The 144179-nt window shown below is 41.9% G+C and overlaps 2 protein-coding genes and 1 pseudogene across 3 annotated transcripts; 1 reads left to right on the top strand and 2 right to left on the bottom strand.

The window, feature by feature from the left end:
• The first annotated feature begins 3060 nt into the window (after positions 1-3060).
• Positions 3061-3798, top strand: LOC147905913 (abscisic stress-ripening protein 2-like). Its single transcript, XM_087382289.1, has 2 exons — positions 3061-3393; positions 3533-3798. The coding sequence occupies exons 1-2, from the start codon at positions 3124-3126 to the stop codon at positions 3671-3673; spliced, it is 411 nt and encodes a 136-aa protein (XP_087238415.1). The 5' UTR covers positions 3061-3123; the 3' UTR covers positions 3674-3798.
• A 4478-nt stretch (positions 3799-8276) lies between these two features.
• LOC147905912 (uncharacterized) lies at positions 8277-8890 on the bottom strand (annotated as a pseudogene).
• A 53008-nt stretch (positions 8891-61898) lies between these two features.
• On the bottom strand, positions 61899-93528 carry LOC147905911 (ubiquitin domain-containing protein DSK2b-like). Of its 2 annotated transcripts, none has more exons than XM_087375449.1 (7): positions 93206-93528; positions 63804-64544; positions 63505-63677; positions 63287-63400; positions 63143-63204; positions 62651-62757; positions 61899-62489 (listed from the first exon to the last, which is right to left on the bottom strand). In XM_087375449.1, the coding sequence occupies exons 1-7, from the start codon at positions 93414-93416 to the stop codon at positions 62329-62331; spliced, it is 1569 nt and encodes a 522-aa protein (XP_087231575.1). In that variant the 5' UTR covers positions 93417-93528; the 3' UTR covers positions 61899-62328. The 2 variants fall into 2 exon arrangements, with proteins under 2 accessions (XP_087231575.1, XP_087231568.1); XM_087375442.1 differs by having other exon boundaries at positions 63505-63710; positions 93206-93526.
• Between the last annotated feature and the right edge of the window lie 50651 nt (positions 93529-144179).

Raw genomic sequence — 144179 nt, 5'->3', positions numbered from 1 at the left:
GCAGATTCGGCAACATCTTCCTCACCTCTTTGTCACCTTCGGCTCGGTACCCCGGCAGCAAGCTCGACATAGACCTCTTCATCTTCTAAATTTCTGCCAGCATCACCACCACTAGCTCCATCATCCGCTACGCCTTTTCCTTTGGACAATCTATTTAATTCCATGGTTAGCCTTCGAATCAAAGAATCTTATTCTTCTAGTTTCTTCATAATTCCCTCGTTGTCTACCATCGAAACCGTGCTCTGATACCACTTGTCACGCATCGTTCTTTCACAATCACAATCAAAATTGTAGCAAGATAATAATCACGAATGAACAAGAAGAAAGATTGCAGTATGAATCAAACTGATGAGTATTTACAATAATTTTGGAGAAGAATCACTCCGTGAAGGAGCTCGATACCACCCGTCCACCCCCGAGATATCTCACTCTCACTCCCACTCGCATGAAGATGTTCAAATTAGATGATCCAATGATCAAATCTCAATCACACTCACTCTCACTCTCACTCTCTCTCTCAAAATATCTTGATCTTATCTTCTTCTTTGCACTGCCTCGATTCGCGTGCGCTATTGTCACTTTCGCAGCACCTCGATATGCATGCCTTCTCTTCGCTCGAGCAACCTCGAGATGTGTGCCTTCTCTTCTCTTTCGCTCAGCCTCGATATGCATGCGTTGGATTGTGTGTTCTCCTTCTCACGATCTCCTCTTCTTTTATAGCCTTTCACGACTCCAAAATAAGCGGCCAAAAGCCTCCAAAATCGGCCAAAAATAGCTTTTCTCCAAAAGCGTGCGTGTGCTTTTCACCTTCTTTTAGCGTGCGCTTATGATAGCAAACGCGTACGGAATCTCGACGTGTCTCTTTTTTTCTTTTTTTCTTTTTGTTTTTTAAAGGCATGAAAACAGCCCTGTTCGGAGCATCACCACGCCTGCCTCGTAGATCCAATGGACAAGCTCAATAGCTCATCTCGAAGATCGGACCCTCTTCTTTCCCTTTTGCATTTGACCTTTCATGGCTAACTCTTCCATCTCGACCTCCGTCTAATGCCTGCAACTCTTGACACGGAAATCTAGATGCACTTTTAGCTCAAAACCACTTTGTTAGCAACTTCTGACCTCCATACAGGCATGCAAACGAGTGAACCACAAATTTTTCACCAGGACAAAGTTTTTCTACTCAACAAAATCTAAAACTCTCTCATATAGAGTTTCTTCAAATTATTTCTCTAACCAACTCAAATCAAGCCGCAAAATCCAGCCGACACCATAATGGACAAAAACCAAAATTTTTCGACCAACACCAAACTTTCCCAAAACCTTTAAAACATCAAAACCATCCTTTTTGAACACTATCTGTGATATATACTCCAAAATATTTCATATACAAAATTGGAGCGTCACACTTCCTCACTTAGGTAGTCGCTTCTTTTCTTGCAATTAGGTAATACATACCCTCAAGATTCTCACATCGAGCTACATCGCTTCCGATTGACACTAATTACTAGAATTGCATTGGTCCTTCTAATGGACAACATCTTTGACATTGTGCACCCAAGCTGTTTCATGTTTGTTTCAGATGAAAATAACATAACTAATATTTCCCTCTTTGCAGCTAGTTGATCTAAGCTATTCAGCCCTTTCACATTGTCGAGGCCATCCCTAGAGTTAGAGAGTATGACCTCTTGGGCATGTAACTCTAGTCTTGGGGCATTGGAAGAGTGGAAACTCAATGAATTCTTGGGTATAGGGTAAACCTTCTAAGGATACGAGCCTCATCGCCAACTAACTGACCTAATGTTGCTACCTCAAATGCTCCTTATAGATTTGAAACCACATCTCGTGTTCTTCATTTTGATGGCACTGCTCAAATGGGTGCATCTACTAGTAGCCTTCGAGAGTAGCATTTGTCTCTCCCTCTTTACTACCTATGAGAGTAGCATTTGTCTCTCCCTCGGCATTCATTGCAAATGTGTCTTCCATCGTTGTTTAGATATCATATCATCAACTTCCATGGCTTTCAACCTCCTCCTCATACCTTGATCGGGTATATCAACTTTCCTATCTCACAGCCTTTGTCTAGTTCTCTTACAACTCATGACAAACTTCATTGTACCATGTGGTTCCTTGGTTTAAATTAAGAAAGCAAACAAAGAAACAAGAAATGATTTATGTTATTAGTTAGCTAGCTTGTGAAGAGGAATAGGGACTCACTTGAAAGCTTCGTGACACAAGAATCAAAACTTGTCCACGTTCCAACAACTTCCAAGAGAGCTTGAGGAGCATGGAGAGCCACCTGGGAAAATGCCCTCGAGGGGCTGTGTAAGTTGAGAAGAATTTTTGAGGAGCTTCTGTTTTATGAAAATAGGGGCTAATAGTAATACCACTCACATTACTTAAATAAAATATATAAACTCGACAAGCCAGGTGTTGAATGCATGCTTAAAACTTTGCTTGCTATTTGAGCAAATGATTTATTATTCACTAGCAATAACACCTCGCTTATCGATGATAGTCTATTTAAGGGGTATGTAGATCCTACAAAAAATTTGTATATATCCAGATTCTTTTACAATAGACGAGACTATGATGTGTTGAATAATGATCTCCTCCCTTATCTCCTTTTCCTCAGAAAAGTATAGGTATTTCAAAGATGTAATTTTGGAGTTTGAGGGGTTTACTACTGGAGCAATTGGCTCCAAAACGAGTTTTTAGTTCGTATAGTTAAAGTGATTTGATTTCCCACCATGGAAATGAAAGTGGAGATTCAAGCACGACACCCCTCAACATTCCATTGTTGTACTAAGTTGTGTGCAATGAATTTCAAAAACCAGGTGTCTATAATCATAAAAACCTCACGATATTTTGTCATCTCGAGATATCGAAATCAAGCAGATATTGGCCGGAGTGCTTCTGTGAAGTGTCACCGAATCACGACTTTTTCTGGCGCAATAGTTTTTGACGTAACGGGAACGAATCGGATTCGTCACGCCTCCACCCTGTGAGCCCTTTCGCATCTTTGATTACTGCCGCTTTTCTATGATAAATAGGAACTCGGAAAGCCAGTCTTTCCAACTTGCAGCAGGCTCACAGCTCCCCCTCTTGTTCTTCATCACCTCATTCAACATGTCGCACCACCACCACCACCACCAGCCCGAAGAAGTCTACTATGATGACTCCTACGAAAGGACTTCCTACGTGGAAGCTCCGCCCCCTCGTTGCCACGAAGGATCTTACGTTTATGGCGACCGCTACGCCAGCCGTCCTTACGGAGAGACCTACGAGCGTGTAAGAGAGGAGGAAGTCGATTACTCTCGCCGCCAGGAGAAGGGCGCCTATCAGCGCAACGAGCACCTCGGTGAGCTGGGTGCCGTTGCGGCAGGAGCATTCGCTTTGGTAAGATCATTACAGACGTCGCTGTGGGACGTCCTCCCGGACGCTAGCGTTTTTCCTTTTCTAGTATGTGCGGGGAAAGTCGATGCGATGAGGAAGGAGAGGATTCTAATACCGATGTTTCGTGGTTAATTGTGTGCAGTATGAAGGCCACAAAGCAAAGACCGATGTAGCGGATGCTGGGAGGCATAAGACAGAAGCAGAGCTGGCTGGAGTAGCAGCTCTGGGATCTGCGGGTTACGCACTGTATGAGCATCGCGAGAAGAAGAAAGCTGGCTGGTAAAAGAAGCCGGCACAACGCAAAGCGAGGATGCCCGAGCACCACTTTTAGCTCCTCCCCATCCAACTAGCATATAATATAATAAACCTCGCTTTTGCTGATAATATAATTAAACATCGTTTTTCCCACTTCTTTTTCCCATGGTAATAAACTTAACATTAGTGTACCTAGATCTCTACCCTTACTTTTCTCATTTCAAGTTAATTACACTTCATGAAAGCAGTCCAAGTCCATACAAAAATAATTCAAAAGAGCCCATATTGCATTGATAAAAGGATTCTATTATTGCAAGTCTTTTCCAAATACATCTTCCAATATTTCCATGGTATTGGTGTCCCATAAATAACGAACCATCATGATGTAAACTCTGATTGTTCAGGTCAAAAGCTACCTTGTGTCCGAGATTGTCATAGTCAAAATACTTTTCTATATCAAAGGAACCTTCCCATCTTTGAATTATCAGTATTATAACAAACTGATCCAAGTTTTCTAATGACACAAAATCTCCCATGCATTCCAGCTATCCTTTCAGTTTTTACCTTGGCAAGCTAGTCTAGTGAGCTTTTATGGGTCAACTTCTAAAGGCTATATTACTATGTCATTCATAACCGTAATTTTTTTTTATAGAGGAAATATAGGTCATATACATTAAAATTCAAGGCAAAATGACCAATGAGGGTATCCCACTATCTCCTATGGTTTTGTCCAAGTGGTTGGGATTTCCATCTGAGAAAATGAATCCCTTCAAGTGTCTGAAAACTATTGCAAAAAGGGTCCTCATAAAGGTTGGTATGGTCAGTGCATCCAAAAGTAAGTTGTTTAGTTACCAACATCAATCACATCTCCAATACTATTATGCCAATGAAATTACTTTGCATACCTGACTGAGAAGTGCACCAAGTCACCTAGCACCATCACAATGGAATGAAAGTTAGAACAATTCATTCTTGTGATGGAAGCCATGCTTCAATGCTGAGACCGAGTTGTTATCCATATCACTCAATCTAGTATTGTAATAATAAACAATATACACTTCTTATACAGAACAAATGTTGGCAATTTCAATTTTTCAACATGAACTAAATAAATTCTTCTTATTTGACCTTAAAGGCCTTTTCTCCTTGTGCTTTGTCATTTATTATATATATAAAAGCAAAATGTTAGAACCAAGGCAATCAAGGAAAATGTAACATGGGAAAACTATGCTAGCCCTTTAAATTGAGGAGTTTTTGCTTAATGTACTAAAGGATGTTTTTAGTTATATAAACATCCTAATAAAACCAATATCATAAATAGATATATAGAGCTAATAGTGCTTCCCATATTCTTAAGGGAAAAAAACTTTAATAATTAGAGGTTAGCTTTAATAAAGTGTGAAAAAGTACAAAAAGAGTTGCCTAGCTTCAGAGGGAAAGATTTTAACTTCTGCATCTAAGATCAGTCATAATATTACCAAAGAAAACTTGACTGTATGCATGCTAGATAAAATTTGTCATCATTTTTTTTAAAAGCCATTAATCATAGCTTTTATTGGTTTCTTAATATAAGATATCAAAGAATGCCTGCTTTTGACAAGTTGGCTAGCTAGGCGGTTCTATTATCCATGATTGGTTGATAGACAACCTATTCAAACACAAATACAAACATATTAATTTCCTTGCATTAAAGGTATCAAATATATATAAGTGAGCATTTTTATATATGTGTAGAGTGCCTGTTCACATTGTTTTGGTAGTACTAGTGTGTCCTTGCTTTGCCAAAACTTTGTGGAGTCAATAGTTACCAAGCCACTTGCATGGCATTTGATTGTTGCATTAGGGCTTCTTTCCACCATGTCCTTAAACGACTTAACATCCAAAACATATACAAAGAAGCGCCAAAAGTCAAGCTTAATAATATCTTGGATTATGCCACAATAATCATCCATGGCTCCATTGACTCCCTCAAATCTAGCAATGACACTGCAATCTTGTGTGTTTCTCTTATCACTTAATCCGTTGTGTCCAAAAATGCTTGCCCTCACACCATATAGCATTGAACATAGTACACTACACCAAGACCAAATCAATTGAATAAGCAATCTAAATTGTTGAAAGCTCCTAACTTATGCAAAACATTATATATACCAACCTTTTGCATGCATTCTCTAGCATACTCCCATTCTTCCATTGTGATATGCATCCCCTTGTCTCCCTCTACTCTCTCCATTTCCTCAAGTAGCCAATTGACATGAATATCATTTGGAAGTGCTCTTAGATGCTCAAGGTATGGCAGACAAGATTCATGGTGTGTACAAAAGAGGGTTGTTTCTCCTTATCTTCTTGCCTTTGCATCCTCATATCTTGTCACCCATCTTCTCATCACATCACTATTAACCATGCAATAGATGTTTAGATTATTAAGCGACTCCTTGTCCATTACTTTGCTCCATCCTTTCCCTTGAGGCATAATAGAGGTCATATGCAATTGACTCTTGTACCAACCAACCCTCGGCCATGCTACCTTTGGGCCTTGTATTTTTCTTCACAAAACCCTTCAAGGTCTTCATGAAGCACTCGAGGAAGAACAACCATTGTGCATGTATAGTGCCGCATATAGCAATCTCATCCACCAAATGCACTATGAGATGTAGTTGGCTTGTGAGAATAGAACACGGAAAGGTCTCCTCCACTAAACAAACCACCTCCACTGACATAGCTCGATCATCCTCAAGCATAATGGGATTTATTTCCTTTGAGCTCACACACCTAAAAAGAAAAAAGTGCACCATATTAGCAATATGAAAACCTTGCATCAAGCATGGATACGCTTTACATTTTGTATTGTGTGAAGTACCTCACAAGCTCACCCATCTTGTAAATACAATCCTTCATGTCCTTTGATGCACAATGAGAAATGCTCGAAGGTAGTATGAACTGAACACATGAGCGATGGTTGATTAGTTGCTTCTAGACTCACAAATTTAGAAGGAAAAAGAGATTACGCCAAGTCATACTTACTTGGAGCATCTTGTGCCAATCATGAGATTTCAAGTTGTATAATTTCTCTACACCTCTTTTCTTGCTCTTTTTGAAGGTTCCCTTCAAACACGTCATGCATCTAGTGGGAGTATGAATTGTAGTGATAGCCTGCTTCACCACCACCATCTCTTTCTTTGATAACATCCATGATGCATGGGGTAAAAATACACACCCATTTCGTTACTCTTGTGGCCAAGCTTCATGCATCGTCCTTGTGGTACACAAATCCTCCCTTATGCTCAAGGAATCTCGTGTCCCAATCAAATGATCCCAAATGGTAGATGCCACAGTCTTGAAGATATGAATGGGATCAAGCAAGTGATTAATCTTGAGGTGGGACCAATATGGTAGCCAATAAAAGATGGACTATCTAAATAAATATGGTATTAGCGTGTAATCTTTATTTCCATTCAATATAGCACACAATAGCTACAAACCCTTATCAGCTCATGCCATGTGGAAGAGTCATGGAAAGGTCTCGACTTTTCTTTCAATCTCTTGCAGTGAGTGACTATTGAGGGACTTCATTCCAAGGGGCGACATATCTAGGATGATCAAGTGGGAGAGGTTGATGGAGATTCTCATAAATGAGCTTCTTCAAGTCCTCTCGCCATGAAGCAACTAGCGAAGGACCATAAACACGACATGCATGGTAACCCGATGTAGTGAGACATAAACAATAGATGCAATTGCGTAAGTAAGGTGGGTTCTCAATGCCACATCAATTGCAAATACTCATAATTAAAATTTCAATGCTTACGTGAACACTCGCCATAGCCTGGGAAATCATGCATTGTCCACATCACCACTGCCTTGTACATGAAGTTCCGTCGAGGGAGGCCTACTCATGTCATGCACCTCGATACCTCTCCAAAATATCTCCAGCTCATCAAAGGCTCTGAATAAAAATCCATGTTTTTGACTTTATATTTCCTTGGAACTAGAAGGATAACATAACATGCCCTTTCTTAATCACCATAGAGGGTGGAAGATTATAATTCACCAATATCACTAGCCATACACTAAAGGAGGTGCTTTTGAGACCAAATGAGTTCACACCATCCATACCCAATCCAAGTTTCAAGTTCCTGGGTTCTTCCTTGAAGCTTTGCCATGTGTCTTCAATGTGCTTCCACACAGGAGTGTCTACGGGAGTTCTCCACTTGCCATCCATTGATCGATGGGGGGAATGCCATGACATGAGCTCTGTAATGGATTTGCATTTGAACATATGTTGGATGTGAGGGATTATGGGAAAATGACATAGAACCTTACGAGGCACATCTAAATTTTTGAGATCTACTCTATATCTTGCCTTGCACCAATAGGACACTCTCGATCCTCCTTATGTGCTCCACGAAATAGAATGCAATCACTGACGCATGCATGGATGTACTTATAATCCAACCCTCCAAGAGATGTCACATAGTGCCTCACCATATCTCTTGAGGTCAGTAATTTATACTCCCTTGGAAGCATGTTAGACAATAGCCTACACATGAAGACCATAAATGAGAAAAAATATTCCAGTTGATCCATTAGCATAATTCACCGTGTTTGTAAAATAGAAAGTTTACTTGAGTCATTCAACTTGCATTGCTACATCCATAAATGGTTTGCAAGTTTAGTAACTCAAGGAACGCATGTAGAACAGAGAATGTGCACCTCTTAAATACTGGTGTCGATGATGCAATAAAAAGATGGTCCTACTCCATGCTATCATCCCTCCCTGAGGACTCATGGGCAAATAGATGTCGCACCATATCATCAAACACCTCCTCCTCCATGGCCTCATGAGGTAATGGTGGAGGGCTACTATCACCATCACTCCATGCATCTGTAACGGTCCCTTCTAAAGATACCACCTTGTATCACCAACGCATCATCTCTTCACAACAAGCATAGGGCAACATATGCGGGTGTGGCAATGTATCCTATATCAAATAGAAAAGGAGCATATATCAAACACTTGAACAAACATAGGTATCTCAATTAACCTTAACATTTAAACACTTACCATGGATATGATCACATCCCATTCTCTATACTTTAAGATGTGACTGAATGTAATTCTTCATGAACGGTACATGTTCCCTTGACATCAATCACACATACATTTGACTTTTTGCTCCAACTACATTTCTCGATTGTGGAGATGGAGGGATTCATCGTCACTGCTGGAGGTGCTTGTTGAAGACATCCTACAAATAAAAACAATCACAGCTCAAAATGACTTGAAACTTTTTACTAAACGCTTCTAAATGTTTCTATTACCACCTCTACACTATCTGGAAATGCATCTTAAAGCACGTCTACATTGTGCGAAAATGCATCTACATAAGCGTCTATCAATGCGTCTATAGCATAGTCAAACGCGCTTTTAGACACATTTTTAGACGCTCAACTTCTTTAAAACCTACACTAAGAATAGCAAATCGTCACTTTGCCACTTTGCTTTTCCATCCTTTTCCAGTCCATCACCTACAAAATCTCCCCCTAAACTCATCTCTGTAACAAGAAGGACAAGAAAGAGGCCTCATCTCCAAGCACTCCAACCACAAGAGAAGAAGGACAAGAAGGAGGACAAGAAGCTTTCCATACCTCTCCAAGTGAGTCTCTTTTCTTGCTAGATCTTGTACTTGTTCCAGGATCTTTGGTCTCCAGTTTTGTCCTCGTTACCAACAACTTGGAAGATTCTTTTGCCTTTTTTGCATGTCATCAGGTTGGAATGTCAGTCGCTGTCTATTTTTTGTCAGAATTTGGGAACAAGAGTGCATCTATGTTGTTTTGAACTAGTGTAGATGCACTAGTAAATGCGCTGATAGACATGCAATAGAACATGTAGATAGGGGAAGAGGGATGAAAGTAAGGGAAAGCATGTGAGGAAAAAGAGCTTGAGGGAAAGCATGTGTAATTGTGTATGTGTTTTTATGTCTTTATGTATTTATGTATTGTGTATCATCATGTGTATTTGTGTATATGCCTTTGTGTCTTTGTGTATTTGCAATTCATCATGTGACCAGGAAGCTCTTAAGGAGGTTTGCCTGATCCTCGAGATGCATTCTTGCAATAGTTATATAACCTTTTGGGGCACCCTCCTAGTCCACGATCTATCTAACTACATGACAAACACTCAAAACACCCTACAAGAGTCAAGAGTACTAACTCCTACCCACCCCACACCACTATGGTCACCCCTGTGGAGTCAAGACAACCCAAAAGAAGGCAGAGCCACCAGCCTACTCTCGTGCAATCAGCAGTCTCTTTCATATCACAGATCTGCCAACCTACTCCCATGCAATCAGCAGTCTCTTTCATATCACAGAGCCACCAGCCTACTCTCGTGTAGTCAGAAGCCCCTTCCAGATCACAAAGCTGCACGCCTATTTCCATGTAGTCGAGAGCCCCTTCTCCAGCAGTGAGTGCCCATCGCAGTAGCTCGTCACACGATGTAGCAATAGGCATAGTAGCAGGGAGAGTGGCCACACAGGATGCATGGCACAGTGCTTTGGTGGCGGGGATGATTCAAATGTAGATGTGCCAGCGGGTGACGATATGTTATACTATGATATCACTGAGACGAACGGCAACTTAGAGGATGAACGGGGGAAGGAAATCATGTCCTTAATGCGCTTTGTAGTTCATAAGAACTATAGAGATTGTTTTACAAAATTCAAAGATCTGAAAGAAAGTGTAGCTACGAATACCATCAAAAGTCTACAAAAGAGGTATCCCAATCGATAATACCAGGAGTTCACTGACAAATGGGCAAGAAAAATTATTTCAAACACCCTTGCCAATAAGAGGTCTTTGCTAAAGAGGCAGGAAAAGGTCGAGATTGCTAGGATAGAGGGTGGACAACTGCCAAGGGGCTAGCCACACATTGCTCATAAGCACAAGTGGAAGCAAGCCTTGAAGCTAGCTAAAGAGGACCCCAATCTACAGCACAAAGAGGCACGACGGATCCAGATGGATCCAAATGGAGCAAAATCGATCCTCGCATTTCAAAGCAGGGGGTATTGCATCATGGGAGGCCCAATTTGTAAGTACTAATCTCAAATAATATTGTGTTTATGTGGTTTAAGGCCAAATAGCTCTACTTGTTGCTACTCAGAGCCACCACCTTCCCATCAAATACTATTGGTGTATTGGCACCAATCCTTAACGTCCATGGTCAAGAGTGTCTCAATTGGGAATTGACAAAGTGAGATTGAGTGCAATGGAGGGTGGAAGGAAATAAGTCGTGGGTATCTCCCATGGAGCTACTCGTTGGCTCCCTCATTGCTTTTCAACAAGGTGTTCAAGCTATCAGATCCTCAAGCCTCGTGTGGTAGTCATTCTTTCTATCATAACCTTCTCCTCAGAATGTGAATTCCCTAAAATTTCCTTCTCTCCTTGTAACTCGAGTTGGATTGTTTCTCTCAAGGTAGGAAAGGCCAAGGATCTTCATATACCCTTACAAAATAATGGCAGCATTCATCATAATAAAGTTAGTACCATTACCTTATGCCTGCAATCCAGGGCTCTCTTTCTCTTTTCTTGGTATTGGTGTCAATCCCGTTTTGGTGCCTTATAAGAGAACCTATCTTTGTCCACTAGGGGTATGTTACTTATTCATCGGTTAATCCATTGCATCAATAGAATTTTCCTTGAATACATGGGGGTCCCTTGTTCATATCTACTGGTATGTAGATGTATTGGTCCAATACCAATATGCACATTCTCCCTTATGTATTATCCCCCCTGAATTTAGGTGAATCTAGTGGTCCATGTATAGCCGCCATGACTCTGAGTGATTTATCATAGGATAAATCTTAAAGTGAGAAATTAAAATAATGATGTATGTCACATAAAGTGTATAGAAAATTAAATTAATTTTGGTCATGCTAACACTCTTTATGCCATATTTTGTATCCTATGCTAAAAAATAATGAGGACTTCTCACCCATGAGCTTAGAAATATAACCCAAACAACTTCAATATAAAATGTATCTAAGAATTAGTAGCTTTACATACATGAGGGCACGTGGAGTCCATATCTCCGAGCAACCAGAGTCCTATTTCCCTTATGGAGACCCTTATCAATGGGCCTAGTGGTGGCATTATTACTTCACGGGATAGTAGGCTAGGCCTAAATTTCTTAGGATTATTCTTAGTAATATATAGTTCTAAACTTGAATATGGGTCTAATCATACATGATCCCTTCCATTATTTTATAGAAATGCCCCTCTTGTGTATGCAGTATATTATTCATTCCTTATTCTATGTATTGTCACAGGGATTTAAAAGGGAGGTATGTGCTATCACTTAATATAGTAGGCCCTTAGCTTATAACAAGGTGTCAGTGGCTACTTCTATCTAGATGGATGAACGTCGCTACTTGGAGTGATTAGATATAAGGGCTATCATCTTGATTTCCCTTCTCTTAATCATTATCGAGAGACAAACTAGGGATTGTTTAGGGCAAATTAACTATGCTCCTAATATCTCCTCCCTAGGTTAGTGGCTTTATATCCAGTGATGTCCAAAGGGTCCTCTCTAAATACTCCTCGTAACCAATGCATGTATTAGGGGGAGGAAATCCAAATAATCCATGTGGGGTCTATCTCAAATAATTATATGTAGAGTATGTATATTCATAGTAGGACGCAGTCCAAAGATTTGCGAGGATTTCTCACTTATATTTCCTCTAGTTATAAGTATTTCTTTAATACCTATCTAATATAACCATGCACTATTATCAACTCCTTTTTCTTGGACTATTAGAATGTCCATATTACGATATACAAGTAAATGACTAGTTCTCTCAAGGGAGGTCAAGGTAAGGGGAAGTGTGTGTGTTCATGGCATTTGTCTATAAAATGTCTCCATTCAAAACCATGTAGGGATTATACTTCAGTGTAAACACAATATTATAAGTGTATTGGTTAATTTCTCTAATCCCCCAAATCGAGCACAAGTCTGAAGGGAAATGCTTGAAAGTATGGAAAAAGACTTCAAGATGAGCAAATAATGTATGAGAAAGTCGAGAATAGACAAAATAAGTACTATGACAAAAAGAGGATGGCGTGAGAAATCAAAGAAAGGGTGTTAGTCCTTTTTAGGATCTAACATAAGAAGAGTAACTTGAGGTTGGGACAAGATAAAGACTTTCTCATACATACGAGGGTCCATTTAAGATTGTGAAAAGATTTGAAAACTTAGCTTACAAAACTAGAACTTCCCAAGGCAATTAAAGTCGTCCCTATTTTCCATGTTATCTTGTTGAAAAAGTATGTGGTCAATCCTCATCATGTCTTACAAGATTTACATCAATTGGGGATGATGAAATTCTAAGAGTGGTTTTGCAAGCCATTTTGGATAAGCAAGTGAAGGAACTCAAGAATAAGACTATCCAAGAGATGTTGGTAAAGTGCAATCTTTGACTACTTAGGATGGAACGTGGGAACCTTGGGATGTTCTATGTGCAAAAATTTTGGACTTTGGCTCCATGGATAGAGTGTTTTGAAGGGGGGGGTGTATGAGGTCTCAGCTCACTACACTTTATGTTATTTCTATGTTTTGTTATCACATATTTGTAGATTGAGCCTTAGAATGGAAAATATTAGTAGGAAAGTGAGCTAGGTTCAAAGTTCTCATGGAAGGCCACATGCGAGCTTGTAAGTATGCACTCCTAGAAGGATCTAAAGAGAGATGTCGTTAATGTGTTGTTGCGATGGCACTTCTATGGAGGGAGAACCAAGAGCTTGCCATCATTGAATGAGGCCTTAACCTTTCTACTCATGCTATGGGAGACCACTAAAGGAGTTTGTGTCTAGACTGACTTTTGGGCTATAAGAATCTAGGGGGACGACTCCTTAGATTCAAACAACTAGCAATAGAATGAAGTGATCATCTCTAGAATCTCTTGAGGGTTTGAGTGCATTTGGCTAATCTCATCTTGAAATTGTTGAGCAAGGGTCACTAGTCTTGCTTGGTCATCTTGTTCCCCTTCTAGACTAGTCTACCCTAGAGGAGTGATAGGCAAACTTGGCTTGGTGGACCTCAATGGTGTGGAGATCAAGATTCATGCTTTCATGCCAATTTTTGAACCACTGAGAGGTTGGGTCCTACTCCCTGAGACACTTCTAATCTATTAGCCATTGAGAGCTGTGCACTTTCATGCTAGCCTATGAGCCATTGAGAGGCCAACTCCTCCTTCATATTCTCTATGGAAGACAAATCCCATCACAATGCTCTCTCCTGCTCCTAAAGAGTGCCAATGCTAAAGTGCTCCTCACTGCTCCTGTAGATCACATTTGCTATCCAATTGGCCCAACTATCCTTCAAAGGGGGTGCGGGGGGTGATCGAAGGGGGGGGGTATCTAGTTGTTGCCAGACCTCTTCTTATGGCATGTTCCACCCCCATCTCTAGTATAACAAGGTATCGAGAATGCATACCCCCTTCCAGTATGGATCTAAGACGACGAAGTAGCTCTATGTGCATCACATTGGGTAATGATCTGATATTGTCTCCCTTACCAAAATACCCGTAACTCCCCCTTTAGTGAATAGTGCAACCCTATAGGTAGAATCGATTGTGAAGATGAATTACTCCCAAGAATTGTACTCGATACAAGGCATTGCTGAGAAGAAGGCTCCGCCTTGCTTGTCCTCCTTAAACTTTAGATTGATGAAGTCTCCTCCAACAATCCAAGAGTGTGACATCTGCGAGGCTCTTTGTTAGCCATTTCTAGAAATCTGTCTCTAGAAGAAGGGTTGCTCTTGTCGACAACTAGGGGCATAAAATCCTGGAGTCTCCCATTCTCAAACCCATCTAGACCACCCATCCTCCTATGATCTCTCCTTGATCATACACGTCTAAGGCCAGAGATTGGGCTACTAACATACAAACACCCCCACTCCACAACCAAACACCTAGATTTTGTCACTAGCGCTCTAATCCCATACATATTCAGAGGGTGTAGCTCATAGTGACTGAATTTTTTAGACTAGATGTTTCTCCTCAGGTCTTTGAGATCAATTGCCATCATATAACTTTACTCATCGTTTGGTCCTACATACTCAACAAACCCTACCTCCAAAAGGTCCATGGGTATTGGCTTTCCTCTAGCTACAAGCATAGTAATTCTTTGCTTCATATCAATTAAGTAAGTAAAAGAAAAGAAAAACTAACCAGATAGAGATTAGGATATGAAGGAAAGAGGTACTTTGCTTATTTTTAATTGAAAATCATAGCCCTAGACTACTTGGAGATATGGGTTGTTCAATATGTGGACCAGAAGAGGAGTTGGGTTGTATGATTGTAGTTGACCTTAAAGACTAGAGGAGAAACTTTTGGTCTAAAAACTATCCCACCTAAGGATTTTTAAGGGATTTAAATGATTTGGTTTAAAATGATGACTTACATCAACTTAATCAATTAAAAAAATGAAAATCTTTAAAAACCTATGGTCAAGGGTTATGTTCTTTGGTGCTTGGTAGAATGGTCGATTCCCATCATAACATGCTTGTTTTAATATTAGTTTGATCAAGGGTTTAAAAACCTATGATCAAGGGTTCTATTCTTTGGTGCTTGGTGGATTGGTTGATTCCCATCATAGCATGCTTGTTTTAATACCTTTTGATAAAATATTACTTTTAGAGTATATTACATAATGAAATGAGACATTAAAACAGTTTATTATTGGTCAATTAAATGCCATGTTTTGGCCATAAAATAGGTGGTTTTAATAATGTGTAGAATTGGAGCATCATTCGTAACATTTGCAAATCATACTCCTTAGGGGGTGCCCCTTGTGCAGGCCATATATATGGCATGTGTTTGAAGGGTATGAAAGAAACCCCTCTTTAACCATTTTTTTTGTATCTTATGTACCCCTCTTGTGTTGAAGGAAGTAGCAGGTAACCCTTTCTAGGCAAAAAGGGTTGCCAAGGGGTGAAGTAGGTGCCTCTTTGTTTGAACCCAACCTAAAGCAATTTATACTTGTCTTTTTCCTTTTCCAAAAAACAAACTACCAAGTGGTGAGCAAGTAATCCTTTCCAAGCAAAAAACGGTTGCCATGTCTCTTTGTCTAAAGCAATATGTACTTGCCTTTTTTTTTTTTGCATTAAAAAAATTGCACTTGTTGTTAGCACATTCCCTCATTAATGAGGCCAATTTTTGTATGATTTTTTTAAATTGAAAAATAATCCTTTACAAAGATTTCTTTTTAGGTGGAAAGAGAGAAGTATCTAGTATCCTAATAACAATCACAATCACAATCTAGTATCTCATATCTTAATCACAATATCAAACACTGACACTGACAATGACAATGACAATGACAATGACAATGACAATGGCAATGACAATGGCAATGGCAATGGCAATGGCAATGGCCATGGTGACCACAACCATGACCACGACCACGACCACAACCACAACCACGACCTCGACCTCGATCACGATCACAATCACCATCATGATCACGATCACGATCACAATCACAAGCTCAATCTTAATCTTGATCTCAATCTTAGTTGGAGGTAGAAGATGATACTAAATCACAATCTTAGTTCCAATTATTGCCCTCTCAAAATCTACACATGGAACCTTAGTCTTGATCTCGATCCATTTCTTGAATCTGAGTTTCTCTCAATTTACCTCGAAATCAACATGGATGAAGCTTCTTTGCAAATCAGTAGAGGGGAATTGTTCTCCTCCAAAAATCTATTGTTTAAAATCAAGTCACATAATTTCTAATCTTGTCTTGCTTTTCAAAAATAAAAACTAAAAGATTAGCCATCTTTGGAGACCCATTCTCCCAAATAGTGTTGAATTTGTATGTAATCAATAACATGACTTTGAACGGTCTCTTAATTCTCTATAACTTTTTACTTCATCTCAATCTACAATATTGAGTCAAGGGTGGATTTATTTGATCTTAAAAGGGGGGGATCAATCAGACATTCAGCAGTGGCACCAATCATCGTGCTAGATATCACCTACAAAATCCTAGCCAATATCTTGAGTCTAGAGTTATCGCCTCATCTTACTGACATCATTCATGACATGCAAGTAGGTTTTCTCACATAACGAGTATCATGGGAAATATCTTCACATTGTGGGAGGCCATGGATTGGGACCAAGAGAAGTCCTAAACTATAGCAGTCCTCTTAGATTTTGTTGTATCATGGGAAATATCTTCACATTGTGGGAGGCCATGGATTGGGACCGAGAGAAGTCCTAAACTATGGCTAGATCAACTAGACCAAATCAGTTAGCCTTCACATGGCGATTGAGGAGGTAAGAAGATCCTAAATTGGGGGGTGATCTTGCTTTTGTTGGATTCTACGCGGTTAGATAGCAAGGTGCTTAGGCATCCATGGCGGCATTAACATTTCAACAGTGCAAAAGATTGTCCCTCTACTAGAGAGTTTATGGCACAAGCTTTTGCAGATGAGCTTAGCCAAACTCTACCTTGCAAGATAGGCCCTCATGGCCAAATAGTCCTCTTAGCCGTAGTCTGGTACATTTCCTCATGCTAGTGCTTTCATGAGGATTTCATGGGATAGCTCAAGCCCTTGGTGTGCAACTTCTTATGGGTAGGATCAAATGGCATGACGAACACTACAACCACAATCGCCTAGCAGACGGTGATCCTGACCTGGAAAGAGGGAGGACTTGCCATGAAAGACCTAAAGATGGAGAGTAGAGCCCATTTGGGCAAGCCAATACTATGAGGTCTCACCCAAGCTCAGAACCCTAGTAGCTCTTGCTTCAAAGAGGGCTTCTCAGGATCACCCCCTCACACAAGAGGCTAGTGATAATAGTCTTATAGGTGGATCTTCTCAGAGACTCCCCCTCTCAGAAGGGATTATTGTTGATGAAGAGTCTACCTAGAATTTGGCAACGTTTTTTGGGGGACCTGTCATGTGCATGGTGTACCTAGGGTTGGATAGCAGGTGAACGTGGGTTACAGGATAGCATAGGGCTAGATGGCTATTTTTAGCTGAGATTGCTATATATAGAGATTGATTCCTATATAGTGCTCGCTTTATATGGAGGGAGCTATTCATAGCATTGTGCTATCTATAGCGGGTTTTCTTCTATATAGAGGGAGGGCCAATGCTATTGTATAGATTAGTTAAGCACTCCTCAACTAATGGATGGGACTTGGACCCAGGCCGAGACTCTGGCCATCTACATGGCGGATCATAGGTGGGCTCAGGTGGTATGGGACGCCTGGGTTAGATACGTGCCTATGGATGAGTCGAGCTGTAGCCCACATGCTCGGGGGTGGTCGGGAGGATCGAGGCACCTGCGCTATGATTTTGGTTGGATTAAGGATGAGATTCTAGGTCAGTGATAGGATTAGATCCTGCGGGGTCGTGTCACTTAATATCAGAGCTGTCCTATGACGATGGAATTCAACGCGAGGTATGTAGAAAAGATGTCTTCCAGGTATGCTTTTTGAGATTGCTCTTGCAAATCTGAATTTCCGCTCATGTATGGGCTGAAACGTTGGCTGATGATGTGCGCTCATGATTGGGAGAGTTATGGAAGAAATAGAAGTCCATAGGCTATGTGCTCTCTCAGTTGCTACGTATTTGGAAATTGAGATTCCCTACGAAGGATAGGCGATGAGAAGACTTGATGTTTCAGCAAGAGATATAAGTATGTGTTGTTTCTGACCTATAACTTCCCATGCCTGGGTTGTTTATGTGATTGGCTGTGTGGGGAAGAGTAGGCTGGTTAGGGAAAGAATTCACTCTAGGTTCTCAAGGATGAGATTCCTACCCTAGCGACCTAGATTTGCTGCAGTTGAGAAGTAGGAGGAAAGAGAGGGCATTCATAAGCCAACAGAGAACGGCTTGTCTAGGAAATTCGGGCATTAGAGATAGGGGCGATATGATGGGGGCAAGCGCTTGGCTTTGCGAAGGAGCGTATGGCCTGATTTTAGCACATTTTGGCTATTTTTGGCTGGTTGGAGAAAAGCGAGACCAGATCTATTAATCATAGACCTCATGACCTGCTACAAGAGATGGATTCCTTGATGGATGAACTCTGGGCAGCTCTTCACTACTATAAAACCCCTTAATACCAGAAATATATTGAAGAAGGCTCATATTGTTCTAAATGTAGACAACTTGTTTTACAGTCTTCGTACCACTTCCGAGTCATTGAGAAGCGATGAAGAAGTTGAAATTCTTAGTTTGACAGACACCCAATTATTTTTTGGCTCGACTGGATCTTTTGAACCACGTTTGGTTCAAGATGTTTCCCAATTTTGTATGAATTATAAGCTATCTTGTTATTAAATTGACCAGGTTTTGGTTAATTTGGTTATGATTTGTATACAACTTGTGGCATCTATAATTTGATGGGGTTTTTTTTTCAAATTATATAACATGTACTTTTGTTCCATATATCTTGATGTTTTTTAGATATGTGGTACATTGAGGATGCCTGAGACTTTGTTACATCTTAAACTGGATTTAACTAAGATAATTGAATTGCCCTTTCTCGAACCTTGGTGCGTAGATTCTTGTTTGGTTTCTATTTGAAGTTTTGATCTCGATGTGATTGTGAGTTATGACGTTCCTTCGAGTTACTGTTGGACATATGAAGGTTCTTATTGATTAGACCACGATGCGTCTTGTTGGATACCTGCTTTGTATCATGTCCAAAAGCGGGGTCATTGTGATTCTCACTCTTTTGGCCCAAGGTCATGGATAGTCAAGATTCAAGAGTTGTTAGCGATGATACCTCCTTGTTTTCTTCTTTGACCTATTGGTTAGAGTATTGTAACACAAGGGAGTGATATACTCACATTAAGAAAAGGATTGAGAACGGATTTGCCACCCTGACTCAATCTGGGATCATCTGAGTTGAAGAGGGATTGGCTACCCTGAGTCACTCATTGTCCACTAAGGTTTTTATTTGCAGTATACTTTGGTGGTATGGGACACCAAGGTCTGGTACATTTAAGATTCTCTCATGTGGTGGTATAATCCAGCGTGAAATAATACCCAAGGACCTCTAGGGTGAAGTACAAGTAGGCTGAATTGAATTGGGGGCAACCTGATTAGATTTTTTACGAGGGCTGACTAAGATTCTTTACCCTGAGAGAAGCCATGTATTTTTTGGGTTCAACCCTGGAGCTCCATAGTCTAGACTCAATCTTAGGGAGGGTTACCACATCTCTTTTGATGGTCTGTCAGTGCCTTGTTTGGAACTTGATGTTCCTAGATAAGAGATCCTAAGAACTGGATGATCCTGTGATCGGAGCGGTTTATTGTGCACAAGTTTATACAGGATATTCGATAGTGGATCTTGTTTTAAGAGATTTCGGATTGTATGTTTCCATAGTCTTTGGATCACATAGGATGTTATTCCTATGATGGTTGACTATATACATGTCTAGAACATTACCATTGACTGGATATAACCAACTGAATTTTACTAGTTATCCTCATGTAGGGGCATTTCGAGGATAGATCAGGGGGACCATATCTTTGGTCAGGATTTTGCCCATTGATACTTCCATGAAGATTCTTCCATCATGAGTTATGAACTGATACCTAATTGTTCCACAATGGAAAGTCTGTCATGTATTTCAACCCAAGAATTTGAATTAGAAGGGTATTCCATTGAGGGATTTTCTGAATACTAAGTAATTCAAGAATTAGGGCTGATAGGAATTGCAACCCCAGAATTCACCTCGAGGGGCTCAATTGATGCAGTTGTTTGAACAATGATTCCTCGATCTCAACCTAAGATTTTTTAGTTCAAGGGTATTCAGCATGATGAATATTTTTTCGCGAATTCCCAATTAGAACTCAATAGATAAGGTTGATAGAATCATTTACCTTCACGTACGGATTTTACCATGCTTGTGTACGGATATGTCACCGGAACTAACTCTGTGGATTCAGGCGTTACTTGATTTCTCGAGGAGACTACTCGATGATATGTACCCTTGTTTAGATTGAGAGATTTACTTTCCTTGGGTTGGTTATCATAGATTGTGGCTTTGGCCTTAGATTCTCTTTGATTTGAATCTCATGGAAAGTATAGCACACTCAAACTGATAATCAGAGTATCGTTATTGGCATTGACTCATCTTCACAGAGAGTTTTCGGGCTTTCTGGTGAACTCATGAGTGAGTTCTTTAGAGGAAGGGGAGTATGTCATGTGCATGGTGTACCTAGGGTTGGATAGCAGGTGAATGTGGGTTACGGGATAGCATAGGGCTGGATGGCTATTTTTAGCCGAGATTGCTATATATAGAGATTGATTCATATATAGTGCTCGCTTTATATGGAGGGAGCTATTCATAGCATTGTGCTATCGATAGCAAGTTTCCTTCTATATAGAGGGAGGGCTAGTGCTATTGTATAGATCAGTTGAGCGCTCCTCAACTGATGGATGGGACTTGGACCCAGGTCGAGACTCTGGCCATCTACATGGCGGATCATAGGTGGTGTATCGAAGGTCCTCTGGACAAGCTCAAGTGGTATGGGACGCCTGGGTTAGATATGTGCCTATGGATGAGCGAGCTATAGCCCCTGTGCTCGAGGGTGGTTGGGAGGATCGAGGCACCTGCGCTATGATTCTGGTTGGATTGAGGACGAGATTCTAGGTCAACGATAGGGTCAGATCCTGCGGGGTCGTGTCAGGACCCATCTGATCTAGCCCTCAGTATCATGAGGAGTTTGAGCACCAACCCCTTCTCTTGCATCTGCACACCTCAAATCAAGACGGCTTCATGCTAGGGCAACAGACACACTTTGGTTAGGTGTAGTGAGAAAGTGGCCCAATAAGATCTTTCAAAGCACATAGTCATCTCCCCATTAAGATAGAGGCACGTGCATAAGCCCTCTCTCACTTGAGGGGACAGGCATGCGGATGCTAGAAATAGACTCTATCATCCCTAAGTCTTGGAGATAGACTCCACCATCCTTGAGTCTCGGAGAGATTGTTTGCAAAAGTTCTTGGCTCCCCCGCCTGGTATGGATAATTCTCTAGGACAAGGGTTCCCCTGAGGATTCAATATTTGTGTCGAGCCCTTGCATCCTTCCACTCCAAGCATTACAAAGCGAGGCCAGTATGTCTTCTTTAGCTAGAGAAATGTGGAGATCTAGAGTTGGATAGGGATCCTCTTGACATTAGTGGCTTGTGTGTTTAATCTGGGATTCAACTTTATAAATATGGCCTACATGAAGCATAACTAGAGATACTTAGAAGACCATGCATGAAGTAGGCCAAGTTGTACAGAGCTAGGGAGGCAATAAGGGCGCTATATCAACAACTAGAGGGGGTGGTTAACCAGTTATCTCAACTCAATCAAGCTAGCACTAATTGAAGAGCTAAACAAACTACTAACTAATTGAATATCTAAACAAATTGCTCACACTATCCATCGAGGGAGCTAGCATTAGTACACCAAGAGTTCATATAACGGACGTTAAGTGAGAGTCCATGTATAGTCAATAAAAATGATCCACGTAAAGGAGGCTGAATCAAAATTTGAGCGACTTGGGTAGTAGCTAGATAGGATTGAAAACATATATACATTGCCTCAAGTAAAACATCCGGCAAGTGAGAGTGAAATAGGGTGCATAGGTAGGTAAACAATACAAGGTAGATTTGGGAGGCTAAGTAAAACAATGCATTGGGCTAAGGTAAACAATGCATGATAGATCTGGGAGGTTAAGGAAAGAATCAAACCTCAAAACAAGGATTCCTAAAATAACTATACATAGGTCACTTAAGTGGCATATAGGAAAGGGCAACTAGCTTTGATTGAGATAGTGTTGAAGAATATCCTTGGCTAGTTACCTTTTCATGACAATTAATGGGAAAGTGTTGGATTTGGAACTGCACCACCCACAATTAGGAAATCACTAATAAAACCCACTAGCAAACCGTATAGAGAAATCCCTCACCACAAGGATCATCGGCCAGGTCAAAAATCCCCTTGCAATGAACAACTAGTAAGGTCTTTCCCAATGCTAATCAATGAGTTCTTCATGAGGACCACGAAGGAGAAATTCGACGTGGATAAGACTGATTTATGTTTCATAGTGTTGTGGTGCTTGAACAGATGCAAAAAGGTAAGTGCAGAAATACTGCTTGACTCCTTCTCGATACCATTTACAAGTAGCATACAGGATCAAATATATGGTATGAGGCTTATTCTTCATGGATAGCCATAGAATCTACAATTAAATTTCAATTCTAGAGGAAGACCGATAGAAAATGGGTGTCATCACAAATAGGGAGCATATGCCTAAAGAGTCATGCCATTAGGATTTATTAAAAAATGTACTGTCAAATTTCCCAAGTTTTACAGTGGAAACCTTTTGGGATTAGTTTGATCAAGTTTTTGGCACTTGGATTGGATTATTTCAGTATATACACTACAAAGTTGCCTAGAAAAGGTCTTTTAGAGGTGCTAAGTTAAGAGCATATCATTGAATCTTACCAAGTGCATGTTCTGTTGGAATAGAAGTATCAGTGCCCCAATTGTGAGCCCCCGTATAAGAAATAGGAACGACACTTGCATAGGATGGGGCTGCCAAGTGAGCTCAAGCTTCTGGTGCCATATGGACAGATCAATGTGGAAATGGCCCAACATCTGGACTGCCATGTGGTCAGCAGATACGCTGATAGTGCTGGATCTACAAATAGATGGTGGGCTGCCACTTTGGTAGCAGGAATGGCTGCAAGATGCGGAGCATTCTGGCCGAGATATGGAGGAGAAAGATCAGCCACGTGGGCTGCATATGTAATGGCATAGTTCTGGACCTGGACAAGGGCAGATCTGTTGCAGATCTGGGGAGATCAAGTAGGCCATGGCTAAGCATGAGGCCCAACTTTGAGTAGAGAAGTGGACTAAAAGACCCTTACACTGGTCAGCCAATCTATGGGGCCGATTGGGTCAACCATTAAAGGCAGGTTAGCATAACTACAGGTTGGCAGGTTCGCCAGATCTGCAGGGTGGGGGGTAGCCAGCTCCTCACATATAAAAAGGGCGCCTTAAGTCTTTATTAAGGCATCTAATCTTGCAGCTAGTGAAGCCCTTATACTAGGACACACAGCACCAGAGTGTGCAGCAGTTGGAGCCCATGTTTTCTTAATCAGTGGAGCAGCACACAGGCTGAGGGGGTAACCTTTTGTATGTAGGTTGTCCTTTTAGAGCCGGATATATTCCTTCTACTGGGTTGTCAATATCGTTGTTCAATACATCTAGCTAGATTTATGGCTAGATTTATGTGTGCTCTTAAGTTCTATGTTGAATGTGTGATCCATCTCAAGGTAGGATCTTGAGCAAGAAACCTTCTGCTGCATGGCCTAGGCTGTGGTGAGCTTGCTACACTTAATTTTAATTATTTTTTATAATCATTCAGGAGTTCTACAAGGTTGCACCATCTCCAGAGATGGGACCATCATGGTTAAGAGGTCCAAGATTTAGGTCATCCATCAGTTGAGGTCATTCATTAATTTTGTGACCTTTTTGCGTTCACCAAAGAACTTGCTCGACCTGTTGAGCCTTTGTACAAATTCACTTGGAATTGACGTTGGTTCTTCTGGAGCAATGAGATATGCTAATCTTTCCAAGAGTTGAAGTGTTCTCCCATAATCCACCATCCAAGATGGGACCTATTATTCCATGTGCATGTGGATGCATGAGGCTTCACTATAGGTGCAATGTCAGTGCAACTAGAAGGAAAGATAGACCATCTCATCTATTCTGCCTGCCCAATGTCGTCACCTCCCAAGTGCAATTCTAGCACTATTGAGTGAGATAGTATTTAACTACACAAAAACTTGGGCGCTGTTTTCTGGGCAATCCCTTGAAGTAATCTTAGACTTTTCTTGTAGCTTCTATTGCAAAGAGATTCCAGCCTATGGAAAATACATTCTATGTTTATGGAAGAGACCTCATGGAGAGATTCCCTTGGATAGAAGACCACATCACACATGGAGCTTTATCCTACCTATATAATCTGTGGATTTGTTTTGTATATAGGCTTTGATGGTGCCGCATCGATCTTTGATGTAGGATCACATTTTGGAACATAGATCACTGCATGTATCCAGGGAGATGGCAATGCACCAGATTCCTGCCATTTCATGGGTACGTGGTCCTTTATATTTGCTAACAGACAAGGTAATCTCACCCTTGCAACATACACACCCCATTGACAAGAATTAAGAGCTCCTATTGGATGGCATGGCAATAGTCTTAACACTTCCTCTGTCTCTGTCCTCATCAATCAACAGGTTTTTCCCTTCCCATATTCCATTTATCTTGCTTATTTGTGGTTTGAATAGGAACATTTAATCTTCATATCCACGCTCAAGTGGATTCTTCCTTGAATTTCTTTCCATTTGGACTACTCATTTGCATTTGGGTAGATGATGTCTCAATGTCAGTTGCTATCCCCCTGGCAAACCAATTATCATGCTTACCCTGCCGTTTCGCCCGATCTCATTTGGATAAGGAGCATATGCTTCCCTCAAATGTGGAATATTTTTCAGGGAATCCAACGCTTGTCATTCACATGTTGTGAAAACACCATGTCTGCTGATTTCTCTCTGTCGGTTGAGTAACATTTCTTGAGTACGTTTCTGGGAAATGGCCATTGGCTCATGGAAACATTGCAAAAATGATCTACAAGCTTATGTGATCCTTTTGTGACTGGTTGGATGAGAAGGTGCACAAGGAGAATCCCTCATACGCCTGCTGTTACTAAGTGTTTCATGGATGCCTGTTACATGGCCTGTCAGGAAATATTGGGCTACCAACCTAAGATTGAGTGTGTTTTCATTTGGTACATCTATCAATCACACATGCCCAATAGAAAAGAGCCGATGGAAAGCTATGGGAACAAATGACATGTTTATCTTCTCATAACCACCGATATACCAAATAGCTTTGGCATGTTCTTCGCAAGTTGTCTTTCTTGAATGCATGAGGACACTATCTTGTAGATTAAAACACATCGTGTAATTCCCTTTGGATGCAAGCTTTCTAGTCTGTGACTTTCTACAGGTGATCCAGGGGATTGGTTATACTCTGTTGCCCCTGCATTCTAATTCTTGACTTAACAGCACTAAACTTTAAATCTATGGCTCTTTTCTACTTTAATATGAGCTGCAGTCCACTTTTGGATGGATTTTTGTATGGACAGCTCTTTAAAAGCCACAAATTTTGGTAATGTGTTTCCTTTTGGGTTGTTTTGACGGGATCCGCCAGTGATAGTGTTTTTATAACAGGTATAAAGAGATTTTTGCTATGCTGCTACAGATACACAACCTATAGAGTGGATTTTATGTTTATAGGCTTACCCTTTATGCCTAGTTAGAAAGGGATATGCATTTATGCTCTTGCTTGGGAACAAGAATATTGCTTGACTAATCATGACAATGCTCAAAACATGCGATTTTCTTCCTGTAGTCTGTATAATCATGAGGCTTCCCTTATAGCTGTGCTTTTGTGTTAGCCCATATTCTCATTAAGGACCTATCTATGTCCTAAAAATTTGGATGTTCCTATTACTATGACAGACGTTTTCTTGAAATTAACAGTTACATTTGTATGTTGAAGATGCCCAATGAAGGGGGTCAAATGTTGACATTAGCTATTATGCTTTACCCATCTTTTATTGCAGTCTAGTAAAAGATGCCGGCTAGTATTGTACATGCATTACTTTACTGTCTTGCACTGTAGCTTAGACGGCTTTATAAAAAACTCTTCTATTTGGAGATTGTTTCAGTCTATCTCCAATCTACCACTTTCCTAGTTGTCTTTGGTTTGTTAACCTAAGGGAATATTAATAGATTATAGGGTTGCTTACCACTAGTATACCTCAGTTACAAAAAGCACTGTTGATTATCTCTAGCTCCAGCAATAATGCAATTAGTGTTACCTATGTGAGCTGTCTTATGGTCTACTTGTAGGTTGCAACAAGGTTATGATGATGCAAGCATTGATATAAGGTGTTACTCCTTTTCCAGTGGCTGAAAAATTGAGAACATCTTTTAGGTTCATTTTGTTTTATCTACATGATACTCCCAGCTTAACTGTAGAATTGTGTCCACGTTGTACAGCGTCATTATTATCTCATCTTAACAAGTATGATGCATCATCCTCGAATTTCTTCCCACCAAGAAATCAACAATGGTTTTTCGTTGAATGGTGACAGGTGATAGATACACCCCCTGGAGCATTAAAAATCATCCATCACCCGTACACTAGTATCCACACTTGGGATAAATGACTAGATCAGCTTGACAGAAAGGATTCAGAGTCTTTTGTGTTGAGTCTACTTTTTTGCAAAGATGTGTTGAGTGACGAGTCCACTTGGTGGATATCCTAAATGAATTAGAATAAATCTTAGCTAAGGATGCCAAGGATTTGGAAGAGTTTGTGAGGACTAGTGGCAACTTGTTAGCCAAGATCCATCATTCCCTTCATCTCTTCCTATGACTTCCATGTGTTATCACATAAACTCCTTGGAAATGATCAAGAACTCAAATCCATAGTGAAGGAGCTTCAAGCCTTTTGAAAGTTTTAACTATCCCTCTACAAAATGAACTTCTCTCTCAAATTCCCTTATCCTCCCCTCAAATTCTTGATATCTGTGTAAAACTATGGACCTAGAGTGTAGGGCTACTCTTGCAAACCTTACCCAATCGGAGTTGGAAAAATGTAAGAAATCAGTAGTGAGGGGACTTCAACTCCTACCAAGTAATGTGACGCTTAGTATCCCATCTTCAATTAGCATCTTCAATGATAATAAATGCAGTGCACCTTTTGGGGTCTCTGCTTACTGAAAACATGCTCACTAAGTGAGCCCCCACAGAGAGGCCGGATATATTCAATATCATTTCTGTATTGGGGGTAGGAGTGTACCCTGACCGGGTGTTGGCAATAGCCTAGGGCCAGCTAGCATTGGATAAGGTCTAGATCCATCAAAAGGGCACTCTTTACAAAGCAAGGCTATTCTAAGAATCTAAGCAAAGGGCTCATTGTTTAGTGTTCTTGGGTGGCAATTCTCCAAAGAGTAGACCTGATGTACAACTAGGGGTAAATTGGGTTGCTTTTCCTTGATGTCCCACATAAGATGGATCTTGTCTTTGACTTCTGGCAAGGGTTCTTATGGTATGAAATGCAGATAGCTCACAATTAAGATAATTCTCATGTGTTCATCTAGACCTCAAACTTGAGAATCGTTCTCATATAGGAACCTATGAGTAGGTAGTGAGCACTTACATCCCTTTCTTATGGTGGGTGTATGCCAAAGCACACCTTTTTTTAAACATGAAAAAATAGCTTTCTATCAATGCTTGAAAAACAATACAAGTCAGCTATCCCAAACGCGCCGACCGAAAGACCCTCAAGCTTGGCACAAGCCAGCTTGCATCCTAAAAACCAAACTCACTGCCTAGGGTATCTCTAGGGTAGGGACTAGCAACCTTGGGGGGGAGACTATACACCAGTGAATCCCTCGTGGCGTGAGAATGTAAAAAATACCTGCAGGCTATGCCTTGCAGAAACTCTTCCACCTTTCGGCGGTAGCTCTAGAGTCTGATGCCCCAAGCTCCTAGATGGCACGCAGAGTATAGATGATATCCTGCCAAATAGAATGTGATGGCCCACGCTAATAGATGGCGCGCTGAGTATAGATGATATCCTGCTAAATAGCAACCAGAGTGGCTGCCAGTGGAACCTGAAGACCTCCCATACTAGGCTGCATCGTGCAACCCAGATGTTCCATGCCATGATGCTGGCCACTATCTCCCACACACCATCCTCAGGATCTTCCCAAAGCCAGTCGCCACCGAGGGGTCTCCTGATCTAGGATGTTGGGGGGTCGATAAACCATGACTTGCCTAAAAGGCCCACTATCCTGATCAACTACCAATGTAATGAGTCAAGGCTTCCATCCACCGTTGGGTCTCCCTCTAACAGTGACTCGAGAAGTCGCCCCGTCCCTACTCTGAAGAAATTGACTCAACCACTATCATGCCGCATCATGACCCGTAGAGGGATAGCTGTCCTAGAGAAGTGTCCCAGCCATCTACCATCTGCCCAAGTCTGCAGCTGAAGCGTCCAGTAGGTCAAATGCGTGATCCCCACCTCCGGGGGCAGACAGATCACGACAGCTGCCAAACCCTCTCGCGGACACGATGCAGGAAAGCCAAGCTAATAAATGACAGAGTCCCCATGGTTGAGCCATAAGTCAATCCCCTATGGACCCATCCACTGCTCCATCATGCGATACATCTGCTCACCCATCATACAGTCAAACAAGGACGGGGTCCACTCGTCCTCTCTAGTGGAGGCAAAATGCACCCCCAAAAAGGACGGGTACGGGAGCCAACCAAGCCGATAGACCCTCGTTCGAGGGGATGTAAAACCAGCACAGTCATCTCCAGCAACAGAGGATACGCATCAGGGACCTCAAGATAATTCCAAGGTCCCAATCTCCAGAACTCCCTAAGCAATGGCTGTCCAGGGTGCGGTCTAGGACCCGGTGGCTGAAAGAAGCAACCACATGTTCCAAAGGTGGTCGAAGAAGTTTCGTCTTGGGTAGATCTGGTCTGTTGCTGGGGGTGGGGAGTCTAAACCTAGGAGGGTAGGCTACGGAGAGAGGCCCCTACTTTCCCCCAACCCGGGGGGTGGGGGGCCACCTCCGGCTTGGATAAGGAGCTAGGGGTGGAGGAGGCGGGGTAGGGGGAAGGGACTGCACGGGAAGAAGAGGGGGTAGAGCAAGGGAGAGGGAAGGGCGGGTGGCGACGAAGCTGCAGCAGCGGGAGGCAGAGGCAAGAGGGAAGATGAATGCAAGGGAGGGGGAGGAGGCGGGAGAAGGACAAGTGGGGGAGGGCAGCTAGACGAAGAAGAGGCTGACCCTGAAGCTACTGCAACTCCAGAGCACCTTTGCTGAACCGGTTGCTGTGGTCCCAAGGCCTCTACCTCCGGAGGCGGAGGGGGCCTGGTAGGTGGGGCGGCTCACAACAGAACATCGAAGGATCCCACATCCTGCTACTGAGCCTGTGGATGTGTCCTAGGCCCCAGTCCCCTGTGGGTCCTCCGGAAGATCGAAGAAGGTCTCGTCCTCTAGCGTTTGTGGGCGTGCATAGGGGGCACTCCCTGGATGCCCACCCTTTGCCTGGGAAGTAGCCACACTCTCTACCCGCAACTTCTCCTTTGCCTTTGCCTTTCTTCTGCAATTCCGCTCGCCCTTGCCTTGGTGCATTTCTGCTAGCTGGATCTCTTGGCTGTATGTTGTGCCTTTGTGCACTTATGGAGACCAAAAGTTCATCAAGGCACTACAGAAGTGCACCAAGGCACACTACAAAAGTGCCTCCCTAGCTTCTACAGCGCATTGGTGCACTTTTGAGGGCTAGATCTGCTAGCAGTATAATGTTGCCTTTCTCTACGTTCTCTAGTAGCTTTGTGCACTTCCAAAGGCCACATCTACAGTCTGTAAATGCCTTCACTAAATGCCTTGTGTTATGTACCTAGACGCTAATCCACTAATTAGTGACTTAAACCAATAGAGTTAGGAAGCCTTGGAATTAAGAAAAGGACACTAATGGGTGGATAGTGGACTTGGTACATTAGTAAAGAGCCAATTGGCTATATTGAGCAAGGACGCTTTCCATAAAGCGGGATGCTCTTCTATATAAGAGTGGCCAAGGATATTGTGTTGGCATTCAATATGTACACACCACTGGATGGTCTGGTCTAGATCTTAAACCTTACTAGTTTTGGGTATGGGACACGGTACACCTTGTGGACAAGTTTTGGGTATGGGACACCATAGCTATAGGCATAGCCTTGTGGGAGTCTAAACTCTAGCCCACGTGCTCGGGGGTGGCTGGGAGGTGAGTTGTTTGCTAATCTTTGATGATTGTGTTGGGACTGTGTTTAGGGTTAGATCCTAGCGGGGATGCAAGTTGCAACAGTTGGTATCAGCACAGTGAATCGATGCAAGGTATGCAGTTCGAATGGTGCCAAGTATATGTTTGGCAGTTGCCGTATTTCTGCAAGTTGACGCAGTATTTTGAGATAGGACTCATTGCAATTGATGAAGTATGGTGTAGGGAACAGTTCGCAGTAGAATTCTGTACAAGAACCCAAAAGGGGTGATGAACCTGCAAAGGGGGGATTGTACGACGGATTGTGAATGAAATAGAGCTGTTAGTTGTTTGAGAATGGAGGGGCGTACTGCTGTAGTAAGTTTGTTGGCATAGGAGGTCCGTGAACTGGTAAAAACTAGACCTCAAATATCAATTCGCAGGCTTTTGGGAAGGTGCCTTGCTGCCAAAACAATTGATTGTTGAAGCTAGAACCTGCCTGGATGAACTGCAATTCACAATGATGATTAGAACGATAAAAAGCCAGTGCAGTCTGCTGTAGAACCCCCTAAGGTCATGGCCAGGACCGTTACTGCCCAGATTCCATGCGAATTAACTGTTGCAAGTGATGCAAACTTACCAAGTAGATTAGCTGTGGTTAGGGTGGGTTCGATTAGTTGTTGAATGATCATCATTAGGTGCAGCAGAAATTGATTGACTGTATAGCTGGAAAATGGGTGAAACAGGGAGGGAAACCAGTCGAAATTCCTCATAGGCCAATGACAATTCGCAGCAGCGTGGCCTGAAGGCCAAAACCCAGGAGAAAAGCTTGCAGAGCTTTTGAGAAAGATCAGGAATAATTTTAGAAGCTTTTGAAGCCTCCTTTCCAAAAAAGCAAAGCGTCTAGAGCACCATTAAACCGTGCGAACATTTTGATACTGCCATAAGCAACTGACTTGCACATTAAGTGCTGCCCCTCTCCATCATCAACGAACAATTGTGACTTTGAGAGCTAGGCCCTGGAGACCAGCAAACCTTTGGCAAGTGACAAGGAGCAGATCGGGTTGAAACCTATTGAATAGTGAATTGTTGCTGCCATCTTGCTCGGAGATACAACAGAGATTCGCATCTATTGGACAGGGTTATCCTCTACAGAGTCCATCTCTTCCTCTCCCACAGCTTTTGAGAATAAAAAGCTAGATGATACTCAGCTCCAGTGGCTGACTCAGGAGAAGAATTATAACAGTCATTTATGCATTCAGAACTTGGAGACAGGACCTATATGGAGCCAAATCTGTTGTATTGACAGACAATGAGTCTATCAAATACATATGTGATAGGCCTGAGTGGAGGAGAAAGAAGGCACCGCCGGCTGAATAGCTGCAAGGTTTTAATATGGAAACTAGATATTGGAAGGGTAGCTTGAACAAGATTGACCATGTTTTGAGTTCCATTGGTGAGGTAAACTCTTTGAGTTTTACCAAGATAGGAGCTGACCTTTATGATTCCCTGAGAGGGCTATGTAGAACCCACAGTTATCTCAATCGGTATTAGCAGACAAGAAGCTCCACACAAATAGACTAAGACCGAGGGGTCATACAATCTATTCAGGTGGCAGGGGGTCAGTTCTACATTCAAAATGGCTTGCTGTTCCGAAATGGAATGGCTTGCATTCCTAATGACATAAAGGTTAGCTTATGAATGTCATGACGCTCCAATCGCAGGTCCTCCGGGAATCCAGCGAGCCTAGGACTTAGTAAATGGACGTTTTACTCGCCTAGGTTGAAGCCAAGATTATTAACTATGTGGTAAATGCTGGCAGTGTCACATAAATAAATTGTTGCACCCGCTAGACATCCTTGGAAGTAAATGGGAGAGCATTCCCATGGACTTCATTGTGGGATTACCACAAGCAGGGGCATATGTGGGTTTGGTGGATAGAGTGATGAAGATGGCTAAATTTTTACCTACAAAGACAACTGTAAGGGCTACTAAATTTTTACCTACAAAGACACTGTAAGGACTAAACTGGCTCATCAGTTTGGTTCAGGTTGTATGGGCAGCCTTGTGATATAGTTAGTGACGGAGATTCGAAGCTCTATGGGCACTTCTGGCAGGAAGTGTTTAAAGAAATATCTAGAATTGCCTCCGCATGTAAAACTTACACCATTCTTTCACATCAACTTGCTGAAAGAGGTACTGGGGGCTGGAGACAGTCTTGTTTCGCCCCAAGAACTTATAGAAGTTGAGGGTTTGACCTACGTTCCACATGAACCCTACAAGATTATCAATTTCAGGGAAAGGAAACTTAGGAATAAGTTAATTCCGGAGTTCAAAGTTAAGTGGAAGGATAGGCCTAAGGACTCAACTTGGGAGTCAATTGCTAGTTCACAGAAGAACCTTCCGAATTTCGTCTAAGAGTAAACTCTTAAAAGAGGGAAAGAATGTTATGTACCTAAATGCTAATCCTCAAATTAGTCGACTTAATCCAACAGGGTTAGGGGACCTTGGGATTAAGGGAAGCAGGCTAACGTGGCCCTAGAGAACTTGGAACATTAGCAAAGGGCCAATTTGCTATACTTAGCCAAATTGAGCCTAGACTCATGCCTTATACATGGCAGATCATGGGATACTATTGTGGCCGGGTTCTAGTAGTATGGGATGCCAGAGCTATGTGGGAGTGGGAGTCTGTGAACTCTAGCCCACGTACTCGGGGGTGGCTAGGAGGTTAGTCGCCTGCTGATCTTTGATGATTATGTTTGGACCGTCCTTACAGTTAGATCCTAGTGGGGATGCAACACCTTGTATCTGGGCTTTTAATAGGACTGGAACGCACCCACAGACTGGCCGACCAGTCTGTAACAAACCAACTGGCCTGTAAACCTGACCAACCCAATCTGTGGACTGGCTGACCAGGGCAGGCTATAAAAAACCCCCCAGGCCTCCAATTTTTCACCATATTCTGCCTTGCTCTATACAGACCTGTGTACAGCCTTATCTACTCCTCCAAAGGGGCCATATACTAGCTGTAATCAAGCCCTAACAATGCCCATGTGTGGCCCAAGGGATGGCCACAGCAATGGCTATCTACTGCCAGGTCTGCCCTAAAGTGTGGACCTTTATTTAATACAAGGGCAATGGTGTGCTGCCCACGTGTTGCCCACATGGCAGCCTCTCCATCCCTTTCGCTGCCCCTATTTCCTACAGATGTCAATTCCCTTGAAGAATGCACTCCATCCGCTCCTTGGGAAGAGTGCTGAGGTCCGAGGAACACATCAAAGATGTCTTCTATGTCTAGTTCAAACACCCATAGATCAAACTCCAGTATCTGCTCTCTCGAGGCGTGGTCCATGTCATCTGGAAGCTTCTCTGAGCAATCCTCAGGTTTGGCTGAGTCTTCCAAGGTCCCATCCGTACTCCACTTGCGGCTCTCCCGTCTCCAACACGACGTCGTAGAGAGTCTCCTTCTAAATCTCCAGCTTTGTGCAGCTGAAACTCTTTCTCTGTTAACCGATCTTGTCAGCTCTGTATCCTCCAAGAAATCCACTTCACAAAACTCTCAATCATCATGCATAAGGCTTTGTATGCCCCTGTTCTAAAGCTGCCCCCTCTACCTGTCCCACAGGTCTCTTCCTGTTGAGAAGTCCAAGCAAACCAAATACATAAAATCAAAGTGAGCCTTGCAATGATCTCAGTCCTTCTGATCTTGAAGTCTCCAATTAATGTGTACACATGTATCTTCTTCCTCAATGTCTGACATCCTGACAGTCAACTCACTGTCTACAAATACCGTCTTAGGGATGCTTGGGGGAACCACCAAAAATAGCTCCTCTTTCATTGATTGTTGGTTCTTCCTTTAGGACTGGTCCTCCTGTTGATCAGCTGTCTTCAGCCTGCAATCCTTTGCTATGTGTCCAGGCTTATCACAATAGAAGCACTTTCTTTGTTTCTTCTCCAGCCTTCTGGTATCATCCGTGGGACAGGTCTGCCCTAAAGGTGGACCTTCAGTATCCAAGATCCGTATTGATCTAGGAATACAGAAGGCTGCTTCTTAGAATAGCATGACTGTTGTGGGAATAGTATGCTCTTTAGAAATAGCACATTACCCCCATATTTAGGGCTGCATGCTCATAAATATAAGCTGAGCTCTCATTGTTCATGTTTAGAAATTAGCACATTACCTCCATATTTAGGGCTGCATGCTTATAAATATAAGCTCAGCTCTCATTGTTCACTGTTCTGGGTAGGGATCCTACCAAGCATAGGCCTGATGTGCCTTAAGCATAGTTTAGCTTCTAGCAAAGAACTCCCGTAATATGGGAGGGTGTTATCTCGATTCTCATTGACAGAGGAACTACCTCCCAACCTCAAGTATGGCTGGGTGATGAGCGGCTAGCTCAAATCTTTTATGGCAGAGCTGTTGGCGGATACCCCAATTTAGCATGTTATTTCATCTCTCATGCAGGTTATGGCACGGAGAGGACTGCAGCATACTTAGCCTCAAAAGGCAAGTTCTGAAATTACATAAATTACAAGGATTTTCAGATAAACCACATGCTCCAATATGGTGATGAGTAAGCATCATCTCTCTTGTGAGCTCCTCTATAAGAATCTAGAGGCAGCTTCTTTTCTTAGACTGATTCGAATGATCTAAGAAACGCTTCTTTGGTTCTGTTCGCAAAAAGTAAAAGGACGCATTGCAGAAGGCCAATCAATGAAGCCCAAGGTTGATGGATGAGCCAGGCAAGGTGCAAGGCTAACTAGCTAGAAGGTCACTGAAGTCTCTAATTCTGACACTTGCTATCAAGATAGAAGGAGCATTGTAAACGTATCCCTGTGCAAATGGCTGCTTAATTTTATATGGCTCAACCTCTAAAATGATCCAGTTCTTGGCCACTCTACTAAAGCCCACTAACATTGATACCACCCCCCTCTGCAAGTCCGTCAATATTTCCCCATTGTGTGAATAACTCAACCTTTAGAGAAGCCCCATGCACTGGCTCTTCAACCTTGCTTTGAACGCAACCACAATACTTTTCATAGCCTTGTCCTCCATTATTTGCCAGTTTTGCTGCATCATTCCACTTACCAACATCAGCATAGATATTTGATAGCAACACATAAGCGGCAGCATCCTCTGGATCCAATCGAATAACATTTTCTGTGGCTCGTTCTGCACGTACGATATCTACGTGCATTTTGCAGGCAGCAAGCAGGGTCATCCAAGACATGGCAGTAGGCTGAACTGGCATGTTTTTAATCAGTGACTCTCCCTCATCAAGCCGGCCACACCGTCCAAATAAGTCAACTACACAGTTATAATGTTCAACGTCTGGTGTAATACTATGAACTTGCGTCATTGCGTTAAGATAGTACCAGCATTCATCAACCAGGCCAGCATGGCTACAGGCAGAAAGAATACCAAAAAAAGTGACCCTATTTGGTGTTATACCTTCAAGCTGCATTTGTTGGAAAAGTTGCATGGCTTGATTCACCTGCCCATGCTGGGCAGACGCCACAATCATGGCACTCCATAAGACTACGTCCCTTTGAGGCATGTTGTCGAATTCTGTCCTTGCATCAACTAGACTGCCGCATTTGGAATACATATTGATAAGGGAAGTTGCCACAACATCGTCCAATTCAAACCCACTGCTTCCAATGTAGCTGTGCATCCTCTTACCTTCAGCCAAAGCTACTTGGTTGGCACATGTATCAAGAATAGTGAGACAAGTGACCTTGTTTGGCAATACACCTTCCCACCGCATCTGTTGGAAAAGGTGATAAGCCTTGCCAAGGTGCCCATGCTGGGCATACGCTGCAATCATGACCGACCATGAGACCACACTCCGCTCACCCATCTTATCAAACACCCTCCATGCATATTCTAAATGACCACTCTTTCCATAAACATTGACTAGGGCAGTCGCAACAACAACATCTGACTCCATTTGACTCACGACAATGCGGGCATGCATCCGCTTACTTTCAGCTAGGTCTACCTGTCTACTACAAGCATCAAGAGCACTGACATAAGAAAACTTGTTCGGTATCGCATCTTCTAGATGCGTTCGCTGAAATAGGTTGAGAGCCTTTTCAGCTTGCCCATGCTGTGCATATAGTGCAAGTAAGGTATTCCAAGACACTATATCCAATTCAGGCATTCTTTCAAAAAAATTCAGTGCCATATCCAAAGAGCCGCACTTTCCATACATATTTAGAAGGGCATTACTCACAGCAACATTGGACTCAATTGCTTTGCCTGCTATGCTAGCATGTAGCCTCTTACCTTCAGCTAGAGCCGCCTGGCTCGCGCATGCGGTGAGAATGTGAACGCATGTTACCTTGTCTGGCTCGACTCCCTCCATTTCCATCTGCTCAAAGAACTTCAGCGCCTCCTTGCCCTGCCCATTTTGGAGACAAGCTCCGATCATGAGAGCCCAAGAGAACACATTCCGGTGATGTAAGTTTGCGAACACCCGACAAGCATCTTTCACAGCTCCACACTTGCCATACATCTGTATAAGAAGGTTCCCCAAAAATCTGTCGTGAGCCTGGCCACCGTTGATAATGTGCGCATGGACTCTCTTGCCCTCCGCAAGAGCCTTCGCATCTCCACACTTCCGTAAAAGAAAGGCAAAGACCGAAACGTCACCCTTGGCACACGCTCGATCTAATCTATCGAGGATCAGCTTCCATGGTTGCTTGATCCAATCCTTTTCGAAGTCGCCGACGTAAAGCTCTTTGTTCACATGATCGGGAACTCTATCAACCCTTCTGGTATCAAGATCGCTAAGCAGCATACTGGGCGATTCCGTGGGCATCCAATCCTGCCCTTTACGCAACTCGTCAGGCATACATGATAAGCAGTCAGGATGTGGGAATTCTGGCACTGGGCCTCCCAGTTTGCCATGATCGTTGATGGCGGGAGCAAGAAACAGCCCTGCCGATGAGAAGTTCCTCAGAATCATGCAACGGTCGGGTGCGAGAGCCCATTTTCTCTTCATGGGGAGACAAATGGGCAGGGGGCATGTGCGTAGGAAGACGACATCTTGTTTTAGAGAACATTCCCACGCTCCTCCACAGACTAGGAGGTGTGCTAGTTCCACAACGAAACCTGCAAGGTTCGTGAATGGGCCTGCCATTGATTTGGGTATATGTAGTTGTTGTTTGGTCCTTTGTTTGGGGAATTGGTCGATCGTTTGTTGTTAATCTCCCAAGTTGGAGTTTTCTTTCTCTCGAGGAAAGCATTGTTTTGTCGTTAATTAAATTGATTTTAAGTTTTAACCTTAGAAAAGTAGAATTTCCTCCCTCGAGTCCCACCCTCTCTCCCTCCACTCGGTCTCGCCTCGCCCCTTGTCTCCCTCTCCTCTCCCTTCTTGCCCCATCTCCCTCTTTAGAGAGATGCGAGCAGAAAAACCTATTTTTCTGAGGGCAGTGCGCCCGACACCCTATGCCTCTTGTTTTATTTTATGCTTGTATTGTTGGCCTTCCGTTTGCAGGTCTTTTAGTGAAGGACTCCAACCAAAGAGAAAATTTTATTTTTAGGGGCTTTATTTTTGAGTTCCCTTTTGCGGGATAACTCTCACATGCACCGTTCCACATGTCGCCCGATCCGCCTCTCGCTTGTGCATGCATGTGAGACATTTCCAGTAACAAAACCCCCACTAGTGCTCCGTACCTGAGAGAACATCATGTCCTGACAGAAAAACTACAGGGCAGGCCAATTGAACCTGGTTCAATCTTGTTGTATAGAGTAGTGAATGGTCAGACTAGTTCCATTTATTGAGTTCTCTTGTTTCGAGTTTGTCCATATGTGATCAATGATAGACCTGTGTATTGTTGTGCTTTTGAAAATCCATTGTCGCATCTCGTGGTTTTGTAACAGTTCTTTCAATCTCATTGCTGGGGTTCTGTCTGAATTGTAGTCGATGTTGAAGTCAACCACAACATATGCCGTTGCCCCTTGCAGAATTTCCCTTAGCATTTTGACAATACTTTGAAGCAATGCTTCTGTTTTTGTTTTTGGTGATATGTATGTGTTTAGAACCGCCAACTTATCTTTTGTATTTGTCAAGAAGACCAGAAGCATGCATTCACACCCTTCTTCGAAGCTTTCTTTGTGTTTGATCGATATCAGGTCATCTCGGTAAAAAGTTGCTAGGCCTAGTCCTTTTGATGTCGAGCATATGTTGAAAAATGACAAATCCATTGTGGGATGTATTTGCATATGTGTTTCTGGCAAGCGCAAGATGGTCGTCGCCGCAAGGATGCTTCTGGAGCCCATTATGTCCTCCTGATGAAGTTGAAATGATCATGTGTTCAAGCTTTGCAATGTTTTTTCGTGGTGGTCGTTTTTGGCAAAATCCAATTGTTTGAATTGCCAAGTGCTCTTTGCTCGTAATCTCAAAAGTTCTTGTAGGACCTGTGCGTCTACTTTTAAATGCTTGCTCTCTAGTTTTGAAATGACGTACAGATTTATTGGGTTGCGAACTCTCGACATTGCTATGTACACCAGACCATGTGTGCTTATTATTGTTGGGTTGAGTGCAAGGGATTCCAATGTCAGGCCCTGTGATCGGTGAATTGTTCTTCTAGCTTCTGCAGGTTGGATCAGAAATTGTTTCCTAGTAATTGTGTTTAGTTGGTTGTTGCCAATCTGGACTTCGCAAGCAATGCATAGTATTAGTGTCCATGATGTTGGCTTATTGTTATCGTATATTTTTTTGTATTCGTAACGCGCTCTTGCACCTGCCTTTTTGTCATTCAATTCTATCTAGACAATAGATGATTTCATGACATGTTCGAGTTCTTGAAAATGCCATCAGCCCCATTCACGATACCATCATTGATATCAAGGTTTCCTGAGCATATTTCATGATCATTCCAGGCAGTTGGCTGTATAGACTAGCTGTTTTGCTACAAGTCCTATGCCTGACATCAGTTGCCTCGAGAATGTGTGGAAAGGCATCCAGGCTTTCAAAGACGGCTACATTGTGTTTGTCCTTCGCATTGTTGGTGAAAACAAGTGTGGGACGTCATTCTTTTGTGCAAGGCTTTGGAAGTGACGATCACTTTCTAGATGTCTTCTTCTATTTGTGTTCCAGTCCTTATTTTGTTGAATACTGCTAAGAACACTAAATTTTCTTGGCTCATTGGTTACTGCAGTTCGTAGAATTTGACGTGGGTTCTCCAAAATGATCCCAGCATTGGTGTGCTTGCCGCTTGTTCAACGAAAATGTAGGGATTTTGATTAGGCTTGCTTGGCAAAGGTCGCCACATAGCAGGACATCCTCTCCACCGAAGGGCTTGCAATGGTATTTTTTTATCTCTCTCATTCGCATGCCCCCTGCAAGGAATGTATTTATTCCAACCAAAGATATCTCGTCTATTAAGATCGCCTCGACGTCTTTGTATTGTGTAGCCAATATTTGTAGCTTCTTTGTAGAAAGACTTGTATACGAACTTGTTAACAAAGGTAGATGGAGTGTTACGTGTATTGTGCTTCCATTAATTGCTCACGCTGCTTTGCCAGTGTAGGCCAGCAAAAACAAGATTTTTGGCAAGTCAACATCCGAGGTAGATTTGTGCGAGTAGTGAGGCCGTAATGCCTCCGCTACTGATGTCGCAACAAATGTTTTCCCTCCTCCTGTGTTGCCTGATATGAACAGGTGCACCTGCTCACTTGGATCTGTTCTTTTCCTTAGCATGATGTCGTCCAAAATGATTCGTTGATTAGGGTTCATTTTTCTCAGTTGTTCATAGTATCTGTCATTCGCTAAAGCTATTTGTTTGAAATGTTGAAGCATGTTCTTGTCTTTCGTCTTCTTTCAAGAGTCCATGTCAAGCCCAAAGTCATATTTATCACCAGAAAGTTTAGTTTGGTTTTTGCTCGTGGATCTGGAGGAGGTGCTTAATGTTGTTGGAACAATAGCAAACTTATTGGACATCGCTCGATCAAAATCAATAAGCTGTCAGTGTTGTTCGTACATGTCTTTCCAAGTTTGGAATGTGTTGTCCAATGCATGTTCATTTGAAATGGTAAGTACAACAAGCAAAGTTCCCTATGATGGTTTTCAGGTTCTTTCACTTTGTTATAATATTGAAGCGTATTATTCTATATCTTTTTCTTTTCTTAGTGCTTCCATTTTTTACCATGTAGCCGCTCGCAAATGAAGCCAAGCATACATCGCGTAAGGTTGTTTGCTTGGTGGTGTATTTTTTGATGATGTCATCTAGGTGTAGCATCTCTAGTTGAGCGCGGTGCTTTAGCAGGAGCATCTTGTTCTCGATCAGCTTTGTATTTATGTACACGAATTCACTCAACGAAGTTGTCGGTGGAAGTGAAAGGCATAAGTAGACAGTCGGTTGTGCACTTATGTGTTGCGTGTTGAGAATTGCATTGCCCCTTGGTCCCCATGAGAGTGCTCTCAACGGAAGCAAGAATGGAAGAAGGAAAGAGAGAGAGATAGAGAGCAACACAAGTTTGGTGGGTGCAGAACCACCCTTCATTTATATATGTGTTTGAGTATTGTACATAACTGGGGTTAAGGCACAGTGACCTTTAACCCCACAACCTCCCACTTAAAGGACAATGTGCCTTTAAGGGAGAACAACCAGTGAACATACTATCCAATGCCCATCAATACACGACAATACTCAAACCGCTGACTAGGCAGACTCTTCGTCAGCATATCTGCAGGGTTATCATCTGTATGAACCTTGACAAGCTCTATGCGCTTGTCCTCAAGTACCTCCCTGATGAAATGGTACCTGACCTCAATGTGTTTGGTCTTTGCATGAAAGACCAGATTCCGTGCTAGCTGAATAGCACTCATGGAATCACTATGCAATGTCGGTACACCTGTATGAATCCCCAAATCTCCCACTAGCCGATCAAGCCATATAGCCTCCTTGCAACCCTCTGTGGCTGCAACATACTCAGCCTCTATGGTAGACAAAGCCACGCACTTCTGTGCACGAGACATCCACGACACTGCACCACCTGCAAAGGTGAACACATAACCAGAAGTGGATCTCCTACTATCCACATGCCCTGCATAGTTTGAATCTGTGTACCCAAGAACATGCATGTCTCCTTTACCAAAGTAGATGCACATCTCCTTGGTACCCTTCATGTACCTCATGATGCACGTAACTGCCTCCCAATGCCTCTTTCCTGGATTAGCCATATATCGGCTAACAACTCCCACTGCAAATGCAATGTCTAGTCTAGTAGCTATCATAGCATACATAAGACTCCCAACTGCTGATGCATAAGGAACCTTGGCCATCATGGCCCTTTCCTCATCTGATTTGGGACTATCTGTATGACTCAGTTTCACATATGGAGGCAATGGAGTACTCACTGACTTCCCCCCCTCCATATTGAAACGCTGCAATACTTTTGTAACATACTCTTTTTGTGAAAGCCAAAGGAGTTTCCTACTCCGATCACGCATGATGCGCATACCAAGAATATGACCTGCAAGTCCCAAATCCTTCATATCAAAGGCCTCATGCAGCTTGGCCTTTAATGCATCTAGCTCATAAGTATTCTTGCTAGCCAATAGCATATCATCCACATATAGTGCCACTTCTTGCACATTTGGTGCATGGACAGCTTGCTGTCTATCAACATATGTAGGTGGATTCACATCCTGGAAAGTGATTCTCCTCATTTCTACATCCCTCATGGGTGCCTTATGCATCTTCTTCTCATTGAAGATCACATCATGGCTGCATATGATCTTCTTTGCTTCTGGATCCCAGAGACGATAGCCCATCTCTCCACTTTCACCATAACCCAGAAAGATGCATTTCCTAGACTTAGGATCTAGCTTCTTTCGAAGCTCTTTTGGCACATGTGCATATGCCTCACACCCAAATATACGCAAATGAGAGTAAGAGGGCTTCTTGCCACTCCATGCCTCTTCAAGAATACCACCATCCAAACTCTTACTAGGTGATCTATTGATCACATGCACTACAGTCTTCATTGCCTCAGCCCAAAAACCACCAGAAAGACTTGCATTGGAAAGCATGCATTGTAACCTTTCTTGAATGGTACGGTTCATCCTTTCTACGACTGGATTTTGCTCTAGAGTACGAGGGGATGTGAGCTCCCTCTTAATCCCACGTGTATCACAGAAATGCTGAAAGTCATGAGAGAGATACTCTCCACCATTGTCAGTCCGTAGGCATTTAAGCGTTCTACCTGAATGATTCTCAACCAAGGCCAGCCATTTCTGAAATACCTGGAACACATCACTCTTCCGAGCTATAGCATAAGCCCACACTTTCCTAGTTGCATCATCAATGAATGTCACATAGTATTCAGCCCTGCCTAATGACCGTGTAGGCATGGGACCACATACGTCTGAATGCACCAAATCAAGCATTTCAAACTCTTTCTTTCCCCTTCTTTTATGGGCTGATTTAGTCTGCTTCCCATAGAGACAGTGCTCACAAAATTCAAAATCAGAGAAACTCAAATGCGGTACATAACCCAAATGGCATAAGAGTTTCATTCCATTCTGGCTCATGTGCCCCAACCTGCAATGCCACAAAGAAGTGCTTGGCTGCTCGGTTATTGCAACAACATGATCAAATACCCCTGATACATGTAAGGGATACAAAGTCCCACACTTGGCACCCCTGGCCAAAAGCATAGAGCCCTTCTGAATTTTCCAACTCTGAAAGCCAAAAGTAGTGTGAAAACCAGCATCATCTAGCTGACCCACTGAAAGAAGACTCTTGGTCAGCTTAGGCACATGTCTCACATGTTTCAAAACAAATGCAGACCCATTTGCAAAAGAAAACTTTATGTCACCTGCTCCCACTATGTCACATGCATAGTCATTTCCAAGATGCACACAACCTGTCTTTCCACTATCATAAGTGGAGAACCATTCCCTATGGGGAGTAACATGGAATGAAGCACCAGAATCCAAAATCCAATCCTGGGAATATGCATCATCTGAAGTGCTAAGCAACTCTGCAGATAAACTAGACATGAAGAGAACATCATTGTCACTATCATGTGTGACTACATTGATCTCCTTGATCTTCACTTTTCCTTTGTCCTCCCTTGGACTCTCTTCCTTTTGATTTGCACCCCAATTTGCATTCTTTTTCTTATCCTTTTGCTCTCTTTTCAGCTTGTAGCAATCCTTTTTCATATGGCCCTTCTTGCCACAATGGTAACACTCAATGTTCCGTGCCCTGGATTTGCTACGAGACTTCCCTCTTTCTTGGGACTTCCCCCTGAACTGTGATCTGCCCCTTTGCACATTTAAGGCTGCATCCTGCTTGTTGCCATCCATAGACTTCCGTCTAATCTCCTCGGCCAACAAGCTACCCACAACATCATCAAATTTCAGTACTCCACCAGGTGCAGAGTTACTGACAGCTGTACGGAAGGTATCCCATGAGGATGGCAATGAACATAAGAGAAATATTGCCTTAGTCTCCGCATCAAAATTCATTTTCTGAGCCTGAAGCTGGCTGAAAATAATATTGAATTCATTCAAATGAGAAGCAATGGAGACCCCTTCCTTCATCTGCAGCTCAAACAACCTCTTCATGAGGTAAACTTTATTAGAGGCAGTTTCCTTCTCATAGGTGGCACACAGTTTCTTCCACAAATCTTCCGTAGTTACTACTATGAAATAAACTGACTCTACAAGATGAAGTCTAATAGTAGACTTTGCTAATGCATCCAACTCATTCCAATCATCCTCAGACATATCCGCAGGCTTAGCTTCAATACCTGCCAAGGGTTTAACTGCCATGTGGCATAAATCTAAGGTTTCAAAACCTTAGTATGAAAAATGCATAACAGAGAGACGAAATCGAATACACAGAGATCTATAACTCTGAAAATCCTCCAGCGAATCATGCAAGAACTGATAGGTAGGGGTTTTTGGGCATCCGGAACGCAATGGGACAGACGGTTTTGGAAACCGTGGCCTCAATCACTGGGTCCAACACACGGACTGAAAAACGTTTTTGGAAACAGAGCTATCTGTAAACTCCACCGGAGTGCGAATGATGAGCAACATAGAAGTTTTAGGACCTCCTGAGTCCACCGGAACTGACAGATCTGCAAATGGTTGCTCCAAACTTGAGTTCCAACACCCAGGCAAAAAACGCAGGAACTGATACAGTGACTCAGGAATCCACTTAAATGATCCCAGATTCAAGAATGAAGGTGTTTCCAAGCTCCTGAAGTGAAGTGGACACCAAAAGCAAGCAATAGTTGCCTCTACAAGTCAATATGGAGTCTCTGTTATCGAACAGAACAAGGAAAAGCTCAAAAAACGACTTTTTCTTTGAAAGCTCTTAACAGGCTCTCAAAACCACTTCGTAAAGCCAAAGTGACTTTTCCAAAGGTTCCTCCAAGGTCTCTGCACACTTGGATGCAAGTAAGTCACCCACAAAGCTTCCCACAAAGCTTCTCCTTCCTCCCATAGAGCTGCTGAGCTTCCAAGCATTCACGCACGCTCAGCTAGATCACCCGAGCTCTGATACCAGTTGAGAGTGCTCTCAACGGAAGCAAGAATGGAAGAAGGAGAGAGAGAGAGACAGAGAGCAACACAAGTTTGGTGGGTGCAGAACCACCCTAATCTTCTTTTTCATTCATTTATATATGTGTTTGAGTATTGTACATAACTGGGGTTAAGGCACAGTGACCTTTAACCCCACACCCCACTTGCCTCCTCTTTCCCCACCACCTCCTGGGGCATTTACTCCCCCCCTTAACTTTTGCAAACACGTTCATCTGCGGGAACATTTTCTCTAAATCTTTGGCCCATCACTGACTTTACAGCCTCACTTGTCTCTTTGTCAATCTTTGTCATGTAGGATGTGCAGTAAGATGCTACGCTGTGGGGGTTCAAAATGAACTAGATGTCAGTGTTCGCTCCCAAGAGTTTTGTCAAAGAGGGATTGAAATTATTTGTGTAAATGTCCTGTAGCTCTCTTTTGATGAAGACTTTGGCTTGGAAAAGACTGCTTCTAATAATGAGTTTGTATTCTGGTTCAGACATTGGTATTGTTTGAAGGAAAGCATCGATTGTGAGTGCAGTGCTTGACGTGTTCCGCAAAGCCATCTTAACTTTTATGTAGTTTAGTCTGTGCAAGGTCTTGTCCACTTCGCTGGGTAGGGGCCTAAGGATATTTGTTTGCCGCATAGGCGGTCGTGGAAACCCAAATCTGCATTCTCTTTTTTTTCTCCTGCAAGTTTGCCTATGCTTATGGGTTTGCAGATCCTTTTGGTCAATGTTGAGTTTGTTGTTGTTTGTTGCGATGTATTTGCCGATGAATTGTTCTATGCTGCTGTCACTACAATTTTTACAATTGGGTGCATCGTCAACCCATATTAAACCATGATCATACTGGCTATCTCTACTTTGCAACTCTGTCACAAAGAAGAAATCCAATATTATGCCCAGAATGGTATCATCATGTCGTAACAATGTCTTCAAAGCTTTGAACTTGTGTATAGTATTGTGCTGTCATGACAGAGACCTGGCTAGCTCCTGTACATTGCAACCGTCTTGATTGATGCCTGCGCGGAAGCTACTATTTTTCAACTTTTGAAGGCACCGTAGCACTGGCTCCCATCGTTTGCCGCAGACAAAGTGACAAAGAACGTTGGTGGCCCAAGCTATCGCACCATGGTAAAAAGATTTCGCTTGAATCATAGCTTGTAGTCGACAGATGTCCTAAGGCAGACGAAGTCATGAAAACCTATTCTGGATTGTAATAGTCTCTTGATGTTTGTGTCCACCATGCCAGTTCTTGCCTCAAGTCTCCTTCCCTATGGCTGCCCTTTCCTCATGCGTACCACATAGATGACAAGACATGCCGCACCCCAGTCCTTTCATTGTCTCAAAGAACAAGTTCTCGATCGACATCGCGAAATGCCAATCCTCATTTTGCAATTCCCATTTGACTATATCCTAATAATTTGTTCTTGTAGGTATGTTATACCCATGAGGGCACCCAAAAATGAGAGTTGGGAAAGCTAGTTATTCACAATGTTCGTCTTTGAAGAGGCTGAGTGGGGAGAACCCCTCCGAAGTCGCACGACTATTGGGCCATTCTCAAAATCAATAACTTGTTGGGTTGTGTAAATGCCATGAATAAGAGTGTCCGTTACGTCATCTATATGCGTTGGGCTATCATAGGTGTTTGCCGTCACTAGTTGGGGATCCTCTCCATCAAATTGGAGACTATAAATGTGCTCGAGCCATGCTTGGTTTTTTTAAACATTGTTTTGCAACAAGTAAAGAGGCGTGTGTAGAATTTCTTACAGTGCACGCATTATCAAGGTTGGATGCACCAAACGGCTGATGTAGTTGTGTTTATATTGCATACGCCATTTGATTGCGATTGTGACTGTCGCACTATTAGCAATGAAGCGAGGAAGGACTTGTTGGGCCCTATCAACATCTGCGAAAACATTAACGATGCTGCCGTGCAATCCCAGTTGCCCTTCATACATCAATTGCTAGATCTGCGCTAAAGGTATTCTAATTGAAATAAGCCGCTCTTCGAATTTATTGAGAGTCCTAGTGTTTTTTTGTGGCTCAGCCATTTGCTTGTTGTTTTTTGAGAACCTGGGCTTCTTGTTGTCGTGAAGCTGGCCATAACACAACAAGCAAACCAGCTTGTTTGATTTGCCACCGGGCTGGAGGTGGCATTGTCCCTCTATCGGCATCTCAATGTTTGTTGCTATCAGTTTCGACTTGAAAGTCAGGCACCCGCAAGAACTACATGCAAAACTTGGTGTGTCATTGATTTTCTACTGGTAAGCTCGCTTTATGTAAGAAAATAATACAACATCAGTGCTCAACAAATAATAGGATCTCGTACGCAAGAAAGAAAACCAGATAGTATGGAGAATAAAAAATTTGATTACTGTAGAACTGATACAATAGATGGCGCTGCCTCCCAACCGTGCGCTCCTGTGAAAGAAGCTTCGATGGCGAGTTGGAAACAGTAGAGGCTAAGGAATCAGGGTTGCTGAAGCCAGTGATGAAATGGGCTTCACGGGCTTGCTCTTATATAGCCACCGTTTTGGGCGGACTGATTCAGTCTGCCCAAAACGGTCGACTGGGGTCCCGAAATAGGCCACTGACCATACGATAGAACAGGTGCGCAAAACAGAGCAAGTTACCTACAGTTTTCGTTCAGCCCAGAGCCATCCGGGATCATCTAAGGCTCCAAATGGGCCCCGCAACCTGAGAGTGGGCTGCCTCGGGAAAAGCTCTGGCTACCCTCAGTGCGGTCAGTCATGGGATGCCTTCCCGCACTTGCATGTAACCTAGTTGGCAGTGTACCAACTCTATCTGAAGTCGTCCAGCCATCAGGCCACACATGGCCCCCATCTAGTGTCCAAACCAGGACCTACTGGATAACCGAGCTACTCAAATGCCTTCTCCTCATATGGGGGGCTTACAAGTAGAGTTAGCTGGTTTCTACATAGTTACATGAGAGTGGAGCATTGATATCTAACACCTCCCCTCAATGTCCACCCACAAGTGAACTTACTTTTTCGGCCCAATGCCAAGTCGATGAAGATGCCTCTCCAGCAGGTCTCTTCCAAGAGCCTTAGCCTGCCCATGGAGAGAAGGAGGTGTGGTGATGAAGGAGGTGGTCTCTTGAGGATGGGCCATTGCTGAGGCTGAGACCTGGGGCATAGCAGGGGTTGCCGAAATAGCTTGGGCTCCTGGGTGGAGGCCAATCGTGACTGTCTCATCACTTTGGAGGTCATCCACCAAGATGGACTCTTGTTGTACCCTTTTTCCCTTGTCCTAAGGATATGCTTTCTTGAGGCATAGTTGACAGTGTAGGAATGCCTACGTTTGGCGATCCTCGCACTGTCCGAGCAACTAACTTGGGTCTGGTTGCACAAGACGGTTGGCCGGGTGGTGCTAGACTCTGTTCTTGCTTGCTTTGGCTTGACCTCGGCTTCTTCTTGCTTTGCTGGTGCTAGTCCCGTGGTGGCTGACTTTTTGGCCAACCCATAGCCGATAGGTTGATGCTGGTGCAGCATGTGGTAGAGAACTAGCATGTATAGCATGTGTTTTGAGGTCCTCCCTCATTTGATTACATAAGTAATCAGCCCAATTTGTGACCTGGGGTTCTACCGGCTGCAACAAAATATTTGGCATGATTGACTGGTGGTGATCGATGTGCCTGACTTGCGTCAACCACTACAGGGCCCTTGTTTGTCTTTCCACCTCCGGCTTGATGATGATATCTGTGAAGTGGATGTGCCCTTTTCTTTTCTTATGGTCATAGTGGCAGATTTTTCTAAGGGCCTCGGGCACCTTCTTCTTCATTGCATACTTGTTGCTGATGATCGGCTAGCTGAGGGCGGCTCGCACCACGTCCTAGTTGAGGTGGTAGAAGTGGGGATTGCCTGTTGTGTCTTGAAGAACACCCACATTTGTGTTGGAGTTGTAGACTTGGAGGAGGAACTCTCCCAAGAGCCTCATATCCAAGTGGCAAGGAAGGTGATCGGCCACGACTGATCCCAGGCGTCATTGCTAGTGCGTCTTGCACTATCAGCTCCTTTAGTGCTGCATAAGCTACTGCAGTGTGGTACTGGAGGGTATAATCATGCCCCTTCTATGCATAGTGAGAGTGGATGGCACATGCATCTAATTATTGGAGCCATGCCTCCCCAAGCGGCGAGTGCATTTGTGAGTGCATGATTTTGTACTCCCCTTGTGTGGGAGCCGGGGTGCACTTTCTTGACGTCTTTAAGGGGGGCATTCTTACTGTTGTCGGACCCTCCTAGGTGGCCTGTTGCATAGATACTTCCTCATCCACTCGTAAATGTTCAACTAGAAATTTGGAGATCATGCGGATCGTGGCCAAAGGCATACTTTGAGAGTCAGAGGGACCAATTGGGGTGGAGTCCAAGCTCCATCTCAAACTCAAAGAATTCATTCTCTAGATCCATTGGGAAGAATGAAGGCAACTGAGTGATGAGGGAATCAGCGAAGAGGAGGAGTTTGAGGACATATACTAATTGCTGGATAGTTGTGTGGAAGAGGACAGGGGGCTGAAAGATTTTTGACAAAATTTTAACAAAGTTTGGGGGCAAGTGCTATGGCGAAGATACGGCAAGATAGGGCTCCTTTTTATAGATTTTGCTATCCCCGCGGTCGGCATGATGGCATAAGGTGACGGTCGGTAGGGTATTGTTATGGTAGCGACCGGGGTGATAATTGGATGGTGGTGGTGGGTGCAATCTATGGATGGCGACCGTCGATGTGGTACTGTTATGGTCGTGATCGGCGTGATAATCAGATGGCGACGATCGGTGAGATAGTGCTATAACGATGGTCGGTGGGATAGAGCTATGGCGATGGTCGACGAGATAAAGCTATGGCCATGGTCGACAGGATAGCACTATAGCAACAACGACCAACGGGATATTGTCTGAGGAGAGTAAGGAAAGGGAAAGAAGGGGGAAAGTGGGAAGGTGGGAGAGAGAGAGGAAAGGGTGGGGTGTACAAGTGAGGAGTGGGGTGTCTGTGCAAGGCAATGACTTGTGGGCTGCAGGTGCATCGGGTGATATACCTACCATACTAACTCACCTAGACTTGGACTTGATGATCATGTGGAATGCCATGTTGGTGGACGTCATGCTGCCGCATAGCGTGTTGAAACCCATGTAGTGCATTTGTCGAGCTTGTGTCTTACCTTGGATGCCAGAGGTACACTGGCATTGTGATGAGTCCTTGCAGGATTGTCCTTTATCGTGGGATAAGCAGGTTCTTGTGTAACCACCTTCGACTCAGATACTTGCTCCCCTGAGTCAGGCAGCACCGTTGGTGATGGTATGATCGCAATTACCTTTGACTATTTGCCTTTGGGATTGGAGGGAGGTTCTTGTGTAACTCCCCTCATTGTAGGGGTCGGTTCTTGTGTTGTTCCCTCACTGCCTTGGGTTGATCTTCGTGTTGAGTTATACGATTCGTGGCACTAGGGCACGTTTGGGACTCTGGGGCTTGTTTGTTGTGGTTGGTTTGATGGTAGGTTCTTATGGTTCTACATCCAAGATCGACACAAGTTCTTGTGTAACTACCTTCAAAACCCTTGCGGCTTGTGACTTAAACTTAGGCACCCAGATGACCTGCTTGCCGTTGTAACTGTCTCAGTCTTTCAAGAGCTTGATGATGCCCTAGCACTTGGGGGATGCTGCAGTTGAGGAGGTGGATTAGAGCCTGCTAGAAGTTGAAGCATGAGATGGCATCGCATCCTTCTTCTTGGTAAGGATGCCTTCAACAGAGATGTCTTTGGAGTGATTAGGGACTCCTACCCTGCTTGGATCCTTCCTAGTCGTCAGTTCCTGTTGAAGTGGCATTGAGCACAGAGAATAGCCTCTTGTACTTGCTATTCATAGCTTTCTTGAGTGGGGGACAACAATGGTGGTAGCATAATGGGAGTTGCACCCAATTGCCACCACGATTGGTTTTCTGCTCCTTTCGGACTTTCTTCAGAGGGTCGATTTGACAGTTCACGGCGTAACACCAGCTCAACACCAGGTCCTTCCCAATATGATCTGTTCATCAGTTGCTTCTATGGGGAGAACATAAAAGTGTATTTCCACTACCTAGCGAACAACTGTTCGACATAAGTTCACAAAAACCAAGGACTTATGTAAAGCTACATCCTTAATGAGTTTACGGGCTCTATCTTTCTTGAGAGCTTGGCCCAGGAGTAGGCCGTTGGCTAGGTAGTGACTGATCTCAACAGCCTATTCAGGTATGATGTCGATGAGGAAGACGGAAGGGCCAGGGAGGCCATCTTTGACTCCCGTCAGGGCTTCACCGTATGGGATTCTCGATAGGTGGTCGGCTAGGACATGGGTCTTCCCCTTACGTACAACGAAGGTGAAGTTGAACTCTAAGAGGATTAGCATCCACCTAGTGATGTGTCCCATCATGCATGGCTTGTTGACCAAGTATAACAATTCTTGGTTGTCCACAAAGAAAAACTTCTTGGCCAACAAGTAATTCATGAACGTCTTGACTGCATAGACCATGGGCAGACCCTCCCTATCGATTGTTGTATAGTTGACCTCGGTCTCATTCAAGGAAAAAATTAGGGGCGAACTTCAGCACAAGGGCTAATTTAGAGGCTTTACCAAGTTGGTTGGGCTAATATTTAGAGCTTTAAATTTGATAAATTAGCCCAAAAATAAAGGTGGGCTAATTTTTAGACCTAAAATTTGATAAATTCGCCCCAAAAGTGGTAGCAAAGCTAATATTTATAACTCTATATGGGGAAAGATTTGCCCATTGACCTACACTATCATAATCTTATTCCCTCGTTATTTTTTACCCTAGTCTCATTTAGTACGACTCACAAAGTCCATCAGGTAGTCCAAGTTATGCTCCCCTGGTTGGGCTAGCACACACCTGATAGCAAAGTTAGAAGCATCCATATGAACGTGGAATATTAGATCCCAGTCAGGTGCTCTCAACACCGGTGCAATAACTAGGGCTAGATTGAGGGTTTCGAAGGATTTTTGGCATTCCTCAGTCCACTCAAAGGATACTAGCAGCATGTATAATGGGCAGGCTATGTTCTCGTAGAACAAGATGAACCTTCTATAGTATCCCATGTGGCCAATAAATCATTGTACTCGCTTGGCTTGGTAATTCCAAGATGAGTTTGATTTTATTGTGGTCCGTGGAGATTCCATTCTGGGACACTATGTGGCTGAGAATTTTATGCCATGTTTGACCTAGAATTGGCACTTAAGAGGATTTAGGGATATGTGGTACAACCAACACTTTTTTAGGACGAGTCTTAGGTATTTCAAGTGATCATCCCACGTCGAGCTCACGCATATATCATCCAAGAAGACTTCCACAAAGTCTTCTAAGTACTCCTTGAAGACCATGATCATCATCTGTTGGAAGGTGGTAGGTGCATTGGTCAATCCAAATGTCATTACTGTAGCCACATACACACCCCACTCGATTGCAAAGGCTATTTTATGTTGATCCTACGGGGTGATGGACACTTGGTTGTATCAAAAGAATCCATCTAGGAAGCTATAGGCTTCCTTTTTGGCTACCCTTTCTAGGACATGTTCCGTGAATGGCAAGGGGTAGTGGTCACGCCTGATGGCGGCGTTAACTTTTTTTAAGTCCACGCATACTCTTATTTTTCCATTCTTCTTCAAGACTATCATGATGGGTGACACCCAATCCGTATGCTCGATCTCATAGATGAATCCCGCATTTATGAGTTTTTGGATTTCCTCCCTCACTATGAGCATGTACTTGGGATTCATAGGGTAGGGATGTTGACGTATCGGCTTGGCATTGTCCAACCAACATGGGTATCATGTGCTACACCACTTCAACGGGCACCCCTTTCATATCGGTGTATTTTCAGGTCATGCAGTCCTTGTATTCTCATAGGAGAGCTATTAGAGCATTCTCCTTGTTGGGGGTGAGATCATCCGACAAAGAATATAGGTTGGGGGTCCTGCCCTTCCGGAGATTTACCTCCTTAACTGGGGCTGGACCGTCATATCCTTGGGAGCACCCATCTTCCCAAGATCTCTGGGCCTGTTGATATAAGATCATGTGATCCTCGATCATGTAGGCCTTGTAGTGGGTTGGTACCTATCGTAGGCCTTCCTTCTCTTCAACTTCCTCCTCTATTTCTGCAGGAGAAGTGGTCCTTTTGGCCTTAGCTGAGATTTTGGATAAAGGGAGTTTTGGAAATGAAGGGCCCGGCTCTTTCATTGCACTTATAGAGCCAATTGGGTAGGTTACCTTGCTCACCCTGGCTCCCCAACTGGAAGAGAACTCATGGTGAGCAGTCATGGCGCCAACGTATGCTAGCCAGTGGAGGTCTGATTTGACCCTTACTATCCCTTTTCTCACCTCACAGGGTTTGAACATGTTAAACATTTTAAGGGCAACCACCAGGGTCATTCTCTCGAGCTCAGGGGTTGTGATTTAGAACCCTATTCTCTCTAGAACATCAATGTTGGGTAGGATGTGCATCCAGTTCTAAGAAAATTCCATTTTGGGAAGAGGTGCATACTAGAATTCATCGGACTCTTTTCATCCTCTTTCCTCTCACAGTGTTGGAACAACTTCCAGGATGTGGTCCGCATAGTTGTGTCAAATTACACAGCGAATCTCGACTATAAAATCAATGAGTGTGGCCCGACTACTTTATCAATAGAGACAAAATTCCATCAGGTGGTAGCCCTTGGGGTTGCCCAGCCTCCTATAAGAGGAATTTGAGAATGGTTTAGGTATGCAGCCAGCATTGCAGAAATTCCTCCATGAAGAAGAGGAGGCGGCACACAAAATCGATGACAATTTGGGGAGATCCCTTCAGTTAGTGAGGTTGCCCAAACATGAGGAAGCTTCAACTAGGAGGATGTTTCAATCCATCGGTTGGATGTGGAGAATTGGCTCTTGCAAAATCATGGGTAAAGGGAAAGACACCATGGAAGCAAGAATGGAGCTTGGTAGGCATGACCACGTGGCAGCAAAGTCAAGCCTCAGTCAACCAAGCTCTGATACCATGTTATAAATGGAGCATGAGCAAGAGCAAGTGAGCAAATGAGACCAATAGCACGTATGATTTCATTCATGAGTAGAGTTACATATAGTGGAATGCCCCTGAGTAGGTGGCTCCAAATCCATGATTATCTCCCTGATTGTCTCCATCAGTAACACCCCCAAGTCCTCCATCAGACTGGCCACCAAGTCCCTAACTTATTTCAATCACACCTAGATGGGTGACACCTAACTGATGAGTTACCTGACACACCTACCATGGTGCTCACTAGCACTCACACCATGGCACTAGCACACTGGCACACACACACCACATGACCATGTCCATAAGTGTGTCCCCTAAACATCAATTTATCCAACAGAGACTACAATGTATACTTGTCATATAGTCAAAAATATTATTGTTGATGTACTCTTAAGCTCCCCATTCAAGGGAAGCTACTATGTAATATAAAGCATCAAAATTTTCACCCCAAAAAAAGTGTGTAGATCTCTTTCTCTGTGTGTGTGTGTGTGTGTGTTTGTGTGTGTGTGTGTGTGTGTGTGTGTGTGTGTGTGTGTGTGTGTGTGTGTGTGTGTGTGTGTGTGTGTGTGTGTGTGTGTGTGTGTGTGTGTGTGTGTGTGTGTGTGTGTGTGTGTGTGTGTGTGTGACATTTCAATACCAACGCAATCTATCTCAATCCATTCAGGACATGTCATAAAAAGACAAGCTCGAGAAAACTTTAAAAATTCATTACAAGAAGGTACATGATTTCCACTATACAAGGCACGAAATACTTGGTCAAAGTAAGGTTTGTGTATAACCAGATGGGTCAACTTACGATAGCTAAGGAATAGTTAATCTAACCAGCATTGTACAAAGCAAATGATATCGAAGGAGCCCCACTCACCTACATCCATCCACAAAAGAGATATGTTAGCACAAAAATCTTTTATTGTGGGACTGCAGGCTTCAATGGAGAACTCCACTTGTTATCGATGTCACAATATCAAATGCAAATACAAAGTAAATCAAATATGTATCCTTAGCAATAGGTACTTTATGAGGTAACTCAGTGTTTGAGTCATCACTCTTTGAATGTTCCATAAGAATGTTTCACACCTTGATGCTATTATAAGAGTCATCATGGGGCTACTCAGTGTTTGAGCTACCTACCCACATGTTCCTTTCAGTGTCTTGAGCCTTCAGTACAAGGTAGAAATCCCAAGCCAATCACTGACTATCTTCAATATATGCATCCTTATTCTTATTGGGCCGATCAATGTCACATCATGTAATCCATAAGTACTCAATGATATGTATCAAGTCATTCCAATAACATATTTTTCTACCCACATAATGTTTGTTTCACCAATGTTTTAGGAAAACTCAATGTTTGAGTCACCATTATTGACATGTTCCAAAAGAAGCCAGCATTCCATGAAGTCATCCAGACCTACCAAAAGCTTTGTATGAGCATCAACATATATGTGGTTATATGACCAATAGTATGAGCATCCCATCAATCCTTAATGGTGAAATTATAAACTAGTGAAGTCATTTTGCTTTCAGTATATGGGCTCACCCATATGCCCTTAAATAGCAACATGATGGTGTAATTTTTTTCACAGAGTTTCTACTGGCCATCCTTCTCTATTTTGCATGTGTCAACACTGAAGCTCCTCTCTAGCTTTATTTTGGCCACTGTTAAGCTCAAAACCTCCTTCTATCAGAAGCCAAAATGACAAGTATTCAAAAGAGCGCCTTACCCTTTTGTAGTTTGCTTGAGATAGGGAGCATTGAAGCGTATATGTGCTAAGATATTATCCCCCACCACGAGTATTCAAATAGCTCTAAATCTACCTACCTGTAGGCTTTCAAAAGCGTTACCATTTGGATTAGATCATTCAAGGAGCACTAGCAATTTCACTATACTAATTATGTCTCTAATGAAGGAGGCCGATCATCCACAGCTTGTGGCAGTGCCAATAAAACTCAACGAGTGTAAATGATGGTCTTGTCGACGAACCATGAGAATTTGGCACAATTTGTGCCTACCATGTCTAAACATCTATGTTTGAGGCTTTTTCTGTGGGGCCAATCACTATGCTTGGGCAGTGAAAATGGTTAACCATCGAGAATATGCATTTCTACTTAGAGGAGTGAGGCTCAATGTTATCAAAGGCAAGACTTGGTCAATTAATCAATGGCATGCACTCAAAGCTAGACACAGCATCAGCAATTGTATCATGGTAGAGTAATATTACCAAGTGTATGGATACCCTTCATATTGTTTTCATTCTCCGCTATATTTTCGTCTCTAGAGGATCCAAGTATGTGAAGGTGGGACTTCATTCAATCGAGCACTCTTATCCCCAATCGGTGAGAAGGCATGCTTGTGTGTCTCCATTGTCATTTTTTATGAAGACTTCATATCAAGTTTCCTTCTTAAGGGACAATTTCCCCAAATATTAAAAGCATCCCTTGTATCCTTGCTCCCTCCTTACTCATAAGGTCTCTTCTTCTTAGCTAGATCTCATGACTCGGTGCACACTTCGTGCCCATTGTAGCCACTTTGGAGTCGTTTTTAGGCATTGATTTAGAAGGCAATTTTTTTAATTGTCCCATCCTCCCTCTCTTATACACACATACACAGAGTTTGTGTTATCATTGTGTGGTGATTGGTACATGCACACTCACATGTGCTATATATGTTCCAAAGAAGGTACAACTGATGTGAAACATTGATACCTTTGAGTTGTACAATGATTTGGATACAGAGATGATTATGACATGGGTCCAGTAGGAAAAGTCTTCCACAATCACATGTGCTACAAATGTTCCAAACTAAGGTATATGATCTTTATGTGGATATGATCTTGAAACTGTTCCAAAGACACTAATATAATGTGCTCCATGAATATGATGAAATTATTTGAGACACTATATTTATGTCAAGAACTATACTTGTTCCATGGATGACATAATATGATCATGCTGAAACATTTTTGCACTAACATGTGATAATGGATAGGGGAGTTTGGCAAGTAAAATTCATTACCACTTCATGTACAAAAAATTAGGAGAGAATTAGAAAAAAATTAGGTAAAAATTAGGGACAATTTTGGGAAAAAAGGGAATTGGGGAGGTTTCAAGTAGAGAGAGGAAGTAAAAGAGAGGATAGGAAAAAGATCAAAAAGAATTTTTTAAGAAGGTTAAACATTCATTGCGTAAACGCAAAAGGGACGAAAGGATTGTGTGTGTGTGTGTTTAAAAATAAAAACTTTTAATAACACGACACATGAAGCTCAAATAAGGGTGGATAATTTTTTTTATTTTATGGAAATGAAAGTTGATGCAAAAGTGTCTACTCCCTCAGGTAGTCGAGGCTCTGAGGTTGGGGTCCACTTACCTATGACCATCCATACAAAACCATTGTTAGAACAAATTTGACATCATGTGGAAAGACAAGTAACGCTTGTGTTCCCCAGCTTGTTATCACTTATGCCAAAGAGACTTAGAACTATAGAGACATATTCTAAATATATACAAAAAAAGAATCGTATGCCATAAGTAATAAATCATTTATTGCATTTTGCTTCACGAGGAAAAAATGGTCTAGTTCTATGCGCTTTTCCATTTGTTTCCATTTCCTTTCGTGCATCCTCCATCTTTTGAGAAATACTAGCCATTTTGGCAAGATCTGTGATTGTAGACATCCTAGCAGCCTACGAAACTTGCATGAATTCATCATCTGGGTTTCGTATCAAATTCCATTATAAACACAATCAGGTGGGTGGTCCGCCACCACTAATGTATAAAAGATTCTTAAAAGAGGGGGTTAGTTTATGACCAAGGATAAGAAACTAAATGAGTGTGTGTGTGTGTGTGTGGGAGGGGGTAATCCACATCCGTGAACAAGAATTAAGAGCCAATCCTTTTTTTTATTAAATTAGAAATGGGGGGTAATCCACTCCTAATACTTGGAAAAAGGCCACAAAGTTAAATGATTTAAAGGAGGGGATACTTCACATCCTCTTTAACAAGCCAAATTCTTAACACACATAAAGTAAAAATATACTTTAAAAAGTTTTTGAATTACACTAAATGTTTTTTTTAAAACTAGATACAATAAAAAATTATTTAGAATAAAGCAAATTAATGTTCTTATATAGCTAACGGATCAATCATTAAATGAATCCTTATATGTAAACACAATCTAGTCGAAAGAGCATATACTTGAGCTCTACTTGAGTTGTTATATTTATATATATATATGAGGAAAAAAGTTTGGAAAGAACATATGAGTGAGTTACTATTTTATATATATATATATATATATATATATATGTATGTATGTATGTATGTACAAACTTAAGAGAGGCAAAACAATCTATAAACAACTTTTAAGAGTAAAAGAAAAAATGAATGCTTTTTTAAAAAAACAAGGTTAAGCAAATGGGCCTAGCCATAAGTGAGAGATTATATATATATATATAACTTACAAGGAAAAAAGCACTAAAAGACATTGAGGAAATGAAACCAATTTACAAAAGAGGCACGATAAATAAAAGGCTCAAAAGCCCCGTACATATAAATAAAAGTGTACAAGCACATGTAGCATGGAAAAAAGCCATGTGGCCGTAAGAAAAATGCATGGCGGTCGACGTAGTGGAGAAGGGAATTGTTCAGTAGGCAGCGGTTCTAGAGTGAAGAGCCTCAAACATAATGGACTAAAGATCATGCCCAGCTCGTGAAGCACCAGTGGAAGAACATTGAACAAGAGGACCGATGTCGAGACTCCGTAAACTCAAGTGATCACCATGGAGCCGGATATAAAAAGGGACACCGCCATGAGCAGAGACGTGTAGAAACAGTCGTATGCCGGGGTGTGGGTGTTTAGCACCACAAAGGGCAGGTAGACTCCAAAGGGAGTGATCATGTCCCATGAAGAGACTGGCCTATATATACGGTTTGGTGAATATAGGTTGTTGGCCCGACAAAGCACGTACTATGAAATGGTCGTTCACTCAGGCACGCCTTCGATTAACAAGGTAAGTAGAGCTGCCAAGCCATTGCATCCATACTATGGATGAGAGAGAGATTGTCGGAGGAGGGAGACCAAGTAAGCCGTCATAACAGGAAATTATACCGACGGTAAGAGGTAGCAAAGAACAACGAAGGCTCAAGACAGAGGAGATCCATAGTGAAGACACGAGGACATGGGAAAAGTGAAAGGGTCGTTGACAGTTAGCAGATAAGAGAGCCAACACAAGAAGGATCGCAAGGTGATGGCAATAATCAATGGCGACGATCAGCACTTTCCATAGTGACCAAGTACGAGATATGCAGCAGAATACGAGGGAATGGGAAGCCGTCGTGGATCAAGCAGAGTCGTGTAGTAATGAGGTGCAAGGTCAACACCCCAAGTTCTCCACTGAGCCGAGTGGTGGCAGCGAAGCAGCATGCGGTCATGGCGCTGAGCTCAAAGGTCTTGCCAACTGAGACAAGACAGAGAAAAGTCGAGGCGAGCAGACACGTGAAGTAGAGTAGGTGCATGAAAAGGAGCATGAACCGCGAATGGAGGCTATCAGGAGTAGCAAGGCACGAGATCAAGACGAGAGGAAGGAGTAACCAGGAGGTGCTAAAGGTGAGCGACCCAAAGGGTAGTAAGAGGCACAATTACCAGGAGAAGGTGTCGAAAGAACACTTGAGAGGTTGCCATGAAGCAGGTTTGCCAAGGAGCTTAGGGTAGCTTGAAACGTAAGGAAAGGAAAACACTTCCCTTTGCCTCCTTTAAGTAAAGCCAAAAGACCCGTGCAGGCGTTGTTATAACAATAACCAAGAAAAGGCGGTCACATTGGAGTCTAGGTTAGGCTAAAGGGGGCTCAGGTTGGTAGGGTGAATAGTGAAGCTAACTTCAAAAGGAAGCGGGGGGGTAGGTTGTTAAAATGATCCTCAACAATTAAATTAATGAAAAAAAGCCATCAACATATAAATTATTTATCAAAAAAAGCTACTTGAGGGAGCAAGGGGATAAATAACATTGAGTATAGCAAAAGCTAAGTAAGACCTATGCCTCCAAAGTCTCATGCCAAGGGAACATCTAAAGGGAAAAAGAAATTTTTAATATTGTGTGTGTGTGTGTGTGTGTGGTTCCTTAATTTCACCATTAAAAAAATTGTGTGGTTTCTTAATGCAAAATATAGCCTCTAAAAAGACCTTAAATAAAGCCATACGAAGCACAATAATGCTAAGAAAAATACATAGAAAAAAGAAGAGGTAATAATGTTTAAATAGAAAGATATAATATTAATTGAATAGACTAAGTATATAGATAGTGAAAGGCCAAATATATATGTGTGTGTGCGTGTGCGTGCACACACACATATATGTATGTATGTATATATATATACACATACACATATACAAGGGGGCTACAAGCTACAAAGAAGCAGCAGGGGACGGGAAGGGTGGTGGTGTGTGTATTGGGAGGGGAAGGAAGGCGAATACCAAAGAGGTACATATTCTCCAAGAGAGGAAAATTGTGTGTGTGTGTATTTAGGGGGGGGGAGGGGGGGTATGTATGTGTGAGTGTGTGAGTGTGAGTGTGTGATTTATTTCGCTACTGGGCATTGTGGACTCTATCGATGGACAAAAATCATAGAGTCTATGGTGATCCTACTTTTCCATCTTTTGTTTTTTTCAAACGATCTCTGCGGCAATCGTTCTATGATTGCTTACAAACTCATTTGATTGATCATGATGTATATATAGCTTATACTGAGATTTTCAGTTGAGTAGTAGTTACTCCACTTTGGAAGTAACTATGAATGTAATTATTTCACAGCAATAAAATATTTCTTCTCACAAAAAAAGTGTGTACAAATGTGTGTAAGAGTGTAGAAAATGTGTGTGCGTGTCAAAAATGTGTGTAAGTGTAGAATGTGTGCGTGTCAAAAATGTGTGTAAGTGTAGAAAATGTGTGCATGTTAGAGGGGAACGATGGGACAATCAAAAAAAATAGCTTCTAAATAAATGCCTAAAAAGGACTCCAAAGTGGTGACAATGGGCACGAAGTATGCACCAAGTCATGAGATCTAGCTAAGAAGAAGAGACCTCATATGGAGGGAGCAAGGATACAAGGGATGCTTGTAATATTGGAGAAAATTGTCCCCTAAGAAGGAAACTTGATATGAAGTCTTCATAAAAAATGACACTGGAGACAACACAAGCACGCCTTCTATCCAGTCGGGGATAAGAGTGCTCAATTGAGAGGAGTCCCACCTTCACATACTTAAATCCTCTAGAGATGAAAGCTCCTCTCATGTCACTAATAGTCCCTCCGGCCCGTTAAGCTTCGGTATACTCAAAACATCTCAAAAATTATCCTCTCATGTTTAACCTCTCCCACCAAAACTTATCCTCATGTTTAACCTCCCCCACCAAGAATTCTTTCAGCATTCAAAATATCTTGACGATCCCCATTCAACAACACAGCTTCCACCACAGCAATCTTAAGACTCCAATGTACACAATAGTTGTTAACTCTCATCTAAGCATTGTAGAGCTCTAGACGGCTCACGCTTGCGTTCATACAATGGCACATGTAAGATGGAAACACAACCTCCCGCAAAACCAATCAGTTATTCACTGCCGCATGGTGCAGTGCTTTCAAATTTCTTTTGTTGAAGTTGAGGGAGCTGCTTAAAGAGACCAGACTAGAATGAATTAATGGAATGAATGTATCACCATGCTCACTTACAAAACACCTTAGAACACATGGAAAAGACCAAACTGAAGTTCGTGCAGCTTAAAGAAATCATTCCAAAACCATCAACATTTTGTTTTCTGTCATTACAAATGATCTTCAGGATCTGATCTTGCCAAACAAAAAATATTCTGTTTAAATGCTTCGGCTTCGGTGAAGCTTATAAAAAGTAGGCCCAGCCCTGACAAGTTGTTTGGTCTACCAACCATACATCAGAGGTGCGTCAAAGGAGTCCACATGTTGCATTAAGAGATGCTATGCAGCAGGCTTGTCCTCTCCTTGCCGGCAAGGACCTGAGAGCTAAATAACTTGCCAAAACTTTAGTGGTGTCTGGGCAGACGCCGCAAGAAAGTGATGCCAGCACCTGTTTCTTCTCCTTCCATCTGGCTGAAATACTGTAGAAATGAATTATGATCCATACCAATCAAAATCACTAAAAATGTGTCACATGTCCATAGGATCTCCAAGCAAACGCTCCACAGCAGCATGAACATTCCCTCCAGTTGCATTCAAAGCCTGTATATTAGCTTGAGTATCAACAAATCCCATATCTTGCAGCTGTGACAACTGGGAGGCATAAAGCTGCTCTGGTGGAATGGTGTGAACTGCAAACAATACCAAGTGAGGAAAAAGTAAGGGTGAAACTAACCACACCAAAATCCCCTTGGAGAATATTCAATTTTCAATAAGGAAATGTCCCAGTAAGTAAAAATCTGTGCACTTGCAGCGTGACTAGGGGATAGGAATGCCACAGCCACGTTCCAACCTTGTGGAATGTTGGTGGATAAACCACCAAGAGCTCCAAATAAACTGAGCAAAGAATCGACGTCAATCGGCCTAGCCCCAGCACTAGCTCCATTAACTCCAGGCATTCTGAAACGCCATGAAAATTAACAGGTTTAAGCATGTAGAACCCAATTTCAAAAGGCATGCAAATTAATGTCCACACCCAAAACAATTGACACACAATCACAGATGCCCTGTAAACCAGTAAAATCTAAACAGATTTCATACATGGAACAATCCCTCTGATATTGTTCATGCATTCTGCCCCATTTCACACTTAAGCACGACAGCTGGGTGCATTTGTCAAAACTTATAATGGTCTTCAGCAAGCAAATATGTGTAATCCGGTATATTTTCATCCCCATTCCCCATTCCATATTTGTCACCCCATTGCCATTTGAATTCCGGTTCATGTAAATGGTTCCAACATGACTGCTACAACTTGAACTCAATTAGACAATAGTACACTTACTGGCCTGGCAGCTGTTCACCCATTTGCTGATCCATGGTGGCTGGCGGTGATGGAAACATTTGCTGCAAAAAATAGACAATGTAAAAGCATTTTGTGGCACAAGCCAATTTCCACACAAAAAAAGACCAGTATTTGACTATGAACCTGCAAGCTCTCAGGAATACTAATTTGTCTCAGAAAATCTGGGTTCTGCATCATTTCTCTAAATTGTGGGTTTGCATCCAGCATAGAGCGCAAATGTGGCTGCATACCCAGTATCTGAACCAAGGAGAGCAAGGAGTAAGCAGAACATTACTTGAAAGCACTTCATTTGCTCCCATCTTATCACGATCCCACTTAACATGAAAAGCCCAGAAAACCACCTGATTGATGTACTGGGGATTAGAGAGGAGACTCTGCATCATCTGTAAGATTGCTGGATTCTGCAGCATTTGCTGCATTGATGATGGATCCATGAGCCCCATTCCACCCAGTGGTCCAAAATCTGGCAAACCTAGACCCATAGTGGTTTGAGCACCTGCAGCTGTCTGCCCGACTGCACTGCCAGTCCCAGCATTGGTAGCATTTTCTGCCAAAAATAAGGATGACTATATATATGTGACCCATAGGAAAAATATGGTCTTTCTGAATTGCTGATAATATTTGGATATTGACAACTTACGATTAGGGTTCCAGGGATTTGGAAGCGGGACTGTGTTTGGTGCTACAGCCCCAGACCCTGCAATGGTGGTTGCTGCTCCAGCAGTAGGATTCCGAGCTTGTGCTTGTCCAAGCCCCTGTGCTCCCAGTAATGCTGCAAATGGATTTGATGCCGAGTCATTTCCACCATCAGGTCCAACTGTAGCTGCATTGAGAAACGGCTCTTCCACTGTCTCATACATGCGCCTGAGCATGTTAAAGCCTTCTGGAGATGCTTCAATATTGCTCATAGCACGATCTGTGTTTCTCATCATCTCTCGCATGAGCTCAGGATTTCTGGCTGCATCGAGTGTTTGACGCAGCGTACCTGGATCATTCAAAATGTGGGCCAAGTCTGGATTTCTGTCAAGGATGTCCCTCATCTGTGGGTTGCTCATAATTAAATTCCGCATAAGATCAGGGTTGTTCATAAGACTTTGCACTGCTGGCATGTTCAGCATTTCATGCATCAGATTTGGATTCTGCATCAGTTGCTGCTGAGCCTGTTGGAATTCTGGAAGACCTGTGCCTAAACCACCTTCACTGCCACCAAATCCAGGAAAAGCAAAAGACCCAATTCCATTCATTCCAGAAGAACCTCCGGTACTACCTGCAGAAGGTGCCACTGGAGTATTCGTGGAAAGTCCACTGGCAGCAGAAACTGCAGGTGTAGCAGATGCAGGAGCTGCCCGCACTAGATGGACAGTGTGGTCGCTTTGCAATCCTATAAAGGCATTCAACCTGTCAGACAAAATATGTATATCCCGACAAATCTACAACCATAACCAGACCTATCCCATATAGAAGAAAAACAAATAGTGCAGTTATAATTTCACGATAAGTCATCCACACGGTCACCAATTATGAACCCCATGATATATAACAAGCACTACATCATCAGTTCCCACTATGACACATATTCTTTTTTTTTTAAAGTAAAATCCAGTGCAGTGTATTTATATTGTCATAACTTTACAAGAGGGAAAGTCTCCAAGATGGAGAGTATTCTACAGATCAGAAACATAAAAAGAAAAGCTCAATGCAAGATGCATGTATATCACCCTCATGGCAGGCATCATATAAAGATTGCCGCGATGAGGCTCTAAAAGATTCATATGACTTTTGAAACTGACGGCCCAAGTATGCCAGGTTATGCTCTTCCCAAATTGTCCAAAGAGCCCAATATCTCACCCATGAGAAAAAGAGTGAGTATTGAGATAAAGGCATCCTAAATCTGCCAAATAACCAAAAGTGTTTTCCAAATATATGTGACTCGGGAAACGGAGGCGAAGATGATCCGAAATTTTCCCCAGGAGGTTCCGAGTAGACTGGCAATGCCAAAGCAAATGAGGGACAGTCTCTGAAGGAGCGTGACACCGTAAGCAAGTGGGTGAAGCAATGTGACGTTTGGCAAGTGTTATTCCCACTGACAGTGTGCCGGTCATGCATCTCCAAAGAAAAAGTCTTTGTTTCAAAGGCATTTTACACCTCCATATTAGTCGGAGATTTTTCCGCCACCATGAAAGGGGCCGCCTGATATGCCATAGAGTATTAGCATATTGATGAATCCAAGGGGCAGGCTGAAGAAGCTTGTAGACTTTGATGGAGGTCAAAACAGGCAGAGGAATAGGACGAGAGCATGTAGCAGAGGGATACAATTGCCATTCCATAAGCCTATCTGTGTCAGCCACAGGGGGAATAGGTAGAAAAGGGTGCAGAGATCAGCAATTTTCTTCCATATCAATCTGTGATGCATTCCCAATGCATAAGTGGCAGTGGCCTGAGGAAAAGATAACACATGACCATGATCATCTACCACGTCATTGATGTATCTGATTCCCAATTTCATGAGATTGTATGCCCTAACCGGTTCCTGTGAAGCAAGTGGAGTGGCAAAGATGGCACTCCAATGAATACTTTCTTTCCTCATTGAGTTTGTCCCCGAATGATTATCAGGAGCCCATTTGACTTTAGAAAGCACTTGTTTACAGTCCAGTATCAGAGCAGTAGAGAAAGGGCATCCAGGAATCTTCCCTACAAATCTCCCAATGACAACCTCCCAATGATCAATAGTCCAATGGCCATAAGCATTTGTCCTCATGTTGACACACATGGATGCTATCATACAAGTCCATGGCTGTTTTTGACGGAAAAAAGTATGGAGCATAGTCGCCTTCCTTGCAAGTACATGATATCTGATATTTAGAACATTAAGTCCTCCATGCATCCTAGGGGAGCACACCATTTCCATCTTCATCAGTCTCAATGCTTTCACAGCAGTTTTTGTCTTCCATAACAGCTCCATAGCTTGAGACATAAAAGCTGAGATATCTCTAGAGGACCAATGTAGTAAAGGCAAGAAGAACTGAACATAAGACATTACAATAGACTGGACTATTCTGAGCCTGACATGAAGTGGCCAAGTAGAAATTTTCCAATATTCCAATTTATGTTGTTTGAAGTCTTTGGAAGATCCATTTTAGCTGCTGCTTCCTAGTGATATGCCATCCTATAGGATATCCCAAATGCCTGACAACATCTTTGGAATGCACTATCTGACCAAGCCAGAGAATAGAATGCCAGTCACATTGTTTCAGGGGAAGTAATTTGGATTTGTCAAAGTTGATATGCAATCCCGCTGCTAATCCATACAATGATATCTATTTTGATGGTGTATATTCAATTCTACTTGCCTCTTATTATGTTTAGCAAGGCTGATCTTGCCTCTTTTATGTCTGAGGTTTTGGAAATCTTCTAGTATTCTTGCCATGGCAAAAAAATCTTGTGTTTGTTTCAGGTACAGCAGCTTTGTTCTCCAAAGATGCATGGAGGTCTTAATATTCTCAATATCCATCCGCACATTCTTGCCCATAAGGGGAAACTCATGCTGCAGTTTTTGCAAGATTCTCAACCATGGGCCGCCATGATTCATCATTCACTCTTGCATGTTGAATCTCCAGCTTTAATTCATTGGCAGCTTTCCCACTGGGAGTTTCTTTTTGATTCTGTGACAGGCAAAATCCCTGGCTGTCCTTTGGTTTCCCATTTGTTAATGGATTGGAGTATACATTGGTCTAGAGTGTTCGCCCTTCCTTTGGCATTGTAGGAGCCTCGACGTTCGTATTTTTTGAGTCTCAAGGGGATTCGTTTGGTTCAGGATGTTAATGATGATGCTGGATTTTCCCTTACTTTTCCTTTGGCCGCTGCCAAATTTGGCCTTGGAATGCATTATCGTCCACTTTGGCATAAGATTACTTTCATGCTCCAACCTTTTCAGCTGGTTCCTCCATTGCATACAGGATCGTCTTCAAGACTGGACACTTTCTTCTATGGGCTTGTCATGCCGTCCTCTGCAGTTTGCACATATTACTGAAACTATCTAATGTGCTGTATGTTCCACAAATCAAGAGAAATTTGCAATCAGTTGCTTCCACAACTGACCTTAACCATGAGGTGAGGTTCAACAAGACAAGAGCAAAAACTATGGATAGTGCTGGCAATCTTGTTGGCACAGGATTAAGGAGAAACAACCTGTATGAGCTAAGTGCTCTTACAGCCACTACTGGAGTGGGCACAAGAAGAATTTGGAGATGAAGGCTAAAATCTGCATATTGTTGTGGATAGAACAGATACCATCTGTCAAGCCTTGCCCAGTATGTGGTACATGCATTATGATGGAAAGTATATCCGGGCACTGACCCTTGTAGAAGCAGCCATAAATCTTCAGCCTGCACAGAGAGAAGCATGCTATCCCATTTCTGTCTTTCCGATAAAGCATATGAGATCTTGAAGTGGTGTTATCTCTCAGCAGAGGAGAATTGTTAAAATCTCCACAGATAAAGGCATTTGATCTCCATGGATATTTGCTTAAAGATTCCCATAGAGAAGCCCTCACGGCAGAGGTCTGGGAGGCATAAACTGATGCAAGCTCAAGAATGTCACCGTTGACATTACATTGTATGACTATCCGTCGGCCACTGCTGTCATTGAATGCTAACTGAGGCTCCAGCTCATGTCTGACCATTATGCATACACCTGAATAGGTAGTGGTACCAGCATAATAAATATCATAGCCGCCAAAGTGATCATGATGACCAGCCTTAGAGTGTTGATTATGCTCTTGCAAACAAACAATATCTGGCTGCATTTTATGTACATAATTCCAGAAAAGCCTCCACTTTGAGACATTGCAGAGGCTCTGTACATTGTATGTAAAGCACTTAAGTGTTTGATGCATAAAAGAGATATATAAATGTAAATATGAAACAAGATATCAGAGAGGCAAAGCCTCTGCCTGCATGGGTTGCAGGCTTTCATGATCCATAAAAGATATGGCATTCTCCCCTTCTTCAGAATCACATATGGGGATACCCTTCTTCAAAACCCCCACCCAATTTTGAAGGACAGGAGCTGAAGTAGAAGCCTGTCCTGGTAAAGGAGAGGAAGCATCCCATTGCCGAGATTGAAAGGGGCGTTGCTTCAATACAACCACCTTCTTAGGCTGTTGAAACCCATCCCGATCTGTCCCCACAGATTCCTTCATCTTCTCTTTTTCTTTTTCTTTCCCTTTTCCAACAAGTGATTGCACCTGATTAACTGGTTTAGCATTCTTTGCTTCATTTCGATTTGCTGCCTTGGCTTGCAAATTCTCATTCTTTTCCCTTGTCAGAGGTGGCAAGGCATTAGGAGGGGGTTGATGCAGAACCATTGGGCATTCAGAGGCTAGATGCCCAAACTTGTGGCAGGCAAAGCAAGCACCTGCAAATACACCCCATTTCAAGTCAAAAAACTTTTTCCCCAATTGCACACCCTCAACTTCCACTGCAATAGAAGGAGGGTTAGGTATGTCAGTGTCCCAGAGGATGCAAAATCTGTTACGATTTCCCATGGGGCGTGGAGGGCAAATGACCTGTCCCAATGAAGCGGCCAGGCCAAGCAATTCTTCATGCATATAGTCCGGGAAGTTAACAATCTCAACCCATACAGGACAATGATGACGTATAAGACTTTGGTAGTCCTTGTTTGGGGACCAAGGCATGGCATGTACCCTCTGCTTCCCATAAAAGAGGGGAGAAAGCTCAAGGAGCCTCTGCTTGCACAAAGCATCTGATAAATGCACCTCATAAAAGCCTCTGGAGGCAAAATATACACCCTCTACAAAACATCCTCCAAGGATAGACTTGATCCATTGCGCAACATCACTAGCGGCTGGGACTTCCTGGAAAGAAAATAATTACCGTGGTTTGAGATAGCTTCCTGAGGGGATTCACAAGGGAGGGCAATTTCAATTTGTATGTGACCTCCGGAACTGGTTTGCCCCATTCCTGTCGTGACTGCTGAAAGTCATCCTTGAGTGTATCAAACACATATTGAGCTTCCATAGTAAGCTCATCATCCTGAGATGCAGGCTGAGAAGGACGACGCTTGGCATCTGCAGATCTTTCTTTTCTAGCATATGTACAGACATCTGAACCTGAAGCCATGATTGAGATATGGCAAAGCAAGGAAGAAATAGAGCGAAAGACAAAGCAGACAGAGTAACTGTACGGAAAGGCACCGGGAGAAGGTGCAAAAACAGTACGGCAGAAGCTGTACGGAGAGGCTGTACGGAAGGCCTGCGCGGGATAGGCTGTACGGAACAGCAGGAAGAAACTGTACGGAGAGCTTTCCCGCTGCTCCGTACAGTTCACTATGACACATATTCACACGCACATGCGTGTCCACAATGCCACGTCACCTGTCAGAAAATGAATTGGATAAATGCGAAGAAAAAGATTATGATTTTCTACAGGCTAGCATCTATCATTGGGATACAAAGACAAGTGAAAGATACATTATAAATATGGTTTTCAATTCACAAATCGACACTATATTTAGATGAGGTAACAAGATCGAGCCCTTTTATAAAAAGGGGCACAAATAGAAGTTCCCCAATCTCAGGTTGCAAGCACAAACATTGTTCAAACATTACATTATTTAAAAAATTCAACAATAGGATATAAAAGGATATTAAGAGTGACTCAAAATCCAGGTGGCATGGCCCATAGTCCATCAGCAGCAGCCCTCTAGGAAAATCTCATTGCGTGGGGCTTCACCCGAGCTCGCTTTCCCCCATTCTACACAGGTCCTGTGCTCTCCTCGTTGGGGGCTTACACGTGGGACAATGAACCCTATAACCAATACTTATGGAATTGCCCTTCACAACAAGGGCTCTGGCACTCAAGATCCTTCTGCGAGTGAGGCGCATCCAACAAGAGTTCACTTGGGGGATAGTCTAGCTTTCTAAGCAGAGACGTACTTTATCGACCTCCTTATAGAGCAAGTAAGCTACAATAGAAAAAAATTCAAAGCCAAGTTTAAGAATTGCTTGAGCGAGGTTTAATCTGACTACGTTGATCGCTGTTTTGTTTGCCCGTGCTTCTCTCACTGGAGGAGGTGACCTTTAGTTGGATTAAAAAGCTTTGAACAAGATGACTAAAGAATAGATTCCCGATTCCGTGAATTGGTGAGACATTGGACACCTTGATAGGGGCTAAAATTAGACCATAAGATTTGTTATTGTCAAATGAGAATAGTATGACAAGACATACACAAAGCTGCATTTTTGGACAGCACTAGTCTTTCTGAGTATTTCGAGGTCTCATTTGGGTTAAGCAAAGCTCCAGTCATTTTAAATCAACTGGTAAGTTGCATCTTCCAAGCACATAGATCTTTCCTAACAGTATATTTTTCAGCAAAGGTGAGAAAGAGCACAAGAGGCATCTGAAAATTGTGCTCAACTTGTTGAAGGAGCATCAATTGTTCATTAGTTCCAAGAAAAGTGGTTTCTGGGGTACACAGTTTGAAAGAGTAAGGTAAAGATCAACCCTATAAGCTCAAAGTGCTTTTGGAGTGACTTGATGTAAAGATAGCTCATGAGGTGAGGTTGTTGTGTTCAGTCTAGGTTCCACGGCAATGCACAAGAGAGGTACAAGAGGTGCTCAACTGCTGCACTCTAGAGTGCGAAGTACTGCTCCACACACCTGCTCCAAGTGATGGACATAGAGGAGAAAGGGGGGCCTATATTTATAGGCAGCCCCCCTGCCTAGTTGGCTGATCTAGAAGGGGGCCAACCTCCTCATGCAGGGCTGACCAGCCTAGGCGGGCAGACCCACCACTAGGGCTGCACACAGCCATATAAAGGGGGCTCATCCCCCAGCCTATGGGAGGCTGCCAATAGCCAAGGTGGCCGAACTGCAGGTCAGCCCACCCCCTGCTCCACAGCCCTCATATACGGCCCATAGGAGGCACCTATAAGGGCAGACCTGTGGCAGCACAACAGGGCAGATCTGCCCATACAACCCCAAACCCCTCCCTGGAACCTCCATGGCCATCGTGGCAACACATGGACCAGCAAAGCGCACTGGCCACAGTCCTACTCTCACAGGGACGGGCATACCCACGGGCCCTCACTCAGCTATACTAGCCTCACTCATTGGGTGGGCACACCGACAAGCAGGGGCCCCTCTCTCTAGGTGACATCAGGAGATGTTGACCTCTAACAGTACTTGCATTAGATTTGAATGAATCTGAAAGTACAGCTGAAGCCCCTTATATAGATTCAGAAATGTGGACCAGCACACCATTGCTTATGGGATAATACAATAGGTTTGCCATGTGGCAAGCCAACAATCAATCCTGAAAACAAAAATACAAGAAAAATACTACAGCAACTACAATTAGTAGGGCTCTTAATTGGCTAACAGAGCCTATTATCTAGCTGTCAACAAACCTACATTTCACTATTGTTACAGCAGAGCAGCAAAGAGGAACTGTCTTTCCTTCCTGCATAGCTGTACTTTCACGTGCCACTGCATCTTCAATCCCTTGCTGATTGACTGGATCAACCATAGGCTGAACTGAGGCATCAACCATTGGAGTACCTTGCCACAAATTTTAATTTTCCATAGGCATGTTAGGTGCAGCATCAAATGAGATGGCCAGCAGCCCATCAAAGGCATCAGAAGAACTCTGATTCCCATCAAAAACAACAAGGGGCAGATCAGCATTTTCTGCAAAAATAACATCCCAACTCATTAAGACCACCTTGGTCACAGGATTATAAATCTTGCATCCCTTGCTTTCACTGTTGTAGCCAACAAAAATGCACTTTTGCACCTTATCATCAAGCTCGCTCCTGACCCGCCTGCACCGCGCCTTTGTGACATCCTGAAGCTGTCCTCTGAGTGCCTCATGCCAGGCCTGATCCAAGACAATGTGTCCCCGCCATCTTCCTGCACATGGGCTACTCCTAATGCAGCCTTTCATCCTTGGGATACCCCACCAACCATGAATGCTCCAGATCTGTCCCAGATCCACACATCTAGGTAATCTGTCTTTGGGCACATCCTGCCCTAGGTCTCCCTCCCCCACGACAGATGGGGAGGTGACCTTTCCAACAAATAGTTGGTGTCATCCAACCTATGCTCCTGGGAAAGCATCCGAAAGAGCTCATTTAGATTATTATGTGCCATTGAGCAAAGTTAGAGGAGGCAAGAAAACTTAGAAAAGCTTAGGTGCTCCAAACGCCCTGCTTGAGCAAGAAAACACTTTCAAAGCTAATACTTTGCTCGAGGATGCACCTTGAAACTGCCAAAAAATTTCCTTGCTGCGATATGTACTACAATCTCACAATCTGATCCAATGCTTGGCACAACAAGGCATAAACCCACTGAAAATCACCTCAGTCCTGAACCAAATAGCCAATTGCAGAGCCCAATCTCCTCTGAAGGAGATAAACGTGCGACGAATGAAGACAAGACCCGACCCGATGCGCAACAAAGTAAGGGTTGGGAGTGGCTTTCGGTAACAAGGCTAGCAAAAATAGCCCAAAAATAGTGCATAAAATAGCCGGCCGACAGGAACTATGGCTCTAGAGAAAGAAAAACTACTCAGAATCAGTCACCCAGCTCTAGAAGGATTCAGAAGCAAGGGCACAGCAGCAGATTTGAATTTCCAGCCTGAAAATAGGACAAAATGCTAAAAAAACGCTCCAAAGCCTGACAAAAGTTGTTGCAGATAAGTTGCCCAGGCTGGAACCAGCCTCCTATCAACTCGCTTTACCTTGGACGGCTCTCAACTACAGCCTGCCCTAAAAAACGAAATGGAGGCTGCAATCTTTGAGACGAAAACGAGACTTGAACAACTCCACATGTGTACAAGAGATGATGGGGAGCAAGGGGAGCTTGGCTCTGATACCAGATGTTGGAAATGGAAGCGAGAGAGTGTGAGAGAATGAAGCTGAAGGAAGCTAAAGTGCAATTGCAGCAACGAGAATGAAGTACAAGAATAGGATAGTCATAGAGACAAAACCCTAGGATGGACCCTAATTAGGGTCAAAACATGTGTGCTGACTAACGCACCCACAAACTCAACCGCTAATTGAGGTTAGGCCCTAGGGGGAGAAAATCTAATGAAAGGTTTTAAAAAGTGCCCTTAGCCCCTTATTACATAGGAAATATGAATATTTCTAACACCAAGGCATTCGAATGTAATGAAGGCTATTTCATGTGAGGTTCGATCGTGTTGGGTTGTGGACCGACACACGGAGTCGTATCGAATCAAAATATCAAATGAGACTTTGTTGAGCATAGTGCATAAAGATTTGAATTGTGAAATCAAACACGCAGGGTTGAAGAAAATAGAATGCAAAAAAAGTGAGCCAGCATTAGGTGCCAAAATGATTCCTCCCTCCCAAAGCTCAAGCACCTAGCTTCTGCATTCAGATATGCTGAATCTTAATACAAAACGTATGCTAGAATATAGGACAAAATCTCTAAAACCCTAAGAGAAAATAAAACTAAAAACCACTCGTTTACAACTATAGGAGGGAATTACAATGCTTCAATAAACAAGACAAAAACAATAGATTAAGCCCATCTAGCCATAGTTCCCACGAGTTTCAGAAACAGGGAAACGATGTTTCAGAGTTTCGGCCACCAGAAGAAACAGTGGAAATGGAGTCCCGCTTTTTAAGCTTAATTATATAAGGGCTGAGAGGAGGACAAGGAGCAAAGGAGAGAGCAAGGGCTGAGGAGAGCAAGGAGAGACGTTGGAGAGGGAAAGAATTGTAGGTTGAGAGGGTTGCGATGGCTGACAGGGCTGCGAGAGAGCGAGGAGGAGACGGTGGAGCGGAGCTCCGCAAAGAAACGGCCGTGGAGGTGCGAGAAGGGGTCGTAGGGTTTGGGGCAAAAACCACACTACCAGCCAATGGGGTTCTAGCTCGGTGGTTGAGGCAGGTGTGTGTGTGCTAGGGTGCGTGAGTTCGACCCCTGCCTAGGCCCCATGCCCCACTATATTTATTATTTATTTTCTTTTAATGGCCTACCCGAAACGCCGTTTTGGGTTTCAGAAACGGCGCCGCAACGACGAACCGTTTCGGGTGCCAAGAAACGCCGTTTCTGGGCACTATGCATCTAGCCAAGATGTGAGAACCGTGGATCTCAAGTGTCCAAAACTCATCTAACGGAACAGGCTGAAAACGAACTCCTCATGCTTTGTTCAACCTTCTGGCACCCAAAGCTCAAGCACCTGGCATGTTTATGCATTCAAATATGCCGAATCTTAATACAAAACGCATGCTAGAAAATAGGACAAAATCTCTAAAACCCTAAGAGAAAATAAAACTAAAAACCAAGGGACACAATGCTTCAATAAACAAGACAAAAACAATAGATCAAGCCCATCTAGCCATAGTTCCCACGAGTTTCAGAAACAGGGAAACGGAAACAAGCGGGAAACGGTGTTTCAGAGTTTCGGCCACCAGATAATTATATAAGGGCTGAGAGGAGGACAAGGAGGAGAGGAGAGGGCAAGGGCTGAGGAGAGCAAGGAGAGAGGCTGGAGAGGGAAAGAGTTGTAGGCTGAGAGGGTTGAGAGGGTTGTAAGGGTGAGAGGGCTGAGAGGGTTGTAAGGGTGAGAGGGCTGAGAGGGTGGAGCGGAGCTGCGCAAAAAAACGGCCGTGGCAGCACGGGAAGGGGTCGCAGGGTTTGGGGCAAAAACTGCACTACCGGCCAATGGGGTTCTAGCTCAGTGGTTGAGGCAGGTGTGTGTGTGCTAGGGTTCATGAGTTCGACCCCTGCCTAGGCCCCAATGCCCCACTATATTTATTATTAATTTCCTTTGACGCAACGACGAACCATTTCGAATGCCAAGAAACACCATTTCTGGGCACTATGCATCTAGCCAAGATGTGAGTACCGTGGATCTCAAGTGTCCAAAACTCATCTAATGGAGCAGGATGAAAACGAAGTCCTCATGCTTTGTTCATCCTTCTTCCATGAAGGCACTCACAATCATCTTCCACGTTCGTTGAGTCAGAAACTTGAACCGACGATTGAATCCTAGTATAATAACACTAAGAAATCTTCATGCACCCCAATAAAAACTATTCTAATAGCCTCAATTAATGACCAGCAATGAATTCATCAGCCAAAAGAGGCCAGCTGGTGCCAAAGTCCACTAAAAGTACCCCTTACATTGATGCATAGACTTTCCTAGAAGACACTTTGCCTTACCCTGTCATATGTTTTTGTGGCACATGTAACCATAGGAGAAGAATGCATTTCTCTCAACACTAGCTGTCTATATTGTGAGTCTAGAACCAAGTAGATTTTGTTCCGAAACCACAACATCCCGTTATGCAACTTAAAATCAAGATGATCCTAATTCTGAAAATACGGCTGCAGTCTTTGAATTCTGCATGTACTCTTCTTGAATGGTCTAGCATGAAATTGTCAATTCTAGAGTAGAACCACAACAACCTGTTATGCAACTTAATCAAGATGATCCTGGCATGAGGGCTCCTGCAATTCTGAAAATACGGCTGCAGTCTTTGAATTCTGCATGTACTCTTCTTGAATGGTCTAGCATGAAATTGCCAATTCTAGAGTAGAAATCTATTCCCAAATGTGAAAAAACATCCACTAGGAAGGAGGAAAACTCCAATCAAAGTTCCAAACTATGCCAAAATTCATTCAAAACCTAGAACAAGCTCAAGATCAAATCATGATTGATCAAGGGCCTATTCTTGTCAAACACAATTTACATAGAAGCAATCTTTCATTTTTTAATCTCGAACAGGTGCCAAACTTTCGAGAAAACTCACAAAATTTGTTGTAACTCTACCTATCTTTGAGAAACTATTGGAACTGCTTCCCATAATCGAGCAAGAAGAGCTTTTCTCCAACTTGTAGCTGGTCAAAAAACAGCACATAGGCAATATCCAGATGGTGCTTCTTCAGTACGTGCTAATAAGAGGTGTTAGTTGTGGCTAATCCTTCTACAAAAAGGTGTCGCTTGTCACGATCTGTGACGTATTCCTTTCTCTATTTCTAGACTTATGGATGCTTTGATGAATGGACACTTGTGGAAGGGTATGCCCTTTCGACGGGACACTTCCTATGAGGCACAACCCTTGCCCTTTCGACGCGACACTTCCTATGAGGCACAACCCTTCACAAGAGACACTCTATTGAAGAGACATTTCTATTGTAATGTACCCTCTCATCAAGGGTCACACCCTTCACAAGGGGTACACACCTCTTCATGCACACACACTTTGGAGTACACACCTTTTCATGTGTGACTCTTCACTCTCTATATAAGAGAGGCCCAATTCTATGGATGACACAACGGATACCCTACAGACATTCAAGCAATACAATTATTCCTTGTTCTCTGCTATTTCAGTCTCCTTTCTGTTCCTTAGCACATTTCTAAATATAGTAAATCTAGGATTTCTACAGGTAGGAGCGAATTTTGCTCTGATGCCACTGTAAGGAAATGCCCCCCACCTTCTAGCGCCGATCTGATACATCTTTTCCACTAGAAGGATATCCGTGCACATTGTGCATGGAAGAGATGGAGAGGATGAGCGTAAAAATTTTTCGCGCCAACCCTGCCTAAAGTCATCTATGGCCTCTCCATCTCCCACACATCACGAGTTGATGTGAATGGACACGACAAAAATCGTGTCTTTTCAGGTGCTTGGCCTGTCCTAAAACCAAGGGACGCACATTTTCCACCATCGGACACACCTTTTGATGAAGAGTCACGACTCCTCACCCAAGGGATACACCCCATCGTGGACAAAAGGACACACCTATTCATGTAGGGACACCCCTTTTAAAAACAGGGACACACCCCTTCATGAAAAGGTGCACCTATTCCAAGGGTCACACCCCTTCGAATAGGCACACCTTTTAGGCACCAAGCACTTATAAAAGGGTACCTAGAGTGGTTAAAATGGAAAACCCAGCCCCCAACCTTAGGGTTACCCTAGCTACCTTAGGGTTACCCTAAACCCACCCTTTAATTTTTGGGCAACCACTACATGTAGGCAGCCCAAACCAAAAAAAAAAAGGGACGTACCTTTTCAACGCCTACAGGTTTTTCATCAAATCAGGTTGGTTTCGCAGCCAGCCCCTGCTTGCGCCATCTCGCTGCCAGCCCCTGCTCGCTGCCAGCCCTGCTTGCGCCATTTCGCTGCCAGCCCTGTTTGCGCCATCTCGCTGCCAGCCCCTGTTTGCGCCATTTCGCTGCCAGCCCTGCCTCGCCATTTCGCTGCCAGCCACCTTGCCATTTGCAGCCCCGCTGGTTTTTCGGCCCTGTTCCTTGCCAGCCTGCAGCGTGAGCACAGCGCCAGCCAGCCATTCTGTCGCAAATCAGCCTGCAACCAGTTTGCGCCATTGATAGCCTGCTCTCCTTGGTTCGCTACCTTTTTCCTGCCAGATCAGCAGCAGTTTCAGCCTCCTATCGCGATGAAGACAGCCTATTAAATGCCAGGCCCAGATCTGCTCCTCGCCACCCATTGCAACATGGACCTCCGGACAGAAATCTGCAGGCCTCTTCTACGCAACAATTTGGCAGATTAAATCATTGCCAGGTGGAGTCTTTCCATTCTACTTCTAAGGATTCTCTTGTCATTATCAAATTACAGCAAATGAAAGACGTTTCCTTAAAGCATGGAAACCCCTGGTAATTCACCCGGCATTTCAAGGACACCTCACGCATCATCTACCACACAATATCGTGTTCAGATTGCACAACCAGCCCATTTCGGAGCTTTTGCATCGTGGGTCTTCTGTGTCACGTGCCCTCCTAGTGATTTGGACCACATCCTATATCTTCTGCGTGAGGCACCTCAATTACATTACTTCCTCAGCACAGTCCAGGTTGTGTTCCACGAGACACGAAGATACCCACAACCCGATATTCCTCAAGAGTTTGCTGTCCATCTTTGGAGAGAATTTTACCCCTCACCTTCAGCATCTCCAGGGTACTCTCCACCTCCTTCAGCTCCCAGATATCCTCCTATACAGGTTGTATCTTCCCCAAGACAGTATTTACACTCCAAAGGCACTCCTTCTCCTGGATATCCTCCACTTCCAACAGCAGCTCCTTATCCCTTCTCAGATCCGTGGACTCTGCAACCTACTCCTGTCCTCTCACGAGCAGTAACACCACTTTCGGCATCACCAGTGTTACCCCAGACAGGACCTCCTTTACCAGACTTCCACGGGTGGTTCCATCCTGCCTCGCCTGCCCCCCCCAACATGAGCAACCTCAGGGAGCAGCTCGAATCTTCTTCCAGGAATGGTACAAACTAGAGCGCAAGTTCGCACTTTTCTCACAGGGATCTCCGATATGTCGCAACGCTCGCGTGAAACCTCTCCAGAGATCGAAGACTCAAGTCCAAAAAAGACCCCTGAAGTCAACGTACAAGGCGAAACACTACTGCAACTTCAAATTTCCCAGCTTCACGACAGCATCTCCGACTTGGTCCAGAAAGTTCAACAACTTCAAGATTCTCGCAGTACCACACATACAGAGGATGACGTGACGCAACCAGACGACTATGCGGATTCATTCCCGCCAGAGATAGAAAACACTAAACTACGTGCCCTCTACCGTTTACTTCAAGCTTCTAAAACTAAAAGACTTGACATCAAACTTCCAGAAGCCTACATTGGTCAACGCAATCGCCGAACAGTTGGCCAATGGCTCGCAAAAATGCGCATGTATTTTGATACTGTTGACCTCACTGAAGGCAAAAAGATCGCCTTGGCAGCCTCCCTCCTCAAGGATACAGCTTTTCTATGGTGGCAAAGACGCTTAAAGGACGACAAAAGTGTGTTAACATGGGAACGTTTTGAACACGTGCTCCATAAGCAGTTCATACCTGCCAATGCAGACTTCCAAGCACGTTCAAAACTCCGACAGTTGGAGCAAACGGGCTCCCTGTCTTCCTACATCTCTCAGTTCACCACATTGGTGCTGGAGATTGATGGTTTAACTGAGGATGATCGCCTTCATGCTTTCATCTCAGGCCTAAATCCCTCGTTACGCATTGATGTCCTTAAAGCAAACATCACCACCACAGCTGGCGCTATTGCTTACGCAGAGCGCATTACAGATTTCCAAAACACAAGGAAGCAGAGTGCTAATCGCACACAGAACTCTACTATGGCCAAAGGTGCTCGCCCTCAAGATAACACCAGGTTTCAAAAAAACTCCAACGACAGTCTCAAGATCCCCCGAAGACTCAGATATCATATGCTGGATTCCAATAGAAGCACTCCTCCAAGGATCGTGCCTCTTCTTCTTCACAAAGTCATTACCGACATCCCCAACATAAAGGTGCGGCCACTGACAAGAAGAACAACTCCAGCACAAAAGGACTTTGTACCATCTGTATAGGCGACCATAGATGGTTCGATTGTCCCAAGCGACCAAAGCAAAATTCCAATATGCAACCTAGCACTTCTCAAATAGAAGATGCTACCCCAGCACAAGACAAGAAAGGCAAAGCTGTTCGAATGGCAAATACCATCCACCTAAGCCTTGCCAGCAACCCCGAACCTTCCCTGGCCACTCAAGTACTTTGTTTTCAAGGATCGATTCGTGGAACAACGGTCACTATCCTCATTGACAATGGCTGCTCTCATAACTTCCTAGCTAGTTCTATGGTCGACAAACTTCGGTTGACCACCAGTCCTAGTCTCATGGACTATCAGATTGAACTCGCAAATGGAACTACTTTCTTGTGCAACACCGCGATCAAAAACTTGTCTTTTCGCATCCAACATTATACGGACAAGTTGAACTTCGACATCATGCCTCTTTCTCGGTACGATGTCATACTCGGACAACAGTGGCTCTACGACTATGATCCATCAATCAGTTTTCGCAGCCATACTATCCAGTTTGTCCACCAGGGAAAACTTATTGAGCTAACTCGTTCTAAGGACTCTCCTTCAACCCCAGTTGCCTCTGCCCTACAAGTAAAGAAGTGGGTTCGTAAACGTCAAGTAAAGACTTCACTTCTATTGGTTACAGCAGTCGACAGGACACCAACAAAGGATCCTCCTGAATACCTCAACCAACCTTTTTTCCAGCCTTACCTGGATATTTTTCCACAGGAATTGCCAAAGCAGTTACCACCTCGACGACCAGTGGATCACCCAATCGAACTTATTCCCGGCAATAATCCACCGTCGAAACCTCCTTATCGGGTTTCTTACACTCAAAATGAAGAAATCCAAAGATAGGTCACCGAACTACTCGACAAAGGTCACATTCTGCCCAGTCGCAGCCCTTTCGGATCTCCTGTACTACTTGTGGAAAAAAAGAATAAGTCAATGCGCCTCTGCATCGACTACCGATCCCTCAACAAGCTCACTATCAAAAACAAGTATCCATTGCCTCGCATCGTAACCTCTTCGATCAACTTCTACATGCAACACAATTCTCAAAGATTGATCTTCGTTCAGGTTATCATCAAATTCACATACGAGAAGGCGATGAGTACAAGACAGCTTTTCGAACAAAGTATGGACACTATGAATGTTTGGTCATGCCCTTTGGGTTAAACAATGCCCCGGCCACATTCATGACACTAATGAACGACATCTTCAGGCCTTTCCTCGATAAGTTCGTCATCGTTTACCTCGATGACATCCTCGTTTTCAGCAGATCCCTACATGAGCACAAACAACATCTTCACCAAGTTTTTGAAGTTCTCCGCGCAAATTCTCTCTACATCAACATTGAGAAGAGTGAGTTCTTCAAAACCCAACTCGAATATTTGGAACATGTTATTTCAGCTCAAGGCATCTCTGTGGATCCCAAGAAGGTCAAGGTAATCCGAAACTAGCCTACTCCTAAGAATGTTCATGATGTCCGCTCTTTTCTCGGATTGGCAAACTTCTACTATACCAAGGTCTATCAGTTTTCCGAAATCGCAGCTCCTATGTCCGAATTATTGAAAAGCACAGCAGTTTTTCAGTGGCTTCCCGAAACAGAGTATAGTTTCCAACAACTCGAGCAAGCACTCACCACACCAGTTATGGCTATTGCTGACCCAAACCTTCCATTTGAGGTCATGACCGACGCTTCCGACATCGCTACAGGAGCAGTCTTGATACAAGAAGGCAGAGTTATTGCTTTTGACAGCCATAAACATTCTGACATCCAAACCCGATACCCGGTTTATGATAAGGAGTTTCTTGCTGTTGTACATGCTTATCGCTCTTGGAAACATTATCTCATGGGAGCCGACTCTGTGGTCAAGACAAACCATCACTCTTTAAAGTATATCTTTACTCAGCCAGTCATGAACGCTCGACAAGCACGCTGGGTTGAGTTTCTGGCCAACTTTCACATGACCATTGAGTACATTCCAGGACTACGCAATGTAGTTGCAGATGCTCTCAGCAGGTTACCTCTAGCATCAGCTATGGTAATCTCTACATTATCTGTGAATGTTCCGAATTCATTCAAAGGGAAGTACTTCAATGATAAAGACTTCGGCATAGCAGTACAAGTTCTTTCAAAAGATCAACCTTCGACTTCCGAACAGAAGATTTTATCATCCTATTCTTATACAGACGACCTTCTGTATTATCAAGATCGCGTCTGTGTACCACATGACAAGGATGTTCGACGTCTTTTGTTAAAAGAGCATCATGTAGTTCCTTATGCTGCCCATCCAGGCATCAACAAGACTTGTAGGTTACTCAGTGCAACATACTACTAGCCTCAGATGAAAAGTGACGTCATCAAAATGGTTACATCTTGCTTTTCTTGTCAACAAATGAAAGCAAGCCGACGACTTCCAACAGGACTTCTTTAGCCTCTTCCAGTTCCAACTGGAAGGTGGGAAAGTATTTCCATGGATTTCATTACAACACTACCACGATCCTCCAGAGGTAACACTCAGATTATGGTAATTGTTGATCGATTGTCCAAAATGGCACACTTTGTTGCTTGCAAAAGCAGTGCACAGGCTCCGGACATAGCCAAACTCTTCATACAACACATCTTCCGACACCATGGATTGCCCAAGAATATCATATCCGACAGAGATCCTAAGTTTACCAGTCACTTTTGGATTTCACTGTTCGAATCTTTGGGCACAACTTTACTGTTCAGTTCAGCCTACCACCCAGAATCAGATGGCCAGACTAAAAGAGTCAACCAAGTTCTGGAAGAAATGCTTCGACATTATATTCAGTCACGCCTAGCAGCTTGGGAAGAGTATCTACCACTCCTTGAGTTTGCTTATAATAACTCTTTCTGTCACGATCTGTGACGTATTCCTTTCTCTTTCTAGACTTATGGATGGTTTAATGAATGGACAATTGTGGAAGGGTATGACCTTTCGACGGGACACTTGCCCTTTCGACGGGACACTTCCTAATGAGGCATAACCCTTCACAAGAGACATTCTAATGAAGAGACATTCCTATTGTAATGTACCCTCTCATCAAGGGTCACACCCTTCACAAGGGGTACACACCATACCCTTTGGAGTACACACCTTTTCATGTGTGACTCTTCACTCTCTATATAAGAGAGGCCAAATTGTATGGATGACAATCACATCCACCCTACAGACATTCAAGCAATACAGTTATTCCTTGTTCTCTGCTATCTCAGTATCTTTTCTATTCCTTAGCACAGTTCTAAATATAGTAAATCTAGGATTTCTTACAGTGGTATCAGAGCAAAATTCGCTCCTGCCTGTAGGAAATGCCCCCCACCTTCTAGCGCTGATCTGATACATTTTTGCCGCTAGAAGGACGTCCGTGCACATTGTGCATGGAAGAGATGGAGAGGATGAGCGTAAAATTTTTAAACGCCTACCCGGCCTAAAGTCATCCTGGCCTCTCCATCTCCCTCACATCACAAGTTGATGTGAATGGACACGACCAAAATCGTGTCCTTTCAGGTGCTTGGGCTGTCCCAAAACCAAGGGACACGCCTTCTTTACTTGTAGGACAGAGGCAACTGGGGTTGAAGGAGAGTCCCTAGAACCAGTTAGCTCCACCATGGGACACACCTTTTGGTGACGAGTCTCGACTCCTCACTCATGGGACATACCCCATCGTGGGCAAAGGGACATACCTATTCATGCTGGGTCGCACCCCTTTTAACAATAGGGACATATCCCCTCATGAACAGGTGCACCTATTCCAAGGGTCACACCCCTTCGAATAGGCACACCTCCTAGGCCCCAAGTACCTACAAAAGGGTACCTAGAGGGGTAAAAAGGGACAAAAATTAAACCCATCCCCTACCCCTAGGTTTACCCTAACTACCCTAGGGTTAAACTAAACCCCCATTTAAATTTTTGGGGCAACTAACCCTTTTGGCAGCCCTAGCGAAAAGTCGCACCTTCTCTTTCAACGCAAGACAAAATCTGTACGGACTTCCGTACCCTCCTGCGCCATCTCTTCCGTACAGCCTGCGCAGCAGCCGTACAGCCTTGCGCCATCTCTTCCGTACCCTTCTGCGCAGCAGCCGTACAGCCTTGCGCCATCCTTCGGTACCCACCTGCGCAGCCAGCCACCAGCCTGCGCCTTTCCTCGTCATTTTCTGCCTGCAAAATTCAACCGTACAGTCCGTACGGTACTCCAGCCAGCCTGCCGTACAGGCCGTACAGCCTGTACCGTACAGCCGTACGGTCAGCCAGCCTGCACCGTACAAGCCGTACGGTCAGCGCAGATCTTCATCAGCCTGCGCTGCCAGCCCCTGTTCCCTGCGCTGCCAGTCACTGTTTCGCCACTTTCGCTGACAGCCCCCCTCGCTATTTGCAGCCCTGGCCTTGCCATTGCAGCCCTGGAAACCTGCCTTTTCCTGACAGCCTGCTGCCCTCTCCTTGTTTCGCCATTTTTACCCTGCAATTTCAGCACCAGTTGCAACTATTCTCGCGATGAAGACAGCCCGTTGACAGCCGGACCAGATAAGCCTCGAGCACTCCTCGCAAAACACTGCAACATGGACCTCCGGACAACGATTTGCAGCCTTCTTCTACGCAATCACTTGGCAGATTAAAGTATTGCCAGGTGGAGTCTTTCCAATCTGCTTTTTACGGATTCTCTTTAACAAATTACAGCAAATGAAAGAATCCACATTAAGGCATGGAAACCCCTGGTAATTCACCCGGCCATTCAAGGACACCTCAGGCACCTGCTACTACACAATATCGTGTTCAAATTGCACAGCCAGCCCATTTTGGAGCCTTTGCATCTTGGGTCTTCTGTGTCACGTGCCCTCCGAGTGACTTGGATCACATCCTCTACCTTCTGCGTGAGGCACCTCAGTTACATTATTTCCTCAGCACAGTACAGGTTGTGTTCCACGAGACACGAAGATATCCGGAACACGATATTCCTCAGGAATTTGCTGTTCATTTTTGGAGAGAGTTTTACCCTTCACCTTCGGCATCCCCAGGGTACTCTCCACCTCCTTCAGCTCCCCGATATCCTCCTCTACAGGTTGTACCTTCTCCAAGTCAGTATTTACATTCTGAAGGCACTCCCTCTCCTAGATATCCTCCTCTTCCGACAGCAGCTCCTTACCCTTTTTCAGATCCGTGGACTCTGCTACCTACCCCTGTCTTATCACGAGCAGTAACACCTTTTTCAGAATCTCCAGTGTTACCTCCGACAGGACCTCCCTTACCAGATTTCCACGGGTGGTTCCATCCTACCTCGCCTGCCCCCTCCAATATGAGCAACCTCAGGGAGCAGCCCGAATCCTCTTTCAGGGATGGTACAAACTAGAGCGCAAGTTCGCGCTTTTCTCACAGGGATTTCCAACATGTCACACCGCTCGCGTGAAGCCTCTCCCGAGATTAAAGAATCAAGTCCCAAAAAGACCCCTGAAGGCAATGTCCACAGTGAATCTCTATTACAACTTCAAATATCTCAGCTTCAGGACAGCATCTCCGACCTGGTTCAAAAAGTTCAACAACTCCAAGATTCTCGAAGTCCAGCACATACAGAGGACGACGTGACGCAACCCGACGACAATGCGGACTCTTTCCCACCAGAGGTAGAAAACACTGAACTGCGTGCTCTCTACCGATTACTTCAAGCTTCCAAAACAAAACGACTTGACGTCAAACTTCCGGAAGCCTACACTGGTCAACGAAATCGCCGAACAGTTGACCAATGGCTCGCTAAAATGCGCATGTATTTTGACACTGTTGACCTCACGGAAGGCAAAAAGATCGCCTTGGCAGCCTCCCTCCTGAAGGATACAGCATTTCTATGGTGGCAAAGACGCTTAAAGGACAGAAAAAGTGTGTTAACATGGGAACGTTTTGAACACGTGCTCCGTAAGCAGTTTGTACCTGCCAATGTGGACTTCCAAGCACGGTCAAAACTCCGACAGTTGGAGCAAACGGGTTCCCTGTCTTCCTATATCTCTCAGTTCACCACATTGGTGCTGGAGATTGATGGTTTAACTGAGGATGATCGCCTTCATGCTTTCATCTCAGGCCTACATCCGTCATTACGCATTGATGTTCTTAAAGCAAACATCACCACCACAGATGGCGCTATTGCTTACGCAGAGCGCATTACAGATTTCCTAAACACAGGGAAGCAGAGTGCTAATCGCACACAAAACTCTCCTATGGCCAAAGGTGCTCGCCCTCAAGATAACACCAGGTTTCGAAAAAACTTCGGTAATCAAGGTCAGCGACAGTCTCAAGATCCCCAGAAGCCTCAGAAATCATTTGCTGGATTCCAACAGAAGCACTCTCCCAAGGATCGCGCTTCTTCTTCTTCACAAAGTCATTACCGACATCCCCAACATAAAGGTGCGGCCACTGACAAGAAGAACAACTCCAGCTCAAAAGAACTTTGTACCATCTGTACAGGCGACCATAGATGGTTCGATTGTCCCAAGCGACCAAAGCAAAATTCTAATATGGAACCTAGCACTTCCCCAAAAGAAGATGCTACCTCAGCACAAGACAAGAAAGGCAAAGCTGTTCGAATGGCGAATACCATCCACCTGAGCCTTGCCAGCAACCCCGAACCTTCCCTGGCCACTCAAGTACTTTGTGTTCAAGGATCGATTCGTGGAACAACGATCACCATCCTCATCGACAGTGGCTGTTCTCATAATTTCCTAGCCAGTTCTGTGGTCGATAAACTTCGGTTGACCACCAGTCCTAGCCTCATGGACTATCAAATTGAACTCGCAAATGGAACAACTTTCTTGGGCAACACCACGATCAAAAACTTGTCTTTTCGCATCCAACATTATACCGACAAGTTGAACTTCGACATTATGCCTCTTTCTCGGTACGATGTCATACTCGGACAACAATGGCTCTACGACTATGATCCATCAATCAGTTTTCGCAGCCATACTATCCAGTTTGTCCACCAGGGAAAACTTATTGAGCTAACTGGTTCTAGGGACTCTCCTTCAACCCCAGTTGCCTCTGCCCTACAAGTAAAGAAGTGGGTTCGTAAACGCCAAGCAAAGACTTCACTTCTGTTGGTTACGACAGTAGAGGAGACACCAGCTAAGGGTCCTCCTGAATACCTCAACCAACCTTTTTTCCAGCCCTACCTAGACCTTTTTCCACAGGAATTGCCAAAGCAGTTGCCACCTCGACGACCAATGGATCACCCAATCGAACTTATTCCCGGCAGTAATCCACCGTCGAAGCCTCCTTATCGGGTTTCTCACACTCAAAATGAAGAAATCCAAAGACAGGTCACCGAGCTACTTGACAAAGGTCACATTCGGCCCAGTCGCAGCCCTTTCGGATCTCCTGTACTACTTGTGGAAAAAAAGAACAAGTCTATGCGCCTCTGCATCGACTACCGAGCCCTCAACAAGCTCACTATCAAAAACAAGTATCCATTGCCTCGCATTGATGACCTTTTCGATCAACTTCTACATGCAACACACTTCTCCAAGATTGATCTTCGTTCAGGTTATCATCAAATTCGTATACGAGAAGGCGATGAGTACAAGACAGCTTTTCGAACAAAGTATGGACACTATGAATGTTTGGTCATGTCTTTTGGGTTAAACAATGCCCCGGCCACATTCATGACATTAATGAACGACATCTTCAGGCCTTTCCTCGATAAGTTCGTCATCGTTTACCTCGATGACATCCTCGTTTTCAGCAGATCCCTACATGAGCACAAACAACATCTTCACCAAGTTTTTGAAGTTCTCCGCACAAATTCTCTCTACATCAACATTGAGAAGAGTGAGTTCTTCAAGACCCAACTTGAATATTTGGGACATGTTATTTCCGCTCAAGGTATCTCTGTGGATCCCAAGAAGGTCGAGGTAATCCGAAACTGGCCTACTCCTAAGAATGTTCATGATGTCCGCTCTTTTCTCGGATTGGCAAACTTCTACCATACAAAGGTCTATCAATTTTCCGAAATCGCAGCTCCTATGTCCGAATTATTGAAAAGCACAGCAATTTTTCAGTGGCTTCCCGAAACAGAGTATAGTTTGCAACAACTCAAGCAAGCACTCACTACCACACCAGTTATGGCTATTACTGACCCAAACCTTCCGTTTGAGGTCATGACCGACGCTTCCGACATCGCTACAGGAGCAGTCTTGATGCAAGAAGGCAGAGTTATTGCTTTTGACAGCCATAAACATTCTGATATCCAAACCCGATATCCAGTCTATGATAAGGAGTTTCTTGCTGTTGTACATGCTTATCGCTCTTGGAAACATTATCTCATGGGTGCCGACTCTGTGGTCAAGACAGACCATCACTCTCTCAAGTATATCTTTACTCAGCCAGTCATGAACGCTCGACAAGCACGCTGGGTTGAGTTTCTGGCCAACTTTCACATGACCATTGAGTACATTCCAGGACTACGCAATGTAGTTGCAGATGCTCTCAGCAGGTTACCTCTAGCATCAGCCATGGTAATCTCTACATTATCTGTGGATGTTCCGAATTCATTCAAAGGAAAGTATTTCAATGATAAAGACTTCGGCACAGCAGTACAGGTTCTTTCCAAAGATCAACCTTCGACTTCCGAACAAAAGATTTTCTCATCCTATTCTTATACGGACGACCTTCTGTATTATCAAGATCGCGTCTGTGTACCACATGACAAGGATGTTCGCCGTCTTTTGTTAAAAGAGCATCATGTAGTTCCTTATGCTGCCCATCCAGGCATCAATAAGACTTATCGGTTAATCAGTGCAACATACTACTGGCCTCAGATGAAAAGAGATGTCATCAACATGGTTACATCTTGCTTATCATGTCAACAAATGAAAGCAAGTCGACGACTTCCAACAGGACTTCTTCAGCCTCTTCCAGTTCCAACTGAAAGGTGGGAAAGTATTTCCATGGATTTCATTACAACACTACCACGATCTTCCCGAGGTAACACTCAGATTATGGTAATTGTTGATCGCTTGTCCAAAATGGCACACTTTGTTGCTTGCAAAAGCAGTGCACAGGCCCCGGACATAGCCAAACTCTTTATACAACACAGTTTCCGATACCATGGATTACCCAAGAATATCATATCCGACAGAGATCCTAAGTTTACCAGTCACTTTTGGATTTCACTGTTCGAATCTTTGGGTACTACTCTACTGTTCAGTTCAGCTTACCACCCAGAATCAGATGGCCAGACTGAAAGAGTCAACCAAGTTCTGGAAGAAATGCTTCGACATTATGTTCAGTCACGCCTCGCAGCCTGGGAAGAGCATCTACCACTCCTCGAGTTTGCTTATAATAACTCTTTCCATAGTGCCATCAGCATGACTCCATTCCAAGCAGCCTATGGACACACTCCGATTGTACCAACAAATTTTGTACTTCAACATCGTGTGGCCCTAGCTGATCAACTGGTTCAAGAAATGCAAGACATTCTACTGCAAGTCAGGGATCATATGCGAAAAGCGCAAGAGCGGTATCAACGGTCTGCCAACAAACATAGACGTCACCTGGAATTTAACACTGGTGACATGGTGCTATTATTCGTAGCCCCACATCGCTATAAGACGGTTAAGTCTGTGTTTCCTAAGTTGCGACCAAGATACTATGGACCTTTCCGGATTGTCAAGAAAAATTCACCTTTAAGTTATAAATTGGAATTACCACCATCATGGGGTAAAGTCCATCCAACATTTCATATTTCTTGGCTAAAGATGTACATTCCAGGCGATGAAGCAGTTCCTCCTGCAGGTGATTATGTCCCTGAAATCGAAGACGATTATGTTCTCCTTATTCCTGAGCGTATTCTGGACCATCGACAGCGAGAGACTCGACATCAACTTATCACGGAATTCCTTGTTCTTTGGCGAGATCTGGACGACTCCGACGCTACTTGGCAGTCCGATGAAGACTTACAGCAGTACCCTGATCTTTTATAGCAGTATTTTCAGCATCTACCATGATATTTTCTACATCAGTTCATTATCTCCACCAGGGTCTTCTTTTGAGTGGGAGGGGATGTCACGATCTGTGACGTATTCCTTTCTCTTTCTAGACTTATGGATGGTTTAATGAATGGACACTTGTGGAAGGGTATGACCTTTCGACGGGACACTTGCCCTTTCGATGGGACACTTCCTAATGAGGCATAACCCTTCACAAGAGACATTCTAATGAAGAGACATTCCTATTGTAATGTACCCTCTCATCAAGGGTCACACCCTTCACAAGGGGTACACACCTCTTCATGCACATACCCTTTGGAGTACACACCTTTTCATGTGTGACTCTTCACTCTCTATATAAGAGAGGCCAAATTGTATGGATGACAATCACATCCACCCTACAGACATTCAAGCAATACAGTTATTCCTTGTTCTCTGCTATCTCAGTCTCTTTTCTGTTCCTTAGCACAGTTCTAAATATAGTAAATCTAGGATTTCTTACACTTTCCATAGTGCCATCAGCATGACTCCATTCCAAGCAGCTTATGGACACACTTCGATTGTACCAACGAATTTTGTACTTCAACATCGAGTGGCCCTAGCTGATCAACTGGTTCAAGAAATGCATAACATTCTACTCCAAGTCAGGGATCATATGCGAAAAGCGCAAGAGCGGTATCAACGGTCTGCCAACAAACATAGACGTCACCTGGAATTTGACACTGGTGACATGGTGCTATTATTTGTAGCCCCACATCGCTATAAGACGGTTAAGTCTATGTTTCCTAAGTTGCGAACAAGATACTATGGACCTTTCCGAATCGTCAAGAAAAATTCACCTTTAAGTTACAAATTGAAATTACCACCATCATGGGGTCAAATCCATCCAACATTTCATGTTTCTTGGCTAAAGACGTACATTCCAGGCGATGAAGTAGTTCCTCCTGCAGGTGATTATGTCCCAAAAATCGAAGACGATTATGTTCTCCTTATTCTTGAGCGTATTCTAGACCATCGACAGCGAGAGACTCGACATCGACTTATCACGGAATTCCTTGTTCTTTGGCAAGATCTGGACGATTCCGACGCTACTTGGCAATCTGATGAAGACTTACAGCAGTACCCTGACATTTTATAGCAGTATTTTTAGAATTTACAGTGATATTTTCTACATCAATTCATTATCTCCACTAGGGTTTCATTATCTCCACTAGGGTCTTATTTTGAGTGGGAGGGGATGTCACGATTTGTGACGTATTCCTTTCTCTATTTCTAGACTTATGGATGGTTTGATGAATGGACACTTGTGGAAGGGTATGCCCTTTCGACTTGCCCTTTCGACGGGACACTTCCTATGAGGCACAAGAGACACTCTATTGAAGAGACATTTCTATTGTAATGTACCCTCTCATCAAGGGTCACACCCTTCACAAGGGGTACACACCTCTTCATGCACACACACTTTGGAGTACACACCTTTTCATGTGTGACTCTTCACTCTCTATATAAGAGAGGCAAAATTATATGGATGACACAACGGATACCCTACAGACATTCAAGCAATACAATTATTCCTTGTTCTCTACTATTTCAGTCTCCATTCTGTTCCTTAGCACATTTCTAAGTATAGTAAATCTAGGATTTCTTACATCGCTAGCATGTTAAGAGGCAAGAACCATGTTAATCCTTCTGCAAAAAGCTGGCATGGATGAGATTTAGTTCCCATGGATTGAGCTAGTCTAAGAAAGACATGGCTACAAAGCTAATCAGGGAAAAGTGTGGCTTTAAGTAAAGCTACTTTATGCATGATGCCTAAAGTTGGGACTAATTGCTAAAGACAGCCAGTGCTAGACCTTTAACTATGAGCTAGGGGCTCAGTATTCGGGTCGAAGGGGTTGGAGCCTCCTATGTCTATGTCATGTTGGTCACGGACTAACAACTATAGGAAGGGGCATGTGGGATGGCAGCACATCTTGATCTTAAGGCTAGCTAGCTCTCATGGCGGTCTAGATCTCAGGTTCAAGGTTGGCTTGACGTACTGAGCCTATGTTTGGCAAAGTACATCAAAAGAAGAAACTTATACAAGCCTCTATGAGCTGAAGCAAAGGGCGCGCTAGGGCCCTTGCTAAGTGCTACGCTAAGGTAACTCAAAAATCAAAACTGAAGAACTGAAAGACTAAAAGATTGAAAGCTTGAAATCCAAAACCGATGTTATGGTGGCTCTCCAATGTGCTACAAAAATATCCCAGATCTTCGTCTATCAAGTTGTCTCTTGTTGTGGCGGAGGACATGGTCTCCTCAACCTCTATATCCAATGGGCTATTTCAAGAGTGACGCCTCGTCTCTGGCTATCTCCTCTGAGGAGAGTCGAGATGGACCAGACCTCGATCGTGTGTACTCATGTCATGTGTGGTCTCTCCGCGTACCTCGATCGGAAGCATCACATCGTCTCTCCCTACTGATCTGCACTACCCTCATGTCAACTAGCTCTTCCTCCTCCACCCCACTATGTCCTAGAGCTGACTCAAATGCATAGAAGTCAGTGACATGTCAATGTACTCGATCTACCTCAACCTTCTGCAGCGTGTCCTCTCATGCTGCTCTCTGATTTGTTGCAATAGTCCCACTATGTTGTCCCATGTCAATCAGATAGAGCCCAATGCAAACCTGGTCCTTCAACTGTGAGAGTGGGACAAACCCGTGCCCCTCCTGAAAAAGACAATGGTATCATCCACGGATCTCATAATAAGCTGGGCAGACACATAAGAAATGTTCCTTTGTCTATAACCTAAAGATCCGCTACTCTCTGGGTATGCTTGCAGCTCTGCCTACCTCGGTCCACAGTTGAGAGCTACCTCGGTCCACAATTGATGGGACGACACCCGCATCTGTTCGATGGCAATCCTCAGTGCATGTGAGACTCCTCTTTCCTGAGGTCCTTGATGATGAGTGATACTCTCAAGAAGAGAGAGAGAGAACGTCTTCGAGAGGCCTTGCAGGCCTATGAGACAAAGTACAACAAAAAAAAGTGACGACTACATTTGAGTAGCAAATAGTCGAGGGAGTGCACAAGGCATCTCCTAGGAGTCCATAGAACATCTCCGAGAGAATTATAAGCTAGCTATAACCTAGTGTAAAGATAAATGAAAGTTCCAAACAATAAAAAAGGGTCTCCAAGTCTTGAAGAATGAAGTTGCAAGTCGTGAGAAGCTTCAAATCTGAAAAAACCTTCATGTAAAGCTCCAAGATTCGTAGGAAGACCACTAGGGCAACATCTCTAATTATTAACGAGACTGCAGTTTTTGCCCTTTCCCTGGAAACCTCAAAACTGGCTTTTTATAGTCACTTTACAACCGATAATCTAGATCTCGTTCTATAAAGAGATAGTGCCCTAGAACTTATTCCTGCAAGTTGGAAAACGGATTGTGGGAGGCAAACCGAAAGTCCAAAGAGAGTAATATTCTTCACATGCCATTGTCTTTTAAAGTCTTCCACACATTAATAATGACTTGAAAATTCCAAGCATACGATATTCCCAAGAAAACAGAGAAAAAACATAACGTACAGGGGAGCGCCCAAAGCGCACCTAGGGTTCTACTCATCCACTGCAAATACAAACAAATCGAATTTAGAAACATTCCAAGGGAGAGAGCCTACCATAACTCTCAAGCGTATTGTCATCCTTGAGGACCCGGCCCTTGTAAATGAGACGCTGTTGATCAGCGGCGATGTCCGATTGTTGAGCGACCAAAGCCTTGAAGAAGGCGACGGAGGAGTTAAGGTCGGTCTCCACAGAGAATTTGCTACCATTGGTGCAACGCACGTGCACGAGGGCTGGGCAAGCGGGGATGGGTTGAGGATCAGCCATGGATTTTGGAGATTGCAGAAATGAATGAATGAATTAAAGATTAAAGAGGTTGGCCTGCTCCTCCTTTTTATGTGTGTTTGTTAACTGAGGCTCAGATCACGTGACCACCTGGAACTTGAAGGACACATTTTCTCAGCGTGCACACGCTTCATGGGAGCTTGTTAGGGCCTATGGCAATTTCTTGCGGACACGAGACGGCTATCGATCGTGTGTTGTCCCACCTGAGTTCACTGCTTGTGTTCGAATCCCTCGGGATGCCTCCTTTCTACCTCGTAATGGAGGCCACACAGTAGGCCGAGTCTAAGGAATATTTAAGTTTAGAGCCCGAGTTAGAATGGCGCTATGTTGATTGTTTGAGTCTGAGTTGAGCTGCTCTTACTGTGGGGCTAATACGCCCTTTAAAGTGGGCCATGGGTGTGTGATTGTGTGTGGGGGGGGGGGGGGGGGAGGGGGGCTTTGGGGCCGGGGGGACGGGGGGGGGGGGGAAGGGGGGGAAGGGGGGGGCGGTTGGGCAAGTGGATTTTAAACTAAGATGCATCTTACCTAATAAGAAGCATAACAGTCTCTACCCTAACAAAATAACTAGATCTGTGCAAGTAGCTGTACTGAGCTAGAATATATATAAATGAATTTAGTGCTATTTCCTAGAGATTTTTAAATAATATTTTCCATTTTGACTTAATTATAGCTTGTGCTTCTGTTCTCAACATCATTGGAGTAATGATATCATCCTCTTTTGTGATTTTTTGAATTATGTACTTAGTTAAACCTGCATTATGTTTGATTTGATATTATGTATATGTTATTTATTGTATTTTTAAAATGTAAAGTTTTATCATTTTTTATAAATAAATTTGGATTACTAACCGTTTGCTCTCATTTCTTTGTCCCCATGTTCTGCCTTCCATTGTTGTACTTCATGTTGATTGTTATCCATGAAATTCCTAAGGTCTTGTAGTGTGCTCCATCCATAAATGTATTCATTTGGTTCCTTTCCAGCCATGTTTGTGAGACGCATTTGAGCTGTATACAAGAAATAATTTTGTCCCTTTGTTCTTTTTATTGATTTATCTTGATCTTGTTGAGCCAATCTAGCTTTACTTTTGAATTGATTAAAGATTTGTGAAATAGTAATCTATTATAAATTAGAATATAAACTAATGTGAAGAAATACTACAATGCGTAATATTGAAAACATACCTCGTCTGATGTTGCCATATTTTATTATTGGCTGTTCTTCAAATAAGTTTTTTGATAGATCCTGCATATTAGTTTGTATATCAAAAGTTTCTTTTCTCTTATATTGATAAATATTTAATAAATGGATTTTCTATTGATTACTAATTTTTTTAAGTTCATGTAAGCATTGGAATGAAGTCAGATGGATTGATTTTATTTAAGATTCTTAAGTTGTTTCGAGTGGTGACTCGTGAAAGCATGACATATGTTAGTCTTGGTGCAAATGATTTTGTATTACTACAAGAGCCTTTCCTTTGAGTGTGCATCCTTGTGACTTGTGTCCTATAATTGCATATGCTAGTGTGATTGGAAAAGTTGTTTTGTGATACCATATGGAGTTTAATACCTTTCGTTTATGTTTTGATCATCTAAGTGTGAATTTTTCATTTGTTGATAAGATCTTGGCATGAATTTTTAAAATGTTGTTTGTGTTATTATCTATTTCTAGTGATATGACACCTAGAATAGCGCCATTTGTAGCTCCTATTGTGAGATCTATATTTTCTGTGATCATCACTTTCGCTCCTATTGCTATTTGTTGTATGGAGTGGAAATCTGGATCCATTATCCATTCGTTTAATTCTAAGATTTGATCTGCATTGGATGTCAGAGTGATGCTTTTAATTTGATGCTCATTGAATTTCTTATGTAGTATGAGCTCATTATAGTATCGTGTGTCATTTTGATGGGTGCACAATATAATTGTGTCCTTGTCAATGAAATTGTTTGCTTCACTATCACTTATGATTAAATTACCTATGTAATATTGAATCTCTTCTACCGTTGGTTGTCTTATTCTAATTATGTTTAAGAATTCTATGTATGTTGGATCTTCTAGGTGATGTATTGATGTGTGAAGGAATGAAAAGGTTGCAGTTGTCCAGAAACCCCAATTTCCAATATAGCATTTTCTACAAAATTCATTTTCTTGCACCTTGCATTTACATACTGGAGGCAATTGGGACATATCTCCGAATAAGAGCATTTTTTATTTTCAAAAGGCTGCAAGATTGTTTGCTTGCAAGTTTTGCACAATTGTCTAATTACTGTATTTAATGTTTGACATGTCATCATTGAGATCTCATCAATTATTATGATTTCTGCATTTTGCAATTCTATGTATCATTCGTCTGACATTGGTAAGGAGGCACGAAACACATTGTGTCTCTTTGGTAGAGCAAACTGATGATGGATAGTAGTTGCTAATTGACTTAGTCTCATTACAGTTGCTCCTGTTGTTACTACTAGAACAATGGATTTTTCTTGTTTTACATAATTATAAGTAATGTACTTGATCATAAATGTCTTTCCTGAATTAGGAGTACCACAAATGACATGAAGTCCTGTGGGTGATCCATTAATCTTTTCGTAAATTTCTTGGTGTTCAGAAGAAAGAGTTGCATCTTTGAAGTCCTTGAACTCGTTTATCATTTGAAGTAATTTTGTGCATGCTATGTTATGTATATTGGTATCTTCATGAAGGTCAATTGAAGCCATAAAGGAGTTTTGAATAACACGTAATGGGCTTTTTTGGAGTATCATGTTTGTTAGTTGGTGGCAATTTTGATCAATTAGCAAGTGCACTTTGCAATATTGATCGATTAGAGATTCGATGTCTTCTTCTGTTTTTACGAGTTCTTGGATATGGCATTCTAAGAAGTAAGATTTTGTATGATTGTTTTCAGAAATGAGCTCATTCTCATTTCTAAAATTTACGTTCTTTAGTAGAAGGTTGTAAAAAAATCCTTCAAAATGATGAGCAGGGTGGTAATCTGTGAAACGTACAATCCGTGTTGATGGATATACATAATTTCCGAAAGAATCTACAATAGTTATGTTATCTTTGTTTTTTTTCTTTGACTTTTGACAATGTATTGTTTCCAGAATTCATAGAAGGTCAAGTTCTACATGACACTTGGACGATCGCAATATATATCTATAGGATGCATTACAGAAACATAATGTTCACGAAGGTATTTTTGGTGCATAGATGGGGGAGAGGAGTCAATGAAATGCACAGCTTCACTTCTTTAAATGGTAGATATTTGTAAGCATGACAATGCTGCCTCTGTTGGAGATGTTGGCTTTAAAAGAATGTATGTAAATATCATTTTTAACTTAATTGGATCTAGATTATCTAGTCCTAGAAGTTTTGCATCACCAGGATTCAAGTTCATGTGTCCCATGGGTTCGGTTTTCATAGCATATTTTAGAAGGTAATATGATAGGCATGTGTTGGTTATTTTTTTAATATTCATATGTGCTTGCCACAAGAGTAATATTCCTGCATGGTATGGAATGACATTACGATGTTCTAGGGATGGACGGAAGTAGATCCATCTTTGTGTGAGAGGATCTAAAGTAGGTTTAGTTGTTTTCCCTTTACCATATAGTTAAGCTTTCTTTGAATTGAATTCTTTGGCCAGTTATTAAAATCATTCATGTAAGGGATATATTTATCTATCTGGTTTGATACGATCTCTATGTCTTGTTCATCTACCCATAACATTATGTGTGCATGCATAGATCCTCGATTTTGTACCTCATATCTTATGATGTGATGGTTGACTCTACCTAGTACTCCTTTATCACACAGAATATATCTTGCTAAAAGAATTGTTGCAGTCTCACATGGAAGAGCACTGCGCATTCAACTGGACAATCTCTCCATGTGAAGTTCTTATTGAATTGTTTAGCAATGGCTTCTATTTGATCAATTTCACACCATCTTGTGGTTGATACCTCATCTGTAGTAAGTGTAAGGAATATATTGGGAAGGCCCCATGTGTCAACTATTGCCATTAGATCTTTTAAGCTTCTATGGTGCCATGAAGGAGATCCAGGAATAGAACTTGGTATTTGAAACATAAGAATATGCCTAATTATCTCTTGTTCAGATATTCTTGGATCTTGTCGTCTTTATTGGTCAATATCTCTTTGTAATACTATAGTTTGAGTAGAATTTGCTATTATAATAGATTGACATATTTGGTACATCAATAACAAGTATGGTTTATAAAGAGTGAACACAGAGAACAATGTTGATATTCTCATTTTTAAATATACGTTGAAGAACATCTTGCCATCATGAGCACCATATCTGAAAGGATAGAGGAATGGGAATAATTCATACTCAAGTGTTAATTCGTCCCATTGTGATAGACCTTCCATAGATGTTATGAGCTAACGCTCAATAATTCTTGTTGAATCACGAAGTACAATTGTGCCGACTTCCTACGATGTTTTTTTTTTAAATTGATGAGTTGTAGGTAGCATGTTAATTTGTTCTAGTAATGACAAGTAGTTGTCCTCATGTGCAATTTTCATAAGATCGAATGGTGAGTCAGCAGAGTGTCTTTCAAGAATATCAAAAATAACTTCTGAAGAAAGAACACTTACTCCTAGTTTTGGATGCAGTCATTCATACATTGTCAAGTATTTTTTAAATATGGGATTTGTTCTAGAGTTAAATGCTAGAACGTGTTTTGTTGTTGATAGAAAGTTTGTTGAGTTACTACAAAATCTTTATTGGCGATTCCAACATATTAGTGGATTATCCAACATCGATCTTCTTTATAGTATACGTGTTGCTAAAGATGTAATAGCTTTAGAAACATTTAGGGATATATCAATTATAGAAAGCATTTGCATTTGAAATATGTCTGCACCTAATACATTCTGTAAATAGTCTGGATCATAGGGAACCGAGTACAACTGTTTGAATGGACTATCTATGCATGCTTTACAAGCCATTTTTTATCTATGTCCTAGGCCACTTTCTAGTAGTGATATTGTCCTAGGCCACTATATGGTGTTATACTTGATTCTAGTAGTGATATTACTGATTTTAACTTTGTAAAAGAACCTGTGTTGAATTCTATTCTACCATAAAATACACAATATTGCATCTTCGAAATATATTGAGAAGTAATTTGGTTCCATTCTTTTAGAAATTTATCGATGAATAGCCATGAAGAGAAACTCGGTTGTGATCGCCTTTTCTTGTTTTCTATGCTAATGTAGGAGGCACGTTCTCTTCTTTCAATAAGTGACCTTTTCATATTTTAAAAGTAAATTATATGTTAAAGTAGAAGCACCTACTTTATTTTCCCATTGTAGATCAAAGCGTTAAAAATGACTTGAAATTCAGCAATTTGAATAATCTGCAAACAAAATATCAAGGTTGTTAACACTTTATATTTTTACCAATTTGATACCAATTTGAATATAGCATATAGCATTTCGAATTAAAAACATGGTAAATAGCTCTTTCTTTTTGCACATAGGAGTTTCTATTTAACTTTTTTTTTTTTGCATGTTTTTGGTAGCTATTTGAATTTGGAATATAGCATTTTCATTTATCACTTTTTATATACATGGTAGTAATTTGAATTTAAGATATAGCACTTTGAATTTCGTACAAAGAATTTTGCATTAAGAATTAGCCCTTGATCATTGAGCAACTAGCATTTTTGCATTTAGCATATAGCACTTTGTATCCAACACATAAACAAATAAACTTACCACACATTCGTGTGGGGGGAGAGTCGGCACATTTCCTCTCCAAAAATTATAAGACCAAGGAACGTGCCCTTCCTTGGGTTCATATCATTTTGCATTTTGCATTAACATATATTTTTTTGCATTTTTTGGGTAGCTATTTGATTTTGGGACATAGCATTTTCATTTATCAGTTTTTATTTTTATGCATTAAGAATTAGCACTTATCATTGAGCAACTAGCATTTTTGCATTTAGCATATAGCGCTTTGTATCCAACACATAAACAAATAAACTTAACCACACATTCTTGTGGGGGGAGAATCGGCACATTTCCTCTCCATAAGACCAAGGAACGTGCCCTTCCTTGGGTTCATATACCACACATTCGTGTGGGGAGAGAGTTGGCACATTTCCTCTCCAAAAATTATAAGACCAAGGAACGTGCCCTTCCTTGGGTTCATATCATTTTGCATTTTGCACTTAGTATTTTGCATATAGCATGAACAATTTGAGTTTGGGATATAGAACATAGCACTTTGCATTTTGCACATGGTACTTTGCATTTAGGAATGTATGATTTTGTATTTTGCACACAGTTTTTTGTATATAGCATGTAGCAATTTGAGTTTAGGATATAGAACTTTGCATTTAGTATATAGTAATTTTCATTTAGGTATTAGTGTTAAAATGGCTGACATGCCATATCAACATCTTGGGTGGTTCTTGTTCTAGGTATATGTGCAGCAAGCTATATGGTGTGTTGACTTTGTATGGTTTCAAGCTTGCAGAAGAGGATCTAGGAATGAAGGGGGGGCTTTCCCACACCTAGGTTAGACGGGCACCAGAAGAGTGGGCTTGTGAGGAATGAAGGCTTCTGTCTTCTTGAAAGCTTGTATGATGAGATCCATTTGTTGAGGGGTACGAAATCAGATTTTGGCAAGTACGGAGGAATTGTGAGTGGTCCAAGGTTGCAAAGAAGGTGCTTAAGGAGCTACAAACTAGAAACCCTTGTCATATACATATATTGGATGGGCACAATCAGATTGTCTTTACAAGGAATTATGATTGCTATCCTGAAAGCTTGAATGAGGAAATCCTTGTTTAGTTCTTAGAGTGAGCGTGTGCATCAGTAGCATGGATATCTGGATAACAGATTTTTGAGTAACCTTCTTGTTGAAATGTATGGAAAATGTGAAAGCTTGGAGTATGCACAAGCTATTTTCATCAAAATACTCCTGGAGTATTATAATTATTACGTTAGCCCGGAATGAATTTGGCAAAGAAGCTTTACAATTGTTTGAAGAAATTCAAATACAATTCTAGAAAAACAAGATAGCTTTTACTTGTGTATTAGATGCATGTGCTAGTGTAGCAGCCTTAGAGAAAAGTCTAGAGATATATGCTCTTATTATTGGCAACAGATGGTATAGTCAGATGTGGTGGTGGTGACAGCTCTTGTCAATATGTATGTTAAGTGTAGCAGCATGGATGATTCAAGGGCTGTGTTTGCATAGATGCCACTTCGGAATGCAATCTCTTGGAATGCCATGATTACAATGTCTACATGATTCAACGGTTTGTTTTGCAAAGATTGCACTATAGGATGCGATCTCATGGAATGCTGCCATGATCACAGCTTGTTTCCAGGAAGTGCATAGTGAGGAGGATTTACAACTATTTGGTCAAATGCAGGGTGAAAGCATTGACCATAACAAGGTCATTTTCATTTGCATTTTAGATGTGTGCACCAAAGAAAAAGCCTTGGAAGATTGGGGCACTTACATGCTAGTTTTGTTGGCTATAAATTGGAATTTGATGTTGTTGTGGGGACAGCCCTTGTCAATATGTATGGCAAATGTGGGAGTATAGATGATTCAAGATCTGTGTTTGAAGTGATGCCTATGTGAAATGTGGTCTCATGGAATACCATAATTTCAATATCTGCTCAGAACAGGTTCAGCAAGGAAGCCCTACAATTGTTTTGTCAAAAGGCTAAAGGTGTGAAGCCAGACAAGGTAACCTTTGTCTATGTTCTCAGTGCTAGCATAGCAGCCTTAGAGAAAGGTCGAGAGATCCATGCTTTTATTGTTGGCAATATATGGAAGAGTATGGGTGAGGTGTCCCCAACCGAGGGTCAGAATGCAGCGTGGTCAAAATGAATTTGGCGAAGAAGCTATACAATTGTTTAAAGAAATTCAAATACAAGTCTAGAAAAACAAGATAGCTTTTACTTGTGTATTAGATGCATGTGCTAGTGTAGCAGCCTTAGAGAAAGGTCTAGAGATATATGCCCTTATTGTTGGCAACAGATGGTAGTCAGATGTGGTGGTGGTGATAGCTCTTGTCAATATGTATGTTAAGTGCAATAGCATGGATGATTCAAGGGCTGTGTTTGCATAGATGCCACTTCGGAATGCAATCTCTTAGAATGCCATGATTACAATGTGTCTACATGATTCAATAGTTTTTTTTGCAAAGATTGCGCTACAGGATGCGATCTCATGGAATGCCACCATGATCACAGCTTGTCTCCAGGAAGTGCATAGCGAGGAGGCTTTACAACTATTTGGTCAAATGCAGGGTGAAAGCATTGACCATAACAAGGTCATTTTCATTTGCATTTGGATGTGTGCACCAAAGAAAAAGCCTTGGAAGATTGGGGCACTTACATATGCTAGTTTTGTTGGCTATAAATTGGAATCTAATGTTGTTGTGGGGACAGCACTTATCAATATGTATGGCAAATGTGGGAGTCTAGATGATTCAAGATCTGTGTTTACAGTGATGCCTGTGTGAAATGTGGTCTCATGGAATACCATAATTTCAATATCTGCTCAAAACGGGTTCAGCAAGGAAGCCCTATAATTGTTTGGTCAAAAGCAGGCTAAAGGTGTAGCATTGAGCAACTAGCATTTTTGCATTTAGCACATAGCACTTTTTATCGAACACATAAATTAATAAACTTAACCACACATTCGTGTGGGGGGAGAGTCGACTCATTTCCTCTCCAAAAATTATAAGACCAAGGAATGTGCCCTTCCTTGGGTTCATATCATTTTGCATCTTGCACTTAGTATTTTGCATTTTGCACTTAGTGAGTTTGGGATATAGAACATAGCACTTTGCATTTTGCACATGGTACTTTGCATTTAGGAATGTATGATTTTGTATTTTGCACATAGTATTTTGCATATAGCATGTAGCAATTTGAGTTTGGGATATGGAACTTTGCATTTAGTATATAGCAATTTTCATTTAGGTATTAGTGTGAAAATGGCTAACATGCCATATCAACATCTTGGGTGGTCGTTATTTTAGGTATATGCGCATTGAGCTATATGGTGCGTTGAGTTCCATTAATGATCCTCGTACTGCATGAAGAGGGAAAAGCTATGAAAGCAAGCATTAGCCTAGTTTCTATATACAAGGAAACATCTAGTGTAGTTTCTAATATCTACAATTATGTTGGAAATTTGCAAAGAGGTTAGCTTTACAAAATTCCTATTGGAGTAGAGGGATTCATAGTCTTGACTATAAGCTCCCAATATGAGGAGAGCATTGGGCCATGGTACCTACATAGGATTGGGAGCATGAGAGACAGCCCTGTGGGCATGAGGTATGCATGTCACATGGGCAAATGAGCATGGATCAAGCCCAACTCAAGGACTGCAAAATGGGCATGGCAAAGAGGCCCTACAACTATTTGGCCAAATGTAGGTTAAAAGCTTCCAACTACAAAAGATCACTTTCATTTGTGGTGTGGGTGCATCTGCTAGTGTGGCAGCACTAAAAGATCTCTAATGATTCATCTGTGCATGTGCTCAGAATGGACATGGCAAGGAGGCCTTGCAACTATTTGCTCAAATGGAGATTGAAGGTTTTCAATCAGATAAGGTCACCCATGTCTTTGTTGTGAATGTCAAGGTAGTACTTACATAGCAGTTACAATAAGATGGCACATCTTGGAATGCAATTATCACTGCATGTGCCTAGCATGGGCATGGCAAGGAGGGATTGTAACTATTTATTAAAATTCATGCTTGAGGCTTTAACCCAAACATGCCCCTTTAACATTATTGAGTTTGCTTTCTCATGCAAAATTCATGGTGATGCAGATTGGGCTTTGTGTACTACTAATTTTGTTTTGGAGTTGTATCCAATGAATGATTTTACGAGTAGTAGGTGGAGACAAGCTACTCTCAAATCTTATGGAAGCAAATCATAGGGGATGAATGGCAGGGTAGCTTTGGGTGAAAGTTGAGTAGAAGTAGAAGGTGATGATAAAACTAATGAATGGAGGTCAAAGAGATGATAAAAGTGCATGGAAAAGTGTGACTGACATGCATGAAGAGAATCAGATAAGATCCTCTCTAGAGCTTAGTGGGACAAGGATGTACAAGCTATCTAACACATTAGTTAGATAAAGTAGGGTAGGTAATGTATGACCAATCCGGAAGTCCCTTCTTTCCTCATGCTAATTTCAAATCTATTTCATGCAGAATAGGACTTTGAATGTAATGTAGGGTGCTCCTGAGTTCAACATCATCCCCTAAACTCCATTGGTACTCCATTCTTGACAACGCAAGAGGAGGATGGCCCTTTACATAAGGTGGCATGAAGGGTGTAGCTCGAGAGGGGATTTCACAGATTGTTCAAGACCTTCCAAAAGAAATGGTCTGCATGCCAATGTGCTAGAAGAGAGAACGGACGTCCACGACATCCATAATACTAGCCTAGACATTCAAGAGTGAAGTATGATCCATGCTATTGTTACAAGCTATGGATGGGAAAGTGATGTCATTTGGTCTACCCTCATCAATATGTATGGCAAGAGTAGGAGCCTAGATGATGCAAGGGTAGTGTTTTACAGAGATGTCACAATGGGATGTGGTCTCCTAGAATTCTATGATCACATTGCCTGTGCTCAGAATAGGCATGGCAAGGAATCCATACAAATTATCTTGGTCAAGGGTTCTAAGATATACAAAATAACCTTCATCTGCATTATGGATGCATTTGCTGCTGTGGTAGCCTTAGTAGAGGCACTGATCCATGCCACTATTGCATAGCATCCATAGACAAGGGACGAGAAATACATGTTGAGATTGCTAGAAAGGGGTTTGAAAGAGATATACTTGATGGTAACACATTGTTGGATATGTATTGCAAAGCTTGTGCTCTGGATGTATGTGCAAGCTTGTCAGCACTTGAGAAGGGAAAATTGATTCATGCTGCCATTGTTGGTAGCAGCCATGAGTATGAGGTTGTTGTTGCAATTGCATTGGTCAATATGTATGGAAAGTGAGGGAGTGTATGTGACGCAAAACTTGTGTTTGACACTATGCCTTCTAGGGATACTGTATCTTGGAATGCCCTGATTACAACATTTATTCAGAATAGACATTGCCAGGAAGATCTGTATACCTTGCACTTGATGCGGCTTACATGTGTTGAGCCAAACAATATCACCTTTCTTGCACCCTTGATGCTTGCACTAGCCTAACAGCCCTTCAAGGGGGTAGTAAGTTCATTGTGCCATGATTGATACTGGGCATAAGTTCAATGGATGGTTGGGAGTACCTTTATCCACATATATGGCAAATGTGGCACTCTGTCTGATGCAGGGTGGGTGTTTAGAAGTATGCATCATCAGACATTGTATCATGGACCTGGAATGGTCATTTCAAAGCAGACCTTGAGCTGCTCAATGAAATCTAGTGTAAGACCCTTAAGCTAGCCAACATAACCTCTGTCTCTACTGCTACTGATGCATGTGCCAATATGATAGGCCTAGATGAGGGGTAGAAGATCCAAGCTGCTATTATGGATGTTGGATTTGGGCAAGATATGCTGGTGCGGACTGCCCTTATAAATATGTATGGTAAGTGTGGGAGTATACATATGGCTTGCTTAGAGAAGCACATGAAGCATTTGACAAGACGTAGTCTCATGGAATGCATTGATTGTAGGATATGCCAAGCATGCGCTTAGTGAGGAAACCTTCAAACATGTGCAATCAAAGGGTCTCTCTCTAGATGCAATCACCTTTTGTTGCATCTTGAAAGCATGTGGTAGCATAGGTGCCATGGACAAGGGCCAAGAAATACACACTGAGATTTCTAGAAATGGGATGGAAAAACAGATAGTTGTTGGAAGCACCTTGGTGGATATGAATGCCAAATGTGGCTTGCTTGTAGAACCACATAAAGCATTTGACAAGATCATAGTTCAAAATGAAGTCTCGTGGTCTGCATGGCAGGATACATGGACAAATGAAGATGATCTTGTATAGCTCAAAGCTTTTGACCTGCATTTTCCCCAACGGTTGCAAAGCCTCTTTTCTATGGACCCACATCCTACTGTAGCATCTTTGTAAAAACAGACCTTGCATCGTCCAGACCCATATGTGGAGATGCTACTGTGATATTCTAACATTCAAATATATACACAGATGTAGAATTTAGGATAAAATTTTAGAGCATAGGCCCAACTAGTTTACTATGGAGATGAGAGGTCCATCAGATGTCCCTTTCATGGCACAAGTATTATAGATACCACTTCCTACAAACAGCCACTTCTTGCAAACGACCTCCATTAATGATCCTCATTTGGAGATACCACTGTGATATTCTAACATTCAAATATATACACAAATGCAAAATTTAGGATAAATTTTTAGAGCATAGGCCCATCTAGTCTACTATAGAGATGACAGGTCCATCAAATGTCCCTTTCATGACACAAGTATTGTAGACACCACTTCTTACAAACAACCACTAATGATCCTCGTACTGCATCAAGGGTTGACACATGAGCAGTCACATGGGCTGTTTGTAGCAGCACTACGAACATGATCCAACGGGGAGGTTGGGAAGATCTAGAGAGGAGGTGAGGAAGATCAGCCCATGTGGTCTACCAGCATAGTACAGTTGAGGAGGGCCAATGTATGGACAAAGAGAGACTCAGCATGTGGCACACAAAGTGGCTAGAATGGGTTATTTACAGGCACAGAACTGGTGGGCAGTGGCCATTCTATAGCATCATTTCATAGGTCGCTGGGAGTAAAAAGGGTTGCCAGACCAATCGAAAAAAGTTAAGTGCTCATTGGCAGCAATACATTGATAAGGTGCTTAGATTAGATGATAGTGGACTCAAGTTATGTAAAACTTGCACTAAAGATTGTATCCATATAGTCCATTCACTCAAGATATGTAAAACTTAGCACTAAAGCTCATATCCCTATAGTCCATTCACTCATCATGCATGAGAGGAGTATATACACTAGGGATGCACTGATAATGGCATTTCAAGAACCCACATTTTGATGTAGTTTTTCTACAAACACTGCCCTTACATCATCTAAGGCTATCACACTTGCCATACACTACAGCTCGTATCCCTATAGTTCATTCATTCGTCATGCATGAGAGGAGTATATGCACTAGGGATGCACTGATAATGGCATTTCAAGAAACCTCATTTTGATGTAGTATTTCTACAAACACTGCCCTTACATCATCTAAGGCTCCCACACTTGTCGTACACATTGATAAGGGCATTTTTGATAGTAATATCTGACTCAACAATAGAGGCTTGAATCATTGGAATCTGTTCTAGGGCTGCCACACTCACAGATGCATCCACATCACAAATGAGGATGATCTTGTATAGCTCGAAGCTTTTGACCTGCATTTTCCCCAACAGTTGCAAAGCCTCTTTTCTATGGACCCACATCCTGCTGCCTTGCAGTGTCTAAGGCTATTACACTTGCCATACACTATAGCTCATATCCCTATAGTCCATTCATTCATCATGCATGAGAGGAGTATATGCACTAGGGATGCACTAATAATAGCATTTCAAGAAACCTCATTTTGATGTAGTATTTCTACAAACACTGCCCTTACATCGTCTAAGGCTCCCACACTTGTCATACACATTGATAAGTGCATTTCTCATAGTAATATCTGAATCAACAATAGAGGCTTGAATCATTGGAATCTGTTCTAGGGCTACCACACTCACAGATGCATCCACATCACAAATGAAGATGATCTTGTATAGCTAGAAGCTTTTGACCTACATTTTCCCCAACGGTTGCAAAGCCTCTTTTCTATGGACCCACATCTTGCTATAGCATCTCTGTAAAAACAGACCTTGCATCATCCAGACTCGTGCACCTACCATAATCTTCCAATGCCTCTCATAGTAGACACTAGAATCTTTCGTTGGGGCTTGTCTTGCGTTGCCTCTCACCAGGAAGACAAAATCTTCCACCACCTCTCACAATGGTGTCTAGAATCCTTCGTCCCAACTATAAAAACTTGAGGCAGAGTAGAGGCCTAAGCAGTAGAGTAAAGGTGGCACGCTAGAGAGAGGGAACCCAGAGAGGACAGGAGTAGGGTAGGAGGTGAGCGAGGGCACAAATATATCACAACAAGAGAGCACATCTATATTGAATTGTTGCACAAGGAACACAGATTCTAGACCATTGTAAAAGAACACAACCATGCAAAGATGTGAGCCTCCTATCAAATTACTGTCTAAGAATTCATATGAATAGAAAAGCACAAACGATGCGATATATTATCATGCCTTTGTCGAACCTAGAATACGAATAAATGCCTTCTCATGCCATGTCTGTCTCCTGAAAATTACAATGTGATAGATTATGATGCCTCTGTCAAACCTAGAATACAAATAAAGGTCTTCTCATTACAGTGTTTAGGCAGATGGAGGATTTTTAGTAGCCACTCGTAATTGTTGGAAGGGAATTTCCTTTACTCCTACGATTTCTCTACGAGTTTGAATCCAAGATCTATAGAAGTCCAAATCAAGATGGAGATGGATGGAGACTAGCTAGAGCGAGATGAAATGCAAGACATGTATAGAGGACTCAGGAGACATTTTGAACCACAGAGGAGACATTTTGACGCTTAAGCATCTTCTTATCATTCCCTAAAAATCAGATTTAATAATATAATTTTGAATTCTGAATTTACACATGCCTCAACGAGAGGAGAGAATTTCTTTTCATCCCACAATGCTACCTGCCTAACTAGTAGTTTCTCAAAGTAGCTTTGCTGTGATTGAGTGGCTATTGAAAGATGCCTCTTGATGTAGATGCATAGATGTATGGATGAGAGTACATGTATGTATGTGGATATGTAGATGATGAGGTGGTTTCTTTAAAGTACAAGTGTGAAGAGACTTTAGGAGTCTCTTGCATGTGAAGATAAAAAAGTGTATTGGAGGTGTAATCTCTTAACTCCCCCCGTAATAGATGAAAGAGGTTCATGAAATTTACTAGGTTCTACCTTCCATCTTCAATGTGGTATCAGAGCCATCTGAAGGGCAACGAGCCTTGAAAGAAGATGTACTGTTGTTGTAGCTTGGAGGCAGAAGCTGCTACCCACTTCAAGAAAGGTGTTTACAGTCCCACAAATAAGAGGAATGCAAAAATGATGTTGCAATAGTATCTTGGGTTCCCGAAGCTGTAGGGAGGACTTTGCTTGTATCTGGAGTTGCATGTGATCATGGGGGTATTCATTGTTGCTGAAATCTTTGCAACAGGGACGAAGCCTTAAAGTCGGGGTTGTTTCTCGACATCACAGGTAATGCTTGAGATAACTAATAGTATTGTAGTATGAAGGCATAGCAAAAGTGTAGTAAGGCCTCAAGGATGGATTTGTAGACGTGTGAATAAGATAGACATGGACAAGCAAAGAATATATCTATTTTGAGTTCATGTTACTCCAAGATAGAGATTCACATGGCTGGCATGTTTTGAGGCTACCTCCAAAGATCTCTATAACCTTTCTGTGTATCCTACAGGGAAGAAACTCTCAATTGTAATATATGATCGTACAACCCACTATGTTCGAGGAAGTGATTCAATTGAAATAGAATAATACATTGTGGAGTCTGACACCTTTACTAGGACAACACCTTGATAAGAGATCACACACATCCGATATGGATATAGGAATGGAGAGTAGAATTGGCAGCGAAGACTTAGTTGGAGGCACGGCTGGAGGCTTCACAAAGGTCATCTACAATGTGCTTGCAGTGGAGTGCAAGCTGTATTTGAGGGTTTTGTCCCATCCTCCACTTCGATTGCTTCCAAATTCTTGGAACCCATGAGTGTATAGATACAAGCCCAATATCCAAGATGTGCCTCACAAGGAGCAAGCATGTTGAGATGTTGAAGGCAAACTGAATCGAGCTCAAATTTGTGTATTTTTAGAAAATGTTTTACAGCAAAATTTCTTAGGGTCCCTTAAAGACTTTGGATAAGAAAGAAAAAAAGTGGGCGTAAATAGATCCTGAACCTTTGGACATATATCCCCTCCTTCACCCTTACATCAAGGTGTTTTGGTTCATACAAGAGTGTTGAGGCTTCAAGTGGGCAGAAAGGACAATTGCCTCATTTGCAATTGGGGTTAGAGAAGGATGTTTGATGCATAGAAGCATATTTAAATTTGCTTGTTAAAGTTGTTGGGCAATTCCATTGGGAGATCAAGTAAGTGTGTATTGCTCTTGTGTGACTGCAAAGTGTGATTTCTTTGATTTTAAAAAATTAGCATAGTACCCGTGGGTAGTAGGGTGGAAGGAAATGCCATTTGGGATAGCATTTGTTGCAAGAATTGCATGCCAAAATCAGAGAATTACACATTTGGGGCAGAAAAGATTTGATACCAGAGGTTACATGCCCAGTTTATGAAGTGTTGATGCATTAGAACACATGGAATAAAGTTTCCCCATTAAATTTGAATTGCAAGATGCATACGAGGGCATGTATGCCCGAAATTGGATGCGTTTGATGCCCAAGAGAGTGGGATAATTTTCAGTTTGGCAAAGCATTGCAAGAGCAAGTTTGGAAGGCATTTGTTGGCCATTTGATGCCAAAATACGCCCATTTACAGAATTGGGAAATGCAAAAAGTGCATTGGTACATGCTTGAATTGATGCCCAAAAGTGGAATGTTTAGTGCTCAAATTTGATACTCTTGGATTCCTAAAATTTGAGCAATTGTAAGCACTTGAAAAGGGGTTATTTCTCAGATTTGGATGCCATTTACCTCACTTGAAGTGAGTGTGCTCAAAAAAATGAGAAAAGTACCATTGATAGGAGACTTGCTGAGTTGCATTTGGAAGCAAGTATTGTCAATGAAGCATGGGTGAGACCACTTAAGTAACCCAAATAGTGGGTGAAAAACTCACTAAGGATAATTATAGTGCGCGGTCTTATAGAATGGAAAATTTTCTCATGGGAAAAGGTGTTTGGGGATTGATTACGAGCGAAGATGAATGCCCAGAGATGCCATGGGATGGACCATCGAATGAGCTGAAATTGAAGTACAAAACATGGGTGGAAAAATCCAGAAAAGTTTTGCATTGGATATCTTTATGCATTTCCGATACACTCATCCCTCACATCAAGAAGGCTAGTACACCTAAAGAAGCTTGGGATATTATTCACAAAGTATATGGCACAAGCATGGAAGCAAGGAAAATTCAGCTCAAGCAGCAACTCCACGGAATGTGGAGAGGAAATAGAAGCATCACGAACTATGTGGGTGAGATAAGGGAAATCATGGAAGACTTAGCTTTCATAAATTGCAATGTGAAAGATGAGATTTGTTGTTTATCACTTTGAATAGTGTGGGCTCTCAATACAAATCTTTGGACACTTCTATTTCCATGTGAGGCACTCTAGCCGATTTTGAGAAGGTGGGTGCATTAGGCATGATGGAAGAGGTGAAGCTTGGGCTCAAAGCCTCCACAAGGAGTGCAGGAAACAATTTGTAGGATGAAGTGGACCCCCAAGAGGCCATGGAAGAGCTTCATATGCCCCTCAAAACACTATGGGCAGAAATAAATTTGCGCAAAGAGGACAAGGTTACATGCCAAGAGGAAGGAGCAGAGTGACATCCTATGGTAGAGGAAGGGCCACTCATACTCCACAAGTTGGAACTTGCCACTTTTGTGGAAAATATGGGCATTTTTACAATCATTATGTTGGTGAAAGAGAGTATGCACATGAACATGGATATGGCACTCACCTCTTTAATATGGAGCATGTTATGAGCAACATGCAAGAGCATTCCTTTAGTTATGGTTGGTTCATCATGGTGGTGTGTGGTTCATTTACAAGGATGAGATGCCCGGTGGGGAGTTTGTTTCTATGGGAGATTATACTATGCACAAGATTACTCATATTGGTGATATTCCCTTGAGGGATAAATATGGTGTGGAGAATTCATCATGGTGAGTGGTTCATTCACAAGGATGAGATGCCCGGTGAGGAGGTTGTTTCTATGGGAGATGATACTATGTACAAGATTACTCATATTGGCAATATTCCCTTGAGGGATAAATATGGTGAGGGAGAATACATTAGGAGATGTTTTACATGTGCCCACAATCACCAAAGATCTTTCTTCCATTGCCCAAATGGCTAATGAAGACTACCAAGTGTGCTTTGATAAGTTTGGATGCTTTGTAGAGGAGTTTCATAATGGCAAAGTGGGCAAGATTGTTGCCAACGATCAAAAGAGAGTAAAATTATTCACATTTGATACAGGATAGCCCTATTTACAGCAAGGTATGTATGCCAATAATGCCCCCAAACAAGATCAAGAGATTGAACTTTGGCACAAGAGACTTGGACACGTTAATTATAGATGCTTGAAGGAGATGCAAACCAAAGAATTGGTGAGAGGGCTGGAAACCAAAGAATTGGTGGGAAGGTTGCCCATATTTCACCATATAGATTTTGGCCATGTATGCCATGCATGTCAATTAGCCAAACAAACAAGATTGCCATTTCCAAAGAATGAGCAAGTACCTTTTGGAAATAGTTCACTCAAATATTTGGGGACCCACAGATCATGCAACACCTAGGGAAGCAAGATATTATATCACTTTGATAGATGATTACAACCGAATGACATGGGTTTATTTCTTGAAAGCCAAAAGTGATGCCTTTCAAATGTTTTGCCAATTTAAAAGAATGATAGAGAAGGATCTTGGGTGTTATATCGAGTGCTTTCATACGGACAATGGTGGATAAATATATGTCCTATAAATTTGATGAGCTTCTACTTGGTCAAGACATTAAGAGATGGGTCACATGTAGATACACTCCCCAACATTGCCATATGCCTTGTGAGGAACAAATCCATATTGTGAGGATGGAGACCATCATGTATGTATCCTTTTATGTGATCAACCACCATTTTGGTGATGATCTTATAAATAACTGGCATGAGAGTGATAGGTCTCCAATCAGCTAATGATTCACATATTTGCTTCATTGGAAGAAGCTTAACAAGCCCTTTCTTCCATGAATCCAGCATTTGTTAATTTTACCAAGTGCAATTGATCATATGTAGTTCTCATCCACCCATATGCTCCCCTGCTTATATGCTCCACTACTCTTTTCACCATGGCAAGAGTCATAGCAAACAATACTAACCCCCCCCCTTCGATACAATGTGATCCCAATCTTGTATGCTTTCTTGTACAAGGTCATTGTGTTTCAATTTCCATAACTTGAAATGCTTTCTCTTGTGGAATGTCTTCCCCACATCTCCAAGTCACTACCTTGGATGGCATGTACATAGCTAGCCTCTTTATGGCTGTGCTCTATAGATTCCCTGGAGACATTGACAAAGCACTAAGGATTTTCAAGGTAGAGATTTTTCATGTTGGGGTGGTGGGGCGGCGGATTCTGAGTCCTGCATTTGTGCATAGTCTTTGGCCTCTCCATCGTTTCTTCCATCGGCTAGAAAATTCAGAGGTAGCAAGCTAGGCTGCTGGTCTTTGTGAATCTTGAGGATATTCCAATATGCAAGAAAAAAATTCAATAGTGAGCATCCCATCTTGGAAACTTCCATCTACCACAAGATTTGATTGCATTAGATAATTCCCTTTCAGTGAAGGTGTCCTCAAACTCCAAAGCCTATGCAAAAGAAACAATGGGAAAGACATGCTGCAAAAGCTGTCATCGTGCGTCAAATAGCACTTCTGGTGAAGGTAGATTTGCATGCCCAAACTATATAAAGCAAAATGAGTGACACAACTATAACAAGTTATGATCGAGAGGAAGTCCAATAACCACAAGGCATAAGGACTTGGCAAATACTTGCAGACTACCTCTTGTAATGGAGGCTTTTTAAAAACTCTTTTGACGAACAAGCTTTATCCAAAAAAGCCCTCTGTCTTGCTCGTATCTCCCATGAGAGATCTACACACACACACACACACACACACACACACATGTGTGTGTGTGTACCTTTTTAGAAGTAGTAAATCCTGGACTTACCATAAAAGCTAGACCATGACCTTTTGTGTTCAAACATCTGCTAATCCGTGAGGAATTGCTATTAAGGGATATTGTTTTTTAATTTAGCCATGGGACGTTGCATGGAAATGCACATATAAGGTGAAACGTTGCATGAATATAGACCGACAGGGTCGGCCTGAATACGTTGATGGCTATATAAAGCCTCCCACTTAAACCATTGCGATTCAAAACGCAGCTTCAAGGTTAATGCATTATGCTTGGTCGTTTCTGTTTCTTTTTCTTGCTCATACGATAGCTTCTGAACTATACTACTGCCAATACTCTTGTCCATCCCTTTGCAAGATTGATAGCGAGAGAGGCAAGCTGTGTGGACTCCCTGTAAAGGAAAGAAGCTGCTGATATGGACGTCCACAAGACATCGTAGCTCTTATAACCATAAGAAGACTATGATCATTGCTCAGTCCAGGGATGAGACACGGCTCCTATACACTCGTTGATCTCAGTCAGTAGTTATATTGCCCATAGACTTCTTGAGCATAACTCTACCTTGAACCATGCACGTAGAAATCGTGCTATTCTCCTTTGCATGGAGATAGGATAACAAAGTGGCTGAACGATTGAATTTTACGCCAAAGGCAAGGAAGGATCTCGCGGCATAGCTAAAGGCCTGAAGACCACTCACTATTGACGGAAAGTTTCTACAATGGAATCAAACCAGGTATACATTGATTGACACCCAAATAAAGCCATACCATGAACAAGTATTCATAGTGGCGGTCTAACTTGTTAAGCTCTGTATGATCGCTCAATCTTGATAGCTACACAGATACTTCACGTATTGGCCAACGGAGTCTTCTACGTGAAAGGTAAATGCGCAAAGATACTCCATACATCTACATAGTTACTCTTATTCTAAAGGTATGATGATTTTTTCACTAAGCATATTATTGTCATATTCCTATAAACATGAATCAGGACCACTGGATGTCTATTTCTAAAAAATACTATCTTTGATGAAATCTTGTTAACTTGGAAACTCCACAAAAATCTACTGGGGTACATTTATTCTCCAAAAGATACTTTTTGCGATAATACTGAGTGACAATGCTCATGCCACAAATTTAGTAAATTTATCGATAAAAAATGGAATCGTGTGGTTACTTGTGATTTGAGTATAGTTGATTACGAACCGTTAAGACATGAGCTCAAAAAAGGACTTAACCACATACCGGTTAAAAGGCCTTGTATACGTGATGCTCATAAAGCACTTGAACAAGCCTGGAAAAATTTATGCCACATACTTGGCATCTCCCTACGGGCTACTTTAAAATTGTTTAAAAAATTCTCTTATGATTGTCTATGGAACCAATACAGAAAGTTACCCAACCATAAGAAATTTATGAAAGATGTATGGGGTGATAAATATTTTTGGGAAAATCTTAGAACTCTCAAAGACCATTTTTTCATGCATGGTATTGACAAGGCTTCTTATAACATTGCATTGGTATGTCGGAAATTTGCTCATGACTCGGCCTTCGAAAGACTTAATGATGGAGATTTCGAGTTAGAAAATAAATTAAATATTGAAGTGAAAATTGAAACCGAACTCCAAGCATTTTCTGTAACACCTCTATCCACTAAATTACCATTTATTATGGGTATATACAAAGCCCATAAGAACACCTTTAGATGGATTACCAATGCTGTTGGTTGCATTTATAATGAAATTGGACTTATCAATACATGCATATTAAAAACATGCGTTTCACAACTTAAAAGTAAATGCGCTAAAACACAACATGAGCTCTTTCTCAGAGGTGGAGTAAATTGTTCTTATTGGTGGGGGATTGAATCCCTCTATGACTACACTCTAAATCTTCCCGACAAAATATTTAGTATTTTTTCAGCTGACATAGCACAATGCTATGAAAACATTCCTCTAGAAGGCGAACTTGGTCTAGTTAACATCATAAGGGAGGTAATCATTATGACATTCAAGGATAGTAGCTTCAACTTTATCTCTTTTTGAAAAAAGCCTCACTCTCCAATTGAAGGTATATGGACTTTGATAGGTGGATTTGAGCTAAACTATGATATGGAGACGGTCATTAAAATTAATTCATGGCTCATTTCCAACATGTACGTTCAACTTAACAACATAACCTAGAGGCAAAAGAAGGGAATTCCTATGGGCTTATCTTGCTCACCCATTTGGTGCAATCTTTACCTATTTTACTTTGAATACAAATTCTACATCAATTCGGCCAGACAAGGCAGATGGAATATTTTGAAATGGTTTCAATATCCCTTTAGATACATTGATGACATTTGCCTGGTCAATATACCTAACCCTATGATATTCTATTCCATTGGGGATAATTGTATTTATCCTCTTAAGTTCGTGGAGATTATTGCTGATACCACAAGTTTTTGCCGATTGGAGAATGGTTGTATAATTGGAACTAGTGCTAAGTTTCTTAGCACAGAGGTCATTATCACATCAGTACATGATGGGACCTTCGTCATCTTAAAATATGACAAAAGGGATTCCCTCCCTTTTAAGATTTCAAGATTCATCAAGGTGGATAGCAATAGACCATCTAAACTTTGCTATATGGCTATATGCTCTCAGATTATGCCTATCATTTACATTTGCAACAATGAAAAACAGGTGGCTTATTTTATTCGTAAGCTTTTCAGATACTTTTCGAAAAATGGTTGTAATAGCTTGAGACTCAGGAGGGTTGTTTCTAACTTCCTTAACAGTGATTTTCCTGGGACTTCAATCAATTCTCGTGATCTAATAAAAATTATTTGATATCACTCAAAACAATGCTTTTAAACTATTATTTGTCTAAGTTCTTTCTCTTCAAAAGGTGGACACCATGACCCCTCTCTACGAGGAACATGGCGACCCTCGTTTGTAACTTTTTCAAGGGAGATTTCCATGGCATTTTGATCACGACCGAGGATCTAATAAAATTTGTATATATTCTACTTTTTCAAATCAAAATTTGATTAGGGATTATAATTGACTTTCTCATAAATTGTTGTTCCTGAAACATTGATCGAACACTCATGATCTAAACTAGGCTTCTTCGGATGTCTTTCAGTTCTAAAGGTGGGCACCATGATCCCCTCCCTACGAGGGGACATGGTGACTCTCATAGGGTGTGGGTTTGTGATTGTGTGGGCAGACGGTTGGGCACACACACAAATGTGTGTGTACCTTTTTAGAAGTAGTAAATCCTAGACTTACCATAAAAGCTAGACCATGACCTTTTGTGTTCAAACATCTGCTAATCCATGAGGAATTGCTATTAAGGGATATTGTTTTTTAATTTAGCCATGGGACATTGCATGGAAATGCACATATAAGGTGAAGCGTTGCATAAATATAGACCGACAAGGTCGGCCTGAATATGTTGATGGCTATATAAAGCCTCCCACTCAAACCATTGTGATTCAAAACGCAGCTTCAAGGTTAATGCATTGTGCTTGGTCATCTCTCTTTCTTTTTCTTGCTCATACGATAGCTTCTGAACTATACTACCGCCAATACTCTTGTCCATCCCTTTGCAAGATTGATAGCGAGAGAGGCAAGCTATGTGGACTCCCTGTAAAGGAAAGAAGCTGCTGATATGGACGTCCACAAGACATCGTAGCTCTTATAACCATAAGAAGACTCTGATCATTGCTCAGGGACGAGACATGGCTCTTATAAACTCGTTGATCTCAGTCAGTAGTTATATTGCCCATAGACTTCTTGAGCGTAACTCTGCCTTGAACCATGCATGTAGAAATCGTGCTATTCTCCTTTGCATGGAGATAGGATAACAAAGTGGTTGAACGATTGAATTTTACGCCAAAGGCAAGGAAGGATCTCGCGGCATAGCTAAAGACCTGAAGACCACTCACTATTGACGGAAAGTTTTTGCAACGGAATCAAACCAAGTATACATTGATTGACACCCAAATAAAGCCATACCACGAACAAGTATTCATAGTGGCCGTCTAACTTGTTAAGCTGTGTATGATCGCTTAATCTTGATAGCTACACAGATACTTCACGTATTGGCCAACGGAGTCTTCTACGTGAAAGGTGGATGTGCAAAGATACTCCATACATCTACATAGTTACTCTTATTCTAAAGGTATGATGATTTTTTCACTAAGCATATTATTGTCATATTCCTATAAACATGAATCAAGACCACTAGATGTCTATTTCTAAATTTCAGCAAATGGTAATCTATATGATTAAATCCTTGGTCTCTATAGGAAGCTTGTTTATAGCTTCAATGGAGATAAAACTTTCTCCATATCAGACTAGACTAAAGTTTCTTCTGTCCTCTGTCCTGGGGTAATTTGTAAAAATATGTTTCAGAAAGTGTGAAGAGCTCACACCGTAAACATGGAGCATTTGGATGCCTATGACTCAAATATTGAGGTGCCACACGGTGTACCACCATCCAAGGTCGATTCAATTTTGCTGTATTAGAATAACCTATGATATTGTGACATCGATAACAAGTGGAGCTGTGCATTGAAGCCTGTAGTCCCACAAATAAGGGATCTTGTTCTAACTTGTCCTTGTTGTGGATGGATGCAGGTGAGTGGAGCTCCTTCAATATCATCCTGTATTTTTTTGAGCAAAATTATTTGATCTTTTTGTAAGCTTTCTTGGTAGAATATCCTATCACAAATTGTCTTGATTGATAAGTCTAAGATGGATAATGTTTGTCTTGTAATTGCACACACACACACACACACACACACACACACACACACATGCACATGCACATGTGTGTGTGTGCACGCATGTATGTAAAGAAATATTAATATGTTTGCATTCATTTTTTGGCCTTTTGCTAAGTTAAAATAAATATAACTCCTTTTGGCTTCCTATTGTATTAATTATATTAACATTGGAGCTTAGAGGTCTTATAGTTTCTCTCATTGAAGGTAGTGAGTAAAGTAGGCAAATCCTTCTCTAACTACCAATGTAATTGTAGTATTGCTAATTGGCACTCAACTAACTCTCTTACTACATATAGGCCTATGGAAGTAGGTTGTTGCCTAAAGAAAGGCCTATTTAAAAGGCCTCAACTATATACGTTATTTACAGCACTCACAATGCAAGGATCACCAATCTATTGAGCAGGTTATGCTCTAATCCATATTAAAAAGTAGTTGGGGTATATGCTCTTGAAACCCATATCTACATGGTATTAGTGCACTCCCAAACTCCCTCACTAGTAGCACTTTGAACAACATAATCCCTAATCATTCCTTTCCATCAGCGTGAGAAATGGCTTAATCATGAATTTGCATCAGTAGAAAGAATGGCATAATGTATGGAATGTTTGCCTAATTATGCTTTATTGGCTACCAAATTGGCATAGGCCTGATCGAAGGCATCCTCTCCCTAGCCTTGCTGATGCCAAAGAGGTAAAAAAGAAGTCACCACCATCTTTTAGAACAAAAGCTTTAGAAACTAATTATTAGTACTATTTTTCTTTTCAAGGCAACATTAATCCTCCTCCCCCTAGGGAAACCGCTCCCCACTTTTTCACTTTTTGTTTTCGCAACACGTGGATTGCCTTCTACTAACCCTTCTAATACTCAATTTTGACCTTGGAGAAAGTTTTTGCTTATGGGTTGCCAGTGGGTGCCCAAGCAAGTAACTCTTAAACTCGAGCATAGAGTGTTTTGCCTAGCCAATTCCTTGGTCTTGATATCACCCATGCTCGAAGGTGGTGAGGAGGATAAGATAATTCGAGGGGCCCAAACCTGAAGTTCCCCAAGCTAGAGATTGGAAAGTTAGGGGGAGAGGAAATTATTTCTAGCCAAGTAATCGACCCAAACACACTAGAATTGTTGTTTGATTCCGTAACCCAGTAGCACTTATTATGCCATCCTTCCCTAGCCTAGTAGCACTAACATGGACACTTGGCTAGGCTATATAAAGCCACATAATTAGCCCAAACTATGGCTTACTGCTAGCCATAGCTGTTGACTAGGGTGGCCTCATTGGCTACCCTTTAGACCCAATTCAAGAAGAATTCCCACAAGGAGGCATGTATGTTGCCTGCATGGAAATCTCTCCCACTCCCTCTTTATGGTGTCACAATGCTTACCTACATTATTGCCACTATCAAGCTAGGTTGCACTCCTCATATGGGACCTAACAAATTGGGCCTTTTTCAACAAATATGCACACACATGCATGCATATGTGCATGCGTGAACACATGCACACACACACACCATTAGGAAAAAAGGAAGCTCATTTTGGGCCCTTGAGAGAAATTCCCAATATCTTCTTTTTTCCTTGGTCCAAAAGGCGTAAAGATGATAACATATGCAATAAAATATACATAAGATGTGTGTACATATGTTCATGTGTGCACATGCTCATACATACATATTCAAATAAAAGGTTTCTTGAATGCTCGTATGTTCAAATTTATCTTATGTTCTTATGTTCATACTTATATGTTTCTATGTTTATACTTATATTAAATACTTAAAGATTTATGTACAAGCTTATATACTTATATACTTATGTGCTTATATACTTATATACTTAAGTGCTTATATACTTAAGCACATGAGCATATAAGCACATGCTTTTGTATTGAAGCACAATACAATTTGTGCTTGTGGAATACATCCATGTTTATGTGTTCATATGCATACATACATACATGTACATATGTATGTATGTATGTGTGCTGTATGTTATTATTCAATTGCTTTTGTGCACATTTATATGTTCATATGTAGCTATGCATTGAAACAACATATTTATGTGTTCATATTTATATGTTCAATATGTTCATATGAACAAAAGCAACTAATTTCTCGAAAGTTGAATTCTATAAAGTTCATATACATAGCAACACATGAACATATATAGAATTCAATTTCTTTTATATGTTTATATGTTGCTATGTATGCATATTCATAGGAACATATAAGCACGTGAGCATATAAGCACATGTTTATCTATTGAATCATAAAAAGCTTGTGTTTGTAGTTTATGGGCACATAATTGTGCAAGAGCACATACGTATAAACATAAGGATCTTTATGTATATAAACATATAAACTCAAACCTAAACCTATGAGGCATAAACATAAACATATACATATATAAGTACTTAGAAGAGTATATGAGCACTATAAACATATGAACATATGAACATAAGCTAAACACAAGCATATAATTATGCGCATACATCAATTGGACATATGGATCATACAAGAACATGCACACAAGCATTTAAGCCTTTGAACTCTTACAAACAAGTAGTAAAAATTGCAAACTCCTTCTCATAATTGTAAGAACATATGCATTAGCATTGAACCACATTCAACATAAGCATAATCAAGATATGTTCATATAACTTCATGAACCTAAACACATCACATTTACACATTTTACAAGTACTATCATGTATTACCATAAGAACATATGCATATACATATATACATAAGCGCATAAGCATGTAATCTTTTGAAATGCTATGCATAAGCATAAACTATAAGAACATACACTGTTGAACATAACTATAAGGACATATGCATAAACATATAAACTTTTGAACTACTACGCTTGTGTACCTAAATATTTTAAAAGTATAAGCATAAGCATTTAACCACATTTAACATAAGCATAAGTGAGTTACATTCAAGAATAACACCCAATTATCTCCTCTCTTTTTTGCATGCAAAAAATGGAAATTTTAATTAAGAAAATAAAAATACAAGGATTGACATAGCCTAAGCTAGAGCAGCTTTGAGAGCTCTAGTAGTAACTGAATGTCAAGGGATCGGGTAGCATAAAGCCTCAAAACAATCAATATTTTGACCTGAATACATTGTCAGGCATCCTAGGGCAAGTGTATAGGATAGAATACCTAGGGCAAGTGTATAGGATAGAATACTATCTCATTCCCAAACCTCCAAATCTAATAGATTACCATGGCATGTATAAGATTCCACAAATGCAAGTGCATTTCAGTTAGCTAGCGCTTAACTTTAAACAAAGTCAATTTCCATTTAAATGGGCTCTTAAAAAATCTATAATTTCTTTAAACCTTTCCACACAATGTTTTTTGGTGAGGGAGCTTAATGCTCCATTTTTCATGTTGGGGTGGTGGGGCGGCGGTTTCTGAGTCCTGCATTTGTGCATAGTCTTTGGCCTCTCCATCGTTTCTTCCATCGGCTAGAAAATTCAGATGTAGCAAGCTAGGCTACTGGTCTTTGTGAATCTTGAGGATATTCCAATATGCAAGAAAAAAATTCAATAGTGAGACCATCCCATCTTGGAAACTTCCATCTACCACAAGATTTGATTGCATTAGATAATTCCCTTTCAGTGAAGGTGTCCTCAAACTCCAAAGCCTGTGCAAAAGAAACAATGGGAAAGACATGCTGCAAAAGCTGTCATCGTGCGTCAAATAGCACTTCTGGTGAAGGTAGATTTGCATGCCCAAACTATATAAAGCAAAATGAGTGACACAACTATAACAAGTTATGATCGAGAGGAAGTCCAATAACCACAAGGCATAAGGACTTGGCAAATACTTGCAGACTACCTCTTGTAATGGAGGCTTTTTAAAAACTCTTTTGACGAACAAGCTTTATCCAAAAAAGCCCTCTGTCTTGCTCATACCTCCCATGAGAGATCTACACACACACACACACACACATGTGTGTGTGTGTACCTTTTTAGAAGTAGTAAATCCTGGACTTACCATAAAAGCTAGACCATGACCTTTTGTGTTCAAACATCTGCTAATCCGTGAGGAATTGCTATTAAGGGATATTGTTTTTTAATTTAGCCATGGGACGTTGCATGGAAATGCACACATAAGGTGAAACGTTGCATGAATATAGACCGACAGGGTCTGCCTGAATACGTTGATGGCTATATAAAGCCTCCCACTCAAACCATTGCGATTCAAAACGCAGCTTCAAGGTTAATGCATTATGCTTGGTCATTTCTGTTTCTTTTTCTTGCTCATACGATAGCTTCTGAACTATACTACTGCCAATACTCTTGTCCATCCCTTTGCAAGATTGATAGCGAGAGAGGCAAGCTATGTGGACTCCCTATAAAGGAAAGAAGCTGCTGATATGGACGTCCACAAGACATCGTAGCTCTTATAACCATAAGAAGACTATGATCATTGCTCAGTCCAGGGATGAGACACGGCTCCTATACACTTGTTGATCTCAGTCAGTAGTTATATTGCCCATAGACTTCTTGATCATAACTCTGCCTTGAACCATGCACGTAGAAATCGTGCTATTCTCCTTTGCATGGAGATAGGATAACAAAGTGGCTGAACGATTGAATTTTACGCCAAAGGCAAGGAAGGATCTCGCGGCATAGCTAAAGGCCTGAAGACCACTCACTATTGACGGAAAGTTTCTACAACGGAATCAAACCAGGTATACATTGATTGACACCCAAATAAAGCCATACCATGAACAAGTATTCATAGTGGCGGTCTAACTTGTTAAGCTCTGTATGATTGCTCAATCTTGATAGCTACACAGATACTTCACGTATTGGCCAACAGAGTCTTCTACGTGAAAGGTAAATGCGCAAAGATACTCCATACATCTACATAGTTACTCTTATTCTAAAGGTATGATGATTTTTTCACTAAGCATATTATTGTCATATTCCTATAAACATGAATCAGGACCACTGGATGTCTATTTCTAAAAAATACTATCTTTGATGAAATCTTGTTAACTTGGAAACTCCACAAAAATCTACTGGGGTACATTTATTCTCCAAAAGATACTTTTTGCGATAATACTGAGTGACAATGCTCATGCCACAAATTTAGTAAATTTATCGATAAAAAATGGAATCGTGTGGTTACTTGTGATTTGAGAATAGTTGATTATGAACCGTTAAGACATGAGCTCAAAAAAGGACTTAACCACATACCGGTTAAAAGGCCTTGTATACGTGATGCTCATAAAGCACTTGAACAAGCCTGGAAAAATTTATGCCATATACTTGGCATCTCCCTACGGGCTACTTTAAAATTGTTTAAAAAATTCTCCTATGAATTTCTATGGAACCAATACAGAAAGTTACCCAACCATAAGAAATTTATGAAAGATGTATGGGGTGATAAATATTTTTGGGAAAATCTTAGAACTCTCAAAGACCATTTTTTCATGCATGGTATTGACAAGGCTTCTTATAACATTGCATTGGTATGTCGGAAATTTGCTCATGACTCGGCCTTCGAAAGACCTAATGATGGAGATTTCGAGTTAGAAAATAAATTAGATATTGAAGTGAAAATTGAAACCGAACTCCAAGCATTTTCTGTAACACCTCTATCCACTAAATTACCATTTATTATGGGTATATACAAAGCCCATAAGAACACCTTTAGATGGATTACCAATGCTGTTGGTTGCATTTATGATGAAATTGGACTTATCAATACATGCATATTAAAAACATGCGTTTCACAACTTAAAAGTAAATGCGCTAAAACACAACATGAGCTCTTTCTCAGAGGTGGAGTAAATTGTTCTTATTGGTGGGGGATTGAATCCCTCTATGACTACACTCTAAATCTTCCCGACAAAATATTTAGTATTTTTTCAGCTGACATAGCACAATGCTATGAAAACATTCCTCTAGAAGGCGAACTTGGTCTAGTTAACATCATAAGGGAGGTAATCATTATGACATTCAAGGATAGTAGCTTCAACTTTATCTCTTTTTGAAAAAAGCCTCACTCTCCAATTGAAGGTATATGGACTTTGATAGGTGGATTTGAGCTAAACTATGATATGGAGACGGTCATTAAAATTAATTCATGGCTCATTTCCAACATGTACGTTCAACTTCACAACATAACCTAGAGGCAAAAGAAGGGAATTCCTATGGGCTTATCTTGCTCACCCATTTGGTGCAATCTTTACCTATTTTACTTTGAATACAAATTCTACATCAATTCGGCCAGACAAGGCAGATGGAATATTTTGAAATGGTTTCAATATCCCTTTAGATACATTGATGACATTTGCCTGGTCAATATACCTAACCCTATGATATTCTATTCCATTGGGGATAATTGTATTTGTCCTCTTAAGTACGTGGAGTCTATTGCTGATACCACAAGTTTTTGCCGATTGGAGAATGGTTGTATAATTGGAACTAGTGCTAAGTTTCTTAGCACAGAGGTCATTATCACATTAGTACATGATGGGACCTTCGTCATCTTAAAATATGACAAAAGGGATTCCCTCCCTTTTAAGATTTCAAGATTCATCAAGGTGGATAGCAATAGACCATCTAAACTTTGCTATATGGCTATATGCTCTCAGATTATGCCTATCATTTACATTTGCAACAATGAAAAACAGGCGGCTTATTTTATTCGTAAGCTTTTCAGATACTTTTCGAAAAATGGTTGTAATAGCTTGAGACTCAGGAGGGTTGTTTCTAACTTCCTTAACAGTGATTTTCCTGGGACTTCAATCAATTCTCGTGATCTAATAAAAATTATTTGATATCACTCAAAACAATGCTTTTAAACTATTATTTGTCTAAGTTCTTTCTCTTCAAAAGGTGGACACCATGACCCCTCTCTACGAGGAACACGGCGACCCTCGTTTGTAACTTTTTCAAGGGAGATTTCCATGGCATTTTGATCACGACCGAGGATCTAATAAAATTTGTATATATTCTACTTTTTCAAATCAAAATTTGATTAGGGATTATAATTGACTTTCTCATAAATTGGTGTTCCTGAAACATTGATCAAACACTCATGATCTAAACTAGGCTTCTTCGGATGTCTTTCAGTTCTAAAGGTGGGCACCATGATCCCCTCCCTACGAGGGGACATGGTGACTCTCATAGGGTGTGGGTTTGTGATTGTGTGGGCAGACGGTTGGGCACACACACACATGTGTGTGTACCTTTTTAGAAGTAGTAAATCCTGGACTTACCATAAAAGCTAGACCATGACCTTTTGTGTTCAAACATCTGCTAATCCATGAGGAATTGCTATTAAGGGATATTGTTTTCTAATTTAGCCATGGGACATTGCATGGAAATGCACATATAAGGTGAAGCGTTGCATAAATATAGACCGACAAGGTCGGCCTGAATATGTTGATGGCTATATAAAGCCTCCCACTCAAACCATTGTGATTCAAAACGCAGCTTCAAGGTTAATGCATTGTGCTTGGTCATCTCTCTTTCTTTTTCTTGCTCATACGATAGCTTCTGAACTATACTACCGCCAATACTCTTGTCCATCCCTTTGCAAGATTGATAGCGAGAGAGGCAAGCTGTGTGGACTCCCTGTAAAGGAAAGAAGCTGCTGATATGGACGTCCACAAGACATCGTAGCTCTTATAACCATAAGAAGACTCTGATCATTGCTCAGTCCAGGGATGAGACATGGCTCTTATAAACTCGTTGATCTCAGTCAGTAGTTATATTGCCCATAGACTTCTTGAGCGTAACTCTGCCTTGAACCATGCATGTAGAAATCGTGCTATTCTCCTTTGCATGGAGATAGGATAACAAAGTGGCTGAACGATTGAATTTTACGCCAAAGGCAAGGAAGGATCTCGCGGCATAGCTAAAGGCCTGAAGACCACTCACTATTGACAGAAAGTTTTTGCAACGGAATCAAACCAGGTATACATTGATTGACACCCAAATAAAGCCATACCACGAACAAGTATTCATAGTGGCAGTCTAACTTGTTAAGCTGTGTATGATCGCTCAATCTTGATAGCTACACAGATACTTCACGTATTGGCCAATGGAGTCTTCTACGTGAAAGGTGGATGCACAAAGATACTCCATACATCTACATAGTTACTCTTATTCTAAAGGTATGATGATTTTTTCACTAAGCATATTATTGTCATATTCCTATAAACATGATTCAAGACCACTAGATGTCTATTTCTAAATCTCAGCAAATGGTAATCTATATGATTAAATCCTTGGTCTCTATAGGAAGCTTGTTTATAGCTTCAATGGAGATAAAACTTTCTCCATATCAGACTAGACTAAAGTTTCTTCTGTCCTCTGTCCTGGGGTAATTTGTAAAAATATGTTTCAGAAAGTGTGAAGAGCTCACACCGTAAACATGGAGCATCTGGATGCCTATGACTCAAATATTGAGGTGCCACACGGTGTACCACCATCCAAGGTCGATTCAATTTTGCTGTATTAGAATAACCTATGATATTGTGACATCGATAACAAGTGGAGCTGTGCATTGAAGCCTGTTGTCCCACAAATAAGGGATCTTGTTCTAACTTGTCCTTGTTGTGGATGGATGCAGGTGAGTGGAGCTCCTTCAATATCATCCTGTATTTTTTTGAGCAAAATTATTTGATCTTTTCGTAAGCTTTCTTGGTAGAATATCCTATCACAAATTGTCTTCATTGATAAGTCTAAGATGGATAATGTTTGTCTTGTAATTGCACACACACACACACACACACACACACACACACACACACACACACACACACACACACACACACACACACACACATGCACATGCACATGTGTGCATGTGCACGCATGTATGTAAAGAAATATTAATATGTTTGCATTCATTTTTATGCCTTTAGCTAAGTTAAAATAAATATAACTCCTTTTGGCTTCCTATTGTATTAATTATATTAACATTGGAGCTTAGAGGTCTTATAGTTTCTCTCATTGAAGGTAGTGAGTAAAGTAGGCAAATCCTTCTCTAACTACCAATGTAATTGTAGTATTGCTAATTGGCACTCAACTAACTCTCTTACTACATATAGGCCTATGGAAGTAGGTTGTTGCCTAAAGAAAGGCCTATTTAAAAGGCCTCAACTATATACGTTATTTACAGCACTCGCAATGCAAGGATCATTAATCTATTGAGCAGGTTATGCTCTAATCCATATTAAAAAGTAGTTGGGGTATATGCTCTTGAAACCCATATCTACATGGTATTAGTGCACTCCCAAACTCCCTCACTAGTAGCACTTTGAACAACATAATCCCTAATCATTCCTTTCCATCAGCGTGAGAAATGGCTTAATCATGAATTTGCATCAGTAGAAAGAATGGCATAATGTATGGAATGTTCGCCTAATTATGCTTTATTGGCTACCAAATTGGCATAGGCCTGATCGAAGGCATCCTCTCCCTAGCCTTGCTGATGCCAAAGAGGCAAAAAAAAAAGTCACCACCATCTTTTAGAACAAAAGCTTTAGAAACTAATTATTAGTACTATTTTTCTTTTCAAGGCAACATTAATCCTCCTCCCCCTAGGGAAACCGCTCCCTGCTTTTTCACTTTTTGTTTTCGCAACACGTGGATTGCCTTCTACTAACCCTTCTAATACTCAATTTTGACCTTTGAGAAAGTTTTTGCTTATGGGTTGCCAGTGGGTGCCCAAGCAAGTAACTCTTGAACTTGAGCATAGAGTGTTTTGCCTAGCCAATTCCTTGGTCTTGATATCACCCATGCTCGAAGGCGGTGAGGAGGATAAGATAATTCGAGGGGCCCAAACCTGAAGTTTCCCAAGCTAGAGATTGGAAAGTTAGGGGGAGAGGAAATTCTTTCTAGCCAAGTAATCGACCCAAACACACTAGAATTGTTGTTTGATTCCGTAACCCAGTAGCACTTATTATGCCATCCTTCCCTAGCCTAGTAGCACTAACATGGACACTTGGCTAGGCTATATAAAGCCACATAATTAGTCCAAACTATGGCTTACTGCTAGCCATATCTGCTGACTAGGGTGGCCTCATTGGCTACCCTTTAAACCCAATTCAAGAAGAATTCCCACAAGGAGGCATGTATGTTGCCTGCATGGAAATCTCTCCCACTCCCTCTTTATGGTGTCACAATGCTTACCTACATTATTGCCACTATCAAGCTAGGTTGCACTCCTCATATGGGACCTAACAAATTGGGCCTTTTTCAACAAATATGCACACACATGCATGCATATGTGCATGCGTGCACACATGCACACACACACACCATTAGAAAAAAGGGAAGCTCATTTTGGGCCCTTGAGAGAAATGCCCAATATCTTCTTTTTTCCTTGGTCCAAAAGGCGTAAAGATGATAACATATGCAATAAAATATACATAAGATGTGTGTACATATGTTCATGTGTGCACATGCTCATACATACATATTCAAATAAAAGGTTTCTTGAATGCTCGTAAGTTAAAATTTATCTTATGTTCTTATGTTCATACTTATATGTTTCTATGTTTATACTTATATTAAATACTTAAAGATTTATGTACAAGCTTATATACTTATATACTTATTTGCTTATATACTTATATACTTAAGTGCTTATATACTTAAGCACATGAGCATATAAGCACATGCTTTTGTATTGAAGCACAATACAATTTGTGCTTGTGGAATACATCCATGTTTATGTGTTCATATGCATACATACATACATGTGCATATGTATGTATGTATGTGTGCTTTATGTTATTATTCAATTGCTTTTGTGCACATTTATATGTTCATATGTAGCTATGCATTGAAACAACATATTTATGTGTTCATATTTATATGTTCAATATGTTCATATGAACAAAAGCAACTAATTTCTCGAAAGTTGAATTCTATAAAGTTCATATACATAGCAACACATGAACATATATAGAATTCAATTTCTTTTATATGTTTATATGTTGCTATGTATGCATATTCATAGGAACATATAAGCACATGTTTATCTATTGAATCATAAAAAGCTTGTGTTTGTAGTTTATGGGCACATAATTGTGCAAGAGCACATACGTATAAACATAAGGACCTTTATGTATATAAACATATAAACTCAAACCTAAACCTATGAGGCATAAACATAAACATATACATATATAAGTACTTAGAAGAGTATATGAGCACTATAAACATATGAACATATGAACATAAGCTAAACACAAGCATATAATTATGCGCATACATCAATTGGACATATGGATCATACAAGAACATGCACACAAGCATTTAAGCCTTTGAACTCTTACAAACAAGTAGTAAAAATTGCAAACTCCTTCTCATAATTGTAAGAACATATGCATTAGCATTGAACCACATTCAACATAAGCATAATCAAGATATGTTCATATAACTTCATGAACCTAAACACATCACATTTACACATTTTACAAGTACTATCATGTATTACCATAAGAACATATGCATATACATATATACATAAGCACATAAGCATGTAATCTTTTGAAATGCTATGCATAAGCATAAACTATAAGAACATACACTATTGAACATAACTATAAGGACATATGCATAAACATATAAACTTTTGAACTACTACGCATGTGTACCTGAATATTTTAAAAGTATAAGCATAAGCATTTAACCACATTTAACATAAGCATAAGTGAGTTACATTCAAGAATAACACCCAATTATCTCCTCTCTTTTTTGCATGCAAAAAATGGAAATTTTAATTAAGAAAATAAAAATACAAGGATTGACATAGCCTAAGCTAGAGCAGCTTTGAGAGCTCTAGTAGTAACTGAATGTCAAGGGATCGGGTAGCATAAAGCCTCAAAACAATCAATATTTTGACCTGAATACATTGTCAGGCATCCTAGGGCAAGTGTATAGGATAGAATACTATCTCATTCCCAAACCTCCAAATCTAATAGATTACCATGGCATGTATAAGATTCCACAAATGCAAGTGCATTTCAGTTAGCTAGCGCTTAACTTTAAACAAAGTCAATTTCCATTTCAATGGGCTCTTAAAAAATCTATAATATTCAAGTGCTTTCTTTAAACCTTTCCACACAATGTTTTTTGGTGAGGGAGCTTAATGCTCCATTTTCTCCCTTGTGTTACTTAAATCTATCATAATATTCCAACCACTTCTTTTTTATATGGATTACTATAATAACCCCAACACCCTAGCCCTATCTTATTCAACGAGGCTCAAGGCATACATGTGTGTGCACATGTGTGCATGCATGGGTGCAACGTGCACGATGTGCATCTATGTTTATGCGCAGGTGTGCATGCACATGTGTGTGGGTGGACATGTGCATGTGCACGTGCTTGCACATGTGGGCATGTAATTAGGAAAAAAGGGAGCTCATTTTGGGACCTTTTGGCTAAAATGAAAAATAACTCTCAACCAATGGCCAGAGGGCTGACATAACGTTGAGGAAAATAGAAAAAAGGGAAAGAATTTGGGTATATCAAAATGAGAAATAATATTTTATGCATAAACAACTGTCAGTAACACATTAAAAAATCTTATTGAGATACTGACAAGATTCTAAATCTAAAAATGTCTTATTCAAAAATGATCATGGACTGAGATGTGGTTTCTCTCTCTCTCTCTCTCTCTCTCTCTCTCTCTCTCTCTCTCTCTTCTTTGCTTGCTCTTGCATCTATTGGCATGTTGAGTCATGCTTTTTGAAATGTGCATTCCTTCCTAAACTATTCCCCTGCTTGTATTTCTCCATTTTATCCATTATTGTTCTTCAAGATTTTAGATGTTTAAGTGCTTAATTTGATTGTCTTTTTGTATTTTCTAGTGGCAATAGGAAATCACAATTGTACATCCTTATATGAAATGTTGGGTTGACCTAGCTATCAAGGACCAAGGTATAGACCTGAGCACTCTACTTTTTGAACTTGTTTCTTTGAGTTCACAAATGCACTAGTTTTTTATTAGATCATTTTCAATAGGTGGCCTTCTTTTGATTTTTCAAATCAATGTGTCTATTTGGGACACTAACTTAATATACTCCATGCAAGCTTGCTAGACCTCGAGAGACAGAAATCATCCAATTGTCTTGCCCCTCCCGATGTAATTGCATGATTGTGAACATGGTAATCTACCTGTTTAAATAGGCATGGGATGGCAAATCTCCTTTTCCAACATTCTTCTCTCTCTCGAGTAAGCATTTTTCTGTACTATGATCATCCGCAACATCACGCTCTATGGACAGATGTTGTTATTTTTACACACACAATCGCAGTAGCTAGCATTACTTATACAAGTAGTTATAAACAATTTTACTACTACTTTCTAAGCTAGTTGTATCTTGGAAGAACTTTATTCAAAAATCTTATGTAGCCTCTTGGAGTGGCCATATTGCTATTCTCTGCCATGTTTAGAGAAGGCTCCAGTCGTCTCGCAAACTTCCTTCACTAACCTCTGGAAAGGCGCTTTAGGAATAAAACATCCCATGGCTTTCAGAGATTTATAGATCTCTCTCAATATTGTGACCTTCTTTTCGAACCACCTCTTTCTTGCTTGTTTGAGAAGGCTTTTGTAGCAATGGCAACAAATCATCAATGACCCTGAGGGGCGGACTACCCTTGAGGCATACATATGCTATGAAAGCATCCGTCTTGAGTGCAATAAACCCAGCATGTGTGGACAGGTAGAAGTTTTCCTTTTGAGAACATTCCCATTTTATGTTTTGATGAACACATATTATCTTGAGTTGGAGTTGTTTCCATTGGATAAGTGCTCATGCTCTACCTGTAGAGCAGCCACCACAAGCTCTTGGCACACCACCGTCATGCACTGTAGTCGGACTTCATTTGTGGTGTCATCCATTGCCTCATTGTTTTGCACTAGAAATTGGAGTTCAAGCTTTGAGATGGCTATCTTGTGGGAGTGCAGCTCCTCGGACTTTTCCTTATATTTATGGTAGATGGATGTATATGCATCCTTACGATTTTTCATCTGCAAGGTGACCTATGCTTGTTGAGGAATGGCTTCATTGGTATTTGACCATTGGTCCAAGACTTGAACTTGTGCACTGCTTGCCTCTATACTGGTGGCAAGTTGGTCTTTTAATAGTTGGCGTTCCCTTGTAAACTCCTCAATGATAAAACTATGTGTCGCAAAAGATTGTTGCATCTTTATAAGATTTTCTTGGCAATCCTAGAGTTCTTCTTCTTTTTGGATTAGAGTAAGCCAAGCTTGTACAAGTTCCTCCATTTGTTGGGCATGTGCTAAGGTCAAGTGGTCATAGGAGGTTTGTATCATTTCTGTAGCATTAAGTGTTGCTATCAGCTATTTCTAGCTCTGGTGGAGGTTGGAAATCATATCCTGCATTGCCTTCTCCTGTGCTTGGAGAGCTTGGTTCATGTGCACTTCTTCAACCTCTTTCTCTTCTATTTGAGACCAAAGTGCCATGACCTCTATTGCAATTCCATGGAATTGGTGTTTGCACACATACCCTTCCATTCGGTTTGGAACATGGAGAACTCAAGAGAAAAAGGTGTTTTCCCTATTAAAGACAATATGGGATAGATTTTTCTTTGATTATGCGATACATTTGAATATTGGCCATAGATTTGGCACGGAAGTATATAACATACATGTAATGCAGTGATGTAATTAAGCTAAGTCACAATTCTCGATCAAGTAGACTAAATTTCTAAAATTTTAGAGTGTATACCACTGAAGGATGATTCATTGGAGAAAAGACAAATGATTACGTCAATATTTTGGAATATAGCATGAGGTAATACCACCATTATGACCACTAAACCACTACATATGGACTGGTATATACATAGATTGACTTGGGAGACCATAATATAAGGAAATAGTAGCCCATGGAATTATAATTCCAATCCGTAATATAAGGAGAGGCGGAGTGACCTTAAGAATCAATCATTAATCCCACAGACTATACCCTGATTACACCAATAGACCTGGGGTTATTCATATGAAACATGATGATATAGATGAAAAAGCAATGGGTAATAAAAAGTCCCACTAACATTATCCTCTAGTTTGTAATTCGGGACAGGGGATATGAAATAGATATGGAAGATAGTAAATCATCATTCGGCGTATAAGGCAAAAAGGAGATTTAGAGTAGATTCGGATCAGAGGGGACGCCGATTTTTTTAAGGGAGGTTAGTCGTACCATTCCCCAAGGCTCGAGAGAATCTGCCTCCTTCCTCTACCACTTGGAAAAAGCATCCAAAGCTTTACAAGCCCATCCCGCCATCCTAGACTGGAGCTACTGCCTTTCGAACACTGAAGGAAGGACTGGATGGATTACTAGCGTGACTCCCAAACGCAGAGCTCACACAACTTGATTTTACTTCCCATACCGAGACGCAATGGAGGTAGCTCAGGTATGATTCCAAACGTTCGGCTAAGTCCAGACGGGACATGGGAAGTCATTCAAAGCTTACGAAAGTCGATTCGCAAAACGAGGAGTCCATGCATGATTAAGATAAATACGCAGCTCCATAGCTCACGATTGCTTTTGTGAGGATAGCACCTCCACTCACGTATTCACTCGGAGAAGGAGAGGAAGGAGTGTTGTATTGACAGGAGGGAGAGAATGATAGCTTCCGAGCTCACTTCCCTTCCCTCATAGTGTTAGAAGATGCTATTATAGTCTCTCTATTCATGGAGCCTCTGACTCCGGCTCGATGGAAGGGACGCCGAGCAGTATTTCCTCCACGGAAGGAAATAGTAAAACTAACGAAGCACTCAGAGCATTATACGACAAGCCTTTCCAAGTGGGCGCGAACCCACTCCAATCAAACAGGTAGATGAAGGGATCGCCAACCCCTTCCTGGCTATAAGCTGTCTACTCCAGTAGGTCGAACTAATGACCTTAGCTGGAGAGATCGCAAGGACCAGGTCGATTAGAAGGGAGCACAACCGCTCAGAGGGTTTACGTAAATTAGAGAAACTAATAGATGATTGCCGCTGAAAAGCTATATAATGTCTACGGTTCACGATTACTCTGTGCGGATGCGACATTCCGTTTGACCATTCTATGGTCTTTTACGGAAGTTTAAGGAAATGTATTGATTGTTGGTGGACTCCCCATTTCCATCCATGAAAAAAGATGCCAGGCCATTTCTCCTCCACGCAAGAAGACGGATTGAAGGATGGTAAGTTGGTTACAACGGGAGAGAAGTCCGTGCTATATACTCGAAGTACACTTTTACGTGAAAACGTCTGACGAGTTGTTTGATTGAGAGACTGGTGTCTGCACTTATGTTTATACTGTTGGATGTAAGAACTTAGTGGCATATGAGGTCTAGGGGACCTCAGACGAGTATCGAAGAGGACAAAGGTCTCCTTACACGTAGTGCTTGTCACGGAATATAGATCGACTTCAGGAGCTAGAACTTTGCACGAGATGAAGCTAGAGCGAGAATTGAAACACGGTCCTGAGACCAGGGCAATTGGTTCCTTTGGTCCTGTTTTTTGTTCGTAGCCAGTGTATGTATCCGTATAATCTATCTCTTGGAGATGCCATAGTATCCTCCTTTAAATGAGGAGATTGGCCAGTCCAAAAGGGAACGGGCTGATATAGAAGCCGCGACGTCCGCCCAACCAATCTATTGGTGGTTGGGTAGATGCAAATGATTTGCTGGTTTACATAGGCTAATGACAACATAAAATATTGACGTCTGTTAAAGACAAGGTGAATACTGGGGAAAGCATAGGTGTACACGATTTCACGAAATGTCTGCTAGACATGCGAAGCATAACAACTAAGTTTTGGGCCGTGATGGTCTCGTATGTCATAGTTTATACTATGAAAAGTCCGTTTCACTTATTAAAGCATTTTGCAATTTTATATAATTTCACCATGCATCACTTTATGTGATCTAGGACATTGGAAGACTCGATCATATGTTATAAATCACTGGTATTCTGCTAATGATTCTGTAATTAGCATATAGTTTTGAATTATGGAATAGAGAGATTGACCACTATGTAGGAATGGCAACTTGGGGGAACCTAAGAATGTTCTAGAGTTGCCCCTTTTGCTGTATTTGTAGTATGAGTCAATAGTATTGGATTCCTCTTTATAATTAACATTTCTAGAGATATGACTGTTATCAAGTTAAATATGGCAAACTGGGTGGATGCAGGTTGGCATGCTTCTCTACCAGATTTGCTGATGAATATGTTTGAATATAATAATGGAGCAGTAATCACTTTTGGATTAGCTATCACTTTTGACGAGTTGGGAAAACTATTTTGTATATCCTATAGCAAGGAATGTTCTTCTACATCTTACCTTTGATTATCACCAGGATTATTAGTTAATGACACAATTTTGTATGACTATACCACACTTACGGAGGTCTTTTTGGAAAAATTGAGAAATCCCCTTGAGGCAAGTTTTTGGAGTAACATGGGTCTCTTGCTCTGCTAATATCTCCATATGTCGAGATGAGGGATTGGGATAAATGGATGGTTGGGGAATTTTGAGATAGATTATTTCTACTATCTAGATTATCTGATTCTGTTTAGGACACCAAAAGTTTGTAGACTGCAATGACGTATAGGTTGAGTACGTCTAAGCATCTATCAAATTTTTTGTTGGGCATATAGATGAAGATAAACTAAACCTTGGAAGACCGGTTAACCTGAGTTGGCTAATTGAGAAATTTGACTCTTTGGGCATTACAGAGATAGAAATGCCTTGAACCATTGCCTCCCTTCGATGATAGAAAACATATGATATATATGCTAAAAGGACTTGTGATTTTGATATTGAACACATTTGATGGGAAATTTCATTTGATAATGGTTACTAGAGAATTTCTTTGCTATCTTGTGTATATGGATGACTAGGCTAACCTTTTTGACTTGGTATTGTTGGGGAGTCCTTTTGCTTAGCCCTCTTATAGGGAATTAGTAAATTATAATGGAACGATCCCCCAAGATGAGATATTATGCCTTGATATGGATTGGACATTTAGATATGGACATTATATACTGGGAGGAAAGTTTTACTTTCAGTCATAGTATGATTTCCTAAAATAAGAGGAGATATTTTTTATTGTCTAGGTTGTTGATCTCTTTGGAACATGCTATTTCATTATTATTGCTACTTAAATTTCTATGCATAGCCTACATTTAGGGTTTGGAATTCTAGGAAGTTGCTTGCCTTTGGATGGAAAGAATAGTGTATGAATAAAGATGGCATTGAGAGAATTCTTTTTTTATTACTTTAGGGATTCCTTTGGAATAAAGTAGGAAGATTACATTGGAAAATCCCTTTGCTCCAGGGAGTTTTTTGTCTTTAAGTACAAAGAACTAGAGTGCTTGGCCAGCTGGGGTTTTGATGAATACTTCTCTCTTTTGCTATCTTTGAGGTTCACATGAGTCACGTTGTCAAAAATGATGCGGAAGATTGATGTTCGATTGCATGCAATCTTTTGTAGAGATTTTGTTATCATCCAGTCCTGCTTGCATTTGATGTTGTTCATGTCGACAGTAAAACGTAGTTTTTCTTTTTTTCGGAGGAAGACAAATTTCTATTGTTTGCACTGTAAGCAAATCTATTGTCATTCCACTTTGAGCGAACGACGGGGAGATGTATTTCAAAAATGTATAAATAATAAATAAAAACCAAATTGAGATAGAAGCATGCAACTGTGACAAGAATAATCCAAACCCAAAGCTACATTGCATGTACGACAAAAGTTGGAGCACCATTTGCAACTTCATTGGATCCCTTTTTCCGAAGGCAGAAATGTTTATATTTTGGGTCAAACGCTTTAGGAAATAGTACTTCCGCACTCTACCGGATGGCCCTCGAGCGTGTTGTAACCTAATGGACCTACTGTGTTGTGGCTCCTTATGTAGTACTGCTCTAAAGTTCGTGCTTTGTCTACAGTGTCTGTTGTTTCCAAAACTTTGATTTCGAAATTTTCTTTGAAGGGCTTGTAACGCTGCAAGTCCTCTTTCATTTTCGCTGGTGGTTTTTTATTGTGCTGTTTGATCCTCCGCGACAGGTCCGTCGTGCTCCCTATGTATTTTCTATTGTTGGGCTTGCACGTGATGCAGTAGACGACGAGGCTCGCACGATTCCCTTGCACGGGCGCTTCAGTGGAGGCTCCTCCTTCATCTCGAGGCTCGCGTCTTTCAATGTCGTACCTGCATAAACGATGACAATTACATTAGTCATCGATGTTTTCGGTCTTTTTTTTTTTCGTTTGAGGTCCATAATAGAATGCATTTATTTACTTGCCCTGGTTTTTCTCTGTTGGCGTGAAAGGATCGTTTCCAGTACCGAAGCGCTCTCCGTATAAGTCCCTGTTGAAAATATACGTAAGCTTCTCCATTGTCATCACTGGGTGCGTCGCGTCGTGCGTCCCTCCAAATTGTTCCATGAATTGTTCGAGTATAGCCGTTGCTTGATCGCGCGTCGTGTCCCTCAGCAACTCCAAGGATACGTTGTACCCATAATGCAGCAGCTCGCACGCATACGCTGTGATCCCTTTCATCTTCGTGTCTAGTAGCTTTTGCCCCTCCAAACTTTCCATCATCCTATCAGTCTCATCGAACTCAATGTCAAGCTCGACAAGGATCTCTTTGAGGAGTCTTGCAGGAGAAGTGCAATCCATGATGAGTTTGTTGTTCTTGCAACTCGTTAATTCTTTTTCTCAATTGTTGTGATTTTTTTTAATTTTTGGAAGCATTACGCACCATTTGCGAATCTCAAGCCTCCCGGCTCTCTTTTAGCTGGCAAACGCCTATTGCAGTTGTCAATGAAGTCGCGTAGTTCCGCATACGTGCTGAAGCCGTTGATGTAAGCTCCTGGACATTCTCCTGCATTGTTTGCTAGCCGGAATTGCTTTGTGGTTAGGAAGAACCTCCTCTTTGCTGGTGGAGGTTTTGTTGCCTTCGCATTGCTTTTGTATAGCTCAAATAGCTGCTTGCAGGCACGACTTATTACACCGTCTTTTCAAATGAGCCGTCTTTTTAAATCTTCAAGAAAAAAAGATTCTTTCATGCTGGTGGAATTTACCTTGTCTGCGTCCATGTCTTATGCTGCAATGTCTCGAGCTTTCTGATTCTCTGCACCTGTTCTCGACAACAGACAAGATATTAAAACCATTTTCCTTGCATGCATGTTTGACATAACATATTCATGACTTGTCTCTGGCTTGTTCAATCTCTGGTAGTGAATACCTTTATGCGCGTGGTTGTGTTGTCGGCTGTGAGAACTCTCGTGGAATTGGTCTGAATATGTCTGGATGTGGGCAATGTAGTATGCGCAGCCTCATTCTCTCAGTCACTCTGGACAACATCACGTATGCTAGGCCAGGGGCAAACACTCCTCGAAATATGAGCAGCGCTTTGTTGGATATGGTTGCGCCTTGGGATTTGTGTCCCGTGATAGCATATGCTAGGGTTAGTGGAAATGTGGACTTGTGGAACCATTTTCCATTTATTGCCTTTCGCTGATGCTTCGAGCGTCGTAATGTGAGCACGGCCGCTGTTGTGTCCATGACGACAGTGATACCGTTGATTTCTCCCCTGCTAGTTGCATTGATGCTCTTGATTTTGCACATTGCTCCATTTGCGGCACCTATTGCAAGGTTGATGTTTTCCGTTATCATTGCCTTCGCCCCCACGCAAATTTTTCCTATCTCGTTGAAGCTTTTGTCCTCCAACCATTCTTTGAGAGCTGGTTCGCTCACGGCGTTACTGTGTATTTGAACATGCACAATCATCTCGGGAGTGTTGAATTTCTCCAGAAGCTCATCGTTGAAGGTAGCGACATCGACTCTGTGCGTGCAAATGATGGTTGTTTCGGCATCGATGAAGTGGCATGCACCTTCCTTGTCGACAATGCACTGCCCCAAACAGTCGAAAATCTCGTCAATTGTGGGTGTCCTGAGTCTTATGGTATGCAAGAATGCCAGGAACGGCATGTCTCGTGCATGTCGCACCGAGAATTGCATGTGGTACATTTTCGCTTGAGCCCAGTGCGCGGAGGACGTGATGTGGCACGGCTCGCAGAGATCCTCGCGGTGTTTGCAGACTGGCAGTAATTGCGCCAGGTCACCAAAAATTATGAGCATTTTGTGTCTGGATGGCTCATGCAATGTGCCATTAGTCACATTGACGATTTGTCTTACCACGAGATCGAAAGTCATCCTTGTTAGCATGGACATCTCGTCAATGATGATCGCGTTGGCTTCCTTGATTGCGAGGTGTCGCTCATCCGTCTCATGGATGTTCAGTGGGTACTGATTGCTGCGCACAGGGATCTTGAATTGGTAGTGTACAGTGGTTGCAATCCCACTCAACCGCGTCGCAGCCGCCCCTGTTGATGCACAGAGTATTGCCGTTTTGTTTTGCACTACCAGATGCGAAACATAGTACCGTATCAAGAAGCTTTTGCCGCTACCTGGTGTTCCACAGACAACGTGCAGCCCCGAGCTTGTTGAAGCTAGGCTTTCGAAGACTCTTTGTTGTTCTACTGTCAATGCGGCATTGGCGACGGTGCGAAACTCGGCCATTTTTTCCAAGATCCTCGCACGTGTTGGCCCTTCTACGGTTTGCTGGTCGATGTTAGGCGCTTCCATCGGGCAGTCTCGGATGATCGCAACCTTTTGCAATATCATATTGATCAACTGGTCCGTGTGGTCAGTCGCTAGCAAGTTCCTTTGCATGTATTCGGTCACATACATCTCGAGGTCCTCGTTGCTCAATATGAGGCCGCGCATTTGGCATTCGACAAAGTAGGATCCAGCTATGTTGGCAGGTGATATGAGCTCCGTTTCATTCCTGAAGCTGAGTTTTCGCAAGAGCACGTTGTAGAAGTACCCCTCTGGTTGATGTCCAGGGTGGTAGTCAGTGAATCTGACTACTCGCTCACATTTTGCGATCCTGTTGCCTAAGAGGTCAAGACCGACCGTTCCATGTTGCGTTTCCTTGGGCTTTCGGATCACATATTGCCTATGGTAATCGTAGAACGTGCTATCCTCGATGACGCTTGGTCTCCCGCAGTATATGTCAACCGGGTGCAGGGTGACGTTGTTGTTTCGCGAGACGATGCGTTGTCTTAGAGATGGTGGCGAGGAGTCGACATAGTGAACGGTCTCGCTCCTTGTGATTGTTGGTATCTGCATGCAGTTTAGCACGGCCTCTGTTGGAGAGGTTGGTTTTGATAGGAGGCTCGCGGCGATGAGTTTCAGCTTTACTTCGTTGAGATGTTGCAACCCCAAACGCGAGGCGTCTTCTGAACGGATGTTCAGTTTGCCCATTGGTTCAGATTTCATCGCGTACTTGAGGAGGTAGTGAGAGATTGAAGAGTTTGTCACCCGTTGTATGTTCATGTGTGCACCCCACAACAGTAACACCGAAGGGTGGTAAGGGACGACGTTTCGGTGCTCATGTCCCGGCCGGTAATACAACCAACGTTGCATCAGAGGGTCGAGGATGGGTTCATATTCTGGCTGTGTTGCGAAAGGGAAGCCGTGCTTGCAACTGTGGTGTAACGGTCCGACGTAGCACGCTTTCTTGCATATGTGCAACTGCTTCCTGAGAACTAGTTCTCACAGCCTTGTGTTTCGCGGATCCAGGGCCTCGTCCCTGGGGACGTAAGCCGCAATCTCATTTGCAATTCGCTGACGGTCATTTAAGCAACTGCCGAGAGTACTGTGGCATCAACCGCACAATGTATCTGCTCCGCTGGGCATCTCGTGTACAGCTTTGGCATTTCCAGTAAGTCACTTGCATGCCCATATTCTCGCAGGCATCCAAAAGTATCATGTTTCTGAGTGCAGCGCTGTGGCTCGAGATGCCTATGCCTTGCGAAGAAACGATCCTTTGGTTTGCAGACAGTAGCGTGGTTATGCCACAGACACTGCAGATTTGAAGGCTAGAGAAAATAGCCGCGCAATTACTAAACCATTGCTTGTATCTATCTGCGATGGTCAACCACGATGACGTAGCTGGCCTCAAGGACATCTTTCTTGATGTTATATCAAGCTGAATAGCTCGACCTCTGGCTGCTCTGAGCGTTGATGAATGGTCATGTTCGAAGGATTTTCCGGTGGTCATTTCTACATCGTAACATGAATCGATGTCTTATGTTCGGGTTTAAACACCTACAGGGATTAATAATAAAAACCATCCGAAACTTTGCTACAATTTCACTCACGTGGTCTTGTCTAATCGCAACAGGAAAAACAAAATGGACTGAACCTCGATCTTTAGAAGGTGAAAGAATTGATAAAATAACTTGAATCAATCAAATACATTTTGTTGTGCGTACCTTTAGGAGAAGACACTCGTTTGGAGGCTGCAAACATCTCAAAAACACAAGTGTTGCAGACATGATTAGTATGTTGGTCGAACCAAGCAAATGTAATGTTCCCTTGCGGGAACAGAATGTGCGAAGAAGTGTGCGTGCTCAAGATGAGGTGTAAAAAAAAAAAAACCATACATAATGTATAGTGGAGAGCCGGCACATGTCTCTCCAAAAATTATATATCATAGGGGAACGTGCCATCCCCCCGTTTCGAATAGTCACCTCCAGTGTTGGAAGTGTAGCGCATTAATGCAGACCAGAGCAACAGACGATGCAGAAACATTTCAGAATTGAAATGACCGTACATTCTACTTACGTGGAGTATCCTTTGTGACATCCACAGCTCGACGAGAAGCCGCCTATTTCTTTGCTGGAATGTTGGAATCTGAAAAACAATCATGATTAGTCAATATGCATTCCTCATGTTCTGCATGTTTAGATATGTTGGTTAGCATATGTGCAATTTCCTAAAGATGAAAAATTCAAGCAGAAAAGCTGTACACAATCCAACGATCAAAGATGTTCAAACCATCAAGGTAATCATCTTCACACATCTTGGAGCAGTTGTAGTTACAATTTTTGCCTTTGCAAGATTCCAAAAAATTACGACTATGGAAATATAAAAGTGCGTATAAATAACATCTTATTATATCTAAAATTATTCACTATGTCCATGATCTTATGAGTTGGCAATAGTTATCATTGAAGTAACAAGTTTGAACGGAAGCAATCAAGAGCGTTGCAGGGGGCTTACACAAACATTCAGGGATAATTCTGCATCCACGTTGGGGATTTCAACTTCAGGAAGCAGGCAAAGGGTATTTAAAGGTTTTGCCTTGGCTTTTTACGCAGTTGGATTTTTAGGCAGCTTTTCAAAAGCTTTCAAAGCTTTTGGGCTTTCAGAAAAGCTTTTGGGCTTTCAGAATTTAAAAAATCTAAGGGTGTATATTGTGCCATATGGAAGCACAGGGTTTCAGAATTTCAAAAAACGTCCTAGTGCTGGCCAAGTAACAAGCAGCTAGAGTTTCTGACTGTGACGAACACGATGGGAGCTCCCTAACAATTTTGCAACAGGGCAGCTAAAGCGTCGTGGTAAACAACACAGAAACCATTGCGCAATCGTTGACGAATTCCATCCTCGATTGCTCACCAAGCAACATGACCACTGTTTTGATCGCAGATGGAGGTGCAAACCGCACTAAATATTGCGTGTAGATGCGTCTCACAAGGACAGTCTTTCATCCAAACCTCCTGTGCAGGCAGAAAACAACAGCGCGCACACACAGACAGGAAGCTTGTTGCTCCTCGTGGTGAATCGATTGAGTGTTGCAGCTGAATCCAGCAGGGAAAGCTCACACGCAGGTGACAAAAAAAGGCAAGCGCTTCCCGTGGTTTTTGTGGAGTGTTGCAGGTGGATTGAAATGACGATCACGCAAGAGAAAAAGAAACGCCAAAAACTCGCTCGCTGGCTTTCGTCACTTGCTCGCCAGGCGCGGTTCTTGTGCAGAAAAGAACGAGATTCAAGCCGACTTTCTTGCACTTTGATGTGTATCTGTATGTTGCCGTCGATTTGATGCTCCTCCTCCTCCTCCGGGATCTACTGAGAAGCAAGCACCGGCCCGAAACCACGATCACACAACAGAAAAAGCTCCAAATGAAAGCACTAACAGAAAAATCTCCAGATGAAAGCACTCCCGAGGCGAGTTTCCCGCACAGAAAAAACACAAAAAAGAGACCGCTCCCAGCTTCCGGACTGCTGCTTTTCTCTCTCTCTCTCCCTGTTCCGTTTGCTGAGGCCCAGTTCCAAAGCTTGGCTCTGCCCCTGCCTGCTCCCGAGGAAAGAAGGGAGAAGAAATTCCCAAGCACCGGCCTGCTGTGCTTCTTTTTTCAGCCTTCCGATAAGGACCACTGAAGCGCCTCGGCGATCGCGCCTGCGAGAATTGGCTGCTGGAGAAGCAAGGTACGTCGGGGGAGGACGAATGCGATCAGGTAATGCTGGAGCAAAAGCAGGCAAGGGCTGTCAATGGGAGGGAAGAAGCCATAGCCAAGGCTCGAGAGCGAGGAGGAAGAAGAGCACCATAGTCAAGAGGATGATGTTTAGTTAACCAAGGCTTTCGTCCTCTTGATGAATTTCCCTCAAGTCGGTTAAAAAACCACAGATAAAGTAAAAACTAGCAGTGAGAAGACATCGTCAGATTCAGCAAAAAAGAAGGAGAATTCTTCATAACCAAGTGAAGTAACAAGTTTGAACGGAAGCGATCAAGAGCGTTGCAGGGGGCTTACACAAACATTCAGGGATACTTCTACATCCACATTGGGGATTACGACTTCAGGAAGCAGGCAAAGGGTATTTAAAGGTTTTGCCTTGGCTTTTTACGCAGTTGGCTTTTTAGGCAGCTTTTCAAAAGCTTTCAAAGCTTTTGGGCTTTTAGAAAAGCTTTTGGGCTTTCAGAATTTAAAAAATCTAAGGGTGTATATTGTGCCATGTGGAAGCACAGGATTTCAGAATTTGGAAAAATCTAAGGGTGTATATTGTGCCATGTGGAAGCACAGGATTTCAGAAT

The sequence above is a fragment of the Dipteris shenzhenensis genome, chromosome 1 (assembly GCF_047967505.1).
Source record: "Dipteris shenzhenensis isolate YYH24624 ecotype China chromosome 1, Dip_SZ_1.0, whole genome shotgun sequence".
Lineage (NCBI taxonomy): Eukaryota > Viridiplantae > Streptophyta > Polypodiopsida > Gleicheniales > Dipteridaceae > Dipteris > Dipteris shenzhenensis.
Note: the sequence above shows the minus strand (reverse complement) of the source record. Positions and strands in the feature narration are given on the sequence as shown.

What these genes read in the sequence shown, in the direction of transcription:
- LOC147905911 (XM_087375442.1), bottom strand. Translation starts at nt 93,416, where the DNA reads ATGGCTGATCCTCAACCCATCCCCGCTTGCCCAGCCCTCGTGCACGTG. An exon ending in AAATCCCTGGAACCCTAATC is followed by an intron (nt 63,711 to 63,803) that starts GTAAGTTGTCAA and finishes TATTTTTGGCAG; the next exon opens with AAAATGCTACCAATGCTGGG. An exon ending in GGTGAACAGCTGCCAGGCCA is followed by an intron (nt 62,758 to 63,142) that starts GTAAGTGTACTA and finishes ATGGCGTTTCAG; the next exon opens with AATGCCTGGAGTTAATGGAG.
- LOC147905913 (XM_087382289.1), top strand. Translation starts at nt 3,124, where the DNA reads ATGTCGCACCACCACCACCACCACCAGCCCGAAGAAGTCTACTATGAT. An exon ending in CGGCAGGAGCATTCGCTTTG is followed by an intron (nt 3,394 to 3,532) that starts GTAAGATCATTA and finishes AATTGTGTGCAG; the next exon opens with TATGAAGGCCACAAAGCAAA.